This window comes from Propithecus coquereli, unplaced genomic scaffold (genome assembly GCF_000956105.1).
Source record: "Propithecus coquereli isolate 6110/MARCELLA unplaced genomic scaffold, Pcoq_1.0 Scaffold79, whole genome shotgun sequence".
NCBI classification, from domain to species: domain Eukaryota; kingdom Metazoa; phylum Chordata; class Mammalia; order Primates; family Indriidae; genus Propithecus; species Propithecus coquereli.
In genome coordinates, this window is record NW_012154062.1 from 4,330,478 (window position 1) to 4,464,671 (window position 134,194).

Here is a 134,194-nt window from a genome sequence, read left to right on the forward strand (position 1 = left end):
AGAGTTTGTGTTTTTGCTGTTTTCTGCTGAGATTGAGAGCTGTGGTCCGAGGCAGCCCATCTTATTCAGGGAGGTGAAAGTACAGTTTAGGTAGGGTGGGGGGGTATGTCCTCTATTTAAAGCATCCCAGACAAGAAGCTGTCTGCAAAGTTAATTTTTGTGTGTCACAGTATAAACCGGCCTCCTAATTGATGAACTGAGTGTATCAGATTTTCTCTGGAGAAACAACCCGAGGTTTCACCCCACCCCACCCCCAAATCAGAGTTCATTATGACAGAGAACAGAGTCAGCCTTAAGCAAACTTGTGAAGAAAGTAAAAACCACCCCCTCCACCTCTTCACCTTCCCCCAGCCCTGCTGTTACCCCTGGTCCCGGGCCTTGGGGCATCCAGGTAGGGAGAGGTTCCAAAATGATCTCTCCTTCCCCTCCTCTCTGTCCCCAGACAGTGATGTGATAAACTAATTCATAACTCTGGGGAATGCTCCATTTAGGGACAGGCAGGCCAGATAAAACCTCAATCCAGAAGAGTGAATTATCTGATGCTTCCAATGCAGGAAATCCAGGCAGGAGGAGATGTTGGCGGTAGAGGGAGATCTTTTTAGGCAGGTGATCTTGGGCCCCTCAGTATACAGCACGTAGACCATGTCCTGGAAGTGTGGCTGGCCCTGTGTGATCAGGGAGATGGCATCCCTCTTTTCTGCTACCCCCAGGTCTCGAATCTGGGTCTTTTTTCCCCACGCTGGGTCACCAAGTAAATTGTGACCCCAAAAAGTCCACTGACTCCTCATTAGGGAGGAAGAGTGTGCCTTCCTGCCCTCTTCTGTCCAAACAGACTAGGAATCCTGGCACCTCTTTTAAGAAATCATACTATCTTTAAAGACAAATCGTTTGGTACAGTTTCTCTGATTTGCAGTTACAGTAGCTGGGCATAGAGTAAGGTAAAGATTAGTCCCTTACGAAATCAGCTGTCTAACAGCCTGTGCTGGCCAACCTGCCTTTCTCCTGTGTCTCCTGGTCTTACTGGAGTATTCTTTTTGGTTAAAGCCCAGCTCAAGGTTTTCAGAGACTATAAACCAATTTCGAAGCTAGAAAAGACCCCAGCACAGAAATTGCAAGATAAGTGTAGTGCTGGCCAAGGGTGACAGGGCTTTCCAAGACAAGGGACTATGGAAAGAATGTCTTCAGGAGTTTACTGAGATAGTTGGTAAATCTTAACGAGTATTCACTATGTGCAGGCAGAGATATAAAATACAGACACACCCCCCGCCCCCACCACCCACCTTCAGGGAGCTCACAGTCTAGCAGAAGAGGCTACTGCTTAGCCCAATGATAGCAGTATCACATGGAATGTGATAAGAAGTGGTCAATCCATGCGGATGGAATATTTGGAATGACTGTGGGCGGTGCCACTTTGGGAAGGGTGGTGGCCCCTAAAACTAACTTTGAAAGAAGGCACAATTGCCTGCAGCCACTCCTCCCTGCTACCATGACCTTCTAAGCATTCTTCCTGTCTTTGTCTCCTCTCCTGCCCTCTGACTGCCAGATGAATTTTCCTAAAACACTGCTCAGAAGGTGTCACTGACCTGCTCCCTGCTACCTGCAAAAAAACTGTCAGGACTTGGCTTGTCATTGGAGGCCCCACAAACTTGTCAACCTGTCCTTTCCCCAAACACACTTTGCAGAGTTCCTTCTGGAGTGGAATGGCTTCCTTCTCTTGTTGAAATCTGACCCAGTTCTTCAAGTTTTAGTTCAAACATGACTTCAGGAAAATCTTCCCTGTTCCAATCTGTTAAAAATGACCCTCTTTTCTGAGAGGTCACTTTCTACTCTCCTGCGGCCTCACACTACCCCCTCGGAGTTCATTTAGTTGTGTGGTGCTGTTTTATGTCCTCTCCTCCACGGCCCATTTCTGTAGCATCCAGTGTAGTGTCTTGCACATGGCAGGCGCCACAGGAGTGACCTAATGAGTAGATGCTGAGCTCTGTGGCACAGTAAAGTGTGGGGTCAGAGGGGGATGTGGCAGGCAAGACCCCCGGAGAGGGCTTGCTGGAGCTGCTGGCCCCTCGCTGGACCGCACTGAAGCCTCAGGATCTAGATAAGTTAGGAGGCTACAGAACCCCCTGGGCAGAGGAGTGGCCCAAGCAAAGACCTAGAAATAGAAATGAGCCCATGTGAGTAGAGATGATTTGATTAGGCATTTTTCTCCTGCAAATATTTACTCTGCAAGGAAAGAGGAGGCATGGCTTTTTTCTTCCAGAGTTTTCAGGGCAAGTGGTTGTTCCCAGTTCAAGGCCAGTTCCAGCCAGTGTGCAGGCAGACAGAGCACTTAGGAAAAGTGGGGAGGTTAGGGGCTTGCTCAGAGCAGAATCAGAGATGCCCAGGCCAACAGAAGGAGCCAGCAGAGGAGGTGGCAGAAGCAGCGCTGCCCAAGTAGGAGAGAAGGCTGCGCAGCCCGAGGCCTCGGACACCAGGTGAAAGCACGTTACAAGTAAAGCACTTTCTCAGTGTCGTGCTGACGTTACTGGTCGTGGCCTTGAACTCAGGTTTTTGTAGACTCACAGATTGAGAGGGACCAGAGAGCTGCGTCTCTGCCCTGCTTTCTATCTGTGTCATTTCGTTGTGTTGTTCTTTTGGGGGTGCTCTCCTGTGTTCCTGTATGTGCCTCGATCGTGGCATAACCATGTTGTATTGAAACGATCTGTTTCTGTGTCTGTTTCCCCCACTAATACTCTTAGCTCCTCTGGGACAGGATCATAACAATGACATGTGGCAGGAAAACAGCCACATTTCCACATTTCCAGGAGGGAGAGGTGCCAGGAGATCCTTGGCGAGACATGGGGACGATGCCAGTGTGTCCTAGGGAACATGTGTTACTCTTCCCTTTGAAAACCAGGGAGCACAGTGTCTCCCTCAGGGCGTAGCACTGACCTGACACTTAGCAGACAAGTGGAATGTCTGTTCCTACGAGGACCGGTGGCAGCGGGCTCCGTGGTCATTGTAGCCCCACTGAGGTTGTGTCTCTGCTCTCTCCGCAGCGGGAGCCCAGCATTGACCTGCTGCAGGCCTTCGTGGAGCACTGGAAAGGCATCACACATTACTACATCGAAAGCACAGGTGGGGCCACGTCCTCCCTAGCCCAGGGACCCTGGATGGGGTGGGGAGGAAGGTGCAAGCAGAGTGTCACCATGCAGGTGTCCTGGGAAGGTGACACTCACTGTCCAGGAGTTCAGAGTTGGGCCTGAGCTCATGGAGACAGGGAATCCGATAGGTGGGAGGAAGACCTAGAGGCCTGGCCACCTCTGTTCCTAATCGCTGAGTTGCTGGCCCCACCCTGACCTTTTGAGGGAGGGGCTGGGTAAGGGAGGAGTGGGCACGGAAGGCTGGAGGTCTCACTGGCCTGACTCAGCAAGGCAGAGGTGGCTCTACTTGTCCCAGCTTCCAGCCTCGAGGCCTTCAGTCCCCAAATGTTTGTGCCTAGAGTTTACTGATTAAAATAAAAATTTAACAAATTCCCCTTTCCTTGAACCAACTTAGGGGCATTTCCCTCGTAGAGATCTGGGGTAGGAAGAGAGCAAAAACCAGGGTGTGCAGCATGCCTGGGTCCTTCTCCCCAGGCTGATACCCCAGAGAGACAAAGCCTCGGGTCATCTGGGCCCATCAGGACAGTCGCTGAGGGGGCAGAATCTGATTGGCTGCTTTCTAGGCAGTTTGCCAGCATTGGTGGATACCGGCTGGTTGCCAGGTAACCACATCCTGCATCCCTAGCTTCCCACTTCCTGGAGTCCGTACTGGGGTTTGCTCCCAGCCTACCCTTTCCTAAAGGCTTTATTTCCAGCTTGAGCCAGTCCAAGAAATTAAAAAGTGACCTTTGGACACTCTGAGGGACCCTCTGAGAGTTCTGTTCGAGCAGTTTTCTCGGTCTTGGCCTGGTCGATGTTCAGACTGGATCTTTGTCATGGGAGACTGTCCTGTGCGGTGTGCTCTGTTTAGCAGCAGTTCTGGCCTCTACCCACTAGGTGCCAGTAGCGCCTCCCTCAATTGTGACAGCCTTAAATATTTCCAGACATTGCCTAATGTTCCCTGGGGGGCAAAATTGCCCCCCAGCACCCCAGTTGAGAACCACCCATTTAGATTAAAGGTTTCTCAACAGAGAGTCTCAGTCTGCCAGGAGAGTAGTATGAGATCTAGAACTGATTGAGATCCACGTGGGGCTTCGCCTGGATCTAATCCTTTAATTTCCAGAATGATCCCCAGACCAGAGGTGTCGGAAGTGGGGGAGCTAGGCCGCCTTGCTCAAACACCTATGCCTTAGAGAAAAGCTAGGGGGTGCTCCAAGGCCAGTCCCAAAGTACCAAAACTTTGATGAAGGAACACACTGTACCCCAAGACTGACGACAACAGCCCCACAAGGCCGCTTCCCTATCGGGGCCTGGGCATGGAGGAGCAGGTTTGGGTCAGAACTGGGGGTGGAACACTGATTCTTTTTCTGCTTTGTAAAAAACCAGAGTAGTGCCTGTTTTTCTGGGTGTAAGAGGGACCTACGCAGGCTCTAGGGGTTCTCTCTCAGGCAGCTGCTGGATACGGCTTCTGAGTGACACGACGGGCCCCCAGGCCCATAGCATCTCACTTGGGCCCACAACCATGTGTCCCTGCCCCGGGTGTGGGACGGACGCTGCTGCCCCCTGATGGGGCGTGCACTCACTCACAGAGGACTGCGTCCTGGGCCTCATCCCAAAGGGCATTTGTGTTTTTAAATACGGAAGCACCCACCGTAGACTTCTGTTTCCTGGCTGCCCTCAGCCCCTCCACCCGCCTCCCGGACGGGCCTTCTCCCTGCTGGGCTTTGGCAGGAGGGTGCAGTGGCCAAGCCGGGATGCCCCTGCCCGGCCTGCTCACACTCCTCTCCTGACTCTCGCTCAGATGAGAACACCCCGGCCAAGAAAACGGACATTCCCTGGCGGCTGAAGCAGATGCTGGACATCCTGGTGTACGAGGAGAGGCAGCAGGCGGCCGCGGGCGAGGCGGGGCCCTGCCTGGAGTACCTGCTGCAGCACAAGATCCTGGAGACCCTGTGCACGCTGGGCAAGGCTGAGGTGGGCCGGCCGAGGGGGCCCCTGGAACCTTCTGGCAGAGACCCTGGATCCCAGGCTTGTCTACCTGTGCACCTCCCAGTGCTGCCACCAAGGGAGGGGGCCAGACGGGGGACGGGGGATGTGGCTGTCTCCCTTAGAGCATCCCACCACCTCCCGGGGGAATTCACAAAGGTGGCCGAGCACCTGCCATGTGCCGGGCTGTGTTCTAGACGTGGGGGACGCGGCACCAAGAATCCTGGTCGGGGAGGGGCAGGATCATTGGGTAGTATGTTCAGTGGTGACGTGGAAATGGAGGAAAATGCGCCAGGAAGGGGTTGGGAGCTCCAGGAAGGCTGGTTTCCAGCACCGCGGCGAGGGGAAGAGGCCTTGTGGGGGAGGTGCCTTCCGGCCCCCACTGAAGGGGGACCTGAGCCAGGTGGCTCTCTGGGGGACGGGTGTTGCGGGCGGTGGCCGTGGTCTGGTCTTCTGACGAGGCCTCTGTTCCCCGACCGCAGTACCCGCCCGGCATGCGGCAGCAGGTGTTCCAGTTCTTCAGCAGAGTGCTGGCCCAGGTGCGGCACCCGCTGCTGCACTACCTCAGTGTGCACCGGCCCGTGCAGGTGAGGGCCCGGGGCCAACAGCGTCTGGGTGTGACGTCCCCACTCCTCCCTGCCACCCCATTCCCCTCCATTTGTATCCTGCTCCCCTTCCAGAAACTTCTCCGCCTCGGTGGGACGACTCCCGGGTCCCTCACAGAAAAGGAGGAGGTGCAGTTCACCACCGTCCTCTGCTCCAAGATCCAGCAGGACCCGGAGCTGCTCACCTACATCCTGGAAGTGAGCGCGCCCTCGGGAATGGGGCAGGGGCGGGACCCGGGGGCAAGCCAGGGAGGCGCTTAGACAGAACCCCCAGCCGGCCCACCCACCTCGCTTTCCTGATGGGGGCCCTGGGGAATGGCGTCCCCTGTGACCTGGCCTCATCCCACCTTCCCTGCAGGGTAAAAAGACCGTAGGCAGGAAGAAGGCGCCCAGAGACTCCACCGCCCTGCTGAGGGACACAGCCAGCCACAGGGACAAAGACCACTCCCACAGCAGTGCTCCTGCCAGGGGTCCCCAGCTGGACCGGGAGCTCTCTGGGGCCCAGGCCTCAAACAGCCACCTGCCTGCTGAGACCCTGGAGCCAGACTGTGGGACGGCGGAGAGCAACCTGATCACCTCCCTGCTCGGGCTGTGCAAGAGCAAGGTGCCGGCTGCGGAGAGCAGAGGCTGGGCGCCTGGGAAGGGGGGGGCGGTCACCGGGAGGCTACTGGGGGCTCAGATGTGTGATCCTGAAGTCACACCCTATTCCCTAGAAGAGTCGGGTGGCTCTGAAGGCCCAGGAGAACCTGCTGCTCCTGGTAAGCGTGGCCTCCCAGGCGGCTGCCACCTACCTGGTGCAGAGCAGCCCCTGCTGTCCTGCAATCGCCGAGCACCTATGCCAGCTGTACCGGTCCCTGCCTGCCTTCCTCGACCCCGCAGACATTGCCACCTTGGAGGGCATCAGCTGGAGGTGGGTCCTTAGCCAGGGGAGGTGGGCAGCATCCTCTGTGGCCGGAAGCCCTGCCCGTCTCCTGGTGGCCAGCTCCTCTGGTGTTCCAGGTGGGCTGGGGACCCCCGCTGGCCACCCTCTTCCTGAGGTTGCAGCTGATCCCCAAAGGGCCTCTCGCCCTCCAGGCAAGCATCGCTCTTGCTGTCTCTGACCACAAAGCCCCCAGGAGAACCGGCCCCCAGCCATGGATGTTCCGTGGGAAAGGGCGGAAGGGCCCCGCTTCCAGGACATCCTTGAGGAAGACCTCGAAGCCCCTCCCTCCCTCTCCCTGCAGGCTACCCAGTGCCCCGTCTGATGAGGGTTCCTTCCCTGGCAAGGAGGCCCTGGCTGCCTTCCTGGGCTGGTTTGATTACTGCGACCACCTTATCACAGAGGCACACACGGTGAGCGGGGCGGGTGTGGACAGGGCTCCCTCACGCTGCTCCCTCGCCGTCTTGTCTCGGGGATGCCGGGAAATGTGGGGTCCGGGAGACGAGCAGCACCCCGGGACAGCCGGGCCCCTCTGTTGGGTGAGGCCCTGCGCAAGGACATGGTTATTTCTCAGCGGAAGATCGTGATGGGTATAAAATGCGTCCGTGACATGCTTTCTGGCACCCAGGTGGCTGCGGATGCCCTGGCGAAGGCTGTGGCTGAGAAGCTGTTTGTGGAGAGCCTGCAGCCCCAGCTCCTGCACGTGTAAGCGTGTGGCCCGTTCCCTTGGGTGCAGCCGTGGTCTGGATCAAACTGCCTACCCCTCCAAGCCCCTTCCTGTCCCTAAGGCCGGGGGCCTCCTCGTCCAGAGTCACGTCTGTGGACTCCACTGGTAACGTTTGCCAGGCCCGCGCCTGCCGTGCACAAGGCTCTGAGCCACGCGGGCTAAGCAAAGGCCTCCCACCCTTCAGGACCTCAGTAGGGACAGGGAAGTGACCAGAGACACACTAGCCAAAGATGTAAGGAAACCAGGAAAGAGCTCCACCACCCACCATCACCCACTGCCCGCTCCTCCTCTGCTGTCCCCACCTGGCTCTGAGTGCCGGGCCAGACTCAGGTGCCCTCTCCCTGTCCCCGAAGGTCCGAGCAGAGCATCCTGACCTCCACTGCCCTCCTCACGGCCATGCTGCGCCAGCTCCACTCCCCTGCGCTGCTGAGAGAGGCCGTGGCTTTCCTACTGGGCACGGACCCGCAGCCTGAAGGCCCCGAAGACAGCCCCCGCACCCTGTGTGCCCACCTCATCGGGCACTGCGACCACCTCTCTGACGAGGTGCGGCGGGAGGGGCCTCCCTCTCTGCTCACCCCCCAGCTCCACCAAAGGGATTTCCAGAACGCTTCCTCCCATTCTCATTAGCTCTCCCAGGTGATTCCACCTCTGAGGCATTGAATCCCCCAAACAGTGACACAGGAATCAGTAGCCAGGCTGTTTTTGTCACGTTAATTTTCTGTGATCGCATCCTTTGTGTGGCACTCTCTGTTTTGCAAACTGCATTTATATTCACTTGGCTTGTATGAGAGGAGGCTCGCTCTGTGAGGGGAGTTAGGCTGATTGTCCCATTTTTCAGATGTGGAAACTAAGGCACAGGAAGCCAGTTGGCTTGCTGAGACCTCACGTCAAATCAGTCATGCAGCGGGGACCACCCCGACTTCCCGGTTCCTAGGCCAACACCCACCCACTCTCCCAAGCCTGCCATCTTCACCCCCGGCCAGGGAGGCCGAGTCTTACCCGGGTCAGCAGGTCCAGGGTCCCCTTGGGGCTGGGTGGGGCAGGGCCGTCTTGCTGACCTGCGTCTGGCCGCAGATCAGCATCGCCACGCTGCGGCTGTTCGAGGAGCTGCTGCAGAAGCCCCACGAGTGGATCCTCCGCAGCCTGATCCTGCGCCACCTCGAGGGCCGCCCTTACGTGGCGCGGGGCTCGCCCGAGCCTGAGAGCTATGAGGACACCCTGTAAGTGAAACCCGGGCCACATCGGGCCCAGTCCAGGCCTGAGCACACCCACACTCCTCGTGTTCATTCATTCGTTCATTGGCGCTGTGCTGGTCTGCCCTGGCCACAGAGATCTGGAGGAAGACCCCTACTTCACAGACGGCTTCCTCGGTCCCGGCTTGCAGCCCTCCGCGAAGCCTCGCCCGGCGCCTGCCCCCAGCGCGGATGGCAAAACGGCAGTGACGGAGATCGTGAACAGGTGGGGAGCAGGTTAGGCAGTTGCAGCCACTCGAGTTTGTTCTCTTTGGCCACAGCCCTCGGGGGGCCCGGCTGGGGTGGGAGACGGGGTCCAGCGAGCAGGCGAGCCCATGGGGTGCGCCTCCACACCTGGCCTCCTGTCTCTCAGCTTCCTCTGCCTGGTCCCCGAGGAAGCCAAGACCTCAGCTTTCCTGGAGGAGACAGGCTACGACACGTACGTCCACGATGCCTACGGCCTGGTGAGTGTCGGCCGCTGCCAGCTCCCATTTCTTGGGTTGATAAACTCCGTGTTTGATCGCCTGTCTGAGGACCCCGCCGAGCCCATCCCTCCTGCGCAGGGTCCCCATCTGCTGGCTCCTCCTGACCACTCGGCCCCCTTCCCCCATCCCCTCCTGTCTCAGTTCCAGGAGTGCAGCTCCCGTGTGGCCTCCTGGGGCTGGCCTCTGGCTCCCACACCCTTGGACCCCCACGAGCCCGAACGGCCTTTCTTCGAGGGCCACTTCCTCCGAGTGCTGTTTGACCGCATGTCCCGGATTCTGGATCAGGTAGTCAACAGGCCCAGCCCCACAGGAGGACTCCAGGCTGGTGCCTTTGGAGTCCTTCGGCAGAGCAGGGGCCGACCACGGGGTCGACCCCTCCTCGGTTCTCCAGCCCCGCGATGGCCCCCAGCCCCCTTCCCCAGGCGGGAAGCCCCGTCTCGCCTCTGCTCCACACGCCCTAACACGTTCTGGCCCTCAGCCCCATGGAATCCATGACACACACACATCACGTGAGTCTCCCACCCCCGCACACGTTCACACCGGCCAGGCGCCTCGCTGGGGGAGTGCGAAAATGCTCCCACCCCTGCCAACCCTCGGCTTTGTCCACCGTGTTCCCTACAGCCATACAGCCTGAACCTGCAGGTGACCTCAGTCCTGTCCCGGCTCGCCCTCTTCCCCCACCCCCACATCCACGAGTACCTCCTGGATCCGTACGTCAGCCTGGCCCCCGGCTGCAGGAGCCTGTTCTCCGTGCTCGTCAGGGTGAGGGCGCCTGGGCCCCGGCGACTGTGCCCCGTAGGGGCGGGGGGGCAGGAAGGGGTGCAGGGCAGGGCAGTTGGGGGCTGGAGGAGTGGGCACCCTTGCCAGTGCCAGGGAAACCACAGATCCCCCACGCTGCCCACCCGCCATGGCGTGGCAGGGCCAGGGTACCCTGACGGAGCGTCTCTGGCCCCTTCTCAGTCCTCCGTGGTTCCTGTTCTAGGTGATCGGGGACTTGATGCAGAGGATTCAGAGGGTCCCCCAGTTCCCGGGCAAACTACTCCTGGTGCGCAAGCAGCTGATGGGCCAGGTCCCTGGGGAGCAGTAAGTACCCGAGGGGAATGGGTGCCAGGAGAAGCCTTGGGGTGGGCAAGCAGAAAGCGCCTCTGGCCGGGGAGGTGTCCATCTACTGGGTCCAGCCTTGCGGACACTGGGCTGTCACTCTGGGCAACTACTCCCACCGCCTCCCAGCCGTGGCCCCTGTGCTGTCCCCCCGCAGGCTGGACCACCAGACCCTCCTTCAGGGAGTGGTGGTGCTGGAGGAATTCTGCAAGGAGCTGGCCGCCATCGCTTTCGTCAAGTTTCCCCCACGTGGTCCTCACCTGAACCTGTCCCCACCCCCGGAAGGGCAAGTCTGAGCCAGGAGCAGGACGGTGGTAGACTCCTATCCACACCTCTGCCCCAGAGCTGCCTCCCGCCTGGCACTGCCGCCGCACCCTCCCCACCCGGGGCCCCGGCTCCCAGGCTCGCTCACGGAGACCTGGAATTGTCGACCGCCCCGGACCGGGTTTGGTGTGGTTTCAGGGAGTGGGCCCCCAAGGTACTGGGTGCCCAGGAGCCAAAGAGATGGCTCCCCAGGCAGCATGGTGTCCTTGAGGCCTTCTCGGAGGAGCTGGGTGGTGGCCAGGTGAGCACCCAGACCCTCACGTGCTGTGTGCCTCTGCCCCTCCGTACTGGCCGTTTGTGGCCAGGGCCAAGACCTGTGACTCGATTCCAGGGCAAGAGGGGGAGCGAGCTGAGGTCTCCAAGGCTGGTCGGAACCGGGCCAGAGAGATGGGGCCAGGAGCCCCGTCTGTCACATTAGGAACCATGGAAGCTGCTGAGACTTGACGTTTTTCCCCTGCCTTCTTGACTTGGCCCGTGGAGATGGCGCAGTGAAGGGGACAGTCGGGGAAGCCCCTCTTCCTGCTCTGCCTCCTGGAGACTGTTGCAAATTCCCAGCCTCCTCATGGCAAGTGCCCAAAGCATGCTCCGCGCCCAGGCGGGGGCAGCCGTTAATGAGAACCTTGCTGCAGCTGCAGCCAGGGCGGGAGAGGGCCTGGGGAGCCGGGTGCCAGGCTACAGCTCCAGCTGGTTTCTCTCTGGCGCCTTCTGAACCCGTCTCAGCAGGTCCACAACACCTGGGCAGAGAGGTCAGAGACCAGGGGAGGCCGGGCCTTGCCCTCTGCCTCCTGCCCAGCGCCCAGTGTTCTCGAGACATACCCTTCTCGGGGAGCAAGAGAGCTTGGGGTCCAGATGAGGGCAGGCTGCCCCCCAACTTCAGGCCCTGAGGCCTGGCGGGGAGGGGCCGAGGCACAGGTAGCCAGTTCTGCTGTTGTTCTCCCTGCGTGCCCTCCGTGGCAGGGGCTGCTACCCCACCCGGCCTGAATCTGTCTCGACCTGCAGGCATACACGGGCAGCGCCAGCCATTACCTCACAGCGGGACTGCAGTTGCTGGCTTCGCTCCTGGGCAAGGAGGAGCAGGCCAGAGCCCCTTTCGCTTCCTTTTCCTGCCCATGCGGCTTCTAGAAGCCGGGCGCAGGTTGCCAAGAGGTGACATGAAAGAGGAGGAAACTCAGTGACCTCTGCCTCTCCCGCATTCCTCCCAGCGGGGGAGGACTCCGCTGCTGCTCGGAAGAACACCGGGCGCACACGGGTGTCGGTCTGGACAGGGGAGCAGATCTCAGTGGGTGAATTGCATCTGGACTTTTGGAATCGTAAAACATTCGAGGGTCTGCCAGTCACAGACCCTCCCCTCTCCTCAGCGCACTTTGGTGTTTGCACGGTGTCTTTCCCCAGACAGCACAGCAATAAACGGCGCGATTGTGTGGACATGGTGGCTCTGTTCTCCATGCTTTGTGTCCTGCTGCCCAGGGCTCCACTGCTAATTTGGGCCCATCTTCCTCCCCAAGGAAGACAAATTAAGTTCTTTTTCCAGCACTGGAGGGGGGTGGTGGTAAACAGACAGGCTCTGGCAGTGCAACTCTGACGTTCCTCAGCGCCTGCCAGGAATCAGACTCTTGGCCGAGCAACGCTGTTTCTGCTCGGCTCACCTACAACTGCGCGCCTGCTCGCCTCGGACACGCCAGGAGGGGACGGCCCATGTGGCGGCATCTGTGTGCACGTCTCTTTTGACGTGTTTATGTTGCATGTTGTACGACTTGACTTGTAAACAGTGGGCCTGACGTTGAACAGACTCTGTCCTTGGATGTGTGTGGAGGGGTGGTGGCATACTCTGAGGGAGTCACCCAGAGGACTCCGGGACAGGGCAAGCTGTGAACCTGGAGAAGACCGGGCCAGCCAGGGGCTCTCAGCTCATGCATGTCGGGGTCACTGGGTTGCTTTTTAAAATACCAATACCCAGGCCCCACCAGTTAAATCAGCGTCACTCAGGGCGGGCCCAAAGCGAATGCTAAAGCTCCCCAGGTGATCCTAATGTGCGCCCAGGGTTGGAAACTTCCAGTGGGAGCGAATATCATTGCCCATCTGAGCGGAGATGGACTGGTGGGTCCCTCAGACAGAAGTGAACCGAATAAAAGGGTTTGGTTCCATCATTTGCAAGATGTTTGTCCTCGGAGGGGATGAGGATTCCTGCCACCCTCCAGAGGCCAGCAAGACAAGGTGGCAGCCAAGAGAGGCAGGGAGGGGGCTGAGAAGGGGCCCTGCAGGGCTGGAGTGTAGTCCCCGTAGCAGGGAAGCCACACAAGCGCCCTGCGCAGAATCAGAAATCTGTACCGTAGTCGCAGTGATGAGCACACAGTCTATTTTCTTCCTTCATTTCCTTTGGTTTTCCCTTAAATTGTTGTGAAGTTCTTTTATTATTAATACAAAAACATCCTGCTATGACTCAGCCGCGCTGAGGGGAAATGAAGAAAAGGTTTGGTCAGGCTTAGGCTGAGGCTGTAAAAAGGCAGAGGTGCAGGGCTGGTCAGAGCCAGGGAGGCCCAGGCAGACAGCACTGGGCCAACGTCCCCACCTCCTGTCCCACCTGAAGCTCCCCAGGGGTCCCCACCGCCCCACGTCGGAACATTCAGAGCTGTGTCTCACTAGGGATGTGGTCCCCTCAGTCACGTCCCGCCCGCAGGCGAGGTGGAGACAGCTCCAGCAGGCTGGCCCCACCAGTGTCCGCGCACTGTCTGGGAAAGGCCTGGGTGGCTGTTGGTGGCCAAAGGGGAGCAGTAGCTCTCTGGGACGGCAGTTCCCCCTGGCTTGCTCCCCACAGACATTTAGGCAGGAAAGGCAAGGTGAGCAACCCCTATTTACTCAGCAAGGTGCCCTCCAGCTTCTAAGTGCCTGGCGAGACCAGGACACAGGCCTTTACCAAGGTGGGCACAGAAAGAGATGAGCAGATGCCATCTGGGGTTCAGAGAACTCCCCATTCTCATCCCCTTAGAAGCCTCAGTGTCCCCAGAGCAATCAGGCCTGCGCTTTGGACTCGCTCAGTTAAAGGCACAGTCCCATGTGCAATGTAGGGGTCTCCTCCTCAGAACCCCCATTCCCAAGGCAACAAGGTCCCCCGATCAGCAGCCTCCTGCCTCCCTCAGAGGGAAGCACGGCTGCCCAGCTCCCGGCCCCTGCTGCTGCTGCCTTCCTATCTGTTCACTGGGACAACAGAGGATTCCCGAAGCCGCTGTAGGAGCTGGCTTTGGAGGTCTTCCTCCACCACCTTCCACCAAGAGAAGTTCTCGCCCCGGACCTTTGGGGGCTCATCCTGGATACCTGGGTTCCGAAAAGCCACTGTCACCAGCACATTCAGACAAATGCCATCGGTATGGTCTCTGCCCAGGTGCTGCAGTCCAAGCAACCCCTTGGTCTCCACCGCCAAATGGTGTAGGGTCAGACACTCCTGCAACAGGCGCAGGACAGCCATCTTGATGCCGCCCCTCTGCTCCATGGGGGTGAGACCACAGGCGGTGACGGGCAAGTGAGGCATGCCCACGGTGCCCACCAACACCCACACCGTCTGCACGCTGGTATAGGTGGCCACAAGCCGCTGGCAGACCACACTGCAGGGAAGCTCCTGGGGCAGAATGAGGGGGTGCCTGGCTCGCTGGCGATACTGGGCAGCTAGCTCGATCAAGTGCAGGATGTCCTGGGCCCGCAGCGGCGTGGGCAGGGAGGTCCGAGGGTACCAGGCAGCCTGCAGGGACTCTGCATCTGCCTCCTTGGAAGTCTTGAGAATTCCACCTAGGGGAGATTCAGGGCATGGGTTGGGGAAGGGTCGGCGTTGAGAGAAGTGGGGGTCTGGCAGAGTAAACAGAGACCTCTGACCCAGCGGGGAGGCCCCAGGCCCTCCAGCTGGAATCCGCTGGTTCCAGGCCGTACCAGCCAGAGTAAGGCTGGCTGATGAGGGGCTCGGCTCACGGGAGGACGAGCTGGGAGGAAAGGTGTACACTGGCCCATGCTCACACTGCCACTGGGCGGGCCGTACCTGTGGGGTGAGCGAGGAACACGAAGCGGATCCAGGAGGGGCCCCGCTCCTCCACAGACAGCAGCGTCACGGGCTCGCAGCGCAGCCCGGCCTCCTCCTTCACCTCCCGCTGCAGGGCCTCCACGATGGTCTCCCCGGGCTCCATTCTCCCTGCGGGCAGGTACCACGACCCCCGGCACTCTCTCTTGGCCTCCTGGATCAGTAGCACCTCATCCTGAGGGGAGACAGGGGGTCTTCACCGCCCACCTCAGCCGGCCCAGGGCGAGGGAAGGCTGCTGGCTGAGCTCCCAGACCAGCAGCCCTTCCTTCGCCCCGGGGCTTGGTCGTCCACGACTCCCTTCCTGGCCGACACCCTCCGCAGAGAACTGCCCTCCTGTGGCTGGGGCTGCAGCTATCTCCTCCCTGCAATTCCTCCTCAGAAACTGGTGGAGATTCCTGGGGCCGGAGATTAGGCCCCAGAGTGAGGATTACCCTGCATCCTGCACAGAAGTGTGTCTGCGTGTGTCGGGTGTATCTCTCGCCTCCAACATGGTTTCCATACGGCTTGTGGTGAGTGTTCACACTGGAGTCTGGGCTTTGAAACATGACCCACCCTGTATCACCCTGCCCTAGGGCCCTGGCCCTTTCTAGCTCTTACTACACCGAGTAGCACACGGATGGGCACCAAAGGCCTGAGGGTAAGCCCAGGTTGTGGGTTGTGCCACTGCTACCCGTGGGGCCCTCAACCGACATTCAGGAGCGCCCACTCTGCTAGACTCGGGAAAAGGCATACAAGGCATACGACAGCCCTCTTCGCAATGAGGCCTAATGGGATGAGACAAACAGGCTCCTGGGCCTCAGTTTCCTCTTCTGTACACCGGGACACTCGCAGGGCACAGATGCACGAGTAAGCGGGAGTGCTTTGCAAAACTGGGAAGCGCCTCGCACACGGCAGCGGTGGCTTTGGCCGTTAGGGCTTCTGTGCCCTCCTGGGCTGGCTGCGCGCTCCCGAGCCCCGGGGCCGGCGGACGGACGCTCACCTGCTCGTTGAGAAACACGGCCAGCACCACGTAGCTGACGTTTTTCCGCAGCCGCACCGGCGCCGGCGCCTCCCCGGCCGGCCCCGAGTCACAGCCCTGCACGAGCAGCCCCCGGCCCCCCAGCACTGCCGCCAGCGCCCCCGCCAGCCCCTCCGAGGTCATCGGGTCGCCTGCGAGGCGGCGGGCCGGGACCCCGCAGGCCGGCCGAGCGCAGCGGGACGTGCCGCGGGCGAGCGTGGGGCCCGGCGCCCCTGCCCCTGCCCTGCGGCCGCGGCCCGGCACGGTCGCCAACGCGGAAGCGCCCGGAGAGCCCCGGCCGCTGATAGGCTGCGCCTCGCCGCGGCCTGCTCGGATTGGCCCGCGGCGGCCACCAAGGGGGCGTGGCCAGCCCGTCACGGGGTGGGCGCCCGGCCGGGCCCCGGAGCTCGCCCACGCGGCGTGCGCTGCGGGTCGGTCCTCTCCCGCTCGCCCTCCGGGCGCCTCCCAGCCGCCGACCTCGCTCGTGCCCCCAGCGCGCACTTGTCCGCTCGGGTTCCGACGATGGCGTCATCCTGCCCGCAGGGTGCGTTGAGCCGCGGTGACAGCAACGGTGACGTCACGAGCCCATGACGTCACAGGGCCTGGGTCGCTGCTTGGACCCACCGTCCCACTTTTGTCATATAAACATACGACTGTAGTAACGGAGATGATCACTTCCCAAGTAACTTTCCTACTTCGCTAAAAAAAAAAAAAAAAAAGTATGAAATGTCACCTGACCAGAAGGACATAAAACCCCTGCCTGGGAAGTGATGCTGCTCCAGTCCGGGAGAGGGACACAGAGGAAGCTGAGGGTTGTAGGCTCAGTGCTAAATGATTGGTTTGGGCGGGAAGAGTGACAGGCGCTCAGCAAAGGGAGGTGGCAGGGCTGGGGCGAGAGTGCTGCGATCAGCCAGCACCCCCTCGTTACTGTCCCCTGCCCGCGGCATTTCCCACGCACCTTCCAGGCCGTCTCTGCTGCAGACGTGAGCCCTTGGAGGGCGGGGTGGTGCCCGGCTCCTTGTCCTCACCCTCGCACCCAGCATGCAGCGCCTGGCGGTGGAGAGCAGGGTGTGGGTTGTTTTGTCGAGCTCCTGCTTCTCTCCCAGCCTGACCTTTCCTCCTCGGAGCCTCCCTTAACCTCCTCTCAGGACAGGAACGCAGGGCCAGCTGGAAGAAATCTGCCAGGCAAGCCCAGTCTGGGCCCCTCACCCCCAGGAGGGCTCCCCTTCCCTCTTCCTGCCTGCTGCTCTGTGTACCTCCCTTTGGGGATGGGGGACAGTGGCACAAGCACTTGGAGCCAGACATCGTGCCACTGTAGTTTGCTGTGTGGCCCTCGGTAAGTTGTCGGCCTCAGTCTCCTCATCTGTAGAATGGGGTCATAACAGCTCTTCTTTTACAGGGTGTCGAAAATGCAAGACACTCAGGGAGGAGCTATGTGGACTGGCCAGTGTTGGACACCATCACCAGGCAGCCCTCCCACCCTCTGGGCTGGGCCCTCTCATCCACGGCGCTTGTTGCTACTGCAGAAAGGCCCATCCTCATGAAATGTGCCCACAGAGCTGCCTGAGCACCAGACTTAACTCTCAGGAATTCCGGAGACACCAGATTGCCCTCTTTAGGCTCTTGTTACATTACGATTCTGACTGCAGGTTCCCTGGAGGCAGGGCCCCGTGTTAATCATGGGAGGCCTTGGGAGGGTGCATGGTGTTGGGAGGTACTTGCTGAACACTGGTGGGCCAAGCCCTATTCTAGACCCCCCACCTCCCAACACCTGTGCTCTCAGGGTGGAGAGTCAGGACTCCAGACCACAGAGCCGCTTGTCAACGTATTTGCTGAGTGTGTTTAGCCCTCAGTTTTCCCATCTGTGAAGTGGGGGCAGATTCCTTTCTGCCTCCTGGGGATGATTTGAGAGAGAGTGAGGTCATGTCTGGGCAGGGTTCTGAGAGCTTCAGAGGCGCCTAAGGTAAACAGCAGAAGGCCTGGAACGGCCAAGACTGCAACCACCACAGCTCCACTCCCCCGTCAGCCCCGGGGGAAAGCGCTCCTCCCTGTTGAGTGGGCCTGATCGCCCCTGCGGTGAGCGGCGTGTGAGGCAACAGAACACGCCAGAAGCCCCTTGTAAACTGTGAAGGCGTGTGCCCAGCCCTTCCCGGAGTACGGAGGAGACAACAAGATTCAGACTTTCTCAAGGCCTCGGGAGGGAGAGAGCAGTGGTCAGACAGAGGCTGCAGGGACAGCAGCCAAGGGAGGGAGGGAGGCTGGATGGGAACCGCCAAGGTCTCCGTCACATCTGCGGTGTGCCCTCCAGTCCCACAGAGGAAAGTACACAGCCGGCGTGGCTGGCCGCACGGCGCGGTGGACGATGGGAGTGAACTGACTGCTCCCAGCACCCATGGGAGCGGAGCCCGAGCCAGACGTTTCGGGGCATGTGTGAGCACATGTGCATGTGAGCGTGTGAGCAGGGAAGCCTAGGGTAGGCAGCCTTGGGGACTGGGACCAGGACAGGGACAGACAGGCAGGGTGGGGCAAGGCTGTCTGTAGTGCTAGAGTCGTTTATGGAGTAGCAAGGCCAGTCTCTTGACAAAGTAGGGAAGGGTAAGGAGGGCAGAGCCCAGGCTGCAGGGGATGGGGAGGGCTGGCTGTGGGCTGGGCTCTGCCCTGGCTCTGAGTGACCCTAGGGCAGCCACGTGTACCCTCTAGGCCAGTTGTCCAACTTGGGCATTGCTGGATCCCGGAACAGAAAAGGACATTAACAGAACTGGTGAAATCCCAGTGAAGCCCACTGCTTCGTTAATAGTGTCCGTGTTGATTTTGCAGTTTTGATAAAGGTACCCTGGTTACGTAAGATGTTCACATTAGGGGAGCTGGGTGAAGGGATTGGGAACTCTCTGTGCTATCTTTGTGACTTGGCTGTAAGTCTAAAATGATTTCAAAATTAAAATGTCTGAGAATTTTAACAGAAAAAAGGAAAAGAAGGCATTGGATATGCACACCCCACGCTTGCTTCCACCTCTGTGAGTTGTGTGTCTGAGATATCTGGGCCAGACAGAGGGGGCTGGAGGCAGAGGGTGGCCAATGAGCTGGTGACCCTGGGAGAAGCAGGGGCCCAAGGGCCTCCAAGGGGAATTAAGAGTGCCACTGAGTGCCCCGAGCTGAATCTCAGGGCCGGTGTCCACCTGGCCTGGCTGCATTCCCAGGTCCAGTCCTGGAACACTTGAACATCGGTCCACTTGCTATTTATAGTCAGAGCAGACATGCCCTCAAGCGTGCTGTGACCCACCTGGAAGGGGAAAGGGGGAAGAGGGGACCCCGTGACTATGCCATACCCGCCCCTACTGGGCAAAATTAAGAGCGCCATCTTCCCACCTGAAGGACCCCATATTTTGGGTTCTGGGGTGACATGGAGACAGCTGTAGAATGTGAAGCGTGGGTAGAAATGGGTCATTCAGTGCCACTTGGAACACGATCAGCTATAAAGTGTGTACTTCGGAAGGAGGGCAGAGTGGAGGGCAAAGCCATCTTTAAACTCCATTAAGAGCTAAGACCATAAAGTAAATGGGGTGGCTTGAGTCAGAACACTTGGTTCGAATCCCAGTTCTGCCACTACAATTGCTGTGTGACCTTGGGTAACTGACAGAACCCCAGCCTTCCTGTTTCTTCTTCTGTAAAATGGAACTAAATGGTGTCTACCTCAAGATATAGTGAGAAGGGATTAAATGAGATCATTTCGGTGACAGGGATTAAATGAGATAAGTTAAATGAAAACAGTTGCACAGTAAAATATAGGAGTTCTCTAATTTTTTCTCTTCTTTTTTTATCCCACAAAAAGTCAAAATAACTGAGCTATCCACACAATGAAGAAATCTACATTTTTCAACAAGGGATGGTTATGTAAATCGTGGCAAAACTACTTAATGGGGTATAGGCGGCATTTAAAATGAAGGTGCGACAGCAGCAGAGAAAGCGACTGCAATACGGTGTCAAAGAAACCAAAGCCAAGGCACCCCAATCCAGCCACGTGTACTGTAGATCCTAGGAGAAGATTCTAGAAGGAAATGCACCAAAATAGTCCTAGTGGTTGGGGGTAAGTAGAGAGGGGCTTGCAGGTGACTTTGTTCTTTTCTAAATGTTCGGAAAGTATTTTACGTTTTATAATAAAAAATTTTATTTAATAAAAAACAATTCCCTGAACCACAGCAGAAACAATGAGAGGCATGACAAGAGTTGGGGCATGTTTTGTGTGGGTCTGGGATACACAGGGAAGGGCCAGGAGGGCAGAGCCCCACCCTGAGGGCTGCGGGCATGGGGGGACAGGAGGGGTCAGCTGTCCGGGGCGGTGAGGCTCATCCTGGGGTGGCTGGATGGGCCTGGCACCAGCCATGGCCACCAGGGGCAGACGGGCTGGGCAAGGGCTCTCCTGGGCCACACTCCTGGATGTCCACGTCAAGGCAGACGGGAGAGATGGGTAGCCTGGTGTTTTCGGGGAGGGGTGGGCGCCAGGGTCCCTGCAGGCTGATGCCAATGCTGCACAAGGAGGCCACTTCACTGCTGTTCCCTAGGACTTTGCCCGGACCCCTGCTTCTGCAGTCAGGAGCATTTGCTCCTCAGTTGGGAGAAGAGCAGGCGTGGCGTTCGAGGTCCCTGCCACCCTGGCCCTGGCCCACCCTACTCCATTTGCCTCTGCTCTGGAGCAGATTTCTGCATCTCCCCTCCCCCCTCCCCGGACCATGTGGCCTGCAGGAGCAGGGCCAACCACAATGGCAGCCATCACAAAACAACAGACTTTAATGGAAATCACGAAGGAGAGGGGGTGGATGGAGGGAGCAGGGCAGGGTGGCATCGCCCACGCCATTCCCTGCAGCCAAGCCTGGGCAGTCCCTGATGCTGTCCTCTCCCCACACTTCTCAGCTCTTCTGGCAGGAGGGTAGGATTTTGGGGCCCCTTGTCCAGGACGCCTGCACTGAGCCCAGTGATGATGTTGGGGGGGAGCACAAGCAGAGCCGGGGTGCATGGGTGGGATGGCAGGGGTGAGGCGGCATGAGGAGGTGCTGCTTTAGCCAGAATGGTTCCCGAGGTCCCCCAAGGAAGGGCGGCTTGTCTCCTGGGCGGGGGAGGGCTGGGTTTGGGGAGTCAGTCACCCCCAGTGTGGGCCTGGTGCCATGGAGAGGAACTCGGGGGTGGGGCAGGTGTGCGCTTCAGTGGTACTGTGGCTGTTGGCTTTAGGGCCCAGGGCAGGGGTGGGAAATGGGGTGCCCCGCTTGTGCCCAGAGTGGTGCTTGTGGGATAGACCAAAAGCCCCCAAATCCCCCACATCCTTCCCCGTTGCCGCGGTAGCTGTGCCCGGCTGAGCACCTGGTCTACCTGCCCTGACTCCTACTCCTGACACCTGGGAGCCCTCTATTTGGCCTCCTGTAATGTCCCCACAGCCACCTTCACTGCTTGGAACACAGCCCAGTCCATCTAGGAAAAAGAGAAGACAACGAACTGCCAGTCACATTTCCAGGCCCCCACCGCCCTCCACCCTGCCCAGGAAGAACACCTTCCTCTGTGCACGGTGGCTGCCTCCCTGGCACAGGGCTGGATCCCGGCATGTCCACTGTAGCTGGGCCACAGGGGACTTGGGCCGCACGCCCAGCCTGCTGGCCAGTGTCACACTCACCTGGGCATAAAGCAGGCGATGGTCGGAGGGCAGGCTAGGTCCCTGATGGCAGAGCTGAGCAGAGAGGGCGGAAGTCTCCGGGGACAGGAAGTGCTGAGTGACGCTGACTGTGCTTACCAAGCCCTGCACCTGTGTCAGGGAGGACACACAGGCAGGGGGGTCAGCGGAGGCCGCAGATTGCACATCCTCCCCCTGCCCCTCTGGTCCCTGAGGCCTAGTTCCACTAACGACCCCACCCAGCTCTCAGGGAGCAGAGGCCCCGGGTACGGCAGCAGATACTCCAAAGGCCGTGGCCAAAACCAGGCCAAGGGGCTTCCAGAGAGGACACAGGGCCCCTTCTCGTCAGCATGCCGAGGGGCCCAGGACCAGACTCTGGGGCGCGTCCCAGTCGGTTTTGACGACTCCAAGACCACTCAGTCTCCCTGTTTCCTCTTCCCACCACGGGGCCTGGCCTCCTGCCCTGCCCGGCTTTCGGGACATTGAGAGAATGTTCTATGCCTGTGATGTTGCTCTGGTGGCCGCTGATCTCCCAGCGCAGCCCCCTCCCGCCGGGAAGCACCTGGTGGGGAGCCCCCGCAGGCACCAGCACGGCCTCCCCGGGGGCCTGCAGCAGGGTCCAGCAGCTCACGCCCCACTCCTCACGCAGGCGCCGTCGCAGCCCCGCGTCCAGGTAGCAGCTGCCCGGGGCGCCGGGCTCCAGGGTCCCTGCCCCAGCCGGGCACACCTCAAAGAAGAGGAGGGAGAGTGAGTGAGGCAGGGAGGGGGGAGCAGGGCTGCAGGAGGCCTGGCTCGGAGAAGAGCTGGAGGCCCAAGTTAAAACGTGAGGGACAGAGAGGGAGGACGTGGGCCGGGTGGTGCGGGGCTGGGGCAGCTCACGTTGGCAGAACAATCGCTGGGCTGGAAGGAGCTTAGAGGAAAGGATTAAGGGCCCTAAAGCTGGGGGCCTGAGTCCCTGCTTTTCCTGGGGCTGGATGCCTTTAATAGCTTCTGTGGTCCCAGCCCAAGCTGCCCTCTGCTACCCGTCTCAATGGTACCCCTTCCTGTACAACCCAGGGAGAGGTGCTGCATAATCCCGATTCAGGAACTGTCTACACCAGCAGTTCTCAACCTGCAGTCTTGTGAATGGCCTGAAATGTGTGCCAAGTGGTAGGTGAGTGGGTAGCTACATGTCCCTGGGGAGACCAACCCAAGGCATTCATCAGATTCTCCTAAGATCCTGGGTCCAGGAAAGGAAGGCCACACAGTGCGGGGACAGGCCCGCCTGTCCAGGTGGAGCCCTCTGTACCAGGCACAGCCATGGGGGCCTCCACCAGCCCAGCCGAGCAGGGAGCTCCTTGGGTGGGCAGGGACTTGTGGAGGCCAGAGGAGGAGGTGGCCAGCAAGCACCTGCAGAGGTGACCGCCAGCATCACGCTCCAACCAGCCACCAGCTCCATCCACCCCCTTCAGTGAGGACCTCAGTGGCTGTCCCTGGGCTTAGGGCTGTAAGACTGGCCATGGGAGGAGGGGAGGGCTGGGAACCAGATTGGACCCAGGGGAGTCCCAGCCACGTGCCAAGACTCCTTTGCCCCTGGAGACTCAGGTCCACCCTGGCTTGGCAGTGTTTCTTAGGCCACCCAGCAAGAATGTGCCCCTCAGCCTTCCCCATGAGTCATTGGGTTGGGACAGCCCACGGCCGGCCACACCCAGCCGAGACGGGGCCATCTGTGCATGGAGGTGTGCTGCCGTCTGCGTGTCCCAGCAACTGTGCGCACATCTACACATGTGCCGGCCTGTGGGCGGGAGGGTGGTGGACACCACATGGTACTCTGCACGTCTGTGGGTGTGTGTGCCTTAGCAAGGGGTGACACTTGGTGGGTGTCTTTCCCCAGGACAATCAGGGCTCAGTTTGGAAGCACTGGGACCGCCCTAACCTTACCCCCGGCTTCCCCCTCCCCTGGCCCTTGGGAGCCTCCTGCCCATCCCCAGCCCCTTATTCATCCCCAGCCCCTCCCCTGGCCCATCTCTCTGTCCCCTGCCAGGCAGCCACCTTCAGCCCCTTGGTCACCAGCACCTCCAGGAGCACCCCCTCCAGGAAGCCTCCCCTCAGAAGGTGCAGACACCGAAAGGAAGGCAGCAGGACAGTGTCTCAGAAAGGTGCCCCTTTGTCCCCTGGCCACCCCCACCCACAGCCCAGGGAGGGGAGGCCACCTGCCCCCAGGGAGAGCACAGTGCAGTGACTGCACAGTGCAGTCTGGGGCTGCGACAGACATAAGCTCAGATCCCAGCAGTACCACTGAGCCACGGTTTTCCCACCTGCAAATTGGGACAGTGGCAGTACCTGCCTCAGTGGGGTAGTGGTGACAGTTTTCTGGGGTAATGCACCCAAAGCCCTCCCCCTGTGCCCAGCCCGGGCAGCTGCTGCCCTCACTCCAACACCAGGTCGGCCCTCCCACCTGGGGCTCTGCTCTCTCCCTGAGCCCTACTGGGGACCTGCGGGCCCCACCTGCCTCCTCTGACCTGGCTGAGACGAGACTGTCCAGCTCACCTGAGGGAGTGGGGCGGGGAGCGAGCACACGGGGAGCACACACTCAGGTGGGCGCTCAGGTGGGTGGACAGGACGAGCTCCTGGGGCCGGGTGGGGGCAAGGGGAGGGCCCCCGGCTCCCTCCTCACCATCTGGAGAAAGCGGCGGATGCGCTGGGCGTCCTGTGCCCGGAACACGTGCCACACGGTGCTGACCTGGCTGCCTGGAGACCAGAGCCCCTCCCCGTCCAGGCCTGAAAGGAAGTCTGAGGGAGGGGAGCGCTCAGGAGGCCGGCGTGCGGCAGAGGCTCGCGCCTGCAGCCTGCCCGCTCCTGTGTGTCCATCCTGTCTCCAGCAGGGGACCTACCTTTCTGTGGCCGGTGCCAGGCCGGCAGCGGTGCCTCAGCGTGCACCAGGATGCTGACCAGGTCAGCCACCTCCACGCAGAGGTTCTTGGTCCCCAGGTGTCCCCGGTGTGGGCTCACACCTGCACGGAGGTGGAGAAAGGAGAGTTGGGAACTGAGTCAAAAAATGCTTCAGCCTCAGGGCCTTGGCACAGACGCACATGTGCCCGAGACAACAGGTACCAGAACAGGGAGTGGGCAGGAGGGGAGGGGACACGCACCATAGGCTGCCCAGAGCTGGGGCTCCAGCGGACGCAGGGCAGGGCCGGGCAGGAGGTAGGAGGCCAAGTTGAGTTTCCCGTGGTGCGCACAGTACTCCGGGAGTGGCAGGCTGGCAGCCAGGTTCTCCACCCTTGAGGGGGAGACAGGGTCACACCCAGGAGGCCCAAGCCAGACATCAGAGACCCTGTCACAGCCCCCACTGTGGGCTTGCCCCCAGAGGGCAAGCATGGGCTCTCTGAGGGTCATGGGGCGGGTGTGGGGATGAAGGAGGAGGGGAGGGCTGGCCCTTGTACCGCATATACCTGCTGTTGTCCTCGTCCCCCAGAGCTCGGTGCAGCAGGAGGACAGAGCCCTCGTCTGACTTTGGGCGAACTGGGGGGACAGAGAGAATGGCCCTTGTCCCAGAGGCCCCTCCCCCAGTGGCAGCGGCACACGAGTCCAGTCTCTGCCCTGGGCCCGCTCACTCCCCACCCCCAGGTCACACCGGGACTCCTGTGCCGCCCAGGCCCTGGGGTTCAGGCTCCCAGCTCCCCCGACCCGGGCAGGGACACTTACGCTCGGGCCGGGAGAAGCCCTCCCAGAACGCTGTGCTGCCCAGGCTCGTGGGCCGGGGGGGCCCGAGGGGGGCCAGAGCCTGCACCTGGCCGCCAAGCGCCCCAAGAGCTTCCGTCCCCCACAGGCTGCCTCGTAATGCCCTCTGGATCCCCGACACCAACACGGGCTGTAGCGGGAGAGGAGGGAGGACAGGAGGAGAATGGATGGGGCGCCGGCGTGGGCGTGGTGGGCGTGTCCAAGGGCGCCAGAACAGCGTGGGGACCCAGCCCTGCAGGCAGGTGAGGCCCTGGGTGGGGGTAAAGGGGCGGGCAGGGAGCCTCACCTGGCCCTGTCTCCAGTGCTCCTGGAAGAGGTGGAAGCCTCGCCGGGGCCTGGGCTCCTGCAGCCACAGCAGAGCCCCAGGGGGTGGCAGCCGGGGCCGCACTGGGGAGAGGGGCAGGCCCAAGCCCCTGCGCAGGCCTGGGCCAGCTCGCAGCCCCGGCCCCAGGGCCTTCTCCTGGATCTTCCGTTCCACCACCTGTGCGATGATGCTGTCCAGGATGTTGGTGATGCGGTCGTCCTGTGGGGGGAGGCATGGAGGGGCAGGAGGGTTCAGGATGCCTGGCACTGCACGGTGGGCCGGCCCCAGCCTCCGGCCCGGGCTCCCGGCCCTCCCTCCGTGCCCTTGCTCACACTGGGCAGGGCCGGGGTGACAGGGGCAAAGGCCATGTGTATCCGCTCATGGCCCAGGCAGAGTTTGACCGCAGTAGAGGCCAGCAGTTCACAGAGAGAGGGGCAAGGCAGGGACCTTCGGCCAGCACGGTCCTCTGCTGGGGTCTCCGTGGAGTCCAGGGTTTCTGTCGGGGAGGCAAATGGTGAGGGGCTTCACGTTTTGCCCCTCACCCTCCTCTGGAGGCTCCACTGCCCACGACACGCTTCCCTCGAGTCCTGGCCGGGGCTCTCTTTCCGCCAGCTCCCCCACCTCAACCCTGCCCCGGGCCCCCTACTCCCACCACCTCTCCTGAAGGCAGAACCTCTAAAAAGAAGGGGCTTAGAAGGGGAGTCTGGCCCGAGAGGCGGTTAGGAGGCTTAGCTCGAGGAGGAACGGAGATTACTGGTCGGGGCTGACGGGTCACTAAAGCAACTCCAAGTCGTCCCTGGACACTTCCGCTGCCTGTTCCCTGCCTGCCCCGAATGCTGGCCCAGCCTCCCTCCCATACAGTCCCAGGGGCAGGAGGAGCCGCTCACCCTCTTTGATGTCCTTGGTCCTGTTGGTGTCCCCATTACAGGAAGGTTGTGGAGTTGGGGGCGTTTTCTCTGTCGGCTCCTTCTGTGAAATGCATCCGCCACCCCCCAATCCAAGCAGAGATTTTAAAAACTGGCAGACACAACTCAACCCACGAGAATTAACCACGGGCTCTTGCAAGTACTAAAATTGTGTTTCCAGGAGCAAAACGTTATAGGGTACAATGTTGGGTGGGAAAAGTTTCCACGGATTTCTGCATACGGTACAGCGTCTAAAGTGTGCACTAAAATAGACATGAATAAATATAGGGACAAAAGACTGGAAAGAAATATGTCAAAATGTGAAGGGGGCATGAGAGGTCATTGTTTTTTTCCTTAAACTTGTCTGTATTTTCCAGATTTTCCATGATGGGTGTGTAGCATAGTGTCTGGCACACAAAATGCATTCAGTGAACTATTTCTTGAATGGATGACTTATAATAAAAACATGAACTTCATCAAAGCTTTGCAGAGTGCTCCCCGAGCACCTGCTATGTTGTCAGGTGCCAGGAACACCAAGAAGGAGGACCAACGCTTCTCCAAAAAGGAGCCCATGGCTGGGGACACAACTGCACCAATAGGCACCACTGGCATGGCAGGTGCTGGGCTAGAATAGGCACAGGTGGCACAGGACCCCCCGCAGGCAGGGAGGGAAGACTTCCTGCGGGCAGGGGGAGGTGGGCCAGATGCTCCAGCTCTCTGCACGCCTCCTAATTCCCAAGGGGGTGAGAAGTAGCCTGATTCCTTCTCGCTTTTCACCCCATGGAAAGGAAAGGGCCGACCCCCACAAGGGTCAGGCATTTGCAGGCACATTGCCCTATCCTGGGGCCCACCAGCTAGTCCTCTGTCACCTGTGTCGTGGCCTGGTTCTTACCTGCTGGCCCCCATCCCCGGTGGCCCACACCCGGACATCAGCTTGGCAGGGGCAGTGCCCCCGGATGTCAAACTTGATCCAGACCTGGTGCATTGCAGCGCTTAGCTCTGCCAAAGCTGGGCGGGGGGTGAAGAGGAGAGATGGAGTTTGGTGGTGAGTGCGGGGGTGCAGGCAGCCCCATGAAGCAGAAGGGCATGGCACCTGAGGGAGGCATGGCCACATGGGAAGCTGATCTCCCTGGGAGCCACCCTCTGTTCTGCATGCCCCGCCCCTCCAAGATGCCTCACCCTGGCTGGAGACAAACTGGGTCAGCATCAGGGAACAGGCAGGGTGCCCAGCCTCCTGGGCACACTCCTCTGTGGACTGCTCCTGTGAGCCTGTGGGGTGGGAAGGGAGAAGCTGCAGGGCCAGACATCAAGGTAACCACAGGTCAAGGTCAGGGAAGAAGGGTAAGGAGATCTAAATCAGGGAGCTCAACAAGCCAAAAACCATGTGCTTTCTGGGAAACTTGGGTTGCACAGTGACAGGATTCTTTGGTTTTAGAATGCAGAGGTCTTGATACACTGAGACGCTTTGCAAGAGCCGTATAGAAGAGAATGTTCCAAAACACATCTGACCCTGGAACTCTTATTTGGCCACGTCTGTTGGGACACCAGGAAATTCCAAGCCATCAAGTAGCCAAGTTAAGCCAAGGGAGAGGAAGCTGACCACAGTGAAAACAACAGGACAGAATCAGAAGACCTCAGTCTAAATCCTGGCTGCAACACTTACTAGCTGTGTGACCTTGGACAAGTCACTTAACCTCTCTGAGATTTTCTTACGTGGAAAACAGAGGCTGCATATCCATGTCACAGTGTTGCAACAGGTTTAAGAAGGTGCAAGCTGAGCTAAGTGGGCAGCACAGAGTGGGCACTTGACTCCGTTCAAGGGTGAGCAAGGAGGCGGGGTGTCCCTCTGATCTGGGGACAGGGGAAGTCTGTTCTGAGGGGCATTGGGCAGTGGTGGCTGAGGCTGGTGCTGAGCAGGGGGTGACAGGGGCTTTCTGGGGAGAGACAGCCAAGAAATGGCCACAGCCTCAGAGCAGTCCTACTGTGACCCCCCTCCCGCCCACCTCTGTCCCCTGTCTTCTCCTACCTGCTTTCTCCCCAGTCCTCCCAGCACCCGCCATTCGGCCGCAGGCCACACATAGCCGGTGGCTGCAGCGGGGACATCGCCAGTGGGTATTGAAGAGTCCGTGGTGGCAACGGCTACAGCAGCGTGGAATGCCTGGGTTGTCCTCTGTCACGGCTGGCCCCTGGCCTGCTGACCGCGGGAGAGAACAGGGTCAGAGGGCTGAAGGCGACGGCCCCTCTGGGGGCCCTCACGTGGGTAGCAACCGGGAAGGGGTGGGGAGAAGTAGGGGGCAGTTTCCATGGAGGGGACTCCCAGGGAAGGGACACAGGCCGCTTAACAGTCACCCCTACTTGCTCAGCAGCCCTGTCAAGAACCCCACGCAGAAACCATCCTCTCCAGCCAACCCTTCCCAGGGACACTGGAGGCCTCAGCTGCCCTGCTCCTGCCCCTCGCTGGGCCTTGCCCCAGGGACTTCCCACTGGCCCTGAATCACTAACCCACACCACTTCCAGCACATTCCTTCCTCCACCTCCTTCCCTCCCAAGCCCCACATGCTACCGGAAATGGCAACATGGTGACCAAGCTCAGGTGGCGCTTCCTCCAGGGAACTTTGTATATTAAAAACCTTAAGAGGCTGCTGCTGCCCTTATGCCCAAAGGAGTAGGTTTTTTTTATTTTTTTAAGAGACGGAGTCTCGCTCTGTCACCCAGGCTGGAGTGCAGTGGCATGATCATAGCTCGCTGTAACCTCAAGCTCCTGGGCTCAAGCGATCCTCCTGCCTCAGCCTCCTGAGTAGCTGGGACCACAGGTGTGCACCACCATGCCCAACTAATTAAAAAAATGTTTTTAGTAGAGACAGGGGTCTTGATATGTTGCCCAGGCTGGTCTCGAACTCCTGGCCTCAAGCAATCCCCCCACCTCGGCCTCCCAAAATGCTAGGATTACAGGTGTGAGCCACTGCATCCAGCCAGGAGTGGGTTAGTTTAAGAGCAAAGTTTCAGACTAAGCCGTTGTGAGTTGGTAGAAAAGGTAGGTGCCCCTGAGCACAAGCCACCTTGTCATGTCTCGCTTTGGGTGCAGGGGACGCAGAGCCAGCCAGGACTTGGCCCTTGCCCTCCTCACTCCTTCCAAGTGGGGAAATGGACCTATAAACGCGGCAATGACTATGGCACCTTGGGCAGGCGCTAGAGTCTGAAAATGGGACAGAGGATGGGGGGGTGGGAGCTTCCCAAGCGCCCGGAGGATGAGTAAGTGTTCATTCACCAGGTAGGAAGGGAGGAGCGCGGCATTCCAGACCCAGGGAACGGCCAGTGCCAAGGCCCGAGGGGATGGCCAAGCTCAAGGGAGCCGGGAAGGGAAGGACGGGTGCTGTGTGTGCCGGGAATCCAGGCTGGCAGCAGCAGGAGCCGACGGGGAGCTGGCTGGGAAATGCCGATGGGGCTGGGGCTGGCCTTTCCGGGGCAACAGGGAGCCCCCCATGAGCTCCACCCAGGGAGTGACCTGTGGCCCGGGGCTGTGTGTTTACAGAGACCACTCTCTGGGGCCGTGGGAGGGTGGCCGGAGAGACAGCCTGGAGCCAGAGCAAGCAGCCTAGTGCCCGCCCATCTCTGCCATCAGCCCAGGTCCCACTGGTCCTCCAGGAGCGGCCCCGCCTCCCAGGCTCTTGGCACTCAGTCTTGCTTGCCCCCAAAGCCCCAAAATTCCAAGAGAATTGGGCTGCGCCAGGTTTGATAACCCCTTCCCAACATCCCCCAGCCAGGCCAGAAACTTCGGCGATGACCAAGAGCCTAAGACAGGAGTAAGGGCAAAGTAAGGGGTGAGGATGGGGCTGGGGGGGATGGGGGTGGGGCAGGGCAGGGACGCCTGGGTGGGGGCCCAGGAGGTCCTGCTCACCTTCCCGCTGCGCCCAGGCCAGGGCCTCCCGCTCCCTCCGCAGCAGGCGGCACAGTCGGTCCCCCAAACCACTGAGCAGGTGCTTGGCAAGGCCCGTGCTGAGCGGGGCCTCTGGGCCAGACCCCCAGCCATCCTCAGAGCTGGAGCTGGCAGCTGTGTCTTCCTCCTGCTGCCGCTCCCCTCCCAGAGGCAATCTGGAGAGAGGGCAAAGGAGGGTGAGGATGGAGCCCCCGGGGGAGGACGTGGGGGCACCCAGGACAATGGGCTCACCTCCGCCCTTGCTGGGAGTGGCAGGCCAGCCCTCCCCCGTCTCCAGCTGCCTGGGCACAGCTTTGGCATTGGGTGAGGCCTGCAGGGAGAGCCACACGTGGTATGTCCGGAAGCCCAGGGTCCTGGAGGCTGGCCCGGCCATCTCGGGGTCCTGAGGGGACAATGTGGGCTGGTCAGGAGTCTGAGTTTTCTGGGATTTGGCAACCCCCAGCCCCTGCCTTAGCGCCCATGCCATCCGCACACAGATCCAGCCTGGCCCCTCGCCCCAGGTCTATGGAGCCTAATTCAGGACCAGCGAGAGTGGACCAGGCAGCGAGAAGTTTCCAGCGCAAGGCTGAGCCGGGAACCTGCTGTGACACGGACGACAGCGAGGTCAGGGGTCATCCGGTGTGCTGCGCCCAGGGCTGCGGGCAGCTGGGGCGATCGCCCTGCCGCAAGTGCAGGATCCAGCCAGTGTAGACTTTGGATAGCGCCACTGAGGGCTTAGTGACACGGCTGGCTGCCTGACAGCGTGAGGAGACAATCCCAGCACAGACGGAGGGCGCCGGAAGGTGAGAAGGCCGGAGAGTTTCAACACAGGCCACAGGTGCAGTAACCCAAGAAGGCAAAGAGGCCACCAATTCCCAGCCCAGCCAGGCCCCGGCGGGTGCAGAGAGACCCATGCCAGGTGCAGGGGTATTTGGGCAAGGCCACGAGAGAGTCCTGTGCCAGGCCCAGCAGTCCAGGAGGCTGAGAAACCCAAGTGATCCCCAAGACTGAGTCTGGGGCCAGCAGTGCCGCAACCCTCTGTGAAGGGCAAGTGTGGCACAGGGCTCCAGGGCGTGCCCAAAGCCCTCACACTGGCAGAGTCCAAAATGCATCTCCACGATCCATCTTGCCAGGAGAGCAGCCATCCCTGAGGCAGGACTAGGGGTCCTTCAGGAGAGGCAATCCCCCAGCGGGGACTCATGGCACAAATAGTCACAGCAGTGAACATTTATGGAGTGTTTGCTAGGAGCCAGGAATTCTTCAGAGCCTTCGATGTGAATTATTATAGTAGCATTTCAGTTTTGCAGCCGTCTTCATGAGGCAGGTGCCACCTTTATCCCCATTTTATAGATGAAGAAACTGAGGCCCAGAGAGGTGAAGTAACTCACCCAAGGTCACACAGCTACCAATCAGCCAAGTCAGGAACCAGGCACTCTGACTCTAGAGCCCATGCGTGAACCATGTCATTATATGGCCACTAACACACCATGGCTTGGGAAGAGACAGAGACAGAAGCCACTTGCTGGGAGGCTCTGGCCTGTAGATGCTGAGGAACTCCCAAAGAGCCATCACAGTCCGTCCAGGCGGGGAACTTGACAACCTGGTGTGATCCACTCACGAAGGGCCTACGGTTCCCAGCCCCTGCAAAGCCCCAGCCCTGGCTGCCCCTCCCAAGCAGGGCCCCCTGCAGCCCCTCCCCTACTCCCTCACCTCTCTGGTCATTATGCCGTCCTGCCTCCACCTTGCTCCCTCTTGATGCGTCCAGCACCTCCTGCCAAGCCCTGGCCCCCTGCCCCACAGGGCCTGGGAAAGAGTCAGGTGGCCGCTTGGGGGCTGGGCTGCCCACTGCCTCCTGGACCTCAGGGCTGCCTGCCCTCTTGAGAGCCCGGAGCCGGGCAGCTGGGCTCTCCTCATCCCCAGGACAGCCCCCTGGACATCCAAACTGCTCAGAGTGTCGAGTGAGCCATGTCTTCTTCAGCTTGGTGTGGTGGCTGGGGGGACAGGCCCTGGGATCAGTGGCCTTGCTGACTTCCTCGCTGAAATCACTGGACCCACTGGTCCCCCGCTCCAGGCCCTCCTGGCATTTCCCACAAGGGCCAAGACCCCCATCCTTAGCAGATGGATGGGATGAGCAACAGCGCCCCTGGGTGGTAGGAGGCCCAGGAGAGGGGCCCCGTGGTGTGGCAGGTGGTCCCAGCTGGTACCCAAGGCTCCCACTGCCTGGTCCAGCCCAGACGTTGCCGAGAGTGTGAACGAGGCCTGGGGGACAAGCAGGCCAGGGGGTCCAGGGAATAGTGCTCGGATGCCCCAGGAAAAGCGGACGAAGATTCTGCTGCCTGCCAGCTCCTGTCTCTCCATCCCTCTGGTGGAGTGAGGGGCGTTCCGCCTCCCTGGCTCTCTGGAGGTGCCCACCAGGGGCCAAGCCCAACAGCCCAGGTTCTGCAGCTGCCAGGGGCTCCCTGGCCCGCCCGAGAATGGGATCCTTGTGGTGAAAGCCCTAAAGAGAGGAGAAAGGGGTAAGCTCATGCTGCCTTTGGTTTCCAGGGCCTAAATATTGAAGAACTCACATCCTGCTTAACAAATGGCGCTGCCCTAGCTCGCCTGCCCCCTGCCCCCTGCCCACCCCCAGCTGCCCTGGCTGCCCCCCAGACACGCAGGCCCCCAGGGATCTCAGACTTCCTCACAATCTAGCAACTCCAGGGCTAACGCCTGGCACAGCCAAAGGGCATCCACGGTCTGCTTGGATTGTCTGGCGTCCTGTACCATACTATTTTTTAAATATTTTAAAATCTCATCCTTGGGTGTGGAGGTCACCTGTGGGGGAGGTGACCTAGACACAGGCTGTTGGGGTCACCCACACGTCCTGCTCCCAGATAGAGGGGTCTTGCCTGCCCACCTTCTCCACCCAGGACTAGGCCACGCATTCCAAGGCCAGAGTTCCCAGGGCCTTGCCCGGGGTGGGCAATGGGTGAGTCAGCGACAGCAAGGGGCCGAGTGCAGGGGAGGTCTAGAGAGATGGGAGTTGTCCACAGGAGGGATTGCTTAGGGTCAATGTGGGGGGTGGGAGCTGGCAGGACTCTTGGGACCACTGAGGTACCTTGTATGGCCTGAGCCCCAGGTCCTCTGCCTGTCCCAGCACTCACCTTGCTGCCTAAGCCAAAGGCAGAGGGCACTTTGGGCTGGCCCCCGGAGTACACCCAGGGGTGCGGGGCCAGGGGCCAGTCACATGGATGCTCTGGGGGCAGGCTGGACACCAGGTAGGGTGGCAAGCAGGTGGGCACCCAGAAGGGAGCTCGCTCCAGGATCTTGGTCTCCAGAAGGAAAGGACAGTGCAAGGGCCGGAAGGCCACAGGGTCACTCTTGGAATGGCCACCACTATGCTCAAGAACTAGGGGGCTGTAGCGAGGTGGGCACGCTGGCCCGCAGAACGCCAGCGGGTGGGTGAGCATGGCCTCCTTCCAGCGCAGTCCGTCCTTGCTGCCCAGCCAGTGGGCCTTCCTCTGCCCATTCTGGGGGCCCTCACCCTCCACAAGTGGGAGTGTGTCCTTGGGGCCCTGGGGGAAGTCAGGGGGAAGCCAGGCGTCCGGGGTGCTCAGGACGCCCCTCCAGAAGGGAGCAGGCTCTCCCAGGCACAGCGGCCCACGGTGCAGGCCATCTCGAGGCGGGGTGCCCGACTCCTGTCCCACAATGCCGTTCTCAGGGGCCGTCTTCTCCCAGATTGGGGTGTCCTTCAGGAAGCTGGGCGTACTCTCCATCACTCTCCTGTCCTCATGGGGCTTGCCCAGAGGGGGTCCTGGAGCACAACCATCAAAGCATGAGTTCCCGGGGCACATGCCCGAAGCACCTTACCACCTGGCACAGCGGCACCGCCCTGGCAGCACCAAGGTGACTCAAACCAGTAAGGCAAGTACCAGCCCACAGCCAGGCGACATGCTGCCTAGCCACGTGTGGCCAGAAGGACCCTGCCTGGGTGGGATGCTCCAGTGTGGGGAGCTCACCCCTTCCCCCAAATTCCTGGGACTCGACAGCCCGCCTGGGCCACAGTCCCTCAGCAGAAGCTACCATTTCTCGGAGGGCATGTTCTGGCCTCACCAAGCCAGGAACCTGGTCCCAGGTCATGGGGAAGGACAGAAAGCGAGAACCCAAAAGGTGAGCTCAGTGGAAGGCACTGAACCGGGAAGACAAGAACCCCGGATGGTGGCTCTGACTCAGCCATGGCCTTGGGCGAGTCTGGTCCCTCGTCTGAGGCTCAGTGTGCCCTAGTGTGAAATGGGGTGTGGGTCCCAGAGGACTCTTCCCGTACTGCCGCTGTGGTTTTGGGGGTGCTGCTTGCCCACCGCCAGCCTGCAGCCCCAGCCAGCCTTGTAGGGATGGCAAGTGCAGGCAGAGCAGGCTGGAGTCACGGGGGAGGGCTGCGCGCCAGGGCTGTGGAGGGTCTCTCCCTACACCTGGGCAGCCCTGAGCCTGCCTCTTCCCCTGCTCTGCAGTTTCTCGCTTCTGAAGCAGAGTCCCAAGACAACTGCGGGGGGCTGGGATCTCCACCCTGGCCCCAGGGTACGAGTGAGCCAGTATAGGAGAGGAGGATTAAAGGTCTCAGCCGGATGGGTCAAGCTGCCCTCGTCCAGCCCGGCCGCCGCCGCTGGAAACTGCAGCCCTGCAGCCCGGCAGCGAGGGGGGAGGGAAGGAGGCGGGGAAAGCGGGCTGGGCCCCAGAGAGAGGCAAGGGAGGGAAACTTGAACGTGCGTGCAAGGGACGGGGATGACAGGTGGCACCAGCCGGGCAGCGCTCTCTTGACGCGGTCCCCTCGGCCGGCCCCAGGAGGGAGGTGACAGAGGGCGCCCAGTTTTCTGGAGCCGCCGCCGTCCCGCCGGGTCCGGCGTCCTAACTTTCGGGTGATGTTGGGGTGTGTGGCCCAGCCCAGAGGGGACCTCGGCAACTCGCTCCCTGCGGGTGCCGCGGGCTCGACTCAGAAATCCCCCGCCTCAGTGTCCCCAGGACGCGCGCCCCCGGCGTCCCCTTCGGCGCTTACCTGGGCTTCACGGGCCGGGCGCGGCGCGGGCGGCGGTCGTCCTGGCCGGCGCCGGGCACCCGCTCCCCATGGGCCGGCTCCGGGGCCTCCCGGCCGGCGGGCGAGGACGCGGTCTCCCGCTCTCCGCTCAGCGCTCTCGCGCTCGCTCTCCCCCGGGACGGCGGGGGCGCTCTAGGGCCGCAGGTTGGAAGGGTCGGACTCCGGGATCTGCAGGATGCGGCACACGGCGCGGATCGGCCGCACCAGTTTCTGGGCCGAGGCCGTGGGTTGCGCCATGGGACGCCGAGACTCCGTGCTGCGCCGCGGGGAGGGCCGGGCCGGGGCTAGGGAGCGGGTGCCCCCGGAGGGAGAGACGGAACCGGGCCGGGGGGAACGCGCGCCCCGGGACGGAGGTGGCCGAGTGGGGGGAAAGGCCGAGGGGCCGGGGGAGGGGGTCGTGCCTGCAAGGGGGGCCGATCCCGGGACCCAGGAGAGAGGCACCAGCGAGGGCGCAGCACCGCGCAGCGCGGCTAATGGAGGGAGAGCGCGGCGGAGAGCGCAGCAGGACCTCTGATCGCCATCGCCAGACGCGCAACTGAGAGTGGGGAAGCTGCTCCGCCGGTTTCCTCCTCCAGCACCCTGCGGGAAACAGGAGCCCGTGATTCGGCGGCCCCGCCTGGGCCTGCCCCCTCCCGGGCCCCGGGGGCTTCCGCCAACGCCCCGGCGATGCCACCGGCTGCGCACGGGGAGAATGAGCCCTTTGTTCCCCCCTCCCCCCCGCGGCACCCGGGCGCCTGCCGAGAGAGGCTCCCCCGGGGCAGCGTGCCAGCTTCCCAGCCGCCCCACCCTCCCGTGGGCCCGGCCTCGGAGCCTGGCAGGCGGGCAGCACCCCCACTATAGGTGCCAAGCCCGGGAACTGGAGCAAAGGGCGGGAGGGGCCGGACCAGGCCATGGTGGGGCGGGGTGCCCCCGGGGGTGCTGGGGCGGGGCGCTTGGGAGGGGGCAGTGCCAGAGCTGGCAGGGGCAGTCAGGTTCTCACGGGTCAGTGATGGGCGCTCTGACCCACGCCAGCTGGGCCTTGCTTGCTGGACCACTGCTTTTGGTCCTCTCCAGCTCTGGCACATGGGCACACCCCAGGGGCGGGCCTGCCCTGCCTCATCCTCACCTAGACAAGCTGATCCTCACGGTCCCCCACCCCAACTCCCTCCCAAACCCCCTCCCAGGGCCCAGGGGCACCAAGGGCCATGCCTGAGGAGCTCTGGGAGGGCCTGGGCTCTAGTCCATCCCTGGTCTAAGGGCCTTCCTTCCACCAAGTGTCAGAGAGGTGATGGGACCAGATGAGCCCCAAATTCTGGGGTTCTGTCCCGTCCCAGGGTTCCTAGTGCTTCCGGGCCGGCTCTGGAGGGGAGCCCATGGGAGTGGCTCCCAGGAGCAAGCAGGGAGCACGAGAGAAAATGGGAAAGTAGGGCGCCCTCCACCCGAGGAAGCATCCCGGCTCCTCTGCGGGGGCGGTTCCAGAGCACAGACACACACAGACAGATTCAGACTCACACAGAAACCCACACGCCCAACGGGCACTTCCCTTTCCCTCGGGCACCCACCTCCCACCCTCAACGCCCCTGCCTCCCTGCGGAAGCCACTCTCAGCCCGCCTTCTCCCAGCCTGGGACAGAGCAGCCCCCTGACTCTCCCATCCCATGGGAGGGATGGGTTCTGGATGCCTCCAGCCTGTCCCAAGTCACGCCTCCATCCCTGGAGAGCCAGAGCCTTCCTCCCAAGGGCCGGGGCCTTCCATCAGTTGAGGAGAGGAGGAGGGGTCCTGGGAAGGGGGGCCTAAAGGCACAGGCACCAGGCAGGATGCGGGCCATGTTGGCATGGAGTCACCAAGCCCCTTGCGTACCCCCCAGGCCAGCTCTGTGGCAGGGCGGGCTGGTAGGGGCTATTTACATGACTGAGTTATTAACACTCCCTTCCTCCCCCAGCTCTCCTGGGGGTGACCGGACCTCAGTGTGCCCAGGGAGATGCTTATGGAGGGTCCAACGTGGCCTGGGCCTGGCCTCCCACCCCCAGACTGGCTCCAGGGGAGAAAATGGGGGGATGGCTGGAGTGTGCCTGTGGTCCCCATTTGTGTCCACTGGCCTCCCTCCTCAGCTTGTGGGAGCATCCGGGGGAGATTCCTGCGGCTTGGGGCCTGGAAGAGGCCAGGGAGGAAGCCTGGGCTGTCCAGAGCCCTGAGGGCCTGTCGCTGTCATCCCCTAAGGCGATGGGGACTGTCCCTGGGGATTGGGACAGACACCTCTCCCCCACCCCCACTTGCCATGTCTGCTTCGTCAGGCCACAGTCCCTGGACTGGAGCGGGGCTCTGGGGACAGGCGCCAGAAGTGCCCAGGGGCTCGCAGGGGACGGGATGGGGAAAGGACCCCTCCCTGCCCCGCACCCAGCTCCCCTTACTGCTGTGGAGCCCCTGCCACAGGCCCACGGAGTCCTTGTAGCCGGCTGTTCTGTGCCTGAGGACGGAGCAGAGCTGAGGAGACACACAAAAGACACAAACGCAGAAGGAAAGCCACACAGCGCGTGGACACAATGCCAGACTCGTGGACAAAGGCAGGCTGACCAGCACCCCCGGCCACACGTGGGCTCGGCCCCAGGCCCGCACCGACCCTGGCGCACTGACACACACACACCACACACGCACATGCTGACACACACTTGTGCTGACAGGCACGGCAGCACTCACGAGCCGGCTGCCCTCACACCGTCCCCAGAGCCCCTTACCTGGGCAAGCACGGTGCCCCTCGGAGGAGCAGCCCCCTGCCCAGGGGAGGGCAGCAGGCGGGGGCGGGGGCAGGAGCCCCGGAGAGTCAGGCCAAGCTGCCACTAATCCGGGCGGGGAAAGGGGGGGCACCCACGTCAGAGCGGGGACTGCCGGGTGGAGGGCATCTGAGGACATCCCCTCCCACACACGCGGCCGTCTGGGCACCTAGCCCTGCTTCCCAGCCCCTCCATCCTTCAGACAGCTGAGGCTGGCCTCCCCCACCCTGCTCCCCACCCCTGTGGCAATGGGGGGGCATGGGGGAGGGGGACACCAGGGAGAATTTTCCCAGGACCTGGGGGGAGGGGGACGGGAAGGGAAGTGTGGAGATGCTTTTGGAGCCAGAAGGAAGCTCTGTGGCAGATGCCACCCCCCCTCGCCCACCCACCCACAGCCCTGACCTAATTCCTCTTCTTAGTCCACACCTCCCCGACACCTCTCCCCACCTCCCCTCCCCTCCCCTCCCCCGCAAGCTGCTCACCCGAGCTGCCCACCTCACCCCACTCTGCCCTGGGCTCAGGACCCCTGTGCCTAGCAACACCCGCTGACCCTGGGATTTCTCCAGCAGCAGGCACCATCCTCCTGCCCAGGCTTCTGACCCTGCCCAGCCCTGGGGTCCCAGGCCCTGATGTGGGTGGGGGATGGGGCAGAGACTCCCCAACTCAGCCCGGGCCAGGGGGTGCGGGAACTAGAGGTCAGGCAGTGGCAGCTAGGAATACAGCAGTGGGGCCAGTGTACGCCCGAGGTCAGAGGCTGTGATGGGACCAGGACACTGGGGGCCACAGGCCCAGAGGGTCAGTGACGATGGCTGAAGAGGCCAAAGGATGGTGGGAGGAGGGAGGAGCGAGGCCAGAATCAAGGGTCCACTGCACCCAGACACTGGGAGGCAGTGGAGGAGCCTCTGGGAGGCAGACAAGGTGTTAGGGAGGCTGAGGAGGGAGCCCGGGACCACGTGGAGGGGTGCAGCTCTCGGGGGGCTGGCCACGCTGACCCTGCCTGGGGAGGCTGCGGGCGCACTGGCTGGCAGCGAGAAGAAGGTTGGGGGTGCCGGGCAGGAGCTAGAGGCCAGGTCAGAGGGGCTGAAGGGAGGACCAGGAACTCCACCCAGAGGGCAACCATGCTGGGGCAGAGGTGAAGTCTCGGAGGTGGTTCTCAGAGGGGCAGGACCGGCTCCGAGGGAAGCCCAGCTGACACGCAGTGCCCCAGGCCTCAGGATCACGTGTGTGCTTGCCCAGAAATGCCCCAGAACTTGGACTTCTTGCTCCTTCGCCTCTGGCCCCAGCATGTCTTGGAACCCATACAACTGCGGACAGCCATTCCCCAAAGCCATGCTCTAGAGACCCGGGTGTTTTGAAGGCTTTGCAGTGGGCCCCAGGTGGTGCAGGGCACAAAGACAGAAAGCAAAAGGCCACCCCCACCCCTGAGGAGCTTCTGGTCACTTAGTGCATTTGTTCTTTTACCGGCAAACACTCCTCAAGGCCTCTTAGGTGCCAGGCCCTGTGCCGGGCCCTGTGGGATGACTATCCGGGAGTTTGGCATGTTAACAAATGATGACAAGATACTTTGAGTCCCGCCCTGGGGAAGTCTGGGGAGCTTCCCGGAGGAGGTCAGGGGGTGAGCCGGACTTCATCACCAAATCGCACACTTGCGAAAGCATTTCACTTTGGGTAAACCAGGCTGTTTGTTCCAGGCTGGGATATGGCGGTGAGTAAAATACAAGTCTGTTATTTACAAAGTCTCAGCACAGAGGAAGAGAAAATATGATGTGCTCCAGGCAAAACCGGAGCAGAGACGGCATGGTCTACACGAGCCTGCAACTCCAGGGGAGGGAGCGCTTGCAGAGGGCTTCCTGGGCAGGTGATGGCCGAGCGGGGTTCCAAGGGCAGATGGGAATCGGACAGAGAGTTGGGTGGCAGAGGACGGAGGGACAACATGCACGGGCTGTGCAGAGCCATGAGGCAGTCTGATTGTCAGGGCAGAGAGCACAAAGCTTTGCCAACTCAGCCAAGGGGCCCAAGTGACACCGTTGCCCACTCTAAGCACCCATCCTAGGAATGAGGGTGAGTGAAATCTTCCTCACCACCCCGCAACGTCAGGCCTTGCTCCTCTTCTTTTGCGTTTTCGTTTCATTTTGTCCGTGCATCATGCACTCATCTTTTTTGGTCGCTCCAGTTTGGGCGTGTGCATCCTGCCGTTCCAGCCCTACCAAGGCAATTCCTGGGCAACTCCTGCATCAGGAGACAGGGTCCCCAACGCACAGGCAGCACCATGGTGGACAAGTTGCTGCAGCTCTCTAAGCCTCAGTTTTTCATCTGTAAAATGGATATGCCCACCTCCTAGCTGATAGGCTTTTGGGGAAGATTCAAGAAAATTATCTGAAAACAAGTGATCCGTACCTTCTCCTTGCCTTCTAGGCAAGAAAAATCTCATTTACTTAAGCGCTGCATAGTGACTAAGTGTGTAGTCTCTGGAGCCAGACTGCATGGTTTAAAGTCCGATTACAAGCTGTGTGACCTCGGGCAAATCACTTGCCCTCTCTGTGCCCGTTTTCCTGTTTATAAAATGGAGATTATAAGAGTATGGATCTCCCAAGATTGTCATGAGGATTAAATTAACATATGTCAAGGACTTAGAGCAGCATCTGCAGGGGGGCAGCCACTCTCTGGGTGCTGGCATTACTGCTCTCTGCACCCCTACACTATCTAGCAACATGTCTGGTACCTGGTTGATGCTCAATAATTTTTTTTGAATGAAGTAATGAGGAGATGACACCGTGATGCAAAGGAAAAGCCATGACAGGAAGCCACTGGGCTCCACTATGCGAGGAGCTAAATCACCCCAGCGGATTAAGTGCCTCCCCCCAGAATAAAACCCGGATAATCCCACACCAAGAGTTAATCCGGACTCTCTAGGGCCACTCCGGGTTACTACCCCGTTTCCCCTCTTCTCATCCCGCGCTCTCACCCACCTCTTTGCTTAATGGAAAGCAGGTGGGCGAGGGGAGCAGCCGGGGCAGTGTGGCAAGACCAGCATCCCGGGCAGGAGAGGGCAAAGCTGGCTCGGGCTGCCCCAGGGATTAGAGCAGGGCATGGACTGCAGCCAGCACAGGCAGAGAGCCTGGGTCTCAGGAGAGCGGAGGAGACTCCGTGGATGGGGCAGGCCAAGGACCAGTGACCACAAGCAGCGGCGAGGGCCACAGGAGGCCTTGCCTGAGCTCTGCCAGGCCCCAGCAGGGCGAGGCTCTGGCCAGTCTCCGAGCCCCGCCCGCCTTGACCTGGAAGCCGGGGGCAGCCCAGATCCTGGCAGCTGCTGCCCTCTGGTGGCCACTGCTCAGAGGTGCAGTGCTCCCCCGCTGCTACCTGAGTGTTAGCTGAACTCAAGGTCCCCCCTCCCCCCCCACCGCCGGAGCTACCTGGAACCCCCTGGCCCCAGGCCCATGAAGGAACAGCCTTCCCAGGCCTGCCCCGAGCATGGCTCCAACATCTCCACGGGACTAACATGCTGCCTGAGCCCCCTCCACACCGCTGCTCCTACCGGTTTCTCTGTAATTGCACCTTCCTGCGAGGCCCGATCCCTGCCTGGACTCTGACCCCTCCTCAGGACTGGTCCCCGCTCTCCCACCTGTGGTCTCAGAGCTCCCTAAGAGCTTTGGTGACAGCACTCGCTGCACTGCAAGCATGGGTTGATGGCTCTGTCTCCAGAAGACTGGGCTCCTTCCGCCCTAGCCCTAGCCCAGGACTGGCCTGGAGTGGGCTGTTTAATTTCAAGTGTGTGATGTGAGGAATGCAGACACAAGTCGGAGAAACAGAACATCTTTATGTATTTTATTTATCAAAATGTTCACAAACCTTGACCTCATTCACCAACAAAAAAAACACACAACCAGGACACGCACACCAGGCCTTGGAAAAGGCTGTCAAGTACTTTGAAGGACAGGAAGGAATGAACACAGCTGGCTGGACTTTTGGTTTCACTTGCAGGGGTTCAGGGGGTGCTCTGGTCCCACAACTGGGGAAGGTAGAAGGCTGCAAAAGGCAATAAATAGGACCCGGGGCCCAGCTGGCTTTGGTACGTCGTGGGTGCATCCCTGCACGTGGCCCCGCCGGCATCTGCCCCGGCCCTTATCCATTAGGAGCCAGGAGGACGGGGCTGCGGCAGCTGGTGCAGCAGGCCAGATGTGCAGCCATAGGTCCCTCCAAGTAGCCCCAGGCACCCTGCAGGGCACGAGGTAAGACTGGGCCGGACGCTGCAGCCCCTAGCTGTCCATGTCGGAGGGCACGGTCTTTTTCCTCGTCCGAACCTTCAGGGAGCGCGAGGTGCCCTGGGGAAGAGAGCAGGCGCGCCATGAGCCGTGTGCCCTGGAGAGCCGGCACGACCACCCTCCCCCATGCCGTCCTGTCCTCGCGGCTGACCTCCCGCACTGGTGGCTTCCTCTTGACCACACGCAGGCTCTGGCTGCGGCTCAGCGGCTTCTCTCGGGGCCGGGCTGGTGGCCGGGGGGCTGCCTCGGTATCTGACCAATACTCATCCTCTGTGTCACTGTCCTGCAGGCCCCCTGCCCGGTACCCTGTGTGGAGGACAGGCTGGGGCAGGCAAGGCTGAAGACCTGGGGCCGGGCCTTCCTCTAGCCTGGGGGAGCCATGCTCGTGGGGGAGATGCCGCCCTCTTGGAACGGCTGTGGGTCCCTCTGCCCACTCACCGATGGGTGGCCTCCGGCGGGGTACCTGGTCCTCCAGGTAGAGGGGGTCCTGGTAGGCGGGGGCAGGGTCGTCGGGGATGGAACGCAGGTCCTGCATGGAGAAGCTCCGCAGCCTGCCAGCCAGTGCGCCCTGACTCTGAGAGGGAGGGAGGGGCTGCTAGGGGAAGGGGCTTCAGCAGGGAAGCTGCCCGGGGAAATCAAGGGCCCAACCTTGGCTAATCACTGCGGCTGGGACTTAGCATTGAAAGCGACCCAGCAACCTTCTGGCCCTGTGCCTTTGTGGCACCAACAGGAAACCAAGGCCAAGAGAGCAGGAACCGCTGCTCACGCTCAGAGCTGAAGCCAAGAAGGTCTGCACTTCCAGCTCTGCACTCCTGCCAACACCGCCCCTTCTCACCCCTGCTCCCCAGCCGTTATCTCTGGACTCCCTGGCAGAGGAGCTGGACAGTCCTGAAATGCACTGGGGAGGGGGTGGAAGCCGGGGACCAGGGCACCTTGGTGGCAGCCTGCACAGCCGCTGAGGCGGCAATGTTGAGGCCCCGCTTGCCAAAGCTGAGCATGGTCTCGTAGCTGCGCTCCTTGACCTGCACGATGTATGTGTCAATCTCCTGCAGACCCAGGGGAGGAGGGGGGCTCAGGCACACAGCCAGAGTCCCTCTTCCTCTGCAGACTCTAAGAAGCCACCGGTTGTCACGCTTCCTAGCCCACCCCCACCCAGTGCCCAGGAGTGACAGATCCGGGCCCAGAACACACACACTGAGAGCAGGATTTCCCATCCACTTGCCCACCCCACCATCCCAAACCAGCTTCCACCCTCAGAGGTCACCCACATTTGATTATCCTGGCAGATGAGATAGGCTAGGCCCTGTCAAGGGCCCACAGCTTAGCAGTAGGACTGGGATGAGAACCCAGGTGTCCCCAGCATCCTGGACCCAAGTCCAGGGCTCTTTCCCTCACACCTACCCCTAAGCTTCCCTTCCCACCTACCCCTAGGGTACCTTCTCATGGCGGGACAGGGATGGGTGGACAAACTTGCGGTAAAGCAAGCTGGCCCCCTTGGTGTAGGACGACAGGAGCCACAGCACAAAGGCCATCTTGATCTCATAGTAGAAAGGGAACCTGTCAGAGCATTGGTGGGGGGTGGCAAGGTGAACCAGGGAGCCAGGCTGAGGTGGGGCCACGCCTGCCCCATGGCCTACCGACCCCCGGCACCCATACCAGGAGATAAAGATGTCCATGATGACCTCTGCTGCCATGAAGAGCGCAAAGACGATCCAGTACATCATCCACCGGACCTGTGGGGCAGAGATCAGCACAGACCCTGTCAACTCCCATACCCAGCTGGCCCAGCCCGGAGACTCCCGAGAGCCCGTCCCGTGGCATTGCTGCATTCCCCCACCGCCTGGCTGGACAGTGCCCAACCCCCGTGGCTTCACCCACAAGATCCTGCACAGGCCCCACGTGGCCTGCCCTCCGTCCACACCCACTCGGACAGGCCCTATTCTCTTCTTCCGCACTCCACGCTGCATGTGCCACACGACCGTGCCCCTGGGGTGGAGCCCAGCTCAGACCTTCCACACCTCACCAAGTTCTGCTACACACCCCCACCCCTCCCTACCCCCTGCCCTCACATATTCACGAATGTTCTTGGTCTTCACAGCTTTATAGGAGGCGTAAGCTGGATACAGCATCCCAAACACCAGCCTGGAAGAAGAAGCCATGAGAGTGTGAGGGGCACCATGCCCCTGACCCAGGTGGCCGCCTCCCCGCACTGGGGTGGGAGGTGGCAGTGCCTGCCCTGTTTTTCCCGCTTGGCTTGCACAACCTGTGAGTGAGTCAGTGCCCTGGAGGCCACCACCCTACCCCGCTGTTTACAAACATCCCAAGCCTGCCCAGGCCTGCACTGGTGGCCTAGGGGTGCGTGATCGAGCGAGAGAGAGCACAGCCACTCCACAGAGTGGGTGAGAGCACCAGACTGCCCCCTCCCATGGGCATGCAATCAGGCCCAGGGCCACTAGACCTGGCACTGCCAGCCGGCAGACAGTCATATTGGAGCCAGGTGTTGGAGTTCTCAGAGATAAGCAGCAGGGCTGAGTGAGGAGGCTGAGACCAGGGCGGCGGTGAGTCATGTGACAGCTCAGATAGGAAGCAGGCACCTGGATTCCCCGCCCACAACGTGCCACATTACTTTGTGTTGGCTCAGGAGCCAGAGGCAGGCCTGTGGCCCTCGCCCGTGCGTGTTTGCAGTGTGTGTATATGCCCGCACCACGCATGTGGATGTGCATGGACGGGGTCGGCATCAGCCAATGAGACTGGGGGTGAGGGGTCAGCACGCAGTACGCGAGACCCGCGTGCAGGTCCGTTAACCCTTGCGGCCAGTGTTGGGGGCGGTGCGATGGAGCTCAGGAAGTTCCCCATTCCAGCAGACGTTCCCAGCTTCCACCCCGGGGCGGGACGGCACCCCAGACAGAGGGGCTGAGGGCGGCCATACTCACACCACCAGGCGACAGATCATCCAGGACACCATCCTGCCAGCCTTGGGGACGACCCCAGGACGACGCCCAGAGGGACGTTCACGCCAGAGCTGGGACGGAGGGATCAGCGGAGGTGCGGGAACCGGCGGGGCGGGGCGCCTGCCCCTTGGCGGACGCGGGGCCTGCCGCCCGCTGGCTGCGACCCGCACGCAGTTCCGGGAGCCTGTAGGACGCGAAGGCCAGCGGACCGGGGGCGCGGCGGCCCAGCAGGTAGGAAGCGGGCACCCGCGGGCGCTCGGGCAGTTGCGTCTCGATCCGCACTTCCCGCCGCGCAGAACCGGGCGTCCGGCCCTCGCCGCGCGCCGCTGCTGGTCCCGCGCGGGGGTGGCGATCGCGGCCTCGCTCTTGCGGGTCGCCGCGGTCCGAGCGCACAGTGCCGGCGCCGGCCGCGGGGCGGAGTTTGCAACTCACTTAAAAGTTGCACGGAACTGGGCGCTGCCCAACCCCTGCGCGCCGGCACGCGGCGCAGGCGCAGTGCGGCGAGGGGGGGCGGAGCGCGGCCGGCGGCCCGAGGCCCGCCCCTTAAAGGGGAGATGCGCCGCGAGACTCGCGTGGGGGCCCGTCTTTGCTAGTGGGAAAGAGTAGGGTATGCGCAGCGCCAATGGAAAGCCGGGGTGCGAGGTAGGAGCGGACGAAGGAAGTCTGAACCCTAGAGTTTTCGCAACTTTTTACTGGCTTCTCCCAGTGTCCTTCCCTCTGGCCTCAATTTTCCCTCTGTAAAATGGGAAGGGGCGTGAGATGAGTGGGAGTCCCCGCTGCACCCACAGGCACCATCGGGAAGGAAGTCCGGTCTTACACCCCTGGGTCACTGAGATCAGTGAGCACCTCAAGGCTGCTGCTGAACAAGAGAAAAAGGAGGGAGGAGTGGGGGAGAGGGGACCTGAGAGACTCGTCACCCCAACAGTGGGCTTCAGGGGTTCCCTTGTCTCCGGGACACCTCTCCAGAGCCCTCACAGCTGGGCAGGCTGACCGTGGTGACTTCAGAGATTGTGGGTACCGCCCTGGCTCCCGCGCCGCCTTCTCCAGAAGTTTGAAATTCTACCTATTCCTCTGAGTCAAAAGCACACATATCCCTGGGATAAGTCGTTAGTAGTATCGATTGCCATTTGTAATGCATTTTGTGCACGGGGTCCTAATCTTTGCAAAGATCCTTTTTACCATCAGGAAATACCATGCTCAGTGGTGAAGAGTAACCTGCCCATGTCACCCAGTGGTAATTACCGCTGGCCATGGCTGAATGCTTGGCTCGATCAGTCTTCTGAGTGGTCAGCAGCGGCCAGCCGAGAGTGGCCCTGGCGGGGGACATGGAACTGAAGAAGTTCCTCTAGAGGGGAAGGCAGATAACTGGAGGAAGGCAGATAACTGGAGAACTGAAATAGAAGGCAAACTTTGCTGCTGCTGCAACTTGCCATGTGGGGTTTCATTCTTTGGGACATCTTCAGCTTACTGCCTCAGTTGCTCCCTCTGCAAATGGGAAGAACAGTGTCCCCCCCGACCCTGCACTGGAGAGAGGGTGTGAGCAGAGCTGCCCCAGGGGTGTGGGGGCAGAAACACAGGCAGTTACTACTTTTTATTAGAGCCACAGTTAAAACACCCACCACCCATCGAAAGCATGGAATAGGTAATGATGGGCCAGGGGAAGGAGGCTTCTGGGAAACAAATAAACACACGCGGTGATTATGCGGTCTTAATTATTATCATCAGCTTTATTGGTATTACGGGGTGTGAGAGCTCACAGTGAAACCTGCCCACAGGAGAAGCTGCCCCGAGGCCCCACAGCTCTCCTCTCCCTTCCTAACCACCCCCACGTATCCACCCAGCCCCCCAACACACACCGTGGGAACCAGAAACGCCAGGGGCTGAGGATCCCCTAGGAAGGTCCCAGCCACCATCCATCTGTAGGCACAGACGTTGTTCTCTAGGTGAAAAGCGTCCTGCGTCTCCTAGGAAGAGGAATGGTGCGACTGAATAGGGGACCAGCTCAGGGAAGGGTGGGGAGTTGCAGAAGAGGAAGGGGACGTCATGCACATGTGAGCCTCAGCTCCTTTGGTGCCCGCTGCAGAACTGCCCCTCCCCACCGGCTGCCTTCTGGAGCCACGCACCTGACCCCAACATCACAGGCCTCTCTCTACTCCCGTTCCCTGGGAAGGATTCTGTGCCCACCCTAAGCCCACCCAGCTGGGACGGTCTCTCACATGGAGACTCCTGGTCCCAATGCCTGTGCTTGGGAAATCTAAGGCACAGGATGTCGCTTACTGCAGGCTCAGCGTGGAGGCGGGTGAGCCTGGCGGCTGAAGAGTGTCACCCTCCCTGGCTTTGGCAGAGTGAGTGGACCTTGCCTCTTGCAGCCTTTGGTCCTGAGCTGTTGACACAGTCACCCAGTTACACTGGGTTGCTAAGCAGCTCTCTGGACACATGGACAAGCTCCAGGGCAGGTGACCAGGCAGGCACACAGCAGAAAGCTGGGCATTCAGGGGCCAAGGGAGCAAAACATCTCCCACCGCTCGGAGGAGCTCCCCCCTGGGGGAAGCAGCTGTCAAAGTGATATTTATCTTCCTGCTGGGCAACAGCGTGCCAATGTGTCTGGAAGGCTCAACCCACTTTCCCTGGCAACCTCTCTCAGGCAGAGGACCGGGCCCATGTCCCATTTGCAAAAGCAGGACAGGCCTCTCCAGGATGATGGGGGTGCCTGCTAGGCCAAGAGCACTTGAACGTGGCTTGAGGAAGTGGAAACTCAGATGAGTCACCCATCGCGAGGAGTGGTCGGGGTGGGTCGGCTGGGTACCCAAGGCTGCAGGTAAGAAATTGGGCAGAGAGACTCTGAGACTGAGGTGGGTAAGGAACCCTCACCCACAGACAGCAGTTCTCCCCAAAGATCAACCTTCTCCCACACAAAACACCCTTCTCTGAGCCACCTCTGTTTCTCATATTCCTGCAGACCAATACAATAATTATATGCCAGATACACTATTCTAAGGCCCTTACATGTATTGATGTATATATATTTAATGCATTTAAATCTCATGATAAATAACTCTTCCAGGTAGGTATCTTGGTTATACCCATTTCATAGATGAAGAAACTGAGACATAAATAGGCTAAGTAACTGGGCTGAGTGTTACTAGCTTGTTTCACCCGGCCAGTAAGCGGCAGAATCAGGATTCCAAAAAGTCGGTTTTGTTACTGCTTTACCGGAGAAATTGAGGCTCAGAGAAATCAGTTGACTTGCTTGAAATCTCACACCAAGTGGAGGGACTGAGCTCAAATTCACACCCATGTTATCTAGACTCCAGAACTCACACAACACTGTCCCCAGTCATCTGTTCCCCTGGCTGGCTGTGAGGCCATGTCCCAGTCCCTGGTGCCCAGCTGCTCACAGGTCTGTCACTGAAAGAGAAATGAAGGGTGTTTGTGACGTGAGAGCTGAAAGTGGCCCTAGAGAGCAAATGTCCCCAGAGAAGGGACATGACCTGTCCATGGTCACACAGCCAGCATGCTATTTCCATCTCCTGTCCCTTACACTGTCACTGACCCCCACAAGGCTGCAAAAAGATTCCACTTACTCAAGTCCACGGGGGAGAGGGGCTGACAAGAAGAGGAGTTCCCAAGTTCAACAACACCCCATTTTGCCATTCATTGCTTGTGTGCTCTCCCCAAGACCCTGTCACTCCTACTGACCCTGGCCTGGGTCCTACGCCTGGCCGCTGCCTGCTCCCTCCATTGTCACGGGCTCTCTCGACTTCATTCTCAGAGATGGTGAGGGACGCGCCTGCCCACAGGGCCTTGGGTGTGTAGGGTGGGACCAGGTCCCAGAGGACCTTAACGTCAGGCAGAGAGCTGTGGACTTGTTGCCGGAAGAGCAGGGAGCCAAGGCGGGTTCCGGAGCAGGGGTGGCGTGATGAAATATGTTTTAGGAGGGTTAGACTAGAAGGGTGTGAGAAGCAGCGGGCAGGGAAGGGCGTGAGGGACCCAGGATAAGAAGCGATGGGGGAGGGTTTGGACAAAGGTTGTCGCAGGGAAAGGGCAAAACCAAAAAGTGCCCATCGAGAAAAGCTTTGGGACAAAGAACAGAGAGGACTTGGTGGCTGATAGAATAGGGGGAGAAGAGGGACCAAGGTGTTACCCAGGACTCCCAGGCGCCTCCCCCAGGGTGGAGGGTGGCGGCGTTGACAGAGGTTTGCCCAGCCGAGGAGCAGGGGCTGGTGGGAAGAGGAGAGGGACTGTGGAGCTTGTCTTCAGCCATGCTGGTTGGAGTTGACCCAACAGAGGGACAGACTCAAGTCTTAGTGGGCCCCAAGACAGTAATCTCCAGGAAGGAACACCTGGGCTGTGAGTCAGCTCCAGGTGGTGGAGACTTGTCACACTGGTCTAGCACCTGAGTGTCATCACCGTGAACTCCTGAGCCCAGCCCTAGCTGGCCTTGGGGACGCCCACTCCTCTGAGGAGGAGGAGGGTCTGGGCCCCCTCTGTTCTCAGCAAAACACCCTCATGACACCGGAGAGCCCGCAGTGGGGTGGGAACTTTTTATTTGAAGCAAGTGAATCATAGCATTGCCCCCAGTGCCCTGGGCACCCTGCCACAAGGAGCGGCACACAATCTGGGCACAGGGCAAGGCCACCCCTGCCCGCTCCCTCTGCACCAGGCTGGCGTCTCGGAGCCGTCCATGCCCAGCATACAGCAGGGGGCAGCAGATGCTCGGCTCCAGGGGTGCCGCCCACAGGCCCCTTATCCTGTCCTCTGAAAGGTAGTGCTCCCGGGGTGCCAGGGCCCCCACATGCCCTCAAGCCAAGTCCACTCCTGGCAACTCTCCCAGGTGGCTCGGGTGCTTGCAGCTTCCCAGCACTTGAACTTGGCCAACTCTTGTACCCACCCAAGGAGCCACATCCCAAAAGATGTCGGAACCAGGGGATGGTCCCAGCCTGAGGATGCAACAGCTATGGAAAGAAAAGCAGAAAGGCTTTCAGTGGGGTGGGGGTGGGGGTGCTCCCGTCCACAGATAAGCTGGGATTCAGGGTGACAAAGGAAACTGCTGTGACAACAGAGACGGACAGCACGGGAGAGCACCCAGGCTTGGCTGGGGCTGTTGTTATTATTGCTTTGGGCAGAGGGGCTTTGCTCCCAGGAGGCCAAGCTGGCACTCTGAGGCTGGCACCACCATCCCCGTCCTTATCAGCTATGGAGTGGGCACACGGGGGCAGGCAAAGGAGGGCCGGGTACTGCGGCCCCTCCAAGCACAGAGGCAAGGTAACAGAGGGGGCCCCTCCAGACTGCGCCAAATCTGCATGTGTGCACATGCGCCTTGACCTGTTCGTACAGTGTACGGCAACAGGAGTGTAGACAGGCATGGAACTGCAGACGGGGCAGGCAGGGGTGAGCAGCCACGGACCGCAGTGAGGAACACGGGCAGGTAAGCAAACACCCGGAGCACCGACAAGAGAGACCAGAGAGTCAGAAGGCCTGAGGACAGGCGGGTCCCCTCCCCAGCACCCCAGTGGCACCACCGATATGCACGAGGCAGGGAAGCAGAGCGAGGGGGGGTGCAGGTGGGGTGAGGGACACTGGGCGACAGGGGTCCTGGGTGTGCCTGGTGCGTATACAGGTGCTCATGCTGACTGCAGAGATGATAAATGTCTCTCCGGGCCGGTGCATGGGGTGCGTTGTGCCCACGGGATGTGCGTATGCGAGGGCACGGGTGTAGGCTGGCCACGTGTCTTCACACGGGCACATCTGCTGCTCATGGAGGCCCCCACCCAACCTTCAGAGCCTCCCCCCCAGGAGCCCAGAGGCCTCGGCACGCCCCTAGGCACTGAGGTCCACCACCACGTGTCGGTACACCAGCGTCTGTCCCTTGAAGCTGGGGGCCAGGAGCAGCTGGGCGTCCCCAGCGGGCACATAGCAGAAGGCCCGAGGGGCCTGCACGGCCAGCTCCTGGAACCGCACAAACTTCTGTCTCCCCTCGTCCCACTGGTAGATCTGGGTGAAGGAGAAGTCGCTGCCCAGCGCCAGGTAGCGGCGGCCACCCACGAGGAAGGGCTGCAGGGCCAGCGAGCCCCGGGAGGGCAGGGCCTGCACCTCGGAGAAGCGGGTGCCCTCCCAGCGCAGGATCTTGGAGTCACCGATGTAGCGGCTGAGGCACAGGTAGCTGTCCCGGCCGGCACGGAAGTGTTTCACAGCCTGGGCGTCAGGCACCTGGGTCACCTCTCCCTGGGCCACAAACTGCTTCTGGGTGCGACTCCACTGGTAGATGACGGGCGCCTGGGAGCTGCTAGACACAATCAGCCGTGGTTTGCCCTCGCCGTCCACGAACTCAAGGTCAGTGTCACGGTGCCAGGCGTGCAGGGCCTGGTGGGAGTAGAAGCCATTCTGGTGCCAGCGGTAGAGGCTGGTGGCACCCGCCTTGGAGCTGTCAGCCATGGCAAAGTACCAGTCGCCGTCAATGCGGAAGGCCTCTAGGTCGTTGGGCTTGCGCACACACTGCGGGTCGATGTCCTGCAGCTTGGTGAAGCGCGTAGTGTTGGGATCCCAGTGGTAAATGTAAGAGCCACCAAACAGCTGGGCCACGACCACATACAGCTGACTGTCCACCACCATGGGCTTGCAGTGCACCGCCGAGGGGGCTGCGCCGGGACAGAGCAGGCGGCGTCAGGCGGGGTCAGGCGGGCCCCACAGCTCCCAGCCCAGCCCACCCGTTCGGAGGAGGCGATGGGTCCCCTCCACACTTGGGCCAGGACCAAGGCTCTCTCCTGTAATATTCCACGCCCACTAACGTTCGCCCACTAAGCACTCAGCCCTTCCTAATTATTTCACAGCTAATAGTCAATGTTAGTATCACCCTTACTCCACCCTTGAACCCCCCAAGGGTTCAAAGATAGGCTGACTCTAAGCACAAAGTAGGTGTCCCTAGGTATTGACTGATGTTTGACCATCGAATTTTTGTTATGTGCAGTCACTGTGCTACTTAATCCTGCTGAAAAGGACCCCATTACTTTTCCATTTCACACAGAAAGAAACAGGCTCAGAGAGAGTAAGTGACTTGCTCAAAGCTACCCCACTGGCAAGTGGCCAGGCAGGGGAGGGAGAAAGAGTTTGAGCAGATCCCAGGTAGACCAAAACGACACCTTGATGTTTGCCTAGTTCAAGAGTTATTCTCTTTTAGAAATAGGATCTTACTCCGCTCTGTCACCCAGGCTGGAGTGCAGTGGCGTCAGCCTAGCTCACTGCAACCTCAAACTCCTGGGCTCAAGTGATCCTCCCGCCTCAGCCTCCCGAGTAGCTGGGACTACAAGGGTGCGCTACCACGCCTGGCTAATTTTTCTGTTTTTAGTAGAGATAGGGTCTCACTCTTGCTGAGGCTGGCGACTTCAAGTTCTTTAATGGATATAGGGCAATGTAAGTTTTCTGTTTCATCTTATGTCAGTTCAATCCTCCTTTCTAAATCTTTCTCCAACCTCCCCTCTCGCCGCCCCTGCTACCCGCCCCAGCGTCCCTCCAGCAGACAGGCACAAATGCCCCTGCTGGTCTGCCCTCGAGTCTTGCCCCATGCTAGCCTTTTGCTACACAGGAAGCTTTCTAAAATGCAGGCTAGATTAGTTCACACGCTCCTCTCAAACCTTGTCAATGACCTGGTCTTCACCCATCTCAGTCTACCTGCCACTCCCTACCTTGACTCTTATGCGGTAGTCATACAAGCTGCTTGTGATTTACACACACACACACACACACACACACACACACTCACACACACGCTAAGCTGCCACACAGCTTCTTCTTGACTTCGCTCATCCCATCTCCTGTGCCAAAATACTCTTTATTTTCATTCCTAGGTAAGTCTCCCTCAGCCTTCAAGATTCAGCTCAAACTCAGTAGATACAAAATTGAGGTCACAGCCACTCCTATCTCCTCCTCTATGTCCCTGGCCCCACCCAGTTGCTTAAGCCAGGACCCTGGGCATCACCTCCGAGTCCTCCCTCCCCTTCATCCTTCAAGACGCAGCGTAGGCAGCCCCCTCCACCAGGAAGCTTTCTGATCGCTGGGGTTGGCTCGTCCTTCGTGCTGCTAGAGCACAGTGTTCACATCTGCCTCCTAGCACCTACCTATTGTGTGGGTGTTATCTGTCGATGCAGTTGGCCTCCCTCAAAGACTGGAAGGTTCTTGTGGGCAGAGACTGTGTCTCCTCCATCCCTCTACTTACAGGGACTCGATGGGGTTGAATGATGGAACCCAGACCCCGACTCCCCACCGCCAAGGCCAGCACCGCCAGGTGGGGCACAGGTACCTGGGATTCTGTCATAGTCTCGCAGCTGCCGTTCCACATAGTCCCACTTGAGGACGGTGCAGGCACTGACCCCTGGCTGGGCCAGAGCCAGATAGAGGTCGCTGGAGTACAGGAAGGGCTCCGCCGACACTGCTGGGAACGGCAGGGTCTGGTACAGCACGAAATCTGCAGGGAGGACAGGTGCGGGGCGGGCGTTACTCGAGTCCACAGGGAGAAGGGAAGAGCCTGTTGGTGGTGCATGCTCGACTCTGAGGCTGGGTGTTGCAGGGCAGGGCGGGGGTTCAGGCAGTGTCTGTAAAGCTGCGCTGGGGGAGGCCCGGCCTGATGCCCAGGGCAGGGGCACCTCCTACCCGTGGTGATGCAGTCGAACTCCCGCAGGGGCAGGTCCTGCACCTTGTGCTCCTGGAAGCGGGGTGGGCTGGCGCAGTAGATGGGCGCCACCGTGGTGTTGGTGTGTGCCAGCCACTCCACCAGCCACTTCACCTTGCAGTCGCAGTTGAGCGAGTTGCCCCGCAGGTCCCTGGGTCATGAGGGCAGTGGAGGGGGACACAGAGCAGGACAGGCTCTCAGGGCTCTGCCCACCCAGGCCCTCTAGGGTTTCAGAAGTAGATCCCATCAAGGCTGCTGTGAGTCGTTCACACGAATCTTTGTTCCAATTAGAGAAAAATTCCCCTCCCGGTGGACAGAGCCCCACAGACACAGGCTTGGCCAGCAGTGTGGGCTCAGTTTCAGCCCCTGCTCACCTCTTTGGCCAGGTGCCTTGTGCAGTGTACAACCTGCACAGCTGTATGTTGCCTCCCTGTTCCTCCAAGCCTCCCATAATCCAAGGCTTTTATTTTCTTGTGTAAATAATAAATAATAAATGATGGCAGCTATGCTATAGGATTTTAATGTCGATTCAAATCAAACATACATTTACAAAGCACATGTTTTTACGACACACACACATGGTGTCTCAGGTGCATTTTAAGAGGAACCCTGATTTGGAAGGCCACCGTCTCAACCTTGCCTTCTCAGAGGCCCCCTAAACCCAGGCCACCAACTCCCAGTCTCTCAAGAGCTTCCGATCATCCCAATTTTGACTCCCACACCACCCCCTCCCTCTATGGCACCGGTGGAAGAGGAAGGACTCGGGCCTTACAAGTCATTCAGGATGTCCAGGGACCGAAAGATGTCTCTGGGCAGTGTCTGCAAGTTGTTGTTGGCCAGTGAACTGCAAGAGAGATCCCTGGGTCACCGGAAGGCCAAAGGCCACAGGAGATGTGGGGCTTTGGTCCGGTGTGTGTATGGGGTGGGATGTACTCACAGGTGTGTCAGGGACTTGAGCCCTCGGAAGGTGTACTTGGATAGTGCCCAGATGTCGTTGTTCTCGATGAAGCTGGGGGAAACAGAACTTGCCTCAGCTGTCACCCAGGACCCCAGGCAGCAATTTCCCCACACCCCAGCCTAGACTGCAGCCCATGTCTCTGAGACAGGCTTCCACACGGAGTCTGGAGTCATCAAGCCCATAGTGACAGGGCGCTGGGCAGGATGGTGTAGGCAGAACGGGAGAAGCGACCTTCTGCTCGGGTCCTACAGTCCGAGGACTTTGGGGCTCTCACCTCCCATCCTCCCCTCCCCTAGCCTTCTCATTCCACTCCCCCCTCAGCCCCTCCACCCCAGGCCTGGGCTCCCTCCTCCCTCCTGTTTTCCCACTGCCTTTTCCCTCCCACACACAGGTACTGCAGGTGCGACAGTCCTGTGAAGGCGTTGTCTCCAATCAGCGTAAACTTGTTGGAGTTGAGTAACCTGGGGAGACAGAGGCGGAATTAGAGCTCCCGAGGGTGTGCCTGCTGCCCCAGCCCCCAGCCCACTGTCTCAGCCTTGGGCTTCCCAGAAATCTGGCCGCACTGTGGCCACCCTAGGGACCCCAGTGAAGAGCCCCTGAGCCACCTGGGTAGCAAGACCAGGCAGAAGCCTATTCTAGCCCCAGCAACTCCCAGAGTCCTCCTCCTAAAATGGTCCAAGGCAGAGTTCTCCTATCAAGCTGGCTCCTGGCCCTCCCCCATGGCATTTTCTCTCCCTGTGCCCGCCCTCACCCTGGCCCATTCCAGCCCCTCATGGATACCCGTCCTTCACCAACAGCACCTTGTAGAATTCCAGACCCTCCTGCATCCCTACCTTTCAGCCCCCAGCGCTTCCTTCACACCTGATCTCTGGGGTCACCTGTCTCTAAGATGACCCCCCTGAGCACCCTCTGGCACTGGCCCTGGCTGTTGCACGCAGTTCCCTTGGGTCTCCAGAGGAGCCAAGTCCATGTCCCAAAGACCCCCTCCTTGGCTTCTGCATGCGACCCTAGCTCTCCTCGCCACCGCTGCCCCCCGCTCCTCCCGACTCCAGGCTGCTCCACCTTTTGTGGCACATCCTATTGGAGCAAAAGTAAGGGACACCTGCATCTTCATCTCCAGAGGCTGCTTCCACCCACTCGTCCTCCCCAGCCCAGGATCCGTCCCCTGCGACCGTCCCCCCACCCCACACCACCCCACCCCGCCCTTCCAAAAGAGCCATCCATACAGGAACTGTAGCAGCGGCAGGTGGGAGAACGCTCCTTCCTGGATCTCTGAGAAGGCGGCATTCACCAGCGTCCTGCGGGGACACCCAAGTCAGTACCGTGGTGGGTCTGCAAGGACTGCGCTGGGACAGTGAGAGGTGCACAAGGCAGTGGCTTCTGTACTCGCTCGCCCTGGAAATGCCCCATTTCCGCAGCCTTGCCCCCACCTGTGTGTCTCTCCCGTCTCCTCCCAACTTCACTGCCTCCTGGAGCTCCGGTGACCCCAGGCTCTGCTCCCCTCACAGTCAAGAGAAGGCTCCATCACCCATCACTCGCGACATCATCATGCAGACACCCACAGTGTGCTGGGTGCTGCTGAGGGACAGGGCGTGGGATGGCAGTGGGGAGCTAGCATCCTGCTCCTAAGGACCTCACAGCCTCTCTGTGGTCCTGCAGGCAAGGCCGGCCCCTGAGGCCAGTTGCTGCAAGTGACAGGCGGGCCAGGCTGGGTGCCGAGTGGCTGGTCAGCGGCAGGCGTGTGCCCCGTGCCACGGTGCTGTGAGGGCATAGCTCACTTCCCACCCGCTTGCTGCCACCCTCCTCCACCACAAGGAGCCCTTCTGCCCTTGGTGTGACATCACAGGCAGGGGCCCACATGCTCATGTAAACAACCCCACCCCACCCCCAGTCTGGAGCCCGGCACACAGTAGGTCTCATGGATGCTGATGGTGGTGATGATTCATTCTTGGCTGTAAACTCCTGCTTTCCCCAGCCATGGCCGCTGAGCCTGCAGGACTGCGGGACTCCCTGCCCGGCGGGTGCGTGCAATCCCCAGCCCCAAGGACCTCCGCGAGCCCTCCTGGTCCCCACACTCTGGAGAGGGGGAGCAGGGGTTCTCCATCCGCTCATGCTCTTGCCCCCTCCTCTCCCTTCCCGCCCCCCAAGCCCAGGGCTGGACACTCACAGGGAGATGACCTCCGAAGGCAGGTTCCTGGGCACCGCCTTGGAGTCCACGCAGAAGGCGGTGTCCCTGGTGCAGGAGCAGCTGGGCGGGCAGGGGGGCGTCTTGGGGGGCCTCTTGGCGCTGACTTGCAGCATCAGGCAGAAGCCGATGGCAGACAGCGTCAGCAGCCCGGGGCCCCGCCTGGCCCGCGCCCCCGCCATGCCTCCTGCGAGCTCTCCCTCGCTGGCGGCCCGGGCCCTGGCCCCACCGCTCCTGTGGCTGAGGGCCACCGGCAGCTGCTGCCGCAGCCAGGGGCCCGCCGCCTGCCCGCTGCGCAGAGCAGACTCCTCCTGCCCTCGAGCACCGGCTGGGGCTGCGGTCCCCTCCCTTGCTCGCTCCCGCGAGCCGGCTCGGGCGAGGTGCGCGGAGCCGGAGCCGGAGCCGGAGCCGCAGCCGCAGCCCGGGCTGGCCGGGCTGGGTGGACGCGGACTGCGGCGCGGGTGGCGGGGGCGCGCGCGGGGGCGCGGGGGGGAGGCCCCGGCCTGGGAGTAGCCAAGGGGAGGAGTGGCCGCCCTATGCCCTATCGGGCGGTCTCGGGGGCCATCCTGTGTGCCTGTGCGTGAGTGAGTGCGTGTGTGTGAGCGTGTACATGTGCATCCGGGTGTTGGGCACGCCGTGTGCACACCTGTCTCCGCAGGGTGCACACCTGCCTCTGCAGGCACAGGCACATACTGCCCCGTGGAGGCGTTGGGCATTATGGAGCCATGTGCCTCTGTGGACCTGTATGTCTTTGCATGGGGCCGCACGTCCTGTGAGCCGAGTCCATGTGCCAGTCGTGAGTGACATATGCATATCTAGGTTGGCGTGCAAGATTAGAAGCACAGGGGTGTCTTCGGAGGAGTCTCGCGTGTGCTTATATCTGAATTCACATGTGTTTCCACGGGCAGCTGAACAGAATGTGCCTTTGTGTCAACAGGAGCTGAAAAGGGAAATGTAGCCACTGGAGCGGGAGTGGGACGTGTGGAATTCTGGAACATTTCTCGCTATACAACCACAGCCTGTTGGAGCTGGGAAGCGCCTTGGACCCTTTCCAGTGCAGCCCTTTATAACAAACGAGGAAACTGAGGCCGCCGAAAAGAGAACAGCTAAATTTGCCATCACATCCACTGTGTGTTGGGTACTTTCTGCAGTTAATCTTCACCTCGGTGGTAGGCGACATTAAACCCCTTTCACAGACGAGAACAGTAAGGCCTGTAGTACCAGAAGAAAAAAGTGACAGAGCAGAGATTTAAACCCACTCTGCGCAACTTCCAAGTTCACAGTCGTCCTTCTACACCAGGGGTCTTCCAAGTGTGGCCCTGGGAACCAGGGTCCTTGAGGGTCCTTCAGGGAGTCTTTGAGGTCAAAACAATTTTCTTAATAGTGTTAAGCCATTATTCACCCCTTTTATTTCCATGAGCTCACAAAAGTACCCTGGAATTTTCCAGAGGCTACAGGATGTGTCTTCTCTTAAGCCCCAAATGAAAGAGATTTGCAAAAATGTAAAGCAAGGACACTCTTCTCTCTGATTTTCTTTTTGGCTTTGTCAAATAGTTATTTTCATTTAGAAATGTATGTGATTTATGTCATAACATATAATGAGTTTATTATTGCTATTATAAATTAATGAAAATGGAAAAATTTCTCAGTAAATATCAATGGGTAGAACCCACATAAACATAAGCTCTTTGGGGTCCTCAGTACTTTTTAAGAGTGTCAAGGGGCCCTGAAACCACAAAGTTTGAGAACTGCTGCTCTCTACCTCGTTCATTCCCTGGGGCACGGGGTGACTGTCCTAAGAGCTCATGGGCACAGGGCACGGGGAGCCTGGCAGTCAGGTGCCCGGGTTCCCCATCTTGTGCCCTTTGCACGTCAGTCCAGGGAACCGAGACTGCTGCATTTAAGATGCTTCCCCAGCTGTCCCCAGCCTCTGCCAGCAGGGGATTCTCTGGTCTGAGCTTAAGTCTGTGTTCTCCCAGCCAGGGATGCCCCTGCCCTTTGATGTCCACTGGCTACTGCCTGTCCAGCTGCCCTGCTGCCCTCCTCATGCCAGCATGCAGGGAGGGAAGCAGTGGGGGTGGAGAGTGGGGGTGGAGAGAGTGGCTGGGGCAGCTGGGCAACCGTCCCCACCCGTCCCTGGCACAGCTCTGCCCAGCACACAAAGGGCAGAGTGAATCTTGTCCCCTTCCCTGCAGCTGAGGGGCTGGGGGGGAAAGGGGAGGCTCACAGAGAAGGGGTGGCCAGCCTGGAGCTCTCCATCCCCTATGGCTCTCAGAGGGGGTAACCCCAAGACGGACAGAAAGGGGGGAGTCTGGATCATATTCTTAGCTAGCGAGAGGTGTCCCAGGGGATGAAGTAGGTGATGATAATGATGACAATTGGATTTAACACCTCTGATGTCCTTGGATCCTCACAACAGCATGGTGAGGTGGACAGGCAGTACCAGGCCCATGTCCCAGATGAACATACTAAAGCCTAAAAAAGCAGAATGACTCACTCTGGGCCCCAGAGCTGGCCAGGAGAAGCACTGAGACCTCCATGTACTGAAGCAATGAACTACCCACCGGTCGACAAGACCCGCCTCGTGCTGGTGACGGAGTCTTATCATTGAATATAATTAAACATCAGCTGTGAGCATGCTCCTTGCCTGGTGGCAGGTTCAAAGAAACCTGGAGAAAGCACGTTCCTTTCCTTCCCAGGGCCCCCAGTCTGGCTGGGAAGATAGGACAACAGAAAGCACCCACGTCACGGTTGACAAGAACACCCGTGTGTGCTACATGGCAGGCGAAGGTGCCGCAGAGAGGAGGAGGATTTCAGAGGCAGAAGGGCACCGTGGGCTGGGGTGAGGTCACAGAACAGGTGCCATTGGCTCTCGGCCTGTTGGGGTGGGTGGCATTCAGAGAGGTAGAGAGAGGGTGGGGTGGGCTTCCCGGGAGGGAGAAATGGCTTAAGTAAGGGCAGCAGAGGGCTGGGCATGCCAGCCAAAAGGCCCTCCCTCCCTCCTTCTCCACGGAGCCCACGACCTCCATCAGGTCGGTGCGAGCATCTGAACTTCACTCACGGAACTCGAAGTCGCCCTTCCTCAGCCCCCAAGCAGGCAAAAATGGGTTTAAGAAGCCAGGAAGCCTGTGAGCTGTCCTGAGGGCAGCAGGCAGCGAGACTGAGGACCAGGGAGAGCAGAGGCTTCTCTTGAGGAAAGAGACAGACCCCTTTCCCGGCACCCAGCGATGATGGGAAGCCCTACCCACAGCGCCTGCTCAGAACAAGCCCCACAGCTGGGCAACGCGGCCCCCCGAGATGCCCGCAGGGACCCCGAGATGCCTGCAGTTCTTGGCTCTCCTGCTGGCTGGCGGCCCATCTGGCTCAGGCCCAGTACGCGTGAGTCAGCCAATCAATCCCAATGTTGCCAGGACGACGGGGGCGGGAGTGGGGACCCTGGTTGGGGGGGCACTGCGGGCGGCTGTCTCCTACATCTGGCACCTGCACACAGCTGAGGCTGAGCTGAGAGGACACTTCTCCCTGCACCCCTCCCCCCCTTCTTTCACTGTCCTGGGACACTCTCACTGCTGGAGGCTTAGGCAAATATTTAAAGGGGCAGCTGCCCCCCCACCACAAGGAGGGTGGTGGGAGCAAACACTTCCTTCCCTCTCTCCTCCCCCGCCCTTCCCAGGGGCTCTCAGTTCAGATGCCATACTGTTGTGCAACCTTGAGACCAAGGCCCTCTGGCTGGAGAGGGGTCCTTGTGGGGACAGAAGAGCATACCGGGGCTGGAGAGTGGGGGGTCAGCTCGTGATCAAAGGACAGGGTCCAGGTGGGAGTGAGCTCAGGGCCAGGGACAAGAATTGGGTGGCATGGCAGGGAGCCAGGCCCAGAGTGGGCTCTGAATGACACAGTCACGAGAGTTTAGAGGTGAAGGGACGTTAGAGACCACTTGCCTGACAAGTATTCATACAATGCAATACCCAACTGAAATGGCTTTGGAGAAAGCGGTAGGAAAGAGGGGAACAAGAAAGTCCCCAAAAGCGGATGGCGTTTGGGCGAGTCGCATTCTCAGGCAGATATAGGATGAGAAGATATGAAAAGGGGAGCACAGGGGGCTGGTGCTGGACCTCTCGGCCAGTGGGCTGATTCAAGGGCGGGAAGGTTGGGAGCCCGCCAGGGACCACACCCAGGCCTGTGCCAGGCCGTCCGGGAACAAGAAAGCAGCATCAGGCGTGGACTCCGCCATCGGGAGCCCGCAGCTTGCAGACAAGCCCCGGGCAAAGCACGAAACACCCCACATGAGTAAGAGTTTACCACCAGCACGGACAGAGTTCCCAGAATTAGGGAAAGACTGACCAGGGGCAAGCCTGAGGCTGGTAGCAGATGTGTGGGAGGAGGCGGGGCGAGGTAGAGCGCACTCCACGTGGGAATCCGGCCCTCCCAGCGAAATGCACACTTACGAGCCCCCCAAACTGAGGTCAAAGCACCCCCTGCCCTCAGCAGAGCCTGCTCTGGGCCCACAGGCTCTGCCTCCTCAGCCGCCCTCCTGGAGCTCTTCCTAAGCTTTGGGGCAATTCTGCTAGGAACTGTCATGGCCAGAGCCTTGGCTGCCTGAGAGGTTCAGCCTGGCAGAAGGACAAGGAAAGCCACAGGGCCGCAGGGGCAGGTGCCAGCAAGGAAGGTAGACGCGCCAGGAAGACACCCACGGTGAGAGGTGCAGATGGCCCAAGGGCAAGTTTGCTCAGCTCACCCAGGTACGTTCTTGCTGGGGCCAAGAGAACTCATGTGCTGCGGCCAAGGGCCCTCGGGGGTTCTTGCAGCTGGCTTATCAGGGCCTTGGCTCTGGAGGGCCAGGAACAAACAGGCTTCAAAGCCAAGGGCTTGGCTGGCAAACAGGGGCCCCGGTCCTCCACCTTTGTTCCCTCTCCCTACAGACACATATAAGACCCTGGTCACACCTGGGAGAAGAGGAGAGGAGAGCGCCTGCAGCAGGATGGACATGGGCAGCAAAGAGGTCTTGATGGAGAGCCCGCCGGTGAGTGTGGATATGTGTGCGCGTGTGTGTGAGTGTGTGTGCATATGCACGTGTGTGTACGTGCGTGTGGTGGGCTCTGCCTTCTCCATCCTCCCGGGGCCTATTTCCTCACCCAGATTCATTCACTCAACTAACCCAGGGCTGTGCCTAGTTAGGATGGGGACACCAAGACCACTAAGACACAGTCCCTTGGGGAGCTACACATAAGGGGCTTAGAGCCACCAGGGGGTCTCAGGCTGTAGGGAGCCCTGAGTAAGGAGCCACTAAACATATGGAAGGTCACAGGGAGCTTCACAGAGAAAATGACATGGGAGCTGGAGCCAGAAGGATAAGCAGGAGCTCAGCAGGTGGAGAAGGGGGAAGGCAGTCCAGGAGGAAGCGGTAGCTTCTGTAAAGGCGTGGATGTGTGAGAGAGCCTGGGTCATTTGGGGAGCAGAGAGGAGCTGGCCATGGCTGGGGTGCCAAGGGTCTGGGGGAACCTCAGGAAATGCTACAGGTGAAACAGACTCTCTTGAGTTCCTCCAAACTAGACCTTGCTTCTGACCATCCATGGGTTTGTTGGAATCCAAGCCACCTCCTCCAAGAGCCTTCTCTGATCTCCTAAGCCCTCCTGGGCACACCCATAGCATTGGCTGTCCAGCCCCAGCGGGGGTGGGGGCATGGTCCAGCTTGTGCAGGGAGAGGAGGGGACATCCTCATGACTCATGCCTGTCCCCTGCCTGCCCCACCACGTCAGGACTACTCTGCAGCCCCCCGGGGTCGGTTCGGCATCCCCTGCTGCCCTGTGAACCTCAAACGCCTTCTCATCGTGGTCGTGGTGGTGGTCCTTGTCGTCGTGGTGATTGTAGGGGCCCTGCTCATGGGCCTCCACATGAGTCAGAAACACACCGAGATGGTGAGCCAGCCTGGGTGGGCTGGGCAGATAGGAAGCTGTCCGAGGGGGGCAGAGTGGAGGAGGCAAGTGCACAGCTGGGAGGACAGAGGCAGAAACAGGTGGCAACGTGGGCTGGCTTTCTCCACCCCGCCCTAGCCCACAGTGTGATAGCCAGTTCCCTCCAGCACCGGGTTCCACTCAGCCTCCCTGAGCTCTCAGGAAAGAAGGGACGCATTTGAGCAGGGGACTGAGGGTGGACATGGGTACCGAAGGCCGAGGCGGGAAAGAGGAAGCCCAGGCAGCTCGATGCCCTTCCCCAGGTCCTAGAGATGAGCATCGGGGCACCAGAAGCCAAGCAACGCCTGGCCCTGAGTGAGCATGTGGGTACCACTGCCACCTTCTCCATCGGCGCCACAGGCCTTGTAGTGTACGACTACCAGCGGGTGGGTATGCCCAGACCTCCTGAACACTGAGGCTGGGGGATCAATGACAAGACAGCTAGAGCCATCCAGCTGGGCCACTTCCATCTGTCCCCCTCCCCTAGCCCAGATTCTAGTGTGACTCCCATGCCCAACCTAGAGGGAGCTGGCTAAGGACCCGGGTTAGGGAGTGGGCAAAGCAGGGGCCTTTTGGGTGAACTCTAGCGTTCCGTGCCCAGCTCCTGATCGCCTATAAGCCGGCCCCGGGAACCTGCTGCTACATCATGAAGATGGCTCCGGAGAGCATCCCCAGTCTTGAGGCTCTCACTAGAAAATTCCAGGGCTTCCAGGTGGGTGTGTGGGTGAAAGGAGTGGGCTGCCTCCCTCCCAGGGCTGCTGGGAGGAGCGTCTGAGCTCATGGTTATTTGTCGCCTGTAGAGCACTGCTCCTTGGGGGCTGCCAGGTGAGTGCCCCCTCTGTACCCACCTGCACCCACCATCCCGGCCCATTCCCAGACCTGCCCACTGGTGAGCTGCTGGCCTCAGCTGAGCCCACCCCTCTGTGGGGCTTCTGACTCCAGCACAGCCCCCTCTTTGCTGGTGGGGAAACAGGCTCAGAGAGGTCACCTGACGTGCTTGAAGTCCCACAATAAGCGCTGCAGGTGAGACAGAAACTCAGTTCCTGACTCCAAATGAGGCGCTCTTTGCAGGCCAAGCCTGCAGCGCCCCCCTCTAAGCTGGGCCAGGAGGAGGGGCCAGACCCAGATGCCGCGTCCCCTGGAGGAGACCTGCCCTTCCTGGGCATTGCCGCGCGCACCCTGTGTGGCGAGGTGCCTCTCTACTACACCTAGGACTCCTCAGGTGAGCAGGTGTGACCACCAGGGCACCTAAGCACAGTGGAAGAGGGCTGGGGCCACCTGCTACGTCTGCTGACTGGGCGCTAGGGGACCCACTGAAGCGAGTCATCTAGGGAGCTCAGGGGAGGGAAGGCTGGCAGACACCGCCCCCCCCCCCACATGCCGAACAACCTTCCTGTGCTTCACAGAGTCTTGGAAGCCCCAAGGGGACAGGAAAGATCCCCCAGCAAAGGGTCTTTTGCAGACAGGCAGGAAGCTGCTCCTGCCCACACCACGGGGACTGGCCCTGGAGAAACGCGAGCTTGGGGAGAGGATGGGAGCAGGCAGAGGTGGCTCCTATGGGCCAGGGGACTCCTGCCACAAAATAAAGCAGCCTGATTGAAAAACAAAGGGTCGTACTTGTATTTTTCCGACACCCGTGCAGTCCTGCTCCTGGCGGGGGCGGCGCGGGGAAGGGTAGGGCCCCGGAAAGGGTAGGCACGGGCGTTCTCCCGCTGTCCCCGAGCACTGGGGGATTCGGTCCATCCCGGCGTGGGAGAGGGGGCAGCGGGGCGCATCCGCGGGCTGTCGGCGCCCTCCAGCGGTGTCCCGGAGGAGGGGGAGAGACAGCGAGGGAGACAGCGAGGGTCGAGAAGGGGAGAGACCGAGAGACAGCAGGCGGGGAGCCGCAGTGGGACACCGAGGGACCGAGAGGCAGAGGCGGCGCGCGCGACCTGACAGCGTGTCCCGCCGCGGGAGGGGGCTCGGCCGGGCGCCCGCGGGGGAAGCCGCCGCTAGAGGGCCCCTGGCGGGAGCGCCGCGGACCCGGCACCCCGGGGGCCCGCGCCCGCTCCTCGGCCCGCGCCCCGCGCCCCGCGTCCCCTCCCCGGCCCGCGCGGCTCCTGGCCTTCCCCGCCCCGGCTGGCGCGCGGCCCGGCGCGGCCCAGCACAGTCCCGGCCCCGAGGGGGGCTGAGCTCGGGCGAAAACCCGCCCTCCAGCGAGCTCATTTCCCTAAAAAGGGGGGGGGAGAAGGAGGGAGGCAGGGAGGCAGGGAGGGAGGGCGAGAAAGAAAGAAAGAGAAAAAGAAGGGAAGGGAGCGGAGCCGGCCGCAGCGCAGCGCGAGCGCCGAGCGGGGGGCGGGAGACAGGAAGGAGGGAGGCGAGCGAGGGAAGGGGAAGAGGCCGGAGCGCGGGACGAGCGCGAGCCAGCCAGCGGGCCGAGGGCAGCGCCCTCCCCTGCCTCCGGGCCTCCGCTTCCCCGCCGCCAGCTCCCGCGTCCGGGCGCGACCCGCCGCCGCCGCCGCGCCCGCCAGCATGCCCGGCGTGGCCCGCCCGCCGCTGCCGCTGCTGCTCTGCCTGCTGCTGCTCGCGCGCCCCGGCCGGCCGCTCGACTTGGCCGACTACACCTACGACCTGGGCGACGAGGACGACCCGGAGCCGCTCAACTACAAAGACCCCTGCAAGGCGGGTGAGCGTCCCGGGCCGGCGCGGAGGCGCGGGCCGCGCAGGGTTTGGGGTTGGGGGAGGACAGTCCAGTGTGGGAAGCCGGGAGCTGCCCGGTTGGCAATGCAGTGGGAACAAAAGAACGAGGGGGAGAGGGAGGAGGGAGTTCGGGGGACTTTTCAGACTGAAGTTTTGCTGCTGTTGGTGGAAGCTGCCGCCGCTGCCTTATCTTGGGAGAAGATTCCTGGGGAAATCTCCCTGGGTCCCGAGAGAGAGACCAGCCAGCAAAGGGGCTCTCCCTTGTGCAGGGAAACTTTTTTGGCCAAATTGTGTGTGTGTGTGTGTGTGTGTGTGTGTTCTTTTCCCTTCTACCCCATCTCTCTGCTCCAGAACACTGGTATTTTCCAGCCTGTCTGTCCCGGCTGCCCTGGGGCTTCACATCTGTCTGGCCTGGGGCTGGGCTGCCTACATCTCCAAGGAGCAGGTCTCCTGGGCCCCCATTTCAGCCCAAGTGGAAGAGGAAAGTTTTTCAGGGGATTCCCTGAGCCCGTGCTCCTGGGTATCCCGTGGTCCTAACCAGCAGCAGCAGCAGCAGCTTTCTGGGACCCAGGAGACAGCTGTCAAAGTTAGAGAAGCCAGCCCAGGAGGGGAACCACCTTTGCTCCTGAGTGCCAGGAAGCCCCTGCCAAGGCCAAGATGGGGTGGGAAGAGGGGAAAACACAAAGAGAACTCAGGTGTTGTATATCAGCTCTCTCCCCCAACAGACACCAGAAGCTAATTAGCTGAGGTCAGGGCCCCGGAGAGTGTGTGTGTGTGTGTGCGCGCGCGTGTGTGTGTGTGTGCGCGTGTGTGTGTGCGTGTGTGTGTGTGTGTGTGTGTGTATTTGTGTCCTTTGTCTCTGAAGACCCTGTGTAACCCCTTCACTCCTGCTGGGCCCATAAGGGTCCTGCCCTTGGAGTGACCAGATGGCCAGGCACTTGAGCCTTTTGCCTGATCGGATGACCCCGAGCAGGCTGCCTGGGACACTCAGGGGACAAGATATCAGAACTTTTCCTCGACTTCCTGCTTCTGACCTCAGCCTGTCTCCAAATAGCCAGAGCCAGGGCCAGTGGCATGGGTCCTAGAACCGGACTGCCTGTATGTTGGCCACCAGGGTTTGGAGGGCAGGTCATTCTGGTCCTGGCCCTGGGGACCCCATTCAGGGACTTTCCATGCCCTCACACTCCTCCTGGATGGATGGATCCCAGTGGACAGACAGCAAGCCACATCCCTTGGCCCTTCCCCCTCCATGCCTGCCGGGCTAGCGTCAACCAGGACTTTTTGTCATCTTTCTCGCCGGGTGCTTGGTGTGGGCGTGAGGCCGAGTGGACAGAGTTTGGGCTTTGGAGGCAGACAGACCTGGCCTTCAGCGCCGGCCCCACAACTCATTAGCTGTACCACCTCGGGAATGGTAATTACCATGTCTGAACTTCAGCTTTCGCACCTTTAAAATGGAACTGATAATACATCTCTCCATAGAGTTGGTGGTGAGGATTAGATACGAGAACATACTTTAAACACTTACTGGCACTTAACACACAGTCAGCACTAAATAAACGTTGGCTGCCTACCCCCTATTTTCTGTGCCTGAGACTCTCACTTTATCTATTTACTTTTTTGAGGTGAATGTGCTTGGGGGTGACTCCCTGGCCCTGTCCTTGTATCTCTTACGCATTCAGGGGATCCACTGAATGACTAAGATGTGCCAGGCCCCGGGCTGGATGTTGCCGGGGTTACAGAGACGTGTAAGCCAGGGCCCTGCCCCCGAGGAGCTTATGGTCTAGTAGGGACCGGAGACATACAGACACACCCAACAGCAGAAACACAGCTGTGTCAAGCGCCACATCAGAGGGTAGGGCGCTGAAGGCTCAGGGAGTCTCTTGCCCCTCTGTGGCCTGGAGGTGGCAGAGAAAGGCGAGCACAGCAAGCTGGGATGGTTTGCGGAGTCTTCATGGTGGAGGTCGGGCTCGGGCAAGGCCCTAAAGCATGGGTAGAAGCCACTCTGATGTCCTCCCCTCCTAGTTGGAAATGGGACTGATTTTCAGAACAGCAAGAGGCTGAGGGCTCTACCCCCAGTCTCAGATTTCATGCTAGGGTGGGGCTGGCTGAGTTGGAGCTTCAAACAAGGGCTCTGGAGAAAGCACTCCATCAGGGAGAAGCAAGGCGTGGGGGCGCCAGGCCAGGCCCGGGTGGTGGAGAGGGCCAGGCCTCAGGTCAGATCAGGCCCCCTCTTGGGTGTGACCGATGCCCCAGACCCGCTGAGCACCTCTGGAGGAAGCTCAGATACACCTTCCCAGGGACTCACACCCACCACACCCTGTGTCCCAGCTTCTCTCTCTGGGTCACCTTCTCCTTCCTCGCTTTGCTTTTTGTCCCCTGTGCAGCCTTGACCTCCAGGTACGGGAGGTGACGGTGGCAGGCATGCTGGCCTCTGCTTCCTTTGGATGCGGCTGCTGCATGCTGACCTCTGCTCGCTCGGCCCTCCCCAGCTCTCTCCTCTTCCTCCTCCGCCCACCCTGAGGACCAGGAATGAAAGCTCCTTTGACTCTCCTCGCTTACCTGTGATCTCTCAGGTTGCCCCAAGGACAGCCAGGTTCCTTCATTTGAAGTCACCTCTGACTGTGACTGTCCTAGTTATGGTGGCCGTTGTAGTAACGGCAGAATTAAGACCCTTGATAATCCTGGAGAGGTTCCCGGACCTTCCGGGCGAGACCAGAACCCTGGGCAGGAAGCCACGCTGGTCTGTTTGTGTGCTCAGAGCTGGTTCCCCCAAGCCCGCTAGCCCTTGCCCAGGGAGATTGTGAAGCAGCCCTGATTTCCTGTGTGCCGGCACGCCAAGCCTCGAAGGGGGTCCTTCCGCAAGATTCCCAGCGCCGTTTGGCTGCCGCAGGTGACTGGCCAAGGACCTCCAGCAGAGATCCTGGAGGCAGGAATTGGGACACAGTTGATCACATAAGCAGAGACGCCCACAGGGCCTGACCCTGAGTGACCTCAAGCCAGTGAGGTCCACCTGGACCTCAGCCAGCAGCCCCGAGTCTGTGGGAGGTGAGGTGGGGCAGGGGCTTGCCAGCCCGCATCCCCCTCCCCATCCTGGGGGCCTCGTGGTCCAGGTTTAGACTTCAGGGGGCCTCAGAGGAGTAGGGTATGGGCTCCGGGGGTTGAGAATCTCTTCTCTCCCCAGACCACATTTCCCCTCCAGACAGCTGGATGAGTCACCCCACCCACCTACCCCCTGCTCCCTGAGTCACCTTCTCATTTAGGTGCCCCAAGGGAGGAGGAAAAGACATTCTCTCCCTGGGCTTCAGATGGAGGGGCCAGTGAGATGCACCAAGAAGAAGGGATTGTTAAGAATTCTAGTTTCTCCAGAGATTTTTGGGAGAGGGGGAGGGCATAGAATGCACCACTCCGCAGGCTATTAAGGACCTCCTAAGGACTCCCAGGGGACTCGGCTAATCTCTCCCTCTCTGAATCTCCCTCCCCACCACCCTCCATTTCTAAGGGTGCCCTTCTCCTTGCGGGGCTGTGGCTTGTGAGATGTGGTGCACACCTGCAGTTATTTGTGCATTCAAAAGCACGAGAAATTGCACAGGGAAGTGGTCGAGTGTGTGTTTGTGCACATTTGTGGGTGAGTCCCTGCCTCGTGGGCAAGTCTGTTCACCTGTGCACGTGGGGCCTCCTGAGTACATGTAAGCATGAATGTAGACACGTACCTCTGCATCCGTGTACACGTGTGGTTAAGTCCATTCGCGTGTTTGTGGGGGCTTCGGTGTGTTCTCCCCCAGCTAGAAGCTGGCGTTTGTGTAGCAGGATATGTGTCTGCCCTGCACACATGGTCTTGGGGCTCCTCACCCCACAGCAAGGCTCTTCTCCCTTCCCCCGCAGAAGGGGATGCTTGCTGTGCCTGGGTGGGGGGAGTAGGATTCCTCCCTGGGCCCAGGCACATGACCCGCCTCTCTCCCTTCTCTCCTCTCCTGCTCCGGCCTGGCCATGAGCAGCCACGAGTGCTCCTGGCTGATTTACAGCCAGAAAACAAAACTAAAACTTTTGATCCTGTGTTGAAAACAACTGCGACCCCGACCCTGACCCTGACCCCCCAGGGCTTCCTTTGGGTAAGGAGAGGCATCCTGGATGCTCCAGCACCCACGTTCCCAGAGCTCCCCAGAGGGGAGCCCAAACGCTCAGGGTGCTGAGGTCCAGCTCCTGGCCATGAGGCTCTCCTGCCCCTACCCCCTCCCTCCCCACCCCCACTCTGTTCCCACGCATTCTTCAGCCATGACATTCCCACCCCAGGGCACCCGCTCCAGATGAGCTCTGCTTGGCAGCCAGGCCTAGTCCCAGGCCCTGGTCCCATGGTACCCCTGGACCCACAGGCCAGCATAGTCCTGTGGCCTCTGTACTTGGGTTTCATCCAACCAGGGGGCAAGAATGGGTAAGCCAGTGTGCCCTGGGAGGGTATAGAGCTGACCTTGAGTGTAGTGTTGGGATGATACCGAAGTGGCCATTTGGTGGGTGCTCACTGCGCTCCAGGTTCTGTGTGAGGTGCTTCATTTACATGCCTTACTCCATGCGGTCACCCTAGGGATCCTGTTATGTAGGAGGAAGTTGAGATTTAGAAGAGTTTACGTGGCTTGTCAGCTAGATGTAGCCAAGCTGGGATTCAAAGACAGGTCTGTCCGACTCCAAAGACCTTGCCCTTTGCTCTACGGGCATGGCTGAGTCTGAGTGTCCAGCCCCATGTGTATATGGTGATGCCTGTGGGTGTGGGTGTGGGAGCCCGGGGGGTGCAGCATCTGTGCAAAGGTGCAAAGTGTGCAAAAGCATGGGACGTCCGCGTGGCACACGCACGCCTGTGCGAACACTGACACGTACGGATCCACCGCCGCCCCCTTGAGCGCACCTGCCATCCCATACCCTTGCTAAGGCTGCTCTCGCAGGTCAGCTGAAAAGTGTCCTCTGTCGCTGTCTCATCTGTTGCTGAGCCGAGACCACCCTCTGAGGGTGGCATTTCAAGCAAGAGAAGCTTTCTCATGGGGAGGAAGAGATTATGGGCCACTTACTGGCTTACTTGACCTTGGGCAAGTCGTTTCCCCTCTCGGAGTGTTCTGATCTCTAAAGTTAGGGCGGTCGGCTGGAACGGAGCCAGGAGGTTATCTCCTGAGAGTTTGTCTTAGGACACTCCTCAGCAAAAGCTATGGGGTGGAGTGTGGCTTACCGGGTGTGTTGTGGGTGGGCCAGGATTAAAGAATTCATTAATGTGAAAGCACTTTGTCAATTGGAAAGCACATACATTTCAACAGACATTTACATAAGGTGTCATTATTGCTGCTATTATGGGCTTAATGGGTTCAGAGCTTGCAGCTGGTTTTGTGTGTTGGCGCTTGCGCATGTGTGTTTTTTAGGATGGTGTGTGACTGTGTATTTTTTTTTTTTGTGGATGTGTCCGAGTGTCTATTTTTGTGTCTATGTATTTATAATAGAGCTTCTAGAGCATGCGGTGGTTGCTGGACTAGCAATAGCGAGGCCTGAGTTGTAAATCCAGCCTTCCCAGGGACTAGCAGTGTGGGCTCAGTTAAGTCATGTATTTGGGGGCCTCGGTTTTCTCATCCGTAGAATGGAAGTTTGGTCTAGATGACTGTTGAAGTCTGTCCCATGCTCTGTTGGTCCTGCCTAGGTGAAGCTGTGTCTCGGGTCATGCTTTTGCAGACCAGAAGAATATCAGCATGGTATTTCATTCATTCGAACAAACACCCTCGAGTGCCTTCCGCCTGGAATAGCACGGTGCTGGGGGCTGCTTGCGTGTGCAGGGATGTGGGTCTCTGACTCTGGTGGCTCCGCATTTGATGGTATGGGCGTGGGTGTCACCATATGTCTATAGGAGCACCGACTGCCCAGATCTGATTCTGTGTGCGATGAAGTCAGTATCTGTGTGTCCACCCAGCGGGGCCAACCAGGGAGGAGAAACCTGTGTGGAAGGCCTCAAGGTTAAAACAATTTGTGTAATGCAACTGCCAGGCCTGTGTAGCACCCCGCCGGGATGAGAAGCAGATGTCGCTGTGGGCGGAGCTGCAGGGAAGCTGCTCTGGTCCCACCCCCAGGCCAGCCTCCTGCCTCCCCCAGCCCAGCCCAGCTTGCAGCTCCCATCTGAGTGCCTTCCAGAGTGGCCAGTTCTAGGGCCTCTGCTTCCCCTTGCTCTAGACGTCTCGAAAAGAAGACAGACTGTTCAGCCCGTGTCTCTGGAAACGTCTCTCCCCAGCTCCTGAAATTGAAATGCCTATTGGGAGGCTTCCCCCCACTGCCCCCCAGGATCCCAGTTCAACCTTTTCCTCTGAGCTAGGAAGCTCCCAGTGTGTGTCCTGGTTTCCCAAAGGTGCCTACCTGCTCCAATTTTTATTGCAGCAAACAGGCATATTAGGCATTTTATTTTATTTCACAGCCTCCTCTTGATTTAATTGAAGTGGCATTTGCTGAGTGAGCACCGCATGCTCAGCACACTCTCACCTAGGCAGGACCAACAGAGCATGGGACAGACTTCAGCAGTCATCTAGACCAAACTTCCATTTTACAGATGAGAAAACTGAGGCCCCCAAGTATGTGACTTAACCGAGACCACACTGCTAGTCCCTGGGAAGGCTGGATTTAGAACTCAGGCCTCGCTATTCCTAGTCCGGCAACCACCGCACGCTCTAGAACCCCTATTGTAAATACACAGACTCAAAAATAGACACTCGGACAGACACATCCGCAAAAAAAAAAAAAAAATGCACAGTCACACACCATCCTAAAAAACACACATTTTATTTTCTCCATCACTTCCGTGGCTATCTGGAAATCTCTAGGTCAGAGTTTGCTCACTGTGTGCTGTTGAAGGTTAGCACCCCAAGAGCAGGGTCCTCCTGTGTCTTGCTAGTCACTGGAGTAGTGTCTGGCATACAGTAGGTGCTAACTGAGTGTTTGGTAAAGAATGATGGCATCAGTGACATGACTGTCTTTGTGGAGCTAACAGCCTGGTAGGGGCCGAGCATCAACTTTGCGGGGATTTTAAGTAAAAAGCAAACTTGAGTTTCCCAAGAGATTCTAAACGCCGAACCCCCCTCACCACCCCTCTCGTCCTCCTGCAGCTGGCATTTGAGGGTCCAAGTTGCCACGGGAGCTGTAAGCTCACCGTACCCAGTGCCGTGTAGGAGGACGCACTCAGCGCTGGCCTCTGTTTTTCCCTCTAGCTGCCTTTCTGGGGGACATCGCCCTGGACGAGGAGGACTTGAGGGCCTTCCAGGTGCAGCAGGCTGCGGCTCTCAGACAGCGTCCGGTCCGGCGGTCTCCCTCCAAAGCTGCAGGTATGCTGGGCTCAGGCCACCTTCCATGTCCCAGAAATGAGTTCCAGACGTGAAGAAACAAGGACCCTCCCTGTTCCCAGCCAGGCCTTCCCAGGACAGAGGCCGTGAACTTGACCCCAGCACACGGGCTTGGCCTCCCTCGGGATGTCTTTATCCCTTCTCCAGAGGAGTAGGAAACGCAGACACCCCCAGGAGCTGAGAACCGACATTCTTTCTGCATACGGGGTACAAAGCGCTTTCAGAAATGTTATCTGGTCTGACTTTCCCTAGCCACCTCCAGAGGTGGGTGTCAGGACAACACCTGTTTTACAGGCACAGAAACTAGACTCACAGAAGTAAATGAGCTGCCCACGATCCCACAGCTAGTCAGTGGCAGAGCTGGAGCTAGAACCCAAGCCTCTCGCGCCAGCTCCGAGACACTTTGCACAGCACCATAATCCCCCTGGGCTTCTCCTGTTGCCACTGTCCTCCAAGGCCCATCTCAGGAGCTGCTTTTGGGACTCTCCCCCAGTTGCGCCCCAGATGTGACTGTCCCTCCATTTTCTGTGCTTGCTTTCTGCTCTGTGCTTACGCTGTTCGTGTCGCACTTATCACGCCATGTTGAAATGATTGGTTCCTACGTCCGTCTCCCCAGCTGCACTCAGAGCTCCTCAAGGTCAGGGATGGGTCCTTCTTATCCTGGATTGTGGCTTAAGCACCTAACAGCCCACATGGCACTTGTGCGTGGGTCAGGGGACAGAAGAGAGGGCCTGGGTGGATCTCACGGCTCTACAGAAGCGTAAAGGCTCGTCGCTGCCCATGCTGATGTTAGGACATGGTCCTGAGGACACACGTGTGGCTCTCCTGTCCCCAAAGGGCGGGGTGTGCCAGGCAGTTGTCCTGTCCAGAATGAGGGAGGACCCTGGCGTGGGCAACCCGTCGGGTAAAGATCAGACTACCCCAGAGAGCAGCTGCACTGAAGGGTCACCTGGCAGCCTGGTAACAAGTGAGACTTATGTGACCTTAGTCAGGACTAGTAGGTGCCAGGGAAAGCTGCACCAGGTGACATTGGGCAAAGCTTTGGCCTTAGCTTCCTCACCTGTCAAATGTAGATAATGCCACTTGCCCACATGCCATGGAAATACTGTGTCAGAAGCAAACGTGAATCTGGGAAACTGGAAGAAGACATGAAGTTCTGTGCGCTCTGCAAACATCAAGGTTTACTAGATGAGAAGGGACATTTTTCTAATCCCAGATCCCCTCGGTCCCCACAGTTCCTAGGAGATGAGTACACCTTTGTTCTCTCTCGCAATTGCAATCAATGCTTGCTATGTATGGTGGTTATGAATAGTATAGAATAATTTTATAGTTATTACAGAGCTTTATAGTTATTCCATACAGTCACCTGAACACCAAATTTAGGCAACATTGAACCATTGCTCCTAGAGGACATACAGGGTTAGGTTCCTGGGAGCCTCTGGTCACAATATTTTTGTCAACTGGTCAATGCATAACCTTGATGTATGTGTGTTTCTGTTTAAAGACACCTTATTTGATATATAGTTGATTCATTAACATCAAACTCACAGCCAACAGTGCTGTAACTCATGCCCCAAAGCAGCTCCCCTAACCCACGTGTTTTCTCTGCAAGGACGTCACAGCCTTCTTGCCCAGGAGAACACTAGACAGCACTTCAGCGTTACGCTTGGGGGCCGTTTTAAACGGCAAAATCATCAACAAAAAGCATGGAAATGCAAAAACGTGCCACTAACTAGACCTCAAAAAGAGACGCTTGTTTACGGTATGAGAGCTGAAAGGAGAAGGCAGAGCGGCGCCTTCTCAGCCGGAACACGCACGTTGGGTGACTCAGAATTTTCAGCACTCCGTGCACATCCACAAACGACTGTGAAAGCCCCGAGACTATTGATCTGGGGGTTGCAAATAAATTTTCGGGAGAAGGCAAATTTACAAGCACACACTCCATGAGTAATGAAGCTCAGTTACGCTGTTTCCCCCTCCTCCCCACCATGCACTTGCTACCCAGGTCTTCCTCTTTCAATTCCAGGAAACTCTTCTTCCCCCAGCTGCCTGGGCGCTAGCGGGCAGCCTGCGAGGGAGACCTGCGGGAGATGGAGAGGCAGGTCCCGCAGCCGGCGGGCAGCAACTTCCAGACCAGAGCGCGTGTGGCCCGATGGGGTCATCCCCTTCGTCATTGGGGGAAACTTCACAGGTGAGCGTGCCGCTGTGGGGCCCAGGGCACAGCCTGCATCCAGGCCTGGCCTTAGGGCAGCCCTGCCAGGCACAGAGACGTGGGTGCTCCTTCAGCTTGTCTGTCCACAAGTTCCTTTCGGGACAGTCGGCTCTTACAACGGCTGCAGCTCTTCAGCCGTGGGTGGCGTGGGCCCACCTGGGCACTGTGGCAGCCTGGCTTCCTTCCTCCTGGCAGGCAGCCAGAGGGCAGTCTTCCGGCAAGCCATGAGGCACTGGGAGAAGCATACCTGTGTCACCTTCCTGGAGCGCACTGATGAGGACAGCTATATTGTATTCACCTATCGACCCTGCGGGTGAGCAGGGAACCCCGGGCACCGTACCCTTGGCCATTGCCCCAACCCAGGGCACTGTCGCTGCCCCCAGCTGGGCACAGCCCTGGGTCCATCCATCCCCTCTTGCCGTGGGGCATCTCCCCAGGAACTGCCCCTGGATGTGACCCTGACCTCGGGCACGTAGCCTGGGCATTCAGCGCTCAGAGCCCTGCCCTCCCCTCTGCTCCCCTGCGCCCCGGCAGCCTGGCCCGGCCCCTGAGTGGATGCACTCCCCCAGCTCGGGACCGCCCCCCTGAGCTGGCCCCGCCCTCCAGGTGCTGCTCCTACGTGGGTCGCCGCGGTGGGGGCCCCCAGGCCATCTCCATTGGCAAGAACTGCGACAAGTTTGGCATCGTGGTCCACGAACTGGGCCACGTCATTGGCTTCTGGCACGAGCACACACGGCCCGACCGGGACCGCCACGTCTCCATTGTGCGTGAGAACATCCAGCCAGGTAGGCACCTCACCTCGGGGCCCACCTCGGTGGATGGCTCCTGCCCCAGCCCCCACCTCCAGGGCCCCTGGTGGCAGTGGGAGCCACTCCTTTGAGCCATCGCCGTGGGTCAGCTCAGTATTATAGTCCCAGCCGGCCGGGCCTCTCAGTGCTGCCCACAGCTGGGATCGATCCAGAGCCCATCCCCAGGGCATCTCCTCTGGCCGGGAGCAGCTCAGAGACCCCACGTCAGTTGTGGAGCTCCTTTGAGGCACTGGGACATCGTGGGCAGCCAAACCCAGGGGCTGGGGCATAGGGGGACACGTCCCATCCTGAATGCTGCCTCAGACCTGTCACTCCTGCTGTCCCCAGCTTCTGCCTGGTCTGTCCTCTAGGAGTTTTTCTCTCTCATTTCTCCTGGATGTCCCTGTCCCCTCCCTTCCTGTTCCCCCCTCTCTCACTTCTCACTGCTCCCTCTAGGCTGTGGTTCTAGAAATGGGTGCCTCCTTCCCATATTCCCTGAGCCTTCCGCCCCCCATTCCCAGGCCCTGTACTGCACAGGACTCTTCTAAAGACCCTCCCCACGCCCAGGGAGCCCCGCCCCTCGCCCGCCCCACAACCTCCTCCCGATCTTCCCAGGGCAGGAGTATAACTTCCTGAAGATGGAGATCCAGGAGGTGGAGTCCCTGGGGGAGACCTACGACTTTGACAGCATCATGCACTACGCCCGGAACACGTTCTCCAGGTGACACGGGCTGGGCCTCTGCCCTCTGCAGACTGCTCTCCTTCTGCCTCCCACTCATACTAGCCCACCTGCAGCGGCAGTGGCCGGGGACCAGAGTGGCCCTCTGGGTGGCTGCAGCCGCCAAGCAGAGGGTCCGTGGATGCTGCCCGCCCCGCTGTCCTCTTCCTCCGGTGGGTCTGTGGCAGGGCCCAGGCTATTTGCCCGCTGCAGTGTGCACCCAGGGCCCCAGCTGAGGAGGCTGAGGTCCCGCCGCTCTGTGAGCCAGGCAGTGCGGGGCAGCCCCAGCCTGTATCAGCTGGAGGGGGTGCATTTTTCTAACTGGTTCCCCAGAGGGAGCATCCTTTGCTAATTGGCCTGCCTTCTTGTAATTGGCTAATTTGCACATGGCCTGGCCCCACCCCCAGCTCCCAAGCACACCCTCCTGACTTACCCCCTGCCTGGGTTCCCAGAAGTCACAGCCAGAGCTCCCCAGGGTAGGAAGTGCAGCCTCCCCTCCTGGGCTGTCTTTCCCACGCCTGGCTCTTTCCTCATCCCCTGCCTGCCCCAGACAGCGCCCCCCCGCCCCCCGTGCTCCCACCACATCCACTCTTCCTGCCGCAGACCTGCGGGAGCGGAGACCAAGGCAGGGCGATGAGGTCACTCCACGCCCACACCCACGGAGCCCTCCTTACCCACCGAGTCCCACCCCACCCCCCGCCGTGTTCCACCAGCTGGGTGTGAGTCAGGGGCCCTGGGGAGGGGAGGACTGCCTGCTTCTTCTCCTCCTGCCCCTCCCAGATGGAAACAGCCAGGATTTAGCAGGAACTGGGGGCACAGGAGACACTGATGGGCTGAGGGCTGGTGGGGCTGTCCCCAGGGTCTGCTCTGGTGGAACCTGCCCTTTGTGTCCATCAGATGTAGCCTATGACAGCAGGGTGAGGACCCGGCCCTGGGCAGTCCTGAGAGCTCAGCCAGGGCAGAACTGGCACCAGGGGCTGCACCAGAGGGCTGGGTGGGGCTGGAGAGGTGACTCCTAGGGGTGTGTAGCTCCCCTGGGGCTGGCGTTGGGACCAGCCTAAGCTGGGACCCCAGTGGGACCCCAGAGCATCCTGGGCCTGCGTCCCTGACCTCCCAAAGCGTTCCAGGGGCTCCCCCGGCTCCGTGGTGTGGCTGCCACGGAGCAGGGTGGCTGCTGGTCAGTGGGCAGCATAATGACAGGGTGCGATGTCTCCACCCGTCCCTGACCCTGCTGAGGAATGTCTGGGCTCTGGCAGGGTCGCCACCTATGGGTGCAGACAGGCCCGCCGCCCCGCCCTTGCCCACCTACCCTCAGACTCACTCTCTCCTCCCTCTCCCTCCTCAGGGGCATCTTCCTGGACACCATTGTCCCCAAGTATGAGGTGAACGGGGTGAAACCACCCATCGGCCAGAGGACCCGTCTCAGCAAAGGGGACATTGCCCAGGCCCGCAAGCTCTACAAGTGCCCAGGTTGGGGCAGGGAAGGGGCAGGCGGAGGGCAGGGCCTGAGGGAGGCAGAGGCCACCAGAGGGTTACAGCTGCCCATCTTCGAGGATGGCATTGGGGGGAGGGGACACCAAGGGAGGGGCCATGTCCAAGTTAAGGAACCAAATTAGGGATCAGGTGTGGTGACACACCGGGCCACCCTCTTTTGAGGGTCCAGTAGCAAGTGTGAGCGTGATGGCCTCGGGGACAGAACGGGGAGAACAGAGCAGTTCCGGGGAGGGCGTGGCATGGAGGCCCACCACAGGAGCTTGACCTTAACTCTGGAACCCATGTTGCCTTGACAACAGGGCATCGTTACCCTGGCAGCACCAGGCCGGGAGGTGGGGTGGTGTGTGCATGGATGTGAGCAGGAGGGGGTGGATCTTAAAGGGGCAGAACCGTCACTGACAGCCCCCCCTTCAGCCGTTCTTGTCTCCCCCAAGGGATGTCAGGGCTCAGGGGTGGGGGAGGCAGAAGGTGAGGGGCTGGGGGCCTGCAGCACCTGCCGCCAGCTGCCCAGTCATTCCCTTTCCTTGACAGCCTGCGGAGAGACCCTACAGGACAGCACGGGCAACTTCTCTTCCCCCGAGTACCCCAACGGCTACTCCGCCCACATGCACTGCGTATGGCGCATCTCGGTCACGCCTGGGGAGAAGGTAACTGCCGTCTTGGGCCTCTGAGCCTCCCCTCCTCTGCCAGGACCCCGCGAGGAGCAAAGCATATCTCCTCCCGCAGTGGGGGTTGCCCTGGGTGCCGGTGACCTCCCTGGTTAGCGTAACCCATCAAGCCCACAGGTCCGCAGTGCGGAGGGGCCCCCGGCAAGCCACGGCCTCCACCCGTGCTTGTAAATCAGCGCCGATCTGTACGTAGCACGCTCTGTGCGCGCTTACTGCGCAGGTCTGTTTCGATCATCCAGTTCTCCTTGAGCGCTTTTCTCAGTGCTTTCCATACAACACCCCTCTTAATTCTTTTTTTTTGTTTTTTTTTTTTTTTGAGACAGAGTCTCACTGTGTTGCCTGTGCTAGAGTGCCGTGGCGTCAGCGTAGCTCACAGCAACCTCAAACTCCTGGGCTCAAGCGATCCTCCTGCCTCAGCCTCCCAAGTAGCTGGGACTACAGGCATGCGCCACCATGCCCGGCTAATTTTTTCTATATATATTTTTAGTTTTCCAGCTAATTTCTTTCTATTTTTAGTAGAGACGGGGTCTCGCTCTTGCTCAGGCTGGTCTCGAACTCCTGAGCTCAAACAATCTGCCCGCCTCGGCCCCCCAAAAGTGCTAGGATTACAGGCGTGAGCCACCGCGCCCGGCCCCCTCTTAATTCTTATAGCCACCCCATGTCTTCTTTTTACAGATGAGGAAACTGGGGCACGGGGAGGTTAAGTTACTTGCCCCAGGTCACACAGCTGACAGGGAGTGAGGGGGATTTGAACCACTCCCAGGACTGGGTTGGGTCCCAGCCTTGCCCTCGGCTCCCTTCCTGTCTTGTCAGGGCTTGGGCTGGAGCTCTGACAATTAAGGAACGGTTAGGGCACCATGCAGATGCCTCCAGCGGGGTTATCCCGACGACGGTCTCCTTCCCACCCCTCCTTCTTCTACTCACGCCAGGACCCCCCAGTCTTTGCTATGTGGGCCTGATTTTCTGAGCCCGGCTCTCTCCCCTGGCACCCCCTTTCTCCTCCCCCTACCTGTCACCTGCTGTGTACGTTCTGATCTGGAGAAGAATCTCAGCCTCCACCTTCCCTCTCACCTTGTGGGAAGCTCCTCCTTCTCACACTTGCTGCCACTGTGGGGCTGGCTTTGGGCAAACCATGGAGTTGGGTAGAGCTGTCTCCATCTTCATGGTCTAGCTCAGATCTCGCCTCCTCCAGGAAGCCTTCTCTGCCTGTTACTTGTTGGCAGCAAGCAAGGTGGACGCTGGGCACGGGGAGGGCCCCCGAACCTGTTTGGTCCAGTCTCCCACTGCGTGGTCGATTAGCCCTGTTTGAATACCTAGGGTGACGGGGGGCTCACTGCTTTCAGAATATTCCATTCTGTTCTCTGACCAGCTCTTAATGTTACAAAGTCTCCTCTTCTCCCTGAAACCTCTCAATTGCCTCAGTACTTCCGTCAAGAGCAATTCAAAATAACTCAACTCCCTTTCCCATGTCAGCCCTCCTAATGTGGAAGGGCCAATCTCATGGCTTCTTAGATCTGTCCACGGGTTTTTCACATGGCGTCTGGGCCTCTCCACCAACCCTGGACCTTCCGTATGCTTCGTATTTTTATTGTTCCCGAGAGTGAGCTATGAGACTTTATTTCCCTTGGTTAGAACATGATAGTTAAGGTATTAGCGCAGCCTCAAGCTGGATTCGATTTTATCATTGGTTGCATCATTCATTCCGACTTCTCTCTCGAGATCATTTTGAATCAGCATCCTACCTCCACCAGGTGGCCATCCGTCTTACGTCTGCCGTGAGTTCGTGTGATAAGCACGTCTTCTGGGTCTTCACCCTGGTCTTTTTTTGTTTTGTTTTGTTTTTAGAAAGAGTCTTGCTCTGTCACCTGGGCTAGAGTGCTATCGTAGTACCATGGTGTCATCCTAGCTCACAGCAACTTCAAACTCCTGGGCTCAAGTGATCCTCCTGCCTCAGCCTCCTGAGTAGCTTGGACTACAGGAGCATACAACCACGCCTGGCTAATTTTTTGTAGAGACGGGGTCTCACTCTTGCTCAGGCTGGTCTCGAACTCCTGACCTCTAGCGATCCTCCTGCCTCGGCCTCCCAGAGTGCTAGGATTACAGGCATGAGCCACTGTGCCCAGCCTCATCCTGGTCTTTGATCAAAATGTTGGACCATACACCTGCCAAAGCAGATCCAAGATCTCCCTCCAGACGGGCATTGATCCGTTAATCTACAGGCTTTGGGCACAGTTATTCTACCAGCTGTGACGCCACTTAACGTCATTACCATTCAGGCACAGGTCACTGCCTGTTGACAGAGAGACGTGTTCCTTAGAGACCACACCTTTGTCATCTTTCTCTGGCCCAGGAAGAGGTTAATAAATGACCAGCACTCAAGATGGACCACTTACCAAATTAAATCCACTGTTCCACTAGTTGATAAAATCCCTTTTCAAAAGGAAGACAAATTTGTTTGACATGCCTTGTTTCAAGTGAACCCAGACTGGCTCCTAGTAATCAAATGTTTCTTTTCTAAACGGTCACAGACCATCTGTTTAATTGGAGATCGTCATTCAGTTCACTGGTTTGGAATTCCCAGAATCCACTCCTGACCCCCTGCCCAGCACACACACGCCCTTTGAAGACTGGGAAAGCTATTGCTCCGAGTTCTCAAGATTACACACGCTGATCACATCTGCAAGTTATTTCACTGTCTCTGATGTCATTTGTGAGCCCAGAGACAAATGCCAATTTAAAGAGGTGCTCACCGGCTCTCCGCCTTCTACATTACTGTGCTTCTATTTCCCTTCCAAACGATGCTCGTTTCTATTTGTTGTAATTTGAAGATCATTCTCACATACGACAAGATTTTTATTGAGTTGAGTGATCTGTCATCTCTCTCAGTTGATGTTCTACTTTCTTCCCTGAAAAGTGAACCCCTCCCTCCTTGATCTTCTTGTTCTTAATCTCACTTAAAAACTGCAATGCCGACTGGGCGTGGTTCTTCACGCCTGTAATTCCAGCACTTTGGGAGGCCCAGGCAGGAGGATCACTTGAGCCCAGGAGTTGGAGGCTTCAGTGAGCTGCGATTGCGCCACTGCAGTCCAGCCTGGGTGACAGAGTGAGACCAAATCTCTTAAAAAAAAAAATTGCAGTCCTTTTTGCTGTTTTATACTGGCCCTGCCCTCCCATCTTCCTTCATCCCTCTCCTGAGGGTCCTCATGACTCTAGCCTTTGGAAATCTCACCCATAGATAATATTAATAATAATAACTAACATGCCTGTAATCCCAGTGTTTTGGGAGGCCAAGGCGGGAGGATCACTTGAGGCCAAGATTTCCAAATCAGCCTGGGCAACATAGCAAGACCCCATCTCTACAAAAAATTTTTAAGAAATTAGCTGGGTGTGGTAGCGCACGCCTGTAATCCCAGCTACTCAGGAGGCTGAGGTGGGAGGGTTGCTTGAGTCCGGGAATTCGAGGTTGCAGTGAGAGATGATCGCATCACTCACTGCTCTCCAGCCTGGGTGACAGAGTGAGACCCTATCTCTAAAAAAAATAATAACAATAATAATTAACCATTATCCAGCAAACGATCGAGCAGGCATGTGTTAAATTCTTTGCGTGTGTTATATCTTTTATTTAGCACAGCAGCATTTCAGGCCAGGTACCAATGTTATCCCTGTTTTGCATGTGAGAAAACAGACCTGGAAAATTTCAGTAACTTGCCCAAGATGACATAGAACCGGATGATGGCACAAAAGTCTATGATTGCAATACCATGTGTGTTCTAACGCCCTGCTGTACTTCAATAGTTACTTTAGTGCTCCTCCACGAACCCGTGTGCCTACTATGTGCCCGGCACTGGGCACATAGGTTGTCCAGGTGCACACGACAGTCCCTATCCCCGAGGAGCGTGGAGCCACGAGCAGGGCTGCTTTCTCCCCCGTTCAGGAGCTTTACTCAGCTGGCAGGGGTATGGCAGCTCGGTCAGGGTCAGTGTCCTTCTCTGCTGTTCTTGGCTGACAGGGGCTGGCCCTAGTCTCGCTGGCAGACACATGGCCTTGCCCCAGGAGCCTCCCTGTGCCTCGGGCCCTCTCCTTACACCATTCCCAGAAACTCCCATCTTTTTCAGGCGCCTGCCTGGAGCCGCAGGGAAAGAAGTGGGCTAGGGATAAAAATTCCAGATCGCTCCGTGCATGGTTGTAGAAACCCATAAAGTAAAAACGTGCATGAAGCTGTAGAGTTGAATCCCGGATGGCACAAGCTTCCAAAGGCCTGCAGAGTCAGGAAGCCCAGAGAGACTGGTGGCGTAGAATCACAGTGGCCACTCCGTGCTTAGGCACCTTCCACGCACGATCTCATTACGCCCCACAACACTTTTACAGCCTCGGTGCTGTTATCCTGCTGTGTAGCCGTATAGTTGAGGCGTAAAGCACTTGGGAAAATCTGCCCAAGTGCACACGGGCAGTAGCAGTAAAACCGCATTCAGACTCCAAAGTCTATGGTCTCTCAACAGTAAACCTTAAATAAAGCCACCTGGGTTGGCAGATGGACTTTGACATCTATTTTGGCAGCTGAGAGGTTGTTTTTCAGTTGCTTCCAGTTCAGCTCGCTGCCAGACGCGTGAGCGGCAGCTACAGCTCATCTTGTACAGTTACGCGTGTCGTGGGCACGCCAAGCAGGGCAGGGGCCCCTCTGAAAGCTGCCTCTGGGGTCCCCCGAGTCTACACTCATGTAATGAGGGGCTGATGTAATCTTTACACAGGTTAGTTTAATTCCCCTGAGCCCTGTGCGGCAGATATTCTTATCATGACCCTCTTACAAATAAAGAAAGGCAGGCACAGAGTTCGACAGCGTGCCTGAGACCGCGTGGCAAGGTCAGCCTGGAGGCAGACGTGAGTCACCGAGTGGCTCCTGCCCTGGGAGGAGCAGCGAGGTGTCCTTTCTGCCGGCCCCTGCTGCCATGCAACACTTCCTGGCAGGGCATGCCAGGAGACTCTACACCCCGTATTTCATTTAGTCCCCCCAGCTCCCCAGTGGCATCATTTTGATCACCTCTAGTTTTTCGACAAAGACATTGAGGCTCAAGGAAGCTGAGCCGCAGGCCCCAAGTCAGCAGCCAGGAAGTGGTGGAGCTGGCCAAGTTTGCTCTGGCAAAGGGCAGTGCCCCCGACACCAGAGCCCAGCTGTGTCCACGTGACAAGTCGGCACAGCTCTTAATTAGACACCTCCAGTCTCAATATAGCCACTGCTGCACCTCCTGGTAAGATGCCCCAACCGCCAGCACAGGTATCTTCCTCCGGAGTGAGGTGACCTCTAGTTCCTCCGCCTCTTAGGACGTCTTGGGTGGGCCCTTCGGGGTTCCGCCTGCTGGGCGTGGTTTCTTCTTCAGTGGGTCTGAATTCATCCTCCCTGGGCAGAGCCAGGGTTGCTTCTGAAGATGAAAGGGAAGTGGGCGCGTGTTCTCAGCGCACAATTGGTTGGCAGGCCCTCGTGCCGTAGTGGCAAAGGGTGGAAGCTTAGGAGCCGGAGTGCCCCCTCTCAGCCCTCTGCATCCTCTCCATCCAGCAACTCTTGTCAAGGTATTTTTGTTGTTCATTAGATATAACGATAACATGTGTGTTGTAACATATTTGAACAATCTGGAAATGCATAAAGTAAAAAGTGAATATTCTCCCCTTGATCCTCCTCCTAATCCCACTCGTCAGAGGGAACCAAGCCTCGGTAACACTTTGGTGTGTCCTTCCAGATCCTTCTAGGGTGCACATATATGTGAGCGTGTGTGTATGTGTGTACGTGTAAACATACAAGGCAAAAAGGAATTGTATGTGCACATATGTGGTCTTCTGCAACACGCGGTGTGCTCGACAACGAATCGTCGTCATTCTCCATGTCAGCACATGTAGCTCTATCTGTCATGCTACGGCTGCGTAGAATTCCACCTTCTCGGTTTCCCTTAATTTATTTATTCGGTTGCCCCCGAAAGTCTGTATTGATGGATGTTTGATTTAAGTTTTCCTAAGTTTTCATTATTATAAAAATGCTATAATAAATATCTTTAAATGTACATCTTTACACACACCTGGAAAAGTATATCTGTAGAGTAGATTTCCAAAAGCAAAATTCTGTTTAAGAAATGAAGTACCTGCTACATGCCATGTGCGGAGGACTCCACAGAAAATTAAACAGAATCCCTGTCCTCCTGCAGCTTACATTTTGGTGCAGGGTAGAGGAGAGACAATAAACAAACAAGTAAATGCGCAGTAGGTCAGATGGCGGTGAGTGTTAGGGAGGAAGTCAGCAGTGTGCGGCGGGGAGGGGTACTGCTTCATGTGGGATGGCCGGGGAAGGCTCCATTCACGCTGGAGGAGAAACTGGCAGGAAGCGAGGGGACACACCAGGCAGGTAGCTGGGAAGAGCTTCAGGGCAGGAAGTGCAAAGGCCCTGGGGTAGGAACAGGCTTGGTGTGTTTGAGGACCAGCAAGGTCAATGTGGCCCAAGCCAAGTAGGCAAGGAGGAGAGAGAATGGGGCCAGATGATAAATGGCCTTCAAGGGCATGGTGAGGACTTGGGATTTTACTCTGGGTCATGTGCCTTAAAGGATTTTGGACAGAAGGGAGATGTGATCCAACGAGCTCCATAGGAAGAGCTGGAACAGATTTGCAACCTCAGTGTTTCAAAATGCCAGGACTTTAACAAGAATAATAACTGTCAAAGATGACGATGAACAGTCATCGAGAGTAACGTCTAGTACACTTTGCAAAAGCATGATCTTACTTCGTTATATCTCTGATCACTCTGATCACAGAGTATCACAGAAATTGAGACTATGGAGGGGGCGCACGATTCCCGACGCAGCCAGGGTGAGCACAGTATTGGTGTGTGGCCGAGCAGGGACAGAGGGGGGATAGAAGAGGTCACGGACGTGAACAGCCAGGACGTGGGAAGGACGTCTGGGTGGATGCGGGCGTCCCCAGGCATTCCGACGGGCCCGTGTCAGGGTGGCCGGGACCCAGGAGCTCTTCCCTGCCCGGCCACAGCTCTGAGCCTGGCTGCAGACAGCAGCTGCTAGCGCCCGCCTTGGCATGTTTCATCGTGGCCTCTCCTCTGTCTGCCACTAACTCCCCAGGAAGGCACACCTCCTGTCCCCGTCCCCAGCAGGGAACCCGCTGTCACAGAACGGGAGACCCCTCAGCCGTCCAGGGTGCGCTGCGCACGCCTCGCAGGTCACCGCAGACACTTCCTTGAAGTCCCTGCTTGTTGGAGCTCTGCACACACAGCAGGCTTTGGGGTTCGCTCTGGAAACCACCAAGGAAGTGGTTTCCCGCCTGGGAAGTGCGCTCTCTCCTCTAAAAGGCCCGTCTGCTGAGAGAATTGGCCCTTACCAAGGTGCCACCCGTTCCTCCAGCATCACGTGAACACTCGGCGTGCTGAGAGCCTGACACGAGGCGCTTAGAACATACAGTGCCTGTCCCCAGCAAGCGCTGTGTCAGCTGTGTCAGGGCAGGGGCTCCTGTCCCCATTCTAGACGCAGCTGAGGTCGGGAGGCTGGGTGGTTTGCCCGAGGACTCGCAGCAGGAAGTGCAGAGCCGAGGTTCGGCCCGGGCTGGGGGACCGGAGTCTGAGGTTTCTCACGAGTGTGTCTCGTCCCTTATCCTAAGCTCCCTGAGGACAGGATTCGGATCCGGTGTCCCCGCAGCAGTCAGCCTGCCCCTGCCCGAGTCGGTGCTCAGTGAATACGTGATGACCGGGGACCCGGCCTGTCTTCCCGCTGCCTCTCCTGCTGCACCCCTCGTTCCCATTTCAGACGCCCCAGTGCCCTTGTGCCGCCCTGGGTCCTCCCTGTCACTGAGGAGACCTGTTCCCTTTACGTAGATCTGTGGGGTCTAAGTTGACGACGCGGAGAGCTGGAGCTGGCGTTTGAGCCAAAGCGATGGCTCCTCGCTGGGGGAGCGGTGCTGCGGGACCCCCGGGCTCTCGTGTGTCTTGCGAGGGGAACAGAGAGGCCGTGCCCGCAAGGACTGGCCCGGCCATCTGGGGACAATGACCGTAACTGGCAGATGACTGGGGAGGAATGTCGTGGCTGGGCCAGGAGCTCCTTTTCGGAACCCGCTAACTCTCATGATGGTGACCCGCCTAGCGTGAGGCGGTCAGTGGTTGTGGGGCTGGCGGGGGGCCGGCCAGTGTGGGGCACAGCGTGACCCTCTTCCCGCCCCCTCGCCCCCAGATCATCCTGAACTTCACGTCCATGGACCTGTACCGCAGCCGCCTGTGCTGGTACGACTACGTGGAGGTCAGAGACGGCTTCTGGAGGAAGGCGCCCCTCCGAGGTAAGGGCACTCGCCCACCCCGCCTCCTCCACGGCTGGTCCTTCTAAGAACTACCCTCACCACGCTCTCTTCCTCCTCCTCCGGGGCCCAGTCCTTGGCCAGGGGCGACATCCTGGCACGGGAACCAGGAGTCCTGGTGGAGGCTTCTCTAACTTAGCCGTGTGACATTGAGCAAGTCCCGTCCCTGATCCGGACCTCAGAGTCCTCAGTGCAGGCTTCCGGCCGTCCCTCCAAGGGTGGCTGTCACTCTGTGGGTGCAGGGAATCATAGGAGCTGCTGGAGAGAGCCGGACAGACTGTTCTGTGCACCCCCACGGCCTCAGGCTCTCCTCCTCACCTGGGCCATTGTGGAGGCACCCCCATTTTTTCTGCCTGCAAGGTTCTGGCTGTCGGTGCCCACAATGCAACCTGGCTCAAAAAGAGACTCGCTGTAAATCTACCAGCCCTTCTCTTAGCTCACTGTAGATGCTGCATAGCCGTGTAGCGGCCCGGCCTGGTCTGCACGGGATACTTTATCCCCGGTAGTGGGGGGCGTTGGGGGCTGCCTCAGTGGGAGATAAATAAATGGGTCAAAACTGCAGGACAGAAGGTGCTTTAATGAACCTAGAATTAGGGCAGAGGGTGGCAGGTGATGCCAGAGGGGGTCTGCGTGAAGCCTGAGGAGCTGTGTGATTCTCCTCTGAGCTGGACACGACCCCAGGGGGCTCAGGGCTGCTCTTTAGTGGTAGAGCCTTTGCCGCACAGCCGGCGCCCAAAGCAGCCTGACAAACTCTCGCTCACTCTGTTTGATATTCCAGGATTCCTTTTTGGTCGCCCAAAGCAGCTGTCATTACAACACTTCCTCCTGCAGACGTGTTAGCGTATCCAGGGTTGCAGTTGCTTTTTCATAACTTACATTCCTCGGCCAGCACCCTCTGTCCCTTGCTGGAAGTTGGGAAACACCCAGCCTTATTAGGAACACACAAATCATCCCAAATCAATTCTTGACTACAAAGAATTCCACAGATGGCCAGCCTCACCCATGTGTGTTGACTTTTGTTGGTTTTTATTTCAAAAGGGACCTTTCCCTTTTTTTAAAAAAATAAACTGTATGAAACAGTTAACTTTAACGTGAATTGTGCATGTACAATATACAAATAATTCTAAGCATCGCTCACAGGGATTTGGATTTGGACTGACTTCTGGTCCCTTCAGGAAACCCTTAGCCAAAAGGCTCTGTCAAAGGGGACATTTTTGGACCCAGTCACCAGATGCTGGGATTTATTTGGGATCCTGGGGCATCCCCTGCCTTTGAGCAAATAAAAACACGTCTGTGAGAGCAGTTCGTAACATGCAGAGAAAGCCGTGTTTGTTTCTGGTTATTTCTCGCATGGAGACCAAATAAGAAAAGTTAAGTAATGATGGTTATATACCTTTAGAAAGGTAAATAAAAGATGTGTATAGTCGGATATATGAAGATCCGCCTTTTCTCCTAGAAGCAGACTCATGTCCAACCCTCAAGTGGTCTCTGGCTCTTCAAAGCCAAGTTGGACCTTGGACCAGATGGAAGCCAGGTGGAGGGGGTGCAGTCTTGGGGCTGAGTGCAGGAGAGTGGCCACACACCAGGGCCCGAGCGCCGGAGCCTTCTGGAGAGGTGGGGCTTCTCCAGGGACGGGCTCCGGGCTCACGGCTGCTCCGTCCACACTGTCTGTGCAGGCCGGTTCTGTGGGGGCAAACTCCCCGAGCCCATCGTGTCCACCGACAGCCGCCTCTGGGTTGAATTCCGCAGCAGCAGCAACTGGGTTGGAAAGGGCTTCTTCGCAGTCTACGAAGGTACTGAGGAGGGGCGCGGGGCGGGGGTGAGTCAGGTACGAGGTCCCTGGACATCCTAGAACGAGCCCCTCCTGGCACCCAAGGGGCAAGGTCGTGGGTCTGCAGAGGGAGCGTGGGATTGGCGGGGGCTGGGGCGGGGGCAGCGGGAAGCCAAGGGGGTGTGGGCGGGCTGGAGGAGTGACCAAGCGCCCTTCCTGCCTCACCCTGTGTCCCCAAAGCCATCTGCGGAGGTGATGTGAAAAAGGACAATGGCCACATACAATCACCCAACTACCCAGACGACTACCGGCCCAGCAAAGTCTGCGTCTGGCGGATCCAGGTGTCCGAGGGCTTCCACGTGGGCCTCACGTTCCAGTCCTTTGAGGTGGGTCAGAGTCCCTGTGTCCCAGTACCTGAGTCCCCCACCCCTTGACAACATCCCCCCAGTCTCTGCCGGCCCCGGGGAGTGGGTCCCTGGCAGCCGGAGCCCCTTCCGCTGATCGAGCCCCGACCCCCAGATCGAGCGGCACGACAGCTGTGCCTACGACTACCTGGAGGTGCGCGACGGGCACAGCGAGAGCAGCACCCTCATCGGGCGCTACTGCGGCTACGAGAAACCCGACGACATCAAGAGCACGTCCAGCCGCCTCTGGCTCAAGTTCGTCTCCGACGGGTCCATTAACAAAGCCGGCTTCGCTGTCAACTTTTTCAAAGGTGCCGCCTCCCCTGCCTACCCCGGTGGCCAGTCCTTCTCCTTCCTTCCTTCCTCACTCGCTCCTTCCAAGCAGACCCGCCGAGGCACACAGGTGCCAGCGAGACCCTGGGCCTGCCCTGAAGGAGCTCGGGGCTGGCTGGGGAGACGGGGCCACCCCGTGAGTACAGGCAGGACGTGCTGTCGAAGCTCAGGGAGGAAGCAAGGCAGGTGGATACCGGGCAGGGTTTTCTCCCTGAGCCTCAGTTGCTCATCTGCAAAATGGGCACAGTAACAGTCCCTTCGTCACAGGCTGCGTGCAAGGATTGAAGGAGAAATGAAAGGAGGGTCCTCAGTCAGGGAACGGCACACAAGAGGCATCAGGAAATGGTAGTGGCCACCAGCTCAGCCCGTGTGCTCGGAAGGAAGGCTTTGTGGGGTCCGCCGTGAGGTTCCGAGCAGTCTTGGAGGGCCGGCTGGGGCCTCGGAGCTGAGTAGACAAGTGAGGCTCACTGCCGACTTCCCCAGCTGCATTAATTAGGGTGAGGGGTGGTCACAGGAAGCCTGAGGGACCCTGGACTTGACCCTCAAGCAGAGGCAGAAAGAGGACCCAAGCCCCAGCCTGGAGTCTGTGACACCCTTTCCTCCCACCGCAGAGGTGGACGAGTGCTCTCGGCCCAACCGCGGGGGCTGCGAACAGCGCTGCCTCAACACCCTGGGCAGCTACAAGTGCAGCTGCGACCCTGGGTACGAGCTGGCCCCGGACAAGCGCCGCTGTGAGGGTGAGTGCCCCCAGCCTGCCTCCGATCCCGTCTCCTCCCCAGCCCCGGCCCCCCAGCTGAGATTTCTTCCGCCCCTGGACAGACCCCTTCCTGAGAAAGCTGGAAGGATACCCTGGCACTCTCCGTAATTCACAGATGAGAAATGCATTTTACGTGGCAACCTCCAAGAGTATGCTGTTACCAGACGTGACGCACTCTGGCTTGGGTTTTTTTTTTTTTTCATTCTTATTCATTTTTTAATAAATGCTGATCTTGACTTGCTGATCGATGTCACCACCCACCAGACGGTTACGAGTCACAATTTGGAGACCACTGTTGTTGGACAGGCACTGGGCTTCAGCCTCTCTGTGCGCACTCCCGAGATGCTGGTGCAGCACCCCCAGGCTCCAGCTCACTGTGCCCATCTTGCCGCACCCCTGAGTTCCCGTGCCTGCCAGGAACGCCCCGCTCCTGTCCCCGTATAGGCTCACCTCTGAAGACAAGCACCTCACCCTGCCTCTCTCAGTCTGTCCCTTGGGGACCAGACACAGGCCCCCAGGCTGTGGAAGTCCACAGTGCCCCCATCCCCTCCTTACTGCACCCCACCCCCAGCAGGGACCCCGCCACAGATGATGCCACCTCTCTTGTCCCCCAGCTGCCTGTGGCGGATTCCTCACCAAGCTCAACGGCTCCATCACCAGCCCCGGCTGGCCCAAGGAGTACCCCCCCAACAAAAACTGCATCTGGCAGCTGGTGGCCCCCACCCAGTACCGCATCTCCCTGCAGTTTGACTTCTTCGAGACGGAAGGCAATGACGTAAGTGCCACCAGGGGCTGAGGAGGGATGGGGAGGTGTGGGGTGTGGCGCTTGGCTTGGGTGCTTCCTACCCTTCGAGAGGTCCAGGCAGAAATGCCGTGTGGATGTCGAGGGGGAGAGACTGTTCCCAATTCGGGGAGGTACCGCAGGCTCGGGGGCAGGGCTCGGAGGCCAGGGGGGCTTGTGGCAAGTGGGGTGAAGGATATCGAGTCAGGGAGGGCTGTGCGGAGAGGGAAGGCTTGGGGCGGGCTTGGGTGTGCGCGGGGACCATAGGAGGCTCCAGGGCGGGGACTGAAGGGCTAAAGGATCTGCAGAAGAGAGAGCGCCCCCAGGGTGGGAGTGGTCTGGGGGGCTTCCTGGAGGAGGCAGGCCTGAGCTGGGCTCCCCTGCAGGTGTGCAAGTACGACTTCGTGGAGGTGCGCAGCGGACTCACGGCCGACTCCAAGCTGCACGGCAAGTTCTGTGGCTCCGAGAAGCCCGAGGTCATCACCTCCCAGTACAACAACATGCGCGTGGAGTTCAAGTCCGACAACACCGTGTCCAAAAAGGGCTTCAAGGCCCACTTCTTCTCAGGTAACCCCGGACTCCCCGGCTCCCGGCCCCGCCTCCCCTCGGAGGACGGGGCTCCCCTTCTGCCCGCCCCAGCGCTCCCGGGCACCCACGGGCAGAGTCTGCCCCCTGCTTCGCCCCACCCCCTCCCGCGCAGGCCAGGCCCTCCGGCATCTGAGTCCCTTGTTCTTGAGACCCCAGGGCTATAACGCCCGGGCCTGAGGACGGGCGGACACAAGCACACAGAAGTGAAGGAGAGGGCGTCCCCGGTGTCAGGAGCCACGCGGGCCGAGGCTGGTCCTGAGAACAGGGAGTTCAGTGTGGCCGAGAACACGGGGTGGGTGGAGGAGAGGAGGGCGTTTGCCTTGGACCACGTGGGGGCAGATTCTCTGGCGGCGGCCTGACTTCTAATCAGACCCTGCACAAGCCAAACAGGTTCATGCCGGGGCCTTCAGAAACAGGAGTCGCACCCCCTTCCTCCTGTACCAAAGCCTCCGGACTCCCCCTCGGCCCGCAGGCGGGGTCTGCATGCCGTCAGCCTGCATACACTGAGAGCTGCCCCACGGGAGGCCCCGGCCCAGTCCCTCGGCCTCATCTGACCCTTTGCTAGCCCCGTCGTCGGGTGGGCTACGTGGTAGCCAGCAGCGCCCTGCCCAGCCTCTCTGAGCTAGGCCTCTGCGGGGGGTGGTCCCGGGACACCCCTCCCTGCCCTGCGTGGTGAACCCTTCAGTCCATTGCCCTGGGATGAGGCCATAGGAGGCTGGTGGTCCTCCAGGGGCGGCAGGAGCTCCGTGGAGTAGAGCGTTGGGGACGGCGGGAGGTCGGCGGGCTGGCCAGAGCAGGTGGTGTCATGGAGGAACAGCCTGGGGCTCCTCACCCCATCACGCCCGGCGGGCCAGACGGGGGCGGGCAGGAAGGCAGGACGCCCATGGCCGAGTCCACGCTGCCTTCCTTTTCCCCCCTTCGCCCAGGCTCCTGCATCCTCGAGCCCCCCATGTGGCCGCCCTGCACCCCGCCTGCCCCACCTGGATGCGTGCACCTGCCCCCGTGCACTGGTCCCCCGCTTGGCACTGCCAGCCACCCTGCTCTGCTTAAAGTGCCCCGTTGACCTTCTGCCCACAGCCCCCGGCCACTGCTTGCTGAGACCCTCCCCTGCAATGCCAATCCCTCTCTTCCCTGCGCCCACCTGGGACTCCCACGAGGTGCTCACCAGAGGGCTGAGGGGATGTAACACCTGCTGGGGGTGGGGGCTCCGCCCCGGGGAAACCATTACCTGCTTACTCTCGTCTCTTCCTGCCCTTCTGTTGCTCCAGTCTTGGAGGAGGCGGGGGACCGACACTCACAGCTGTCAGGCCTGGAGTTACTGCCCTCCTCCCTCACCCTCTGCACAACACCATGCCCATCCCACCCTCATCCCTGCACAGAGACACACACACACATGCACACGCACACGCGTGTGCACACACATTGATTGCCCCATCGCACGAGAGAGCCGCAGAGGACCCCCACCAGTGGGCATCCAGGTTCAGCCCTCAGGGCCTGGGGCATCTGACTGTGGCCCCCCCAGGAGGGGGGCTGTTTGGACTTTTGGGACACCCATCGAAGAGACCCTAAGCCAAGAAGGAGAAGAAACAGCCTGAAGACCTCCGGTCTGACCCCAGCCACCTTCCGGGGCATTTGGGCACTGTAGGGTGAGTGCCATCTCCTTGCCTGGGCCCGTGCCACCTCCCGCCCTGCCCCTCCCGCAGCCTGCTCCCCTGGCTCCGAGGGGAGGCTGCCCACACCTGCCCCCGAAGCTGAAGCAGCCTTCCTCAGGACTCGCCTTCCCTCATTCATTCATTCATTCAGCCATTCACTTAGCCAATCACTCATTCATTTGGCAAGTAATTATTTTACCCCTACTATGTGCCAGCCACTGGACCAGGTATTTGGGGTGCAAATACAAGGAGGGAGTGGGGATCAGAACATGTCAGGGAAGTCTTTGCTCAGTCCACGAGCTGGGCCCCCTGATGCTCCCAGCACAGCCACTGGCCAGGACCCCCAGGATGGGTCATGGGGTGCCCCTACCCGCACATTCCTGCAAGGCTGCTGCCCTCCATCAGGCCCCTCTGATGTGGTCACTGAGCACAGCCCTTGGGAAGGACTTGGGGCCTCCACCTCTTGGCCCTGGGTGCCTGGGGGCCCGAGGGGTCTGGCCCGCCTGAGCCCAGGTTGGAGAAGCAGGGTCCTCTGGGAGGCAGTGCTCCAGCCCTCGGGCCCCTCTCCTGACGGACACCAGGCACGGGGCCCCCGGCACAGACTCCACCTGGCCAGCTGAATGCCAGCAGACATCTTTTCCTACCTCATGGCTCACCTGGAATTCTGGGTGTCCACTGGGACCCACACACCTCCCCTGAATGCCTGGCTCTACGCCAGGTACACCATTCCCCAAGTGACCACAGACACTCCTGAGTATGTGGCTGTGACATACACACACCCGTGACCATGTGTGCTGCTGTGAGTTAGTGCACACACGTGTGTTCATGTGAGTGCGCGCACAGCTCTGCCTTCATACGTGTCTTTGTATCTGTGTGTGGGTGGCCACGTTCCTGTGTGTGCACGTGTGTCCCTCTCCCTCTGTATCTGTGCCTGCTTCCTCACACAGGTATGGGAGAACGTGGTGTATCTCTCGTGTGATGTGTGTGAGGTTGGCGGTGTCTGTGTCCGCATTTGTGCAGTCTGTTGTGGATGCGTGTCTATGTGTGTGTGGGTGGTGTGTACCACGTGCACACGGATGTGCGTGTCTGTGGATCAGTGTCCACGTTGCACGTTTGGGCAACAGTCATCCACGCGCAGAGTTGTGCAGGGACCTCGTGTCTGCAGTGTGTTCGTGTGAGTGTGTGTCTCTGTCTAACACATTCTGTAGCTGCAGCCGCCAGGGCGAGAGGCAGAGCGGGGCACCCCCCGCGCCCTTCCGTGTCCTGCTCCCCGTTTCTCTCCTTCCCGATGCGCACGCGCGTCGCTCCAGGCCTTCTCCCTGCCACAGGCTCTGTCTCCGTCCCTGTCGCTGTGCCTCCTCCCCCTGCTAACCCAGCCCTCCGTGCCCTGGCTGCGCCCGGACATGGCCCTGCATGTGTGTCCGCCTGACTTCCCGCCCCGCCCCGCAACCTGCCTCGGAGGCCTGGGTCTGGTGTTCACAGCTCTCCCTCCCTGGCCCCTGCCCTGCACCCCCACCCCTCGGTCCCCTTTCTCCTTCTCTCTCTCGTTTCAGAAAAGAGGCCAGCTCTGCAGCCCCCTCGGGGACGCCCCCACCAGCTCAAATTCCGAGTGCAGAAAAGAAACCGGACCCCCCAGTGAGGCCTGCCAGGCCTCCCGGACCCTTTGTTACTCAGGAACCTCACCTTGGACGGAATGGGATGGGGGCGTCGGTGCCCCCCCAGCCCCCGCCTCCGCTCTGCCACCCGGCCTGCCCCTCTCTGGCCGGACAGAACTGGTGCTCTCCACTCCCCCTGCCCCCTGCACGCGGACAGGGGGACCGTCCCCATCCCCCCCATTTTGATGGTGTCTGTGACATTTCCTGTTGTGAAGTAAAAGAGGGACCCCTGCGTCCTGCTCCTTTCTCTTGCAGTCTGCTTGTCCGTGTGTCTGTTTTTCCACTTGTCCGTCTGTCCAGTAAGCAGGTAATGGTAGGGGGTTCCCAAGCTGGTCCGCTGCGGACTCCCAGCCCTCCTCCACCCACCCTGCTCCTCTCTCTCCTGCAGCTGGGCCCCGCTCAGCTGGTTCCGCTTGACGGCTTGACGCAGTGCCCCGCGGACCCCTCAGCGCCTTGGCCGCCCACTCCCCGCCGGGCCTGGCCGGCTCTGGCCGGCTGCCGCTCTCTCCTGGTCGGGGGAAGCCCAGCTAGGCGTCCGCTTCCCTGGGGCGACCGGACCTCACACAGACCCGGCCTGCCCTTGTTTGCTCCCCACAGACAAGGACGAGTGCTCCAAGGATAACGGCGGCTGCCAGCAAGATTGCGTCAACACATTCGGCAGCTACGAGTGTCAGTGCCGCAGCGGCTTCGTGCTCCACGACAACAAGCACGACTGCAAAGAAGGTGAGGGGCGCCTGGGCTGGAAGGGGGCCCGTGCTGGACGCTCAGGGAGCTGAGCGGCCTCTCAGGTCCCCTCGATTCGCCTCCCACCTGGTGCACAGGTCTCCCTGCCCCTCCCCAAATATCTGGGCCGTGGCATCAGAGGTGGAGGAGTTCACCCTTCCAGGCTCTTCTTATGGTGGCTGGTGCTTCTTGACACCCACGTCCCAGGCTTTTTCTTTGTGGCGACCTCCTCCCAGCACAGAGGCAAGAAAGGACAGCGGTTCAGAGCACAGGCTCCCGAGCCAGCTGGCCTGGCCCAGCCCTGCTACTTGGCCAGCTGTGCACCCCTGAGTGACTGCTTGCCCTCTCTGTGCCTCGGTTTGCTCCTGCGTGAAATGTAGATAATACTCATACCTGCCTCGCAGGGGCGCTGGGCACCGTGAAGTGGTCCAAGCGGTGCCGGCTTGTAGCAAGCATAATTGGCCATGTCACACTCCTGACCCCTGGGGATCCCCGGAACAGGGTCACTGCCTTCCTGACGCTAAAGGCCTGCACGTACTTAAAAATAGCTCTTATGCCACCACTGGCGTCACCGATGCCTCTTTGGTCATGAAACAGCACAGGCCTGTTCCAAGGCAGTGATTCCACTGCGACACCTGCCTGCTGGGACGTCCAATCCCAGCAGCACAATGCAGACTTGCCTCTACCACTGGATGTCTGTGTGACTTTGGGCAAGTCACTTGACCCCTCTGAACTTCAGTTTCCTCGTCCAGGAAATGATATAAAATAATACCTACTTCGCGGGACACTGAGTTCTGAGCACTTAGCATGGTGCTTGGCAAATGACTCTTTTCGCCATGAGTAGGTGGACAGCCCAGGTATAGACAAATGAGCTGCTGACCAGAAAAAACACAACTGAACACTCAACAGTGAGCCAGTGGACAGCTGAGGGCTTCAAACCCAACAGGCTTCCCAAACGTGGAGTTCCTGACTCACAGAACTAGCTAGAGGGGACCTTATTCTGATGTCTAAACTGCATTCTGTCTCTGCGCTCTTGATGAGAAAGAGGATTTTGATAAAGGACAGCACCCACAGGATAGCCAGGGCAGGGGTGAAGCTTGCTGGGAAGACGGTCTGTTCATCTTCCGTGTTCTGATTCATTTTAGAAGCACACCCGGCTCCTTACTCAGGTGACAGGCTAATTACAGATCCGTCAGCGCAGAGGACCCAGCGCTGTGCAGGGTTCTGTAGGGGACCCCAGAGAGGAGTCCTTCTCCCTGGGCGATCGCAGAGAGCGCGGAAGACCAGGGTGGGAAGAGGGAGGGCAGGCGGCCACGTGAAAGCGCAGATGGGTAACGAGCATAGCTCGCATGTGGGGAGACGGGAACGTGGAGGGCAGTGCTCTCTGGGCCCTTGTGGCTGCGCATTCATTCTGTGAGCCTCTGACCCTGGGCACTGCTGTGTGGCCTGTGCCCCGCCCATTCCTGTTTTGCCCCCAGCCACAGTGCTTGGCTGCCCACGTCCCATCAGAGGGACCTGAACAATTGCATGATCACAAGTAAATCTGAGTTGGGGAGGCCACACTTTTCACAGGCAGAAGCCAGACGGATCGAGGAGATATAAGTAGTGAGAATGCGGTGACAGTGAGTGTTCTGGAAGGTGAGCTAAGAAGGAGAGCTAGACCGCGGCTGGCAGGGCACAGGAGAGCTTGTTCGGGATGCGCCGAGACCCACGGGCTGCAGGGCTGAGAGAGAGCGCGAGGGTGGATCAGTCGTGCCACGAATGGTCTCAGGTTGTGGACAGTCCATCCCGACAGGCAGGAAGGACACCTCCTCTGAGGCTACCAGGGCAGGGGAAGATGGAGGCAGGGAAGGTGAGTTCGCAGGTGGGGGGCCAGAAGTTGAAGCCATTTGTTCATCGGTCCTGAGGGCCTGGCTTTCTCCGGAGTGGGAGGGAGGAGCTGGGAGGTGACACGGAAGCTCCAGGAGGCGGCCGAGGGTTTGCAGCAGCTGCTGAGGGGCGAGAGGTGGAGCTGGGGAGAGAGTGCGGAGGGGTCTGGGGGCTCAGGCGAGGCTGGAGTCCACGGAGGGGTTTTCTACGATGCTGCCATGGAGGGGTGGGGCGCAAGGCCGCGGAGGGGGCTGTTCGGGCGCCGAGGAACAGCCCGGGTGATCAGCCCTGCAGTCAGCGGAGTCAACCGCGGAGGAAACATGGGAGAAGATGGAAGGATTGAGACTGTGGCAGTTGCTCTAAAGTTGGGTGACCGTAGTCAGGACAGCAAGGGCCTGAGCCCTACAGGAGCAGGGGTGGCCTCAGAGAGGGCGATGCGTGTGTGGCGTGGAGAAGCAGTGGATGGTGACGAGGCAGACAAGAGCCAGCAGGGCCGAGGTCAAGGAACAGAGGCCGCGTGGAGTGGACTGTCTGCATGTTTGTTGATATCACCTTGGAAGTTGGCAGGAGTGGGGGTGGGGAGAACTGAGTCAGGTGCCAAAGTCTCCTGTGACCGGGGAGGCTGTCGGCGGTCAGCCGATGGCAGCTTCGAGGCGGGGAAGAGGGGGTGTGGCCCCACGGCTGCTGCAGAGACCCAAGGGGTTCACCTGCGGAGCCTGCAGCGGCCGCCTCCACGGACGCTGCCACGTGGGCCTCACCAAGAGCTTCTGTAGGAACCGCGCAGCCAGGTCTCCCAGGTGCGGGTCGCTGCATGAAAGGGCAGTATGTGTGCCCTCAGTCCAGGTTGTAAGTGGGGGCAGGAGACGGAAGGAAGGAGGGCTCAGGGGGCATCAGAGCATGGGGTCCCTGCCGATCCCCTTCTGTCACTTGCTTCCCTGCAGCCGGCTGTGACCACAAGGTGACGTCCACCAGCGGCACCATCACCAGCCCCAACTGGCCTGACAAGTATCCCAGCAAGAAGGAGTGCACCTGGGCCATCTCCAGCACCCCTGGGCACCGGGTCAAGCTGGTAAGGTGCCCGCTCCCTGGCACGCATGGGCACCCCTGCCCCTCCGTGCCATCTCCAAAGCCCAGTGTGAGCCAGAGACGCTGCCCAGAGCCATGCAGGCTGCAGGCCGGGGGCCCTGGCCGAGCACAGAGGTGCTGTTCCTGGGAGAACCCCAAGTCTGGCCTGGACACAGGCCCCTTGCCCAGCACATGGGTTGTCCCTACCATTGCCCCATTCCTGGGTCCTCCCTCACCGTCACCCCTAGCAGGGCTGCTCCCTTGGCTGTCCCTGCCCCGCCTGCCCTCCAGCCGAGTTCCTAATCTCGTCTCCTCCCTTGCGACCTCCAGACCTTTGTGGAGATGGACATCGAGTCTCAGCCCGAGTGTGCCTACGACCACCTGGAGGTGTTCGACGGGCGTGACGCCAAGGCCCCTGTCCTCGGCCGCTTCTGCGGGAGCAAGAAGCCCGAGCCTGTCCTGGCCACGGGCAACCGCATGTTCCTGCGCTTCTACTCTGACAACTCGGTCCAGAGGAAGGGCTTCCAGGCCTCCCACTCCACAGGTGAGGCCCACCGTGGGCAGCCGTGTCCTCGTGCTGTCATTGCTGTGAAGGCGTCCCCTGAGGCTGGTCTCCAGTCCAGGCCCTGGCGTGGGGTCTGTGCTACAAAGAGCTTACGAAGGCTCGAAGACAGCCCGGGCCTTCCGCTTGGGGATTGCAGAGATGGGGAGGGGGTCCCTCGGACCCTCCCCTGGCACCACACTTGCCATTGCAGCGGGCCAGCCCACCCCAGCCCCCAATGCACGCCTCCGTTCGTTCTGCAGATGCCTGCTGACACGTAGCCTGCGTGAGGCAGCGTTCTACGTGCAGGTCACAGAAATGAACCAAGCGGAAGGAGGTCCCCGTCCTGGAGGGGCTTGCCCTGCACTTGTTTGTTTATTCGGGAGCCACGGACTGAGCTCTCGCGCTGCGAGAAAGCCGAGAGGCACGTGGCCATGAAGCAGGCATGAGCCCTTCGCCCCTCTCCGCCCCAGGACTCACAGTGCAGAGATAAGTCAGGCACGTGGCATTGGCGCAGGAGGGCGGGCGCTAGGCCTTAGCCGGCGTGAGCTGGCAGAGTCATTCCGCAGCCCCGGCGCAGCCCAGGGTGTGCGCAGGCGACAGCTGGTCATTTGGTTTGTCTGGAGCCTTGGGTGTGTGAGGACAGCAGTGACGTGGGGACAGTGCGGCTGCAGAGAAAGGCTGGAGAAAGGCCGGGCCTGGGAGGCCTCGGGTGCCAGGCCAAGATGTCACACAGGAGCCTTGCAGTCTCCCTGTGGCCCTGAGCCACCTGTCGGGGCGTCCCCAGAGCCGAGGGGTCCACAGCTTTCCCTCCCCACTTCCACCCCATCCCTAACGCAGCCCTGCCCAGCCCTCTCCGCCTCCTGCCGGGAGACAGAGCGCCAGGTGCAGGCAGAGGCCAGAGGGCACCAGGAAGCTGGGCCGTGCTCCTGTCCGCGCCTCCCAGCACAGGGTTGCGACCCGGAGGCCCGGAACTCATCTGGCCCTCGGACCTGCTATGTTTGGCCCACACTGTGTTTTTTAAAAACTTGAGCCAACATGTAAAAATCAGAAGTTTTCATACAAAAACCCAGATGTACAGCTTCTCTTGAAAATGGAAGCTCTGGCAGCGCTGGGCCTGCATTCTTCCATGACAGCCATCAGCTGGAGCCCATGAGCAATGTCCCCTTCAGACAGAGTGTGCTGTCCCCGTCACCGCCGCTCCGCACTGCCTCTCACGCAGGAGGTCTCACCCTGCGCGTGTCCCCCTCACCGCCCCGTGGTCCCCCAGCCTCCGCAGGGTCCGTGCAGCGGTGGAGCGGCAGAGCGCTCGTTCTGGGGCAAGGCCTGGGGCAGGTCGCAGCTGGCCTGTCACTAGCCATGTGGCCTTACCCACAGCCTCCATTCTGCCGTGAGGGCGCAGCGTGGTGCCGCACAGCGGGTGCTCAGGGGGTGGTGGCCGATCTTGTCATCCGCTGCAGAGTGCGGAGGCCAGGTGCGGGCTGACGTGAAGACCAAGGACCTTTATTCCCACGCCCAGTTTGGCGACAACAACTACCCCGGGGGGCTGGACTGCGAGTGGGTCATCGTGGCCGAGGAAGGCTACGGCGTGCAGCTCGTGTTCCAGACCTTCGAGGTGGAGGAGGAGGCAGACTGCGGCTACGACTACATGGAGCTCTTCGATGGCTACGACAGCACGGCCCCCAGGCTGGGGCGCTACTGCGGCTCGGGGGTGAGCCCCCACTCCTCCTCTCCCCCTCGCCCTGCGCTGCCCTCCCATTCTCGCCCCAATCCCCGCGCCCACGGTGCAGGCCCCTGGAGGCCCGGAGTGCGAGGGTGAGCGCAGCACGCGTCTGGCCCTCTGCGGGAGCCCGGACACCCAGCCTGGTGGGGGCTGCTCCGAGAAGCCGCCCTGCCCTGCTCTACCCTCACCCAGGAAACCCGCTCCTTTCTAGGCAACCCACAGATTCTGGCAGCCTCTGGGACAGGCCCTGCCCTGACCCAGACCTGCTCAGAAGCCTGGGTCCCTGTCCCTGCCATCCCCTCCCCGGCCCCCACCTCTCCCATGGCCACGCTCCAGGCAGCCGGGTGCCCCCGGGAGGGTTAAACCTTCCAGGAGCTGCGGCAGCTGCTGGACCCAGCGTCGGCCTCCTGCATCCCTGAGGAGCAGAGCGCCAGCTTCCATGTGGCTGGCAGGGGCTGGGACAAGGCGGAGTGGGAAGCGGCTCAGCTGCTCTGGCATCCCCTGGCGACCAGGCTAGCGCCCCCCTCCCCGCTTCACCCTTCCTTCTGAGTCCCACACCAAATCGGGTGTCCCCAGGTGGCTTCTTCCAGAGACCTCCCCCAGGCTGGAGCCAACGGGAGGGGACCTGGGGAAGGAAAACAGTCAGGGCTTCCTGGCACAGCTACTGGAAACATCCCCAAGGTTCTCAGAAATTCCTTCTATGCCTAGAGGGCCAGGGCATTGGCGCGCTAACGCTCTGCGGGTGGCCCACACTCTGGGCTTACAGGAGCCACCGAAGGGGTGTCCCCTTGGCCAGGACCAGGGCGGGACTGGGGGATGGCAGAGTGCAGGTCCAGGGGAGACCACACTTCTCCCTGCAGCTTCCGCCACGCCCTGGCAGAGAAGCAGCTGTGCCATCTTCTCTAACAGCTGGGACAGCAAGAAGGCAAAGCCGCTCAAAGAACCCCTCCCTTTGCAGAACACTTCCACATTGTCCTCTCCTGTGTGTTTCTCCAGCCACCCTCCTGGGCTGGGAGAGCAGAGAGCTTTTGCCCCTGTTTGCAGCTGAAGGAAGTGCGTCCCAAAGAGGGGAGGTGGCTCGCCCAGGACGACAGCACTAACTAGTAGCACGGCTGGGTTTAGAAGGCAGGGCTGACTCTGAACTTAAGACAAGCTCCCCTGCCCCGTGCTCTCTGCCTTCCCCCAGGAGCACCATTAAACTCCCACTAGCCTAGTAAGAAAAAAAACACCTCCCATTAGCGAGAAACTCTCTGCTTCAGGGCGCTGGGGAACTCGGTGACAGCTGGGGAGCATCCTCAGGGCTGGGCGCCTTGGGGAGGGCAGAGGGGAGCCCCAGCCCCTCTTCCTCCACCTCACGCCATCCCTCTCCTCTGCCAGCCTCCCGAGGAGGTGTACTCGGCGGGAGATTCTGTCCTGGTGAAGTTCCACTCGGATGACACCATCACCAAAAAAGGCTTCCACCTGCGCTACACCAGCACCAAGTTCCAGGACACACTCCACAGCAGGAAGTGACGCTGCGCTCGCACAGGGGCGGGAAGGGAGGCCTGCTTCGCGCGGTCGCCTAGACCGGACAGTGGGGGCGGGGGGGCGGAGGGGCGGGTGGAAGGCGACACACTGTCCCCCTCCCCCAGGCACCAGGGTCTGCAGGGCCCATGGGCCAGGTGAGGCCGTCCCCAGGAGGTGGGGGAATTGGACTCCTTCATAAGCCACGTCCCCACCGCCCCCACCAGGGCGAGGGGCCAGGGCCAGGGAGCCGGAGCTTTCACTGAGACACTTGAAGTGACCATTCCTCTCTGGGGGCCCCGCCCGGTGGCGGGAGGGACTGCCAGCAGGACCCCGCCACCTCCCGACATCTCTGCACGCCGCACTGTGTATAGCTGGCGGCGTCATCCTCATTGTAACGGACGTTTCCCACCCCTGCTCCAGCCTAGGTTTGGTTTTATTCTGAGCCCTCACTTCCCCTGTTTCCTGGGGCACGCGTGTCCACATGTGTCCCCCCCGGGAGCCTCAGTGGGGAGCTGATGGGGAGCGGGTGGAGAAAAAAGACAGGGCTTCTCTGGGGCCCAGTGGCTGGTCAGCCACACGGGGCATCCCAGCCAATAAACCGAAAGTGTTACAGCCGATGTCCTGTGCCAGATGCTGTCTGGGCCGCGGGGCGGTGTTGTCTCGTTCCAGATGTGCCGACTTGCTGTGTGTCTGAGGCCGGCATGCCGCCAGGGCACCTGGCCTCACTGGCTGCCCTCTCTCCTGTGACTCCAGGCCCTCCGAGGGTGTGATTTCACACTTGGGCACACGCACGCTCACAGGCGCCCATCACACCACGTGCACACGCCACTCCTGGCCCTCCCACGCAGGGGGAAGGGTAGAACATTCTGTGAAGAGGCTCTTTGGTGGGGAGGGAGGAGGCACGTAAAAGGGGTTCGAGGTGCGTCTGTTCACGTGGGTTTTCTGGCGGTATCCAGGGAAGGCAGGTGGGCCGCAAGGGTGTCCAGCTAGGGGAGCACGCAAGAGCCAAAAAAGCCGCATCAGCTAGGCCAGGTCCCCTCTTGGCCCCCCTGCCTGCCTTCCCCGCGGTCAGATGCTGAGTGCCTGCCCCCGTGGGTCCTCCTCTCCTCCTGGAGACAAGAGCCAGAGCGCAGCAGCCGCTGAGCAAACATTCCAGCTCTGGCCTCTCCTCCCAGGCGACCCAAGGCTGTGTCTTGTCCCCTCCTCCTTCCTGCCATTGCCCCCTCTCTGCAGCCAGCAGTGAGGCCCAGACATGTGCCTCCCAGAGGCCAGGAGGAGAGATGCCACATCCATCCCTGTCCTTCCCTTCCCAGGAGGCTCTCCCTCCCCTTCCCTACGTGGATCTCACAGGGTGGGTCTCACAGGGGAGGAAAGCCCAGAGGGGACCTGGCTCCTGAGCTCCCAGATGCTGGAGAGAGCCGGGCAGCCTGCTGTAAGCCCTGGGGTCCCTGAGGGCCCTCAGTGGACTGCAGGTCTTTTCCTGCCTCCTCCCTGCTGCAGGGGCCAATGCTGCGCCAGATGCTGTCTGGACTCTGGGGACCCACCCCCAGAAAGCAGTGCAGCCTGGTGGACCCCATTTTGCCCCTTTAAGGAGAAAGCAGCAGCGGAAGCCAGACATGCTACTGGCCGGATGTGCTTGCAGGGGTCTCTTCTCCCAGGGAGCCTGCTGTCCCCACCAGGCTGCTGCCCTCTCCTCGGGGCCTGAGCACAGGTGTGGCCCTGGAGCCCTGCGAGAGCGGGAGACGCCCAGAGGGGTCACTGCTGACTGTGCCAGTGAAGTCACAGGCTGCAATGGCCCTGCCACTCCTCCTTGCTGCTTTGTCCTCAGCCCTCCAGGTTCTTCTGAAGCTCAAAGGACACCAACCCCAGCTCACAAGCCCAAAGGAGCCAGGGTCATAACTTCGTCCAGACTGAGGGGCTCCAGCCCACAGAGACATATGTGGTCCCCCACCGCTAACAGGGTCCTTATGAACAGCAGCCCACAGCTAGAGGCGGGCTCCGGATAGAGCCGTGCATCCAGCCAGGCACACTTCCCAAGGCTCCGCCACCCACATAGACGCGGACCCCCCAGGGACCCGTGCGGGCCAGCCCGCCCAGCCTTCCCAGGGTGCATCTCAGTGGTGGGCATAGCCCCTCTGGTCCAGGCTGGGCGCAGCCGGGGAAGCTAGGTGCCAATAATAGTAAAAGACACAGAGCGTCCTGGAGACCCACGGCCAAACCAAAGCAGGGCAGGAGCTTTGGTGCCAGGGCCAGAGCCACAGCCACGGTGTGAGCTCCCAAACCACCCCGTGGTGTGGATACAAATCCCAAAGACCACCAAGCAGTTCCACATGGCAGTGTGGGGTTCGCTGTCCTGGTCAGCCAAGAAGCAGGGGCACGGCCTGTCTGGATGCGCAGATGTCCACGCACAGGTGCCTGCAGTTGGGCAGTAGGCAGCCTCCAGCAGAGTGATGGGCAGGACGGAGGAGGAGGAGGAGGAGGAGGAGGAGGAGGAGGAGGAGGAGGAGGAGGAGGAGGAAGATTTTGAGGACAGGGGCCAGAGAGGGCCCGAGGAAGACAGGATGGTGGGTAGGGAAGGAGCAGGGGTCTGCCTCCCAGGGTGGTGGGGGCCAACAGGACGTATTTGAGAGCCCAGGAAGCCGCTGTGTGCTCTGGGCCCAGCCCGTCCTCCCCTTCTGGCCGCTCAGGGTTCTAGACGGGCGACTCCAGTGCAGCTGCCCATCTGCTCAGGTGATCCCATGTCAGAGGATGGCCTCTGCCTCCTCCAACTGTGCCCAAGTCCCCGAGGTCCCCTGGGCCCCCTGGGTCCTGAGCACCTGAAGAGCATTGGGAGAGCCAGGATGAAGCTGCCTGACCGGGCCAAGAGGGTGCCACGAGCCTGGCAGGAAGGAGACGTGGCTCTGCCATGCTTGGCTCTGTGACCGCGGCCAGCTGCCCCCTCCCCAAACCTCTCCCCTGTCCCCAGCACCCTTCCTGCTGTGGCCAGGGGCAGACTTGAAAACCCAATGTCAAAGCAGCCGGAGCCCAGGGGGCCGGGATGCTGAAGCAACTGGGACCCTCTGCAGAGGCGCGTGGCTTCCAGGGCCCACCGCTGGCGAGACTGTAAAATCGGTAAAGTCGGGTGCCTGGCTCTGCCCCTGCCCCTGCCCCACCCCACAGCCTTCTAGGTAATAAAAGGGTCCCAAGCCTGAGGCTGACAAAGCCCATTTTGAACACTAGCTCTACCACGTGGTGGTGGCTGTGTGGCCCTAAACAAGTCACTTCACCTCTCTGAACCTCGGTGTCTTCATCTAGAAACCTGGGATGAGAATAACCCCTTACGTGGTTGTGGAGAAGGAATGAGATAACCTTTGAAGAGAGCCCGTAGAGGGCTCTTCGTAAGTGGGCCTGCAGCCCCCTCCTCTCCCAGGCAACGCTCTCGTTCCTGCATTTCTCTACTCCTGCGCTAAAAGGAAACTTCTGGGCACATTAGTTCCCACTCAGGCATTAGGAGCTTAGTGCAGAGCTGCGCCTGCCCAGAGGGGGCCATGCTTACCCACAGCAAGGAGGGGCTTGCGGGGCAGTGGGGGACGTAATTTCTGGCGAGCTGGTCACCTTCCTGGGCACCTCTCAAGTCACACCCTGTACTTGACTATCCCTGCGCACAAGGCTGATTCTAAAATCTGTGAAAAGATTTGCTGCTCCAGTTTGCAAAAATAGTAGTGCCTGACTTGGAGAGTTGGGGAGAAGGCAGCCAGATGTTTTCCCCAGGGAACCCGGAGCCCACTCCCCCCAAAACCCAGCCTCCTGCCCCGGCCCCTGCCCTTCCCCCACTCCCCTCCCCCACCCCGCAAACATCTGGTTCCAATCTCCTCCAGATGCTGTGGCCAAGCTGTTTTATGGCCAATCACCTCAGCTCAGCTTCCTGAAGGCCTCCCTCCATTTCGGGGAATGGTCCCTCCCAGTCCCTTTCCTTGGGACCCCAGTTACCTCTTTTCCTAACACGGAGAACATAACACAGCTGGGGAAACCACGAGGGTCCTCAGAGCTGGCTCCTCTCCTCCACCACGTTGTGGAGGGCAGGGGGTTCTCATCTGCCCAGGATTCAAAGGAAAGATGCTGGCGCAGGACGAATGGGCTGGGCAGGGAGGTGCGGGTGGGTGCCCGGGCAGAGGAGCATGTGCAAGTTGGGCGTGGGGTGCAAGTGTGTGCCACCACATGTTTGTGGGTGTGTGTGTGCGCCTGCACAGCAGAACACCCACCCGGAACCTTTGCGGCCACTGCCTCATCTTCCCTCTCCGCCTGGACTACAGACAGAGCCAACTCAGGGACGCTCAGCTACGGTTCAGGGTTGTCCCCCACCTTGGAGCTCTCTGTGGCCTCCTAGGCTGTCCTCCAAATCCAGTGCAGGGAGGGTGTGTGTGTGTGTGTGTGTGTGTGTGTGTGTGTGCGCGCATGCGCGTGCGCACTCATGTGGACTCCCTCCCTCCACCAGGTCAGATTAGACCCCAGGCCAGAAAGGACCCCAGAGTGGACATTGGCGGACACCCTGACCCAGCTCCGTCTGACCGGTGCTTGGAGCAGCCCGGGCTGGCCGCGTGCCAGGGACTGGCCATCTGGACAGAGCAAGAAGAAGCCGCTGCCGGCTCTCTGGAGGGATCCACATGGGGCCCCTCCCACACCCCACCTCCATTCACTGCCTTTGTCCCCCACTACAAGGGCTCTGGGAGCCAATCTCTGCCCCCAAGAAACCCAGAAGGGTTCACAAAAGGAAGACTGCAGCTTGTCCCTCTGGAGGACTCAGGAAACGTCTCAGCTGGGAGTGGGGGAGGCCTTTGCAGGCCTGCAGAGGCAGGAGGGTGGACCCCGAGTCACTCCCCATCTTCCAAGCGCTGCCCACTACTCCTTTAAATCAAGCCTCCCTGGCATTTGTGACTCCACAGCCCCCCCTGGCGTTATTCTGGAACTAGGCAGGGCCTTGGGTAGCCGGAAGTAACCTGGAGGAAGTCCGGGCAGGAAGACCCACCGCCCTGGTCTTACTGCCCCAGGTGGCCCCTGGTACACACTAGGGGAGATGGGACGATTCCAGTTTCCGAATCGAATCCTGGGCACAGTCGCCTACTGGCTGTAAGACGTGAGTGGCCTTCCTTGTGCCTCAGTGTCTTCATCTATTAAGTGGGAATAATTCTGCCCAGAGCCATTGTGAAGGCCACAGGAGCTGCCACCAGCCCGAGGTAGGTGCCTGGCGCGTAGCAGGAAGCGCTCGTCCGCCCTCAGCTTTGCTTCCCCTCCCCCAGAGCTGTGACCAAGCTCTGCATGACACGGTTAATGTGGCCTGGAGTCAGGCGGTGTTGGTGAGGTGCCTCTGACTTTCTGGAGCTTTCCTCCTCCAGAGAGGACCATGACGGTGCATCCGTAACAGCAGACACAGAGCTGGCTCAGCTCTGCACGCAGCAGCCCTGCTGGGGGAGGGCACGCGCGGGCTCTTGGGAGAGGGAAATTCCATGGCATCTGGGTCCCAGCAGTGACAAGCTGCTACAGCGGGAAGGGCTCCAGATTGCTGCAGGTCCTCCTCTAGGAGCCTCAGTTTCCCCACAGGAGAAGCACTGGGTGGAACAAAAGTCCCTTCCACGCCGGAGATGTGACTTTGCACCCTGAGGCTGGGTTCCCACAGTGAGACATGGGTGTTCCCTGGGAACGATTCTAGGTGGCCCGTGCCGGGGGCATCCCCATTTGAGCTCCTCTGTGGATTGTGCAACTCACCCTCCCCCCAGGGCCCAAAGAGAGGCAGCGCTGTGATCTGAGTGTGTGTCTCCCCCAAATTCATAGGTTGAAATCCTAAGTCCCCAAAATGCTGGAGTTAGGAGGTGGGGCCTGTGGAAGGTGTGGGGTCAGGGAGGTGGAGCCCACGTGGATGGGATTAGTGCTCTTATAAAGGGAGCCCGAGGACGCGTGTTCGCCCCTTCTACCGTGGGAGGACACAGGGAACAGACGGCCCACTGTGACCCGGGAAGCCAGGCCTTGCCAACACCGAATCCGCCAGCGCCTTGGTCTTGGTCGTGTCCAGAGCTGTGAGAGACAGACGCCTGTCGTGTGCGTTATGGCAGCCCGAAGGGACTCGCTCAGGCGGGGCCCTCAGGCCATGGTGGTTTATTGACACACATCGCAAGCACAGCACAGGCGGGTGTGCCCCCCGCCCGGGGAGGACGCGGGGGCCGGGGAGGGCAGCGGGCCACCCCCACAGCAATGCCGTCAGCACAGGGGGAAGGGCCTGGGGCCCCTGTTCTCTCCTTCTCCACGCATCTCCCAGAGCCTGCAGACCTCCTGGGCCACCACACGGAGGCAGCCACCTACACCACTCCCCGCTGCAGGGAGGTGACTAGCTGTCCACCTGCCGCTCACCGAGGCGTGGCCCCATTGGCCCGCCAGCTGCTTCTGTCCTTCATCACAGAAACCCTGCTGGGTGTCTGTAGTCTCTGTCACCTCTGAGGAAGTCACCGTAGGCGCTGCTCTCTTCTCCGCCTGACGTCACCTCCATCATCCCCCAAGCAGCTCACTGTGTCCCTCAGCTCCTCCCCTGGGCTCTCCCCCCTGCTCTGCTCGCTCAGGGAGTCCAGCCTCGCCACCCCTGCCCCGCACAACTGCAGGAAAATGCAGGGAGGCCCGGGAGTGAGTTCGCCAAGAACTCCCCTAGGAAGGGGCTCCCAGCCCGTGGGGTGGGCAGGAGAGCAGACGGTGCCAGCGGTGGGGGCGGGAGGACGAGGAGCAGAGGATCCGCAGTCCAGGTCATGCACAGGCACAGTGCAGTCACCGCCCCGTGGCAGAGCGAGCGAGCAAAGCGCACAGCCAGGCGGGGTGCCAGGGCTCTGCGGGAAAGCCCTCGGTTCCATGCCAGGCCCGTCAGGGCACGAGGTAGCCCACTCCCAGCTGAGGAAGGGAGGCCTCTGGGTCTCAGGGGACTCCTTCCCCCTCCTCAACCCCAGAGGCTGCCGTCCCAGACCCCAGCGCTCTGAGCAAAGAGAAGGTGTGCTGGGGCATGTGTCACCTCCAGGTAGAAGGACAGAAAAATCCCAGCAGGCCGAAGCCCCCAAAACCAAAGAAAACAGAGGGTCCCTTTCTAGAGAGCAGGAGGAGCGTCCCCAGCGGGCAGGTGGAGAAAGGGAGGGACAGCTCCCCCATGCAGGAAGAAGGTTCTCTGGGGCAAGGAGAAGCCAGGGCGTCATGGCGGTGCAGGAGACTATTTATAGGAGCAGGGGTCCGGGCTGCGGTGGGAAGCCCCGAGGCCCAGCTTGGTGAGGAGGGGCATTCTGTGGTCGGCCCTGAGTGGGGTGGCTGGGGCTGAGGAAGGGGGCCCCACAGCTCTCCGCGTGTCCTCTGGAGGCAGCCACGCTGCACGGGGGCTCCAGCCCAGTGAGGCTCCCTGGGAGAGCCCAAGAGGGGGCAGGCCTCTGGGAGACAGGGCCTGGGGGACACAAAAAACAGCAGGACGGGGAGACCAAAGGGAAGGGGAGGTTCTCCAGGGATCCAACCCACCCACCAACCTACTGAGGCTAAGCAGCCTTTCCAAGTCCACCAGGCCTGGGGTGGGCCACACTTACCAAGAGGACCACCATCTGTCGCCTCTAGTGCCAAGGGGCGGGGGGAGGGTAGCCGGGCCAAGCGGAGGGAGCAGGGGTGCAGGGGAGAGAAAGCCAGCTCCCCGAACCTGGGCCACGCCCCTCCATCTTCCCGTCATCTCTCCCTCACCCCCCAGCTCCCTGGGAGTCCCTAGCGGCCCACGCTGATGTTGCAGGTCTTGCAGCTGGGGTCCTTCTTGGCGTCAGCAGTGGACAGGCTCATGAGCTGGTGCCCGCTGATCTCCCCCAGGGTGCCCAGGGACAGGTCAACAGGCTCGGTGTAGATGATCTCCAGGATGAGGTCCTGGGCGTGGCGGAAGACCAGCTCCCCGTCCTCCACGCTGCAGGTCAGGAACTTGTTGCAGGCAATGTCCAGGAGGGGCAGGCGGTCGCGGCAGAAGCGGTCCCCCAGGGAGCCCTTGGGCGCCAGCACCAGGATGGCGTAGTGGTAGGCGGTGTACATGCAGTAGAAGTCCGCGAAGTAGAGATTGGTGCTGGGGTTGAAGAGGCGCTGGGCGGGGATCTGGAAGCGCCAGCGGCCGTAGGGGGAGTCCTGGGGGGGCTGGCCCGTGTTGAACTCCGTGTTGCAGCTGAAGAAGACCCCGTGGAGCATGCCGCTCGTGGGGGAGCCGTGGCTGCCGCTGTTGTCCTTCAGGTAGGGCTGGAGCATGTTCCCACAGTGGGTCCTGCCAGCCCGGGGAGAGAAGATGCCGCAGGTTAGCCGGGCTCAGGCTTAGCGACTGCACGGGGTCCAGAAGGGAGAGGGCCAGCCCAGCTCCCAGCCCTCCCCCAGCCACCTCCACTAGTGCAAGTAGAGCATTCCAGAATACAAGAGCAGGGAGGGCCCCGGGGAGCTCATCAAGCCCACTCCTTTGCAGAGAAGGATCTGAACCTGTCACTCCGCAGCTTGAAACCCTTTGATGGGCTGGCATGAAAAGCAAGGCCCCTCATGGTCTGGTCTTTCCAGCTTCCTTGTCACTGCCCCCTCCTACCTCCCCCCTGCCCACACCCCCGCCCACCTCCATGCTCTCCCTCCTCTGTGCCCTTCCCTCTGCCTGGACCGACTGCCTGTCCACCCTTCCCCGCCTGGCTTGGCAAACTCCTAATCGTCCTTCACGTCCCAGCACTAGTGTCCGCTACTCTCTAAAACCTCCAGGGAACAGCAGGCACTTGCATGTGACAACTATTTGGCCGCCTACCATGTGCAGGATGCTGAGTTTTGCTCAACAATTACGCACACTCATTGCATTAAATCTTTCCACACTGTCTCCCTGACCCGACTCGGAGGTTCTCAGAAGGGTAGACTGTGTCTTTGTCTTTATGTCCTGGCACCAAGCAAGGCACCTGGCACACATGGGCGCTCCCCGCCTCCCTCTTTCTCACTAGTGACGGAGCCCAAACTGGGCCACTGCGTCTCTTCTTTAATACAAACACCAAAGACCCCCGAGGTCCTCACTGCCCTGGGGTAGGGTCGAAATGCCCCACCCTAGCTGACCATGAGGATAAAGACAGAGCAGCGGCTCGCCCTGGCTCAGCTTCAGAAAGACACGGACTTGGAACAGTGTCAGCAGGCGTGGGGGAGGGTGGACACCCCCTGGTGCTGCCTCACTCTTGCCTGGTCCTGGCTGTCCTGAGTGACAAGTCACTCACTGGCTTGACTGGACAACCTGCTTTCTCTCTGGGCCTCAAGTTTCTCATTTGTATGCTGGGGGTGTTAGATCGGATCACCAAATTTCAAACGTTTATGAACCGCAGAACCCCTCTCCTTTTTCCCCCAGGAAAATTATACATAGGCAGGCACAGGCCAATACCACTGAGGCTGCTGTGGCCAGATGATAGGGCTGGGGCCCGCCAAGCCCTATCCTCTGATCCCGCAGCCCTCAGCAGCATTCTGAGGGGCTCCCCGAGGTGCCCCCCTGGAGCCCAGCCTCCTCGGCACCCAGTTTGGAGCCACCAAGCTGGAAGCTGCCTAGAGCTGTTAGTGCTCAGAGCTCTCTCATATCCTGCTCTCCTTGCCACCTGCCCTTCGGGCCCAGGGCCTGCACTGGAGAGACAGCTGACCTGTGGTGGCAGGATCCCATGAAAGGAACTGTCCCAGAGGAGGATCAAACCCTGAGTCTCACTCGCCCTGGCTTGTTAGCGCAGTGCCGTGCCAGAAGGTCCCCGTCCCCAGAGCCCTGAGCTCCCCTAAGCCTAATTCCAAAGTAGACGTCACTTTAGAGCCAGCCCAGTGACATGAGGGCACAGGGAGCCCAGCGGAGGGCCTGCTAACCGCCAGGATGGGCTGACCTCAGACAGCCAGGGCAGGAGCAGGAGGGGCTGGGGCAGGGAGGAGAGGCCTGGTGGGCGGCTGGGCCGCGCCGTACCTGGCGTGCTGGAAGTACTCCTTGTGGTGGTTGCGGTAGAAGACGGAGAAGCGAAGCATGCGGCCTGCGATCTGCTCGGCCTTCTCCTGCAGCTGGGCCAGGTGCTCCTTGGCATAGTCTGCAAGAGCCCGGGTGGGGTCAGGTGAGCCGAGGGCCAGCTGAGTGGTCACAACCGCCTCCTGTCCCCCCACTCGCACCCCACCGTGCATGTCGGGCCAACCTCTGTCTGAGGCCGGAGTGGCAGGGGAGACAAGTCGTGGAACCTTGGACTCAAACGGGAACAGGCTAGCTAGCCTCTGCTGGGAACAGGGAGAGCGGCGTGCTGCCTGTCCTCGGCACCTCCGCACCCTCATTGCTCAGGGCTCTCCAGGTCAGGGAAGCGCAGGAGGCTGCCCAGTCATCACTCCCGCTCCAGGGACTGTCATCCCAGGCTACCCTCGTGTGCGAAGAGGACAAGCTGGCAAAAGAAGGACTCGAGAGGGCAGAATGTGAGGTCCTTTTGGGAGAGCCCCTCAAATCCAGCAGATAGGAGGCTGCCCACACCCCCACCTGGAAGCCGGTTGTAATTACAGGTGGGTGGTCGAAGGATCTAAGGGAACTGGGCCTGGGGCAATGGCCCTCTGCTTGGGCATCTCGGGAGAAACAGGGTAGAAGGCTGGACACAGGATAATAAAACTGAACCCCTGGGGCCCAGGCAGGGCTGCTGCTAGCTGTACAGGACCTTGGTACAAATTAGAAAAAGGTGCCCTTCCGCCCTTGCTCATGCAGCCCTGGCCAGAGCGCTTGGATTGGCAAGAGGAATGTGGACTGGACGGCAGCTGTCCCCAGCTCCCCAGTTTGAATTAAATGCCCACGACATGTGGAGGTCTTGGGGGGAACCAAGAAGCTTTCCCCCCAAGGAGCAGGAATGCCCCCCCGAGAGTGGGGTTTTGTAGCAGAACCAGGAAAAAAAGCATCATGCAAAAAACAGCAGCTCAAGGAGATTTGGGGCATAGACCTTGGCAGAGGATGAAACCAGCAGCCTCGGAGGCCTGGGGCTAAGAATGTTCCCTGCCCCTTCCTTGTGACAGAGAGATCTGGAGCAGTTCTCCCCGTGGACACCAGAAGAATGGAATCTCGAGGGGCAGATCCTGGGTCATCAGTGACCAAGCACACATAAGCCTGGTGTGTGTTTGTTCGTTCGTGCTGGAGTCTGCAAGTTACGTTCTACTAAGAGAGCTTGCAGGGCCATTGAAGAGGGACCATTTTCCCAGGCTCGGTGGAGGCTCAGAACAAGCAAAATGTGATAAGCACAACGTGGTCTGTGCGTGCAATGGAATACTATCCAGCCTGGAAAAGGAAGGGAATTCTGCCACATGCTACAACGTGGCCGATCCACGAGGACACCGTGCTACGTGAAACAAGCCAGTCTCAAAAGGACAAATACTGTATGATTCCGCTGATGTGTGGTTCCTAGAGGAGTCAAACCCATGGAGACAGAAAGTAGAAGGCAGGTTGTCAGAGGAAATGGGAAGTGGTTGTTTAGTGGGTTAGAGTTTCAGTTTTCCAAGATGGAAGAGTTCTGGAGATTGGTTGCACAACAAATGTGAATCTACGTAACACTACTGAACTGTACATTTAAAAAGGGTCAAGATGGTAAATTTCATGTTATGCATATTTTACCACGATCTTAAACAAGATGCTTGCACCAAGCCAGGAAAGTAACTTCATTCCTTTAGGGAAGTGGTCTTGCCCGCACGGTTAGCATAGCAGTGCTCACATCTGCCTCTGATGTGAGAAGAGAAAAGGTCCTGTCCACGTGGGTCCCCGCCACCCCCACCCCCGTGGCCTGAGCTTACTGCCCGGTGAATAGCAGGGGGTCGTGAGTGCTGGATTAAGATGAAGCCCCTGTCTTGACCGCAACTAAGCCAGGCGTGCCAAAGCCGCGGGACAGAGACGTGACAGCAGGGCTCACCCCCAGTGCAGAACTCGACCGTCTCGCTCCAGCCGGACACCAGGTACTCGCCGTCGCTCTGCTTCACGGCTGTCTGCACGGCCACGCTGTACTCTGTGCGGGGGCTCAGGAACCAGTGGCCTCTCACCGTCATGGGCAGTGGCACCGCCTTGGCCACAAGCTTGGTGGGGACATCCTGAGAAATGGGGTAGAGACGGACAGCCAGGAGTCAAACTGGAGGGCAGGCCCAAGCTTGGCATCCACTAGAATCCCCCCTCCCCAGACGTTCCTCCTGAGCAGGGCCAGAGTCTCAGGGATCCGATGGCTCCATGTCCCAGCCACCATTTTCCTGCAGAAGCAAGCAGTGGCCACCGGGAAGGCCACACAGACCGTCCCAGCCTCTCGCCTCCTTAAGCCCCGCTGACGCCCCGTTCTCCTGGGAACTGAAGGAAAAGGCCCCAGGGGAGAAGGCCCCCGAAGTTGAGGGCGGCAAGGCCTCCGTTTTTGAGGGAGACTTCGAGAGCTCTGCACACTGCAGTGCCGTCTCCACGGCAACGGCAAATGCTGAGAAGCCAGGGAGGAAGGAAAAATATGCCTTATTCTTTGGGGGGGAGGGTTAAGGGGGTGGTGTTGAACATTCACGTCACCGTGGCAACTGGCCTGCCAAAAGACACCCAGATTGGGAGAGCCAGTTCCAGAGAGAGAGGGCGAGTAACCCGCACCGGTGCTGTTGTCCTGGGCGCCAGCTCCTGCCCGCCTCACTCTCCCCTGCCTCTGCCAGCCCGCAAGGATGGGAGGCCTCCTCCCACCCACCCCCACCCCGGCTTTTCACCCCAGGAGAGGACACACCCGCACAGGACTCTCTCACGTTCCTTCTCCAAACCAAGCCGACAGCAGGCCAGCGGGCGAGGGACGCACTGAGTATCCCGCAAAGGGGCCCCACCCCTGCCCGAAGCCCGAGCTGCGCACCCAGCCAACAACAAGGCTGCTCCCCAAGTGGGGCTTTGGCAGGACCTGAGACGTCACCCCCATGTGTGATGCCTGCGGCCCCACCCCGCCCGGGCTCTCTGCCCCTGTCTGAAGTCCCAGTCGTGGCGCTGATAGCAGCACTCCCTCTGTGCTAGGCCCCATGCCAAGGACCACGCAAACATTACTCATCGGATCCTCTTAACGACCCTGTGAGGTTGGCATTATCATTCCCTTTCCACCAGGGAAGGAACGCAGGCTCAGAGAGGTCAAGTAATTTTCCCAAGATAACACAGCAAGAAGAGCCTGGATGTTAACCAGGCCTCTGCCTCCGCACTACCACTTCCAGGCGTGCCGCTGTCCTGCCTCCTTCAAGAACAGGCGCTGGGGAGAGGTGCCCAGGAATCCTTCTACTCACCCGGTGCTTGAACTTGTTGGAGTTCTTGTTCTCCTTCTTGTTGAGGTCGATGAAGTAATGGGTGACCCTCTCCAGGTCACTGTCCTCCATGGCCCAGGAGATGCGGAAGGAGTCGCAGGTGATGTTGTTGATCTCGATGCTGTGGGGGGTGGACAGCAGCTCCATGCTCCCTCTGGTTTGGCTCCTGTGGGGACTGACGGGGAGGGGAAGATTTAGCTCCACCCTCACCCCCACAGAACTTTCTGGAATGTCCTCCTCCCATATCCCCTGTGAGGACCTGAGGATTGTACCTGCTCATAGAGCTGATGGAAAAGACTGCATGGGGAAGGCCAGAGGGGGAGGACCAAAGGTGGGACGGGTGCCCTGGGGGGTGCTCTCTGCTCCCCTCGGAGGGGTCTGCAGAGCAGACGGCACCTGACAGGTGGCAGAGGCAGTGGGAACACGGCAAACGCTGGGCGGGGACAGATTTGCAGCAGATGGAGCCGAGGAGGGCGGGGGCCCTCAGCCAGCAGGCGTGAAAAGAGAAGGGGTTGGGGGTGGAGAGACGGGGGAGGGCGGAGGACAGGCAGGAAGCACCTGCCGAGGACCCACGGTGCAAGGCTTGGGCAGGTGACGGCAGTGGCAGCCAAGACCACAGGTGCCAGGGCCCTAGAACTCGGGCCCCTCTCCTCTCTGGGGGTGGCTCAGCAAGGGCCAGCACCGCCAGGGCTGGAGGACAAGTGCCACGTAGGTGCACACGGACCCATGCACGGTGGGAGTGCGAGCACCGGCCACAGCCCACTCCAAGCTCTTTTTCCACCCGGAATGTTTTTGGCAATCACCGTGCTCCCCATGGCTGATCCTGTTGTCGGTCCTTTCAATAATTAGTTTTAACACCGACATCTACTGGGGGCCGAGCACGTGCTAATAGCCTCACAAACGTCTCCTGCAGGCCTCAAAGTGGGGACGTGCTATTATTATTCCCATTTTACAGATGAGGCAACTGAGGTGAGGGGGTACTAACCTGCCCAAGGCCACGCAGTAGCAAACCATATGAACTCCAGAGCTCTTTACCATTAAGCCAAGGTCACGTCCCCTCATGTGTGTGCGGGGGCGGGGGTGGCACACGCGTGGCATGTTTTCACTATCTGTCTCTTTCTATTGCCTCTTTCCTTTCAAGCAATTGCATCTTCCCTCCCCTCCCTGTCCTGCTCCTCTGGTTCTCCCTTTCTGTCTGGTGCTCTTCCAGGTATGAAAGGACCACACCAACATCACGCTCCATTGTGCTTCCTCTAGGAAGGGCTGACTCTGGCCTTGACTTTGGCCTGGCTCCCCTGAGCTCCGGGATGGAGAAGGGGTGCAGGAGGGGAGACAGCATCTGGGAGGAGGCAGATGAGGGTGGGGCTTTCTGCAGGGGCATTTGGTCTCATGCTTCCCCTCCCTTCCTCAAGCCCAGCTCCCGGCACACTGGAGTTTTCCCAAGTGTCATCTCCTTCTCTCCTCTCTTCCCTCTTTTTCTCCTCCCCTTGCCTAGGAGCTAGGGGCGCGTGCAAAAGCAGGTACTTTTATTTATAGCTTCCAGAAGATCCAGCCCACACTCTCCCGTCAATTAAGTCTGCTCCAGAGCCTGGCACCTCCAAATTAACCTGTGGGCTGCCTGGGTGGCAGGTACAGGTTGAAGGCTCAGGGTGCTGGCCCTCGCTTGCTGAAGGGTGTCACTCAAGTCCTGTTTCATCTTAGTCTCCCACCCCAGAGCCGAATGCCGGTGGCTTCGTGCACAGGGAATCCTATGGCAAATTAAGCATGGGGGTGCTGCCAGGCCCACCCCGAAATAAAACAGATGGGATTGGGTGTCTAGAAGCAACCCTACGATAATAAACCAGTTTGTAATTCTCGGGGACAGGGGTGGAGCAGTGGGGTGTTACCACCTCCCGGGCTCCCAGGGAGACACATGTGTGCCCCTCCCACGCACATGATCACAGACACCCCGCTGCCCACAAGTGACGCAGCCCACACCCGCCCTGAGTAGGCTCCTATTCCTGCCTCGATACCTCCTCTCCTCAGAGTATTCCCAGAATTCGGGGCAGCTGTGTTTGGTGGTTGGGGTCTCCAGGACCTGCGTGGATATTCATCCCTTCCTCCCCGCAGTTCTGGGAAAGCTGAGATGACACCCCCACCCGAGCTTGGGAGGGCGGCAGGGAGTGCCACTGAGAAGGCCAGGGTGGACCTAGGGCGGGCGTGAACCCCGGTTCTCTACTCCCTGATGCCTGGGGAAGGGCAGGGTGTGAGGGACAGGTCGAGGCAACACCCCAGAAACACCCACACTCCCAAGTGGATCCACCCCGAGACAAGCATGTACACACCCACACACAGGCAGGCAGGCACGCACGCACACACGTGTGCCGAGCGTGCCCACCCACACGCACCCCACACCTCCGCAGACATCCTCACCCCCAGACACCGCCCCCCCGCGCACTCAGGCACCTCTCGCCACCTTCCACGCTCTAAGAATGCCCCACAATTTTCCCTCCACAGCTGTCGCCTCCAGACACACCAGACGTGTTCGTGTCCACAGGCTCACGCACACCTTCTCACAAGCCATATTTGGGGAAAAGAGGAAGCCACAGGCACCAACATGCGTGCGTGCCACCTCCACAAGAAGGCACGCAACCCACACGCCTGCCTGCACACACATGTGCATTCGCACACACGTCAGCCCCCGCCCGAATTCTGGTATTCTCTCTCCTGAGTCTTCTCCGGGCTCAAAGACACAGACTTTGCCCCTGGCCACACTCTGCCAGCCCTGATGGTTCATGCCAACAGGTCTGCGCACCTACGCAGGTCTGCCCACAGACGAGAGTTTCTGCCCAAGCTTGCCACTGCCCACCCCACCCTGCTCTGGAGTTGCACCCCCCGCCTAGAAGCCCCCGGGTTGCATGCACCCCCCCAACATGTAATCCACACGCACGACAAGTGACATGTCCACCCCCCTATATGTACTGCCTCAGAGTGTCCCCACCCACGCATGCCACAGGCTACTCAGATAAGTGCCCCCCCCCACACGTACCTCATGTGCGCAAGAAAGATATGTTCCTAGACATGCCTCGCGCCAGTCAAAACCCACACATGAGCACACTGCATGCACACAGACCATCTGCCCAGCGAGCCTCTGGTCTCCTCCAGAGCGTGCACACAGCCGTACACACTGACACCCCTTCCCCGTGCCCGTTCAGAAAAGCCACCGTGTGCCAGAGGGAAAGCTCCCCCCCGCCCGCCATCCCTGTTGGCATCACTGACTGCAGCAGAATGGTCACGGGGTGACTAACTGTGGTGCCCCAGAGACTGGATCCAGCTGTTAACCCCTTTGCCAAGGGCCCCCAGGAAAGGGGACAAGGTCGTCGGGCCTGGAAATCCAGGTGGGCACCAGGGCAGTGGCAGGACCCCGGTGCCCCCAGCTCGCAGCCCCTCAGGACGGACAGCAGAATGCTTGGGGGAGGAAGGGCACTCACCTGGCTCCACCGGGCTCTGCAGAGGAAGACCTGGCAGGGAGGGAAGGGAGAGACCTCTATGTGGACAAGCTCCCCAGGCAGGGGGACAGCGGCCAGACGCCTGGGTCACAGGCAGCGGCGCGCGCTCGCTCCTCTCCCGGCTGCTGGGGAGGCTGCGTCCATGCCCTGCAGGCAGCTCCTGTCTGGCTCCGCAGGCGCCGCTGCTGCTGCCCCCGGTGAGACGATGTTCCCAGCCCAGCGCACGAAGAGAGGCAGGAGCGAAATCAAAGCAGCGTGGAGGAGAGAGAGAGGCAGAGAAGGCGAGAGAACAGAGCGCCAGACCGAATCTGGCTCCACCAATGGGATCAGTGGCTGCGCAGCGTCAGGTGATAACAAGCGAGCTCCGTCCCTGCTCTCCGGGCTGGGAGGGGACAGGGCACAGGGTCTCCCAGGGAGCTACGCAGACATCCTTGGAGACAGCAGTGGCTGCAGCCTGTCCCCAATCCTTCCAGGACAAGCTGCCCTCAGAAGTCCCTCCAACACATCCCCTATTTGGAAATCTTTGACTCGAATGCAGCCCCCAAACTTTAGGGTGCTGGGAGAGGGGTGGAGCTTAGCCGAGGGCTTGAGCCCCTAAACAAGGATTCTGATTGGGGGAAGAGGAGGGGGGCCGTGGAGGACTTCGAAGGGTCCAGATGGGGTGTGGGAGCCAGGGGGGCCCTGTCTTGGGTCTGGATCCTCTGCTGGTCCATGGCTCCATTTTCTTACCGACTCTGCCAAGAGCTGTCAGACCCGCAGCGCCGGGACCCAGCTTGTCCAACAAGAAGCCTCTGGCTGCTTCGGTGTCTCCAGGAAAAGGCGCAGGAGAGACAGGTTGTAGAGAGAGGTGCACCAAGGCAAGAAAGCTGGGGTGGGAGAACACAGAGAGCTTTGAGTATTCTCATCCCAGCCAACCTCTGGGCTCGAAGGAAGCCAGCCCCGGGCACCTTGGCCAGAGATCGTAATATTTGCTCTCGCGTGGGCAGCAGACACCAAGAAACAAGGACCCCATGGAGGCCGTCATAAAGAACACCCAAGGATGTTTGAGTCAAGCAACGACAGTGACAAAGGGTCTATGCAGGAGTGAAATCGGTGAGCTTGCAGCCAGGCAGATGCGGTGAGAATTCCTGCTCTATCACTTTGCAGCTGGGAAACCTCGTACGAGCGACTCCACCTCAGTCTCTTCATCTGTCAAATGGGATCATACAGGTCTATTGGCATCACGAAATGAGATCATTAGGCAAATCACCCACCTCTGGGCCTGGCACCTAAGAAGTACTAGTCACCTGTCGGAGATGTTATCATTCCCGTCGTGATTGCCTGCAGGGAGCCCACAGTCTTCCAAGGGAGAAAAGGTGGCTTTCAGATGGCACAATCGGACCACAAGGAGGACACAGCTAGACTGCAGGGCACGGGCAGGGACTCAGAGAAGGAAGAGCCAGCACAGAGGCCATGGAAGCAGGGGTGTGGGGGGGTGGGGAGGGCTTGACGAGGGCAGCGGACACAACGCAGGCCCAGGGTGAGGCTTCATTCAGAGAGCAGAAGAAGGGGTGAGCGGAGCCTAAGGGACCCTCACTGAGAGGGACTCGGGGCTGCGGGCATCGGCAGCGAAGGTCAGAGGAAGTGACACTGCAGAAAGCTAAGAGTTCACAGAATGCAAGACAAGCAGAAGCCAATCCCGCCTTACATGGGTGTGAGAACCGGAGCGAGTCTGGTCAGATCCTGCGCCACAGAACGCGGCGTGGTGTGTTGTACCGAGGCAGGATTAAGCGCTCCCTCGGCCAAACAGGACCGGGACCTGCCCCCACACACCTCTGAAACCCAGAGAAGATGCGGAACCATGACCTTGTGGTTATGGCCAGCAACAGACATCTGGACTAAAACCCTGTCCCTAGGACCAACATGAGGAAAAAGGCAGGTTCTCTATGACTCGGTTTCCCCTTATGTCAAAGGAAGACCAGTCCCAGCCCATCTCTGCCTCCCACCTTCTCAGGGTGGCATGCGGAGACTGCATGAGGTCATGAGGCCCCAGCTGTGAACAATGGCCATCTGAATGCCCCTTTGTGGAGCTGCGCTAGCCCCAGGTGAAGGCACAACCCTTCCAGAGCTTCTGCCTCTTCTTGCCCCGGAGGACTTCTCTACAGATCACGAGGGAAAACACGTGGTAAGAACAACGCGCAGAGTGCCAAGTAAAACTAACTCCGTGTGAAACCAAACAAACAACTGCCAGGGTGCACTTCTGCGGCATTCTTATTTTTAATAACTTTTTATTACACAAGTAGTACATGATCATTGCAGAAAGATGAGAAATTTCATTTTAAATTTAAGAGAGAATTAAAATCTCTCATTTTCCCACCATTCAGAAATAGGCATAGAATATAGGCACATAGTTTATTAACAAAAATGGTATAAAAGTATAAATACTGTTTTATGACCTGCTTGTTTCACTTAGCAATGCTTTTTCTGTTCATCACGTAATCTTTTTACAGTATCATTTAAAATTGCTGTCCAATGTCCTATTGTCAGGTCACACACCTTTTGGGGGAACCAATCCCCTACCCTTCTTTGATTACTTTTCCTCCAATTCTAAACAATGCTGCAATGAACATCCTTACAGCAAAATCTCATCCCACACCTTGATTATATTTCCAATAACATATTAAAGGGAATGGACCTTAATTGGATACTGATTTAAACAAACTATTAAAAAAAAAAAAGCCTATGTGGCAAATGGAGACATTTGAATACTAACTAGATGTTTGATAATATTTAGGAATTATTAGCTTTGATAATGATACTGTGGCTATTTTTTTAAAAGAGTGCTTACTCTTAGAGATACGTATTATAATATTTATGGATTGATAAAGACATTATATCTGTGATTTATTTCAAAATAATCTGGGAGAAGGGAGTGGGTGGCATAGAAATGAAACAGCGGATAATAGCTGAAGCTGGGTGCTTTGAGATCCAATAAGCTATTCTCTTTACTTATGTGCATGTTTGAAAGTTTCCGTATTAGACATTATACTAAGCTATCTTACAATAATAACAAAGCATTTATTAAGCACCGAGACACAGCGCCAGGCATGTGATTCTCATAACCTTGAGAGATAGATTCATCAACCCCCTGTTTAAAAGGTGAGTGGTGGAAAAAGGGACTCAGCCCATAAGTAGTAAAACTAGTATTCAAATTCTGGTCTGAGTACAAAGGCCAGATTCTTCATGGTAGAAGGATGCATAGTGAATACAGAGTCTGATGTAACAGACAATGGGGCTGTAAGTAAAAAATATTTACAGACTTATGCACTTTACAGACTCAAAATGTTTGTGTGTATTTCCCCACGGCTGAAGTACAGCGATGCAATGAGTCAATGAATACATACACATCCAAACAGTCCATAAAAACCACTTTGTTCATTTATATGTGTTTACAATGACGAGAGTGAGTAAGGACTATTTAGAAGAACCAAATGGGTTTCTTAGGGTTTATTTACTCTGTCCTTTTGAAATTATGTTTAGACATCCTAGAACCCTCACCAGTCATCTATTTTGAACTTACTAAAGAGCATTAAAATGATTCTAAACACTAGACACATTTCTGAGCATTTACTCAACTAAAGAATAGAATAAGTATTTTAGCTGTTTTAAAAACTTACATAATGGCCGGGCGTGGTGGCTCTCGCCTGTAATCCTAGCACTCTGGGAGGCCGACGTGGGAGGATCGCTTGAGCTCAGGAGTTCGGGACCAGCCTGAGCAAGAGCGAGACCCCATCTCTACTGAAAATAGAAAAATTAGCTGGGCATCACGGCGCATGTCTGTAGTCCCAGCTACTTGGGATGCTGAGGCAGGGGGATCCCTTGAACCCAGGAGTTTGAGGTTGCTGTGAGCTAGGCTGACGCCACAGCACTCTAGCCCAGGCGACGGAATGAGATTCTCTCTCTCAAAAAAAAAGAAACTTCAAGGGAAAAGATCAAGAGCAATGATGAAAGAGAATTGCAAGTGAAACAAGAGGTGGAAAGACTCATGTAGACTCATGGGATTAGAATAGTAAGTAAGTTACACCTAACGTGGAAGAACACAATGTAGGAAATACAAAATACCACCAAGCACTGCATGACGGGTCTGGGACAAGAGTTAGACACACTGAACAAAAGCTACTGCCATGATGTCTCAAGTCATTCAATGTTTGCCACACTTACTCTATTAAGAGAGTTATTTACAGAACAAACTGTAGAGAAGACAGATGAAAATACAACTCAAAGATGGCTTTTGCATCGCTGGCACTGAGCTTAAATTACCTCCTGGAATCAGTCTGCCCTTATTTTTCTAATGCACATCCAGATTTTCCAATTGGTCTCACTACAAACTAGAATTCATTCTTCCATTAAAAAGAAAATGTAGCGTGTGCCTAACTAGGTAGCAGGCACTGTTTTAGGCAATCAGGATACTGCAGTTGGGGCAAGGGGAGGAGGAAACAAAGGTTCCTGCTCTTATGGGGCTTACATTCCAGTGGGAGGAAGACACTTAAATAAGTAGGTAAGTAAATAAATAAACTCTGTTGTCTATTAAATGGTGATAAATACTATAGAGAAAAATAAGTCAGTAAATAGAGACAGGAAATGTCATGGGGGTGGGGAGTTTTGATTTTAACTAAGGACATCAGATAAGGTCTCTTTGAGAAGGTGACTTTGGGATTTAAAAAAAAAAACAAGAAATAACTCTGATTGAAGGGAGGGAGGGAGCCATGCAGACTCGTGTGAGGGAAGAGAATTCCGGGGAGCAGGTGCAGAGGTCCCGATACAGGAGCATGCCCGATGTGGTCCAGAAAGAGCAGGGGGACCAGTGTGGCTGGAACAGTGAGTGAGCAGACCGTGCAGGGAGTTGAGACCAGAGAGATGGTGGGCGGAGGGACAGGTGATGCAGGGCTGCATAGGCCATTCTAAAGCTCTTGTTTCTTACTCTGATATGGGAAGCCGTTGGGAAGTGTAGAGCCAGAGATGTGACCTAATGTGAAATATGTCAGTTGCACTATGGGGAGACTAGACTGGTGGGGAGGGGGCCAGGTGGAAGGATACCAATTAGGAGGCTATTAAGATAATCAGGGCCCAAAATGATGGTGGCCTGGGCCAGGGTGGTGAGACAGGGTAAGATCCCAGATATACCTGGAAAAGCTGATATATTAGATGTAGCGCATAAGAGAAAGAGATGCGTCAAGAACTGCAAGATTTTTAACCTGAACCACTGCAGGGATGCAGTTGCCATTTACTGAGATGGGGACCCTCTTGAAGGAGTAGTCCGAGGAGGAAGATCAAAAGTCTGGATGTGGACATAGGTTTGAGACAACTAGGAGACATCCAAGCGGAGGTATGGAATAGGCAGAGATACACACCTGGAGTTCAGAGAGCTCTGGACTGCGGACAAGCATCTAGGAGTCATCAACATACAGTACACTGTTTGATGCCAAGAAAATGGACCACTGCCAAGGGAGTAAGTATAGGGGAAAAAGGGACAGATTCCGAAGACAGAATCTTAGAGCTCTCCAATGTGTAGTGGTCAAGGCGGTAAGTAGGAAACAGCAAAAGAATGGTCTGCAAGACGATGCAAATCAATTAGGATAAATTACGCATCAAGAACATGTAATAGCTTGAACTTGGGCAGTGTTCTCATACCACACATTCCTTTTATTCTACCAATACATATCAAAACAGTTCCTTATTCATTTGATATTTTCACTGCCCATCAAGAATTCACAGGAACAGGCATTTGACAGAATCTGTTCATACCTTCCCAAAGTTGCACTTAGACCTCCAAAACTCTATTTGTTCTTAAGAGTTTGGTTATTAGTTTCATTGAGTTATTTATCAGAAACGAATGAGTTTATTATAGTAATCTCTTTACTATAAGATTTGTGAAAATAAAATGCGGTAACATGTTGTTTATAACAAATTAAGATCTGCTAGAATCACGTCCATTACACAGTTTTGGCTACTAATAATTTACAAGTTTCCTTTGAGGCTAGATGAAAGACTGAACACTCTTTGGGAGAAAATGAAGGAGAGAAAGTGGGGGAGCAAGTAAAGAAAGAAAGCAGAATGGTGCTGAACGTATATTAGCTTAATTAGAGGGAAGGCTGGAGAATATTCTTGAAGGGAAAGTATGATAATCATTGTCAGGAAGTAACCACCAAAATGTCAAAAACAGAAGGCCCTATTTAAGTGTTCTCTCCTCTTCTCCTTTTGGGGGTGAACAATGCTGTGGAAATTCAATAAACATTACCAAAAGGAAATCGGTTAAATAAATGATGGGGCCGGGTGCAGTGGTTCACACCTATAATCCTAGCACTCTGGGAGGCTGAGGCAAGGAAGATCACTTGAGGTCAGGAGTTCGAGACAAGCCTGAAGAAGAACAAGACCCCCATCTCTACAAAAAAAAAATAGAAAAATTCTCCAGGCATGGTGACATATACTTGTAGTTCCAGCTACTCAGGAGGCTGAGGCAGGAGGATCACTTGAGCCCAGGAGTTTGAGGCTCTAGTGAGCCATGATGGCACCACTGCACTCCAGCCTGGGCCACACAGCAAGACCCTGTTTCTAAAAATAAATAAATAGATAAATAATATTTTCCCAAATTTTCTGCAGTGAATAAGTATCTTTGTAAAAAAACAAAACAAAACAAACAAAAAAAGAAGGTGCTAAAAGGCTGGTGAACCTCAAAGCCCAAGAGAATGAAATCAAAGTAATTTCATCCTGTTCTCTGGTCAGAAGCTAAAGGCTGCTGTGTGTAGCTCAGTGTAGGGGACAGGAAGGGTATTGGTTTGGTTTGGTTTGATTATTGTTAACACCAATATGGAGGAAAGAAGTTGAAAAAGGTCTGGTTAAAAACCAACATAGCAAACTATTAATATAATATTAATATATTATTACATTGGCAAAAAGGTTTTAAATTTTAAGAGCCAAAACTCAAAAGGATGTGGCAAAATATTGATATTACATATATTCTTATATACTCTATGTATGTTCTCATTCATGTCTATATTCTTAGCGGTGATGCATTTTAGCACAACCCTTCCTGAAAGCAATTTAGCAACATGAATGATGAACCACAAAATGTGCATGTTCAAAATGGTATAGTCACTGTGGAAAACGACTTGGCAGTTTCTTATAAAACTAAGACACAGCTACCATAAGACCCAACAATTGTATGCATGGGCAATTATCCTAGAGAAATAAAAATTTATGTTTACACAAACATTTGTACATGTATTTTCATACCAGCTTTATTCACAATAACCCAAAAGAGGAAACAACCCAGATGTCCTTCAAAGGGTGAATGGTTAAACAAACCAAGGATACTTAGCAATAAAAAGAAATGAACTATTGATATACGCAACAACTTAGATAATCTCTGGGGATTTCTGCTGAGTGAAAAAAGCTATCTCAAGAAGTCACATACTGTATGATTCCATTTATATAACACTTTTGAAATAACAAAATTATAGAACTGGAGAACAGATTAGTGGTGGGAGGAGGTGGGTGGAGGGAGGTGTGTATATAAAAGGGATCCTTGTGGAGATGGAAATGTCTTTTATCCTGACTGTACCAATGTCAATATTCTGGTTGTGATAATGTAGGATAGTTCTGCAAGATGTTATTATTGGGGGACACTGAGTAAACAGTCCTTGGGATCTCTGTGCGTTATTTCTTACAATAGCATATGTATCTACAACGATCTCAAAATAAAAAGTTTACTTTAAAAAAATTTTACATCTTCTTTTGGCCAATTATCCCAGCTCTGGAAATCTGTCCTAGGGATATAATCCAAAAGGAAAAAAACGGTGAGAACGCTAGATGTTCACTACAGCGTTATTTACAACAGGGAAAAGAAACAATCTAAGCGTCCAAACAGGGAAATACGTAAATCATGACATAGCCACCAGAGAATTACAGTCATTGATGAAACAATGAAAAAGTGTTATTTGAGGCCTGGCCAGGTGGCGTACACCTGTAGTCCCAGCTGCTACTCTGGAGGCTGAGAGAGGAGGATCGCTTGAGCCCAGGAGTGCTAGAGGTTGTTGCAGTTGAGCTATGATCACACCGCTGCACTCCATCCTGGGCAACAGAGACCCAGTTTCCAAAAAGAAGAAAAAAGTTATTTGAAAAAGGAGGATACAAATCTGTGGTACAATATGCCAGCTGTGTGAAGGGGACTGAATATATTACAAAAATTTTAATAGTAGAGCTCTACGTGGAATTCCGGCAGAAATGGTTTTCTTTCCTCAAAGTCTCCGTAATGTTGTTACATGATGTTTATATTGTTTGGAGGGAGTGGGGAGATAACATTAAAGGACACTTCTTATATTAAATTGCAAACGTCGGAGTCAACAAAAGTTCTTCAAATTAGTTCCTCCAACAGTAGAGCAAACTTCGTTTTCCGATTCCTTCCAGGCATTGACCAAAAGCGCTCACAGGGGGCCACGCCATCGTGAGTCCGGGACGGTTGCCGTTAGGCACAGGCTGGTCCGCGGCAGCTGTCCCGCGGCTGCCCCACCGCAGGACCCCGCCAGGAGTCTAGAGAAGGCGGCCCCGCGCGAGGGCGAAACCACTGCCCGGAGGTACAGTGACCACTCCAAGGTCACCACGGACAGCCTGCGGCTGGGGCTCGGCCTGGCCCAGGGCTCCCCGACTCTTGAGTCCGGGTCTCGCTCTCTGCCCCTCGCCCCATCCCGAGCCGCGACCCCAGTGCTCCCAGGGGCTCCGCCACGGCGAGTCCTCACGTTGCAGCGTGGTAACCACCAAGGACCCTGACCCTGAGGTCGGCGCCCCCACCCCCACGCCCGGGGCCAAGACCCCCGAGCGCCGCGCCGTAGCGTAGCGTACCCCAGACCGCTCCCCTCATCCTTTTTCGCCCTCTCAACCCAGCTTTTCCCGACTCCGGGAAGAACCGGGAAGAGAAGGCGGAGGGGAGTGAGGCGCCGCCTAATAAATACTGTGGCCCAGTCCCGCCTCCCGAACGTCACTTCCGCCCAGCGGCAAGATGGCGGTGCCCAGGCCCTGCCACGCAGACTTCCGCCCGGCTCGGAGACCGAGGGCTGGCGGCGGGTCGCGTTGGAGGTGAAGTCGTGACGCGCGGTGTGGAGCTGCAGCCCGGGTGCGTCCCTGCCTCGTGCGTGGCCGCAGGGCTTTGGGAGAGGGCAGTTCGCGAGCCAAAGGCGCCAGCCGGGATGGTCCGGGCAGTCTCGCCACGTGGGAGGGGGAGGAGCTGAGATGCCACCGGAGGGACGCCCTGACGGGGGCGGGAGGCCAAGTGGGTGGGGTTCCGCTCAGGGTCCGCGTGTCGGTCCCCTCTGGTGATTTCGTTGCACCTTGTCTCACAGGCATCATGTCGGAAGGAAACGCCGCGGGCGAGCCCAGCGCTCCGGGAGGGTCCCGACCCCTCTTGTCTGGGGCGCGGGGACTTATCGGGCGGCGGCCGGCGCTCCCCCTCACTCCAGGCCGCCTTCCCTCCATCCGATCCAGGGACCTCACCCTCGGGGGAGTTAAGAAGGTACCCAACCACCTTGAATTCCAGGCCCCTGGGATTCAGCTAATATTCGTGTCGAACCTACTGTATGCCAGGCGTGGTGTTGGGCCTTATGAATCTTGTCCCCAAACTTCTGCCTACCTCTCTTCAAGTTCTAGGGAGCCTGTCCCGCCTTTTTCAAGTCTAAGTACCGAGTACAAGATGTTGAGACGATTCTCAGAGGTGGTCGAAGGATAGAAATACTAATTAGTAGAAGACATTCAAAAGCAACTTTGGCATGTTTACTTGCCAGGCAGACATAAACTTTGCTTGCAGTTTTAGAGGGTTCAGAATTCTCCACCATCCCAGTGTGCATACTTATTATCTAGAATGAACTGAATCCTAGGCATGGCATAATAGATTCTGTGGACTCTTCCATTATGGGTATGACTGTGGTAAAGAGCAGCCTGGAAAGGGATGGGGGGACAGGCTGACAGAAGCATAAAGCAGCCAGTTTTTAAAGACTTTGCCTTGGAAAATTTTGGTGACAATCTAAATGTATCATATAATTATGAGTGCTGGCAGGTTCCTGACTTCCCTACTTAAGCCTTGCTGCTAGAGCTGGCCCCCTGTGGTACTGGTCTCTATAGCAGTTCGAAGACTGGAGGTGAGATTAGATAAATTTCCTTTGCTTTTAGAAATCCCAGAGGCTCTCCTTTCAGAGGGCAGAAGCTGAGGCTGCTGGTTATAATAAAGTGGTTTTTGGTGCCCCTTTCTTCTATGTGAAACTCCACCGCCACATGGCATGATGTTCCTCCTCTTCAGGCACACGTCTGTCACTATAAAACTCTGATAGCAGTGTGCACTGTGCAGAAGAGAGTGATGGTGGTCTTGGTCCGTAGAAGATGCTCTTTAGGAGTTTTTGTTTTCCTTTGTACTTTGGGGTCAGAACTTAACAAATCAGTGACTGCTGTATTTTACTTTCAGAAAACCTTCACCCCAAATATCATCAGTCGGAAGATCAAGGAAGAGTAAGTAGCTAGGCCTTCTGAATACTCACCCTGAATTTGGGGCTTTGGGGAAGTGACTAGGTGTGTGGCTCAGAAATTTAAATTTGTGTCTTTAGTTCTTTTCACTAATGATTTTCAACCCTGGCTCCGAGGTGATTCTAATGTGCAAGCTTTAAAAAAATACTGATCCCTAGGGCTCCATCTCTAGAAATTGTGATTTAACTTGTTTGCGGTAGGTTTGAGTGATTGTCTCTTACAGCCAGAGTTGAGAACCACTATTTTAAACAAAGATGTATCATGCTGTACCTTAAGTTACTTTGCATTACAGCCTTCCTGCTTTTAGTCAATGCAAAGAAACAAACAAACAAACAAAAAAACCCTACATTTTCGGACAAGAAGGTGAAGTAAAGCAAGCTGAAAGGGTGCTGCCTCATCAAGGAAGTGAGAAAAGCGTCACACTTAGAATTGGATTCGGCTTCTCATGGTGTAGTTATTGGCTCATAAACACTCCACTCACTTGGCATGAAGTGGTATGGGACAGTAAGGCCAGTTTTTTGAGGCACGGGAAGTGAGTGGTTTCCCTTAATCTATTCTCTCTTCCAGGCCTAAGGAAGAAGTAACCATGAAAAAGGAGAAGCGTGAAAGGGACAGAGACCGACAGCGAGAGGGGCATGGGCGGGGCCGCGGCCGCCCAGAAGTGATCCAGTCCCACTCCATCTTTGAGCAGGGCCCGGCTGAAATGATGAAGAAAAAAGGTACGAAGGAGTCACTGGTGGCTTTCAGCTCAGACTGCCCGAGCGAAGGGCAAGAGCAGTGGAATTCCTCTGCTCCCTCTTCCTTATGTATCCCTAGTGACCCGGGTGATTTCCCACAGGGAACTGGGATAAGACAGTGGATGTGTCAGACATGGGGCCCTCTCATATCATCAACATCAAGAAAGAGAAGAGGGAGACAGATGAAGAGACGAAGCAGATCCTGCGCATGCTGGAGAAGGATGACGTGGGTACCGGGCGCGGGGGGAAGGAGCAGAGTCGCTCGCTGGTGATGTCCTGGAGTCCTGGCGAGCAGCAGGGGTCTTTGGTTAGAAGCAGACTAAAGTGGACTGCAATCCGGGTGGGTGTGCTGGCCATGTGACCCCCCCCGCCCCCTGACTCTTCTTTGGCAGTTCATTGATGACCCTGGGCTGAGGAATGACACTCGAAACATGCCTGTGCAGCTGCCACTGGCTCACTCAGGGTGGCTTTTTAAGGAAGAGAGTGAAGAACCAGACGTTAAACCTTGGCTGGCCGGCCCCAAGGAAGAGGACATGGAGGTGGACGGACCTGTTGTGAAAGGTACCCGTGTCAGTTAAGTTCTCATCTCTGTTTCCGTGGCTGCCACCCCCCAGCCTCTGGAATCCCTCGCATGAGCCTCCGAGACCGCTGCTCCTGAGCAGGTCCGCTCACGTTCCGGCTATCAAGCACATGAGCTGAACAAAGACACTAAATCCTCCCTCTCAGAGGGTTCACTTGTTGACATGGAGCAGTGGGACAGCCCCAGATGTCCCTTTTTAGATAAGTCATACATCTTACGCATGTGCTGTCTCTTGCCTCTCTCCATAACCCATGTCTCCTTCCAGCTCCCCGGCCGAGTGACAGGGGAGCAGATGGGGGCGAAGGGCTGGGAACAGTGAGGCGGTGGAGAGGGCAGCCACGTGATAGCCCTTCCGTTGTCTCACCCGAGCAGTGAAAGAGGAGCCACGAGATGAGGAGGAGGAGGCCAAGATGAAGGCTCCTCCTAGAGCAGCCAGGAAGACCCCAGGCCTGCTGAAGGACGTGTCTGTGGCGGAGCTGCTCAGGGAGCTGAGCGTCACCAAGGAGGAAGAGCTGCTGTTCCTCCAGCTGCCAGATACCCTCCCCGGCCAGCCGCCCACCCAGGACGTGAAGCCTATCAAGACGGAGGTGCAGGGCGAGGATGGGCAGATGGTGGTCATTAAGCAGGAGAAAGACCGGGTATGCCCAGGGGCGAGTCCTGTGATCATGCCAGGGTGGGGACCAGTGGGGGAAATAGTGACCTGTGTAGCGAAGGTCTGCCACCCAGCCGGGCTGGGAGAATATGGTACCTGCAAGGGCCGTGGAGCTTTGTACTTCTGACCCCAATTGTGTGTGTACGTGTATGTTTCCTTTTTATCATGAAAAATCTCCACAATTATATGTATGAGAGAACATACACTCCCAGGTACCATCACTCAGCTTCAGCAGTTACTGATATTTTGTCCATCTGTTTGCTGTGGGTTTTGTTTTTTAACCAATGACAGAGAGCCCTGGGAAAAGGCCCTCTTTGAGGAGTTCATTCTCACCTTTGCTGCCAATGTCTCTGTCTGGGAGGTGGGATGGGGTTCGTTCATGAAAGACGGAGGGAAGAGCTCTTTGCCCAACTTCCACCCCCTTTATTTCTCCATAGGAAGCCAGGCTGGCAGAGAACGCTTGTACCCTGGCTGACCTGACAGAGGGGCAGGTTGGCAAGCTGCTCATCCGCAAGTCAGGAAAGGTGCAGCTCCTCCTGGGCAAGGTGACTCTGGATGTGACCATGGGAACAGCCTGCTCTTTCCTACAGGTAAGCGCTCTGCAGGGTCAGGGCGAGGCCCTCGAAGGGGTTGAGAAGTTGAGCCTGTGCTAAGTAGGGTGGGGGGTTCGTGGGAGTGTCCCATTCAGATTCACAGGACTGAGCGCTGGGGCATGTGGTTGTGGCTCTCATCACTGTCTCTGTCCATTGGCAGGAGCTGGTGTCCGTGGGCCTTGGAGACAGTAGGACCGGGGATATGACAGTCCTGGGACACGTGAAGCACAAACTCGTATGTTCCCCTGATTTTGAGTCCCTCTTGGATCACAGACACCGGTAAAATGAGCAGATGGAGGAGGATGGCGCCCGTGCCCACGGCTGCTGCCTGCTGCAGATGTTTCGTTCTCTAATCTGAGTAACCCGGAGGGGGCCTGTTGAGCCCACCCACTCCAGCCTTCGGCAGCCGTTGTCCCAGTTCCCCCGGGGCCCACAAGGCTTTCCCCCACAGTAGCTGCGAATGGCACAGTGACCTTCGCACAGCGTGGATACTGCATATCCTTGCTGCTGGGGACTTGCGCCTGCTATTTATTTTAGTATTTATGTCTCAATCTCTTTGACTGACTGCATCCTCCTGATGGGGAGGAGGAGGGAGAGGGTCTATAGAAAGATACAGGTTCCTTCTCTTGGTGGAAGTTGGGCCACGGGGGCAGGAAGTGTGGGGGCTGCGGCTTTTGCTTGTGCACCCTCCTTCCTCCTGGGAGGCGGTGGAGGAGAGAACAGGGATGGAGTCTCAGACATAAGTGCATGGGCCCAGCTCAGCAGGTCCTAGTCTCGTGACCTTGGACAAACTACCTAACCTTTCTGAGCCTCATGTCCCTCAGCCGACAAAAATGGAGATAATACCTACCTCATGGGGTTGGCGTGAGGTCTAATGGGGTATCATAGGGGAAAACTCGTCGCACAAGGCCAGACCCAGTAGGCGCTCAATAAATGTGAGTTTCCCTTTCCTTTGCCTGACTCTATTTTCCCGCAAGATGAAAGTGGCTAGAGCTGCTCATTTTCCTCCTTCTGCTTACCCCGTCCCAGCCCGGGCCTGGTGCTCCGAGTGCACCAGTTCAAGATATTCTATACCTTTTTCTTCTTGTTACTCTTATTTTTATTTTTTTTAGTGAGGAACAGCAGAAAGATCTCCTGGTTACTCTTAGCTGAGTACTTCCTGTGTTACTAGCTGTAGGTTTTTGTAGAAAGGAAAAAGTCAGAGACTCCTCCTAGCACCCTCCTACAAATGCCTTTGCATGACATGGTGGGCCCAGGACGTGTTTCCCCACACCCCAACCCCTGCCGTTAGTAGCCAGTATTCTAGCTTCCATTTAAATATTTAAATTTTTTTTTTTTTTTTTTAGACAGAGTCTTGCTCTGTTGCCTGGGCTAGAGTACCATGGCGTTAGCCTAGCTCAGAGCAACCTCAAACTCCTGGACTCAAGCGATCCTCCTGTTCAGCCTCCTGAGTAACTGGGACTACAGGTGCACACCACCATGCCCAGCTAATTTTTTCTATTTTTACTAGAGACGGGGCCTCGCTCTTGCTCAGCTTGGTCTCAAACCCATGACCTCAAGCGATCCTCCCTTCTCAGCCTCCCAGAGTGCTAGGATTATAGGCGTGAGCCACTGCACCCAGCCAAATATTTAAGTTTTTCTCAAAAGAAACTTGCAAGTACTCACGGTGACGTTTCACCACACTAAATCAAATGTTGCCCCTCCCGCCCCCAAAAATATATATATAAGATCTTGGTAAGATAGAAGTAGGGATTTATTGAATAATGGCCTCTTTGACATTTCGCAGGTGACTTCCCATTTCAAAAGGTTTGAGTTTGAGAGGCCTGCCTCTGTCTCCTGTCCT

General features: G+C 58.6%; 9 protein-coding genes across 15 annotated transcripts in view; 4 read left to right on the forward strand and 5 right to left on the reverse strand.

Moving 5' to 3' along the window:
• FAM160B2 (family with sequence similarity 160, member B2) overlaps positions 1-11,925 on the forward strand; it is a 12,749-nt gene extending 824 nt beyond the window's left edge. Inside the window, exons 2-17 of one of the 3 annotated variants that reach the window (XM_012663050.1) lie at positions 3,036-3,114; positions 4,921-5,093; positions 5,588-5,692; positions 5,786-5,908; positions 6,069-6,314; positions 6,424-6,620; positions 6,934-7,042; positions 7,258-7,334; positions 7,710-7,899; positions 8,431-8,576; positions 8,686-8,814; positions 8,962-9,052; positions 9,215-9,358; positions 9,695-9,835; positions 10,034-10,156; positions 10,332-11,925. In XM_012663050.1, coding sequence (XP_012518504.1) covers positions 3,036-3,114; positions 4,921-5,093; positions 5,588-5,692; positions 5,786-5,908; positions 6,069-6,314; positions 6,424-6,620; positions 6,934-7,042; positions 7,258-7,334; positions 7,710-7,899; positions 8,431-8,576; positions 8,686-8,814; positions 8,962-9,052; positions 9,215-9,358; positions 9,695-9,835; positions 10,034-10,156; positions 10,332-10,916 — 2,658 coding nt within the window. In that variant the 3' untranslated portion in view covers positions 10,917-11,925. The remainder of the gene's footprint in view (positions 1-3,035; positions 3,115-4,920; positions 5,094-5,587; positions 5,693-5,785; positions 5,909-6,068; positions 6,315-6,423; positions 6,621-6,933; positions 7,043-7,257; positions 7,335-7,709; positions 7,900-8,430; positions 8,577-8,685; positions 8,815-8,961; positions 9,053-9,214; positions 9,359-9,694; positions 9,836-10,033; positions 10,157-10,331) is intronic. The other 2 variants (XM_012663052.1, XM_012663051.1) reach the window with 2 other exon arrangements.
• A 947-nt stretch (positions 11,926-12,872) lies between these two features.
• NUDT18 (nudix (nucleoside diphosphate linked moiety X)-type motif 18) lies at positions 12,873-15,703 on the reverse strand. The gene is made up of 3 exons (XM_012662964.1): positions 15,542-15,703; positions 14,523-14,736; positions 12,873-14,278 (listed from the first exon to the last, which is right to left on the reverse strand). Exons 1-3 carry the CDS (start codon positions 15,701-15,703, stop codon positions 13,683-13,685), a joined length of 972 nt encoding a protein of 323 aa, XP_012518418.1. The 3' UTR covers positions 12,873-13,682.
• Positions 15,704-20,559: 4,856 nt separating this feature from the next.
• On the reverse strand, positions 20,560-33,848 carry HR (hair growth associated). Of its 2 annotated transcripts, XM_012662943.1 has the most exons (18): positions 33,207-33,848; positions 31,774-32,560; positions 30,316-30,466; positions 30,046-30,239; positions 28,174-28,338; positions 27,327-27,416; positions 27,040-27,155; positions 26,130-26,211; positions 25,575-25,738; positions 25,225-25,461; positions 24,903-25,068; positions 24,650-24,719; positions 24,347-24,477; positions 24,089-24,208; positions 23,872-23,987; positions 21,778-21,942; positions 21,219-21,347; positions 20,560-21,019 (listed from the first exon to the last, which is right to left on the reverse strand). In XM_012662943.1, the coding sequence occupies exons 1-18, from the start codon at positions 33,816-33,818 to the stop codon at positions 20,957-20,959; spliced, it is 3,558 nt and encodes a 1,185-aa protein (XP_012518397.1). In that variant the 5' UTR covers positions 33,819-33,848; the 3' UTR covers positions 20,560-20,956. The 2 variants fall into 2 exon arrangements, with proteins under 2 accessions (XP_012518397.1, XP_012518398.1); XM_012662944.1 differs by lacking the exon at positions 21,778-21,942 and having other exon boundaries at positions 33,207-33,818.
• Positions 33,849-41,695: 7,847 nt separating this feature from the next.
• Positions 41,696-45,489, reverse strand: REEP4 (receptor accessory protein 4). The gene is made up of 8 exons (XM_012663057.1): positions 45,077-45,489; positions 44,213-44,285; positions 43,800-43,876; positions 43,580-43,700; positions 43,076-43,189; positions 42,582-42,717; positions 42,295-42,449; positions 41,696-42,203 (listed from the first exon to the last, which is right to left on the reverse strand). The coding sequence occupies exons 1-8, from the start codon at positions 45,106-45,108 to the stop codon at positions 42,138-42,140; spliced, it is 774 nt and encodes a 257-aa protein (XP_012518511.1). The 5' UTR covers positions 45,109-45,489; the 3' UTR covers positions 41,696-42,137.
• Positions 45,490-50,457: 4,968 nt separating this feature from the next.
• LGI3 (leucine-rich repeat LGI family, member 3) lies at positions 50,458-57,098 on the reverse strand. Its single transcript, XM_012663055.1, has 8 exons — positions 56,885-57,098; positions 55,944-56,015; positions 55,107-55,178; positions 54,697-54,768; positions 54,532-54,603; positions 53,741-53,910; positions 53,391-53,555; positions 50,458-51,732 (listed from the first exon to the last, which is right to left on the reverse strand). The coding sequence occupies exons 1-8, from the start codon at positions 57,082-57,084 to the stop codon at positions 50,915-50,917; spliced, it is 1,641 nt and encodes a 546-aa protein (XP_012518509.1). The 5' UTR covers positions 57,085-57,098; the 3' UTR covers positions 50,458-50,914.
• Positions 57,099-61,877: 4,779 nt separating this feature from the next.
• Positions 61,878-64,062, forward strand: SFTPC (surfactant protein C). The gene is made up of 5 exons (XM_012662938.1): positions 61,878-61,919; positions 62,656-62,814; positions 63,114-63,236; positions 63,452-63,562; positions 63,922-64,062. The coding sequence occupies exons 1-5, from the start codon at positions 61,878-61,880 to the stop codon at positions 64,060-64,062; spliced, it is 576 nt and encodes a 191-aa protein (XP_012518392.1).
• A 1,286-nt stretch (positions 64,063-65,348) lies between these two features.
• On the forward strand, positions 65,349-103,075 carry BMP1 (bone morphogenetic protein 1). Of its 4 annotated transcripts, XM_012663032.1 has the most exons (20): positions 65,349-65,515; positions 72,750-72,863; positions 74,908-75,072; positions 75,289-75,406; positions 75,700-75,878; positions 76,497-76,602; positions 77,945-78,069; positions 78,625-78,740; positions 86,972-87,074; positions 88,769-88,885; positions 89,104-89,249; positions 89,383-89,578; positions 90,212-90,337; positions 90,972-91,132; positions 91,525-91,705; positions 95,631-95,756; positions 98,567-98,694; positions 99,021-99,234; positions 100,692-100,942; positions 102,332-103,075. In XM_012663032.1, exons 1-20 carry the CDS (start codon positions 65,362-65,364, stop codon positions 102,464-102,466), a joined length of 2,961 nt encoding a protein of 986 aa, XP_012518486.1. In that variant the 5' UTR covers positions 65,349-65,361; the 3' UTR covers positions 102,467-103,075. The 4 variants fall into 4 exon arrangements, with proteins under 4 accessions (XP_012518486.1, XP_012518489.1, XP_012518487.1 ...); XM_012663033.1 differs by lacking the exons at positions 65,349-65,515; positions 72,750-72,863 and having other exon boundaries at positions 74,967-75,072; positions 75,663-75,878; XM_012663034.1 differs by lacking the exons at positions 65,349-65,515; positions 72,750-72,863 and having other exon boundaries at positions 75,054-75,072; positions 76,502-76,602.
• Positions 103,076-109,969: 6,894 nt separating this feature from the next.
• Positions 109,970-119,767, reverse strand: PHYHIP (phytanoyl-CoA 2-hydroxylase interacting protein). Its single transcript, XM_012662936.1, has 5 exons — positions 119,227-119,767; positions 115,739-115,931; positions 114,376-114,550; positions 112,422-112,539; positions 109,970-110,741 (listed from the first exon to the last, which is right to left on the reverse strand). The coding sequence occupies exons 2-5, from the start codon at positions 115,901-115,903 to the stop codon at positions 110,207-110,209; spliced, it is 993 nt and encodes a 330-aa protein (XP_012518390.1). The 5' UTR covers positions 115,904-115,931; positions 119,227-119,767; the 3' UTR covers positions 109,970-110,206.
• An 8,528-nt stretch (positions 119,768-128,295) lies between these two features.
• Positions 128,296-133,303, forward strand: POLR3D (polymerase (RNA) III (DNA directed) polypeptide D, 44kDa). The gene is made up of 9 exons (XM_012663048.1): positions 128,296-128,392; positions 128,619-128,788; positions 129,731-129,774; positions 130,357-130,508; positions 130,628-130,752; positions 130,919-131,087; positions 131,479-131,744; positions 132,196-132,348; positions 132,512-133,303. The coding sequence occupies exons 2-9, from the start codon at positions 128,624-128,626 to the stop codon at positions 132,632-132,634; spliced, it is 1,197 nt and encodes a 398-aa protein (XP_012518502.1). The 5' UTR covers positions 128,296-128,392; positions 128,619-128,623; the 3' UTR covers positions 132,635-133,303.
• Positions 133,304-134,194: the final 891 nt, after the last annotated feature.

Bases quoted from the DNA above. Each gene is read 5' to 3' on its own strand.
- LGI3 (XM_012663055.1), bottom strand. From the start codon at position 57,084: ATGGCGGGGGCGCGGGCCAGGCGGGGCCCCGGGCTGCTGACGCTGTCT. The intron at 53,911-54,531 runs GTAAGGCCCGAG...CTCATGACCCAG, and splicing joins CTGGACATCCTGAATGACTT to GGACCTGCGGGGCAACTCGC. The intron at 51,733-53,390 runs GTACCTGTGCCC...GTCCCGGCGCAG, and splicing joins AGACTATGACAGAATCCCAG to CCCCCTCGGCGGTGCACTGC.
- POLR3D (XM_012663048.1), top strand. From the start codon at position 128,624: ATGTCGGAAGGAAACGCCGCGGGCGAGCCCAGCGCTCCGGGAGGGTCC. The intron at 129,775-130,356 runs GTAAGTAGCTAG...TCTCTCTTCCAG, and splicing joins AGTCGGAAGATCAAGGAAGA to GCCTAAGGAAGAAGTAACCA. The intron at 131,745-132,195 runs GTATGCCCAGGG...ATTTCTCCATAG, and splicing joins TTAAGCAGGAGAAAGACCGG to GAAGCCAGGCTGGCAGAGAA.
- HR (XM_012662943.1), bottom strand. From the start codon at position 33,818: ATGGAGAGTACGCCCAGCTTCCTGAAGGACACCCCAATCTGGGAGAAG. The intron at 30,467-31,773 runs GTGAGGGAGTAG...TTGTCCCCTCAG, and splicing joins ACGGCATAATGACCAGAGAG to GACCCCGAGATGGCCGGGCC. The intron at 24,720-24,902 runs GTAAGTGTCCCT...CTGTCCCCCCAG, and splicing joins GGGCTTCTCCCGGCCCGAGC to TTCGCCCAAAGTCAGACGAG.
- REEP4 (XM_012663057.1), bottom strand. From the start codon at position 45,108: ATGGTGTCCTGGATGATCTGTCGCCTGGTGGT. The intron at 43,190-43,579 runs GTACCCTAGGGG...CTGGGTCTGCAG, and splicing joins CCCTGTCCCGCCATGAGAAG to GAGATTGACACATACATCGT. The intron at 42,204-42,294 runs GTCAGCCGCGAG...TCTCTTCCCCAG, and splicing joins GGAAGCCACCAGTGCGGGAG to GGCACCTCGCGCTCCCTGAA.
- SFTPC (XM_012662938.1), top strand. From the start codon at position 61,878: ATGGACATGGGCAGCAAAGAGGTCTTGATGGAGAGCCCGCCG. The intron at 63,237-63,451 runs GTGGGTATGCCC...TTCCGTGCCCAG, and splicing joins TAGTGTACGACTACCAGCGG to CTCCTGATCGCCTATAAGCC. The intron at 63,563-63,921 runs GTGGGTGTGTGG...CGCTCTTTGCAG, and splicing joins GAAAATTCCAGGGCTTCCAG to GCCAAGCCTGCAGCGCCCCC.
- NUDT18 (XM_012662964.1), bottom strand. From the start codon at position 15,703: ATGACCTCGGAGGGGCTGGCGGGGGCGCTGGCGGCAGTGCTGGGGGGC. The intron at 14,737-15,541 runs GTGAGCGTCCGT...GTCTCCCCTCAG, and splicing joins CCGTGTTTCTCAACGAGCAG to GATGAGGTGCTACTGATCCA. The intron at 14,279-14,522 runs GTACGGCCCGCC...AATCTCCCCTAG, and splicing joins GTTCCTCGCTCACCCCACAG to GTGGAATTCTCAAGACTTCC.
- PHYHIP (XM_012662936.1), bottom strand. From the start codon at position 115,903: ATGGAGCTGCTGTCCACCCCCCACAGCATCGAGATCAACAACATCACC. The intron at 112,540-114,375 runs GTGAGCCCTGCT...GGGCTCTTGCAG, and splicing joins GGTCGAGTTCTGCACTGGGG to ACTATGCCAAGGAGCACCTG. The intron at 110,742-112,421 runs GTACGGCGCGGC...CCGGGCTGGCAG, and splicing joins GAGTACTTCCAGCACGCCAG to GACCCACTGTGGGAACATGC.
- BMP1 (XM_012663032.1), top strand. From the start codon at position 65,362: ATGCCCGGCGTGGCCCGCCCGCCGCTGCCGCTGCTGCTCTGCCTGCTG. The intron at 75,073-75,288 runs GTGAGCGTGCCG...TCCTCCTGGCAG, and splicing joins CATTGGGGGAAACTTCACAG to GCAGCCAGAGGGCAGTCTTC. The intron at 89,579-90,211 runs GTGCCGCCTCCC...CTCCCACCGCAG, and splicing joins CGCTGTCAACTTTTTCAAAG to AGGTGGACGAGTGCTCTCGG.